The 101933-nt window shown below is 43.9% G+C and overlaps 3 protein-coding genes, 1 long non-coding RNA gene and 1 pseudogene across 10 annotated transcripts; 2 read left to right on the top strand and 3 right to left on the bottom strand.

The window, feature by feature from the left end:
- Positions 1 to 21808: 21808 nt before the first annotated feature.
- On the top strand, positions 21809 to 24709 carry LOC135565576 (uncharacterized). Its single transcript, XR_010461701.1, has 3 exons — positions 21809 to 22013; positions 23917 to 24247; positions 24433 to 24709. It is a non-coding gene; the product is annotated as an uncharacterized LOC135565576 (long non-coding RNA).
- Positions 24710 to 25485: 776 nt separating this feature from the next.
- LOC115112714 (multiple coagulation factor deficiency protein 2 homolog) lies at positions 25486 to 32034 on the bottom strand. 4 transcript variants are annotated; one of them, XM_029639736.2, is made up of 4 exons: positions 31951 to 32034; positions 31385 to 31597; positions 28824 to 28983; positions 25486 to 28708 (listed from the first exon to the last, which is right to left on the bottom strand). In XM_029639736.2, exons 2-4 carry the CDS (start codon positions 31549 to 31551, stop codon positions 28577 to 28579), a joined length of 459 nt encoding a protein of 152 aa, XP_029495596.1. In that variant the 5' UTR covers positions 31552 to 31597; positions 31951 to 32034; the 3' UTR covers positions 25486 to 28576. The 4 variants fall into 4 exon arrangements, with proteins under 4 accessions (XP_029495596.1, XP_029495600.1, XP_029495599.1 ...); XM_029639740.2 differs by having other exon boundaries at positions 31385 to 31568; XM_029639739.2 differs by having other exon boundaries at positions 31385 to 31593; positions 31951 to 32031.
- Positions 32035 to 32152: 118 nt separating this feature from the next.
- On the top strand, positions 32153 to 77658 carry LOC115113333 (tetratricopeptide repeat protein 7A-like). Of its 4 annotated transcripts, none has more exons than XM_029640857.2 (21): positions 32153 to 32266; positions 33911 to 34109; positions 35460 to 35623; positions 35912 to 36080; positions 48981 to 49111; positions 49245 to 49369; positions 49648 to 49726; positions 49850 to 50019; positions 51038 to 51101; positions 51640 to 51777; positions 52322 to 52405; positions 53049 to 53153; positions 55809 to 55926; positions 56272 to 56329; positions 56756 to 56828; positions 56973 to 57133; positions 61475 to 61591; positions 61860 to 61966; positions 65636 to 65770; positions 67554 to 67756; positions 75944 to 77658. In XM_029640857.2, exons 1-21 carry the CDS (start codon positions 32210 to 32212, stop codon positions 76160 to 76162), a joined length of 2676 nt encoding a protein of 891 aa, XP_029496717.1. In that variant the 5' UTR covers positions 32153 to 32209; the 3' UTR covers positions 76163 to 77658. The 4 variants fall into 4 exon arrangements, with proteins under 4 accessions (XP_029496717.1, XP_029496719.1, XP_029496716.1 ...); XM_029640859.2 differs by having other exon boundaries at positions 49242 to 49369; positions 61860 to 61957; XM_029640856.2 differs by having other exon boundaries at positions 49242 to 49369.
- Positions 77659 to 89335: 11677 nt separating this feature from the next.
- On the bottom strand, positions 89336 to 91934 carry LOC135565509 (protein STPG4-like; annotated as a pseudogene).
- Positions 91935 to 93737: 1803 nt separating this feature from the next.
- On the bottom strand, positions 93738 to 97598 carry LOC115113332 (calmodulin-1). Its single transcript, XM_029640855.2, has 6 exons — positions 97492 to 97598; positions 96705 to 96735; positions 94860 to 95003; positions 94661 to 94767; positions 94447 to 94582; positions 93738 to 94352 (listed from the first exon to the last, which is right to left on the bottom strand). The coding sequence occupies exons 1-6, from the start codon at positions 97492 to 97494 to the stop codon at positions 94324 to 94326; spliced, it is 450 nt and encodes a 149-aa protein (XP_029496715.1). The 5' UTR covers positions 97495 to 97598; the 3' UTR covers positions 93738 to 94323.
- Positions 97599 to 101933: the final 4335 nt, after the last annotated feature.

The raw sequence follows: 101933 nt of genomic DNA, 5'->3' as shown, positions 1-101933 counted from the left end.
CATGAACCAGGACACGGTGGAATAAAATATATGTAGGCTGTTTATCCAGTGAAAAAGTATTGCTTAGGCGTGCACGGGCTCATTCACACTTGACTCAGAGAGAGAGACAGCGGGAATGCGCGCCGAAGACAAAGCGTGCATGAGAATTTATACATAGAATGACGTAGGTAGATTCTGGTAGTCCTGGCTTCTGGTAGGTTGCTTGTAGGTGATAGACAGTCCCCTCCAGCCTGATGTCCGTATCCCATTGGTTCTTGACAGAGTTCTTTGTCTCCGAAGGGGTGAGTGTATGTTTAGGAATTTCAGTGTTTATGTTCAGTGTATATGTTATCTCAGTCAGTCCCCCGTACGTACGGGGTAGTACCAGTGCGGGTTAGTATCTACAGAAGGACAGGGGGAGGGGAAGGTTTATGACACAGTGTGCAAGCTATTCTATCGTGCTTAGGCCACAGGCATTACATGTGTTAATATGTTACTACAGTAGGCAGACCGTTCCATAAAAATGGAGCTCTATAGGAGAAAGCCCTGCCTCCAGCTGTTTGCTTAGAAATTCTAGGGACAATTAGGAGGCCTGCGTCTTGTGACCGTAGCGTACGTGTAGGTATGTACGGCAGGACCAAATCAGAGAGATAGGTAGGAACAAGCCCATGTAATGCTTTGTAGGTTAGCAGTAAAACCTTGAAATCAGCCCTTGCTTTGACAGGAAGCCAGTGTAGAGAGGCTAGCACTGGAGTAATATGATCAAATTTTTTGGTTCTAGTCAGGATTCTAGCAGCCGTATTTAGCACCAACTGAAGTTTATTTAGTGTTTTATCCGGGTAGCCGGAAAGTAGAGCATTGCAGTAATCTAACCTAGAAGTGACAAAAGCATGGATTCATTTTTCTACATCATTTTTGGACGGAAAGTTTCTGATTTTTGCAATGTTACGTAGATGGAAAAAAGCTGTCCTTGAAATAGTCTTGATATGTTCTTCAAAAGAGAGATCAGGGTCCAGAGTAACGCCGAGGTCCTTCACAGTTTTATTTGAGACGACTGTACAACCATTAGGATTAATTGTCAGATTCAACAGAAGATATCTCTTTGTTTCTTGGGACCTAGAACAAGCATCTCTGTTTTGTCCGAGTTTAAAAGTAGAACGTTTGCAGCCATCCACTTCCTTATGTCTGAAACACATGCTTCTAGCAAGGGCAATTTTGGGGCTTCACCATGTTTCATTGAAATGTACAGCTGTGTGTCATCCGCATAGCAGTGAAAGTTAACATTATGTTTTCGAATAACATCCCCAAGAGGTAAAATATATAGTGAAAACAAAAGTGATCCTAAAACGGAACCTTGAAGAACACCGAAATTTACAGTTGATTTGTCAGAGGACAAACCATTCACAGAGACAAACTGATATCTTTCCGACAGATAAGATCTAAACCAGGCCAGAACTTGTCCGTGTAGACCAATTTGGGTTTCCAGTCTCTCCAAAAGAATGTGGTGATCGATGGTATCAAAAGCAGCACTAAGGTCTAGGAGCACGAGGACAGATGCAGAGCCTCGGTCCGATGCCATTAAAATGTCATTTACCACCTTCACAAGTGCCGTCTCAGTGCTATGATGGGGTCTAAAACCAGACTGAAGCATTTCGTGTACATTGTTTGTCTTCAGGAAGGCAGTAAGTTGCTGCGCAACAGCCTTTTCTAAAAATTTTGACAGGAATGGAAGATTCGATATAGGCTGATCGTTTTTTATATTTTATGGGTCAAGGTTTGGCTTTTTCAAGAGAGGCTTTATTACTGCCACTTTTAGTGAGTTTGGTACACATCCGGTGGATAGAGAACCGTTTATTATGTTCAACATAGGAGGGCCAAGCACAGGAAGCAGCTCTTTCAGTAGTTTAGTTGGAATAGGGTCCAGTATGCAGCTTGAAGGTTTAGAGGCCATGATTATTTTCATCATTGTGTCAAGAGATATAGTACTAAAACACTTGAGCGTCTCTCTTGATCCTAGGTCCTGGGAGAGTTATGCAGACTCAGGACAACTGAGCTTTGAAGGAATACGCAGATTTAAAGAGGAGTCCGTAATTTGCTTTCTAATAATCATAATTTTTTCCTCAAAGAAGTTCATGAATTTATCACTGCTAAAGTGAAAGTCATCCTCTCTTGGGGAATGCTGCTTTTTAGTTAGCTTTGCGACAGTATCAAAAAGGAATTTCGGATTGTTCTTATTTTCCTCAATTAAGTTAGGAAAATAGGATGATCGAGCAGCAGTAAGAGCTCTTCGGTACTGCACGGTACTGTCTTTCCAAGCTAGTCGGAAGACTTCCAGTTTGGTGTGGCGCCATTTCCGTTCCAATTTTCTGGAAGCTTGCTTCAGAGCTCGGGTATTTTCTGTGTACCAGGGAGCAAGTTTCTTATGAGAAATGTTTTTAGTTTTTAGGGGTGCAACTGCATCTAGGGTATTGCGCAAGGTTAAATTGAGTTCCTCAGTTAGGTGGTTAACTGATTTTTGTCCTCTGGCGTCCTTGGGTAGACAGAGGGAATCTGGAAGGACATCAAGGAATCTTTGTGTTGTCTGTGAATTTATAGCACGACTTTTGATGTTCCTTGGTTGGGGTCTGAGCAGATTATTTGTTGCAATTGCAAACGTAATAAAATAGTGGTCCGATAGTCCAGGATTATGAGGAAAAACATTAAGATCCACAACATTTATTCCATGGGACAAAACTAGGTCCAGCGTATGACTGTGACAGTGAGTGGGTCCAGAGACATGTTGGACAAAACCCACTGAGTTGATGATGGCTCCGAAAGCCTTTTGGAGTGGGTCTGTGGACTTTTCCATGTGAATATTAAAGTCACCAAAGATTAGAATATTATCTGCTATGACTACAAGGTCTGATAGGAATTGAGGGAACTCAGTGAGGAACGCTGTATATGGCCCAGGAGGCCTGTAAACAATAGCTATAAAAAGTGATTAAGTAGGCTGCATAGATTTCATGACTAGAAGCTCAAAAGACGAAAACGTCATTTTTTTGTTTGTAAATTGAAATTTGCTATCGTAAATGTTAGCAACACCTCCGCCTTTGCGGGATGCACGGGGGATATGGTCAGTAGTGTAGCCAGGAGGTGGGGCCTCATTTAACACAGTAAATGCATCAGGCTTAAGCCATGTTTCAGTCAGGCCAATCACATCAAGATCATGATCAGTGATTAGTTAATTGACTATAATTGCCTTTGAAGTAAGGGATCTAACATTAAGTAGCCCTATTTTGAGATGTGAGGATTATTTATGACACTAAAACAAGATGAACATTTTCAAGGCTGTCTCTTCACATGATAAACATTTCATCACAGTAGACCAAAAAATATTGCTATCAGGTTTTAATCATGGCTAGCCTGGTACATTGTTTACAGCCTCCATTCAGGGTGTGCTATTTATATTTCAATGACTCAATATTCTGGACAAAAACAGACAAATGTAACTAAGGCTGGAAATTTCAATGCAATCAAACTAGCAAAGGCAATAATCACAAGTCAGTCATAACGTGGCTAATAGGCTAGCATATCTATTAATGTAGCAAGCTAAAAACACAGAGCCTAATGTTAGCTAGATAGCTAGCTAGCTGCTAGGAGAATGTCATGCCATTGGAGGAGTGGTTGAGTGACTGACTTTTTCCCCTCATATTGTTTTTCGGTGGCCATACTCAGCTAGAGATGCAGGTGTCATTTGGTTCGCTAGCAAGAACTTGAACGACTGTTTGCCAGTTAGCATATCTATTGCGTTCCCAAATTCACTCTGGCTATCTACTCTGATTTCAGAGCACTCTCAAAAAAGTAATAGTTAGAAAGTGGTAGATAACAGGTAAACAGCCCAACCAGCTCTGCTATTGCGAGTAAAATGGTCAGAGTGAGGTGTTCTCTCATTTGTGTCTGGAAGTAGCTAGCTAGCTAGCTAGCTTGGGTGCTTGGTTGGGACAGGCATGAATTGGCAGGCAAACTGTAGAAGGACGAGGAGCTACAATTCTCCATCGTTTATCATTGCAATTTTGACGGCCAACTCGCTGAAAAGGTTTGAGGGGATTTATCTAATGTTCCTTTGTTAGATCTTAGCTCATCTTGCTCTGGCTAGCATTAGTAGTTGATCTTGTTGTTGTTGATGCGCATAACTGAGGTAGAGCGAGCCTACATTTTCATGATTATTTGATCAATAGGACTGTCAAGTTCTCAACACTCCCGTGGTGTTTTCATATTTGCAGAGATCCATTCAGGTGTATTTTGTAGCTTTTGCCGAATGCATTCTAATGATCTAAAGTTGCGCTGTTGCAACTGCCTGTAAACACACAGTCCAGTTCAAAGTGAATGATGGCAGGCCTGTGTGGCAAATGGCTTGTTTGTATTTTTTTTATTTTTTTATTTCACCTTTATTTAACCAGGTAGGCTAGTTGAGAACAAGTTCTCATTTGCAACTGCGACTTGGCCAAGATAAAGCATAGCAGTATGAACAGACAACACAGAGTTACACATGGAGTAAACAATTAACAAGTCAATAACACAGTAGAAAAAAATGGGCAGTCTATATACAATGTGTGCAAAAGGCATGAGGAGGTAGGCGAATAATACAATTTTGCAGATTAACACTGGAGTGATAAATGATCAGATGGTCATGTACAGGTAGAGATATTGGTGTGCAAAAGAGCAGAAAAGTAAATAAATAAAAAACAGTATAAAAACAGTATGGGAATGAGGTAGGTGAAAATGGGTGGGCTATTTACCAATAGACTATGTACAGCTGCAGCGATCGGTTAGCTGCTCAGATAGCTGATGTTTGAAGTTGGTGAGGGAGATAAAAGTCTCCAACTTCAGCGATTTTTGCAGTTCGTTCCAGTCACAGGCAGCAGAGTACTGGAACGAAAGGCGGCCAAATGAGGTGTTGGCTTTAGGGATGATCAGTGAGATACACCTGCTGGAGCGCGTGCTACGGATGGGTGTTGCCATCGTGACCAGTGAACTGAGATAAGGCGGAGCTTTACCTAGCATGGACTTGTAGATGACCTGGAGCCAGTGGGTCTGGCGACGAATATGTAGCGAGGGACAGCCGACTAGAGCATACAAGTCGCAGTGGTGGGTGGTATAAGGTGCTTTGGTGACAAAACGGATGGCACTGTGATAGACTGCATCCAGTTTGCTGAGTAGAGTGTTGGAAGCCATTTTGTAGATGACATCGCCGAAGTCGAGGATCGGTAGGATAGTCAGTTTTACTAGGGTAAGCTTGGCGGCGTGAGTGAAGGAGGCTTTGTTGCGGAATAGAAAGCCGACTCTTGATTTGATTTTCGATTGGAGATGTTTGATGTGAGTCTGGAAGGAGAGTTTGCAGTCTAGCCAGACACCTAGGTACTTATCCACATATTCAAGGTCGGAACCATCCAGGGTGGTGATGCTAGTCGGGCATGCGGGTGCAGGCAGCGATCGGTTGAAAAGCATGCATTTGGTTTTACTCGCGTTTAAGAGCAGTTGGAGGCCACGGAAGGAGTGCTGTATGGCATTGAAGCTCGTTTGGAGGTTAGATAGCACAGTGTCCAATGACGGGCCGAAAGTATATAGAATGGTGTCGTCTGCGTAGAGGTGGATCAGGGAATCGCCCGCAGCAAGAGCAACATCATTGATATATACAGAGAAAAGAGTCGGCCCGAGAATTGAACCCTGTGGCACCCCCATAGAGACTGCCAGAGGACCGGACAGCATGCCCTCTGATTTGACACACTGAACTCTGTCTGCAAAGTAATTGGTGAACCAGGCAAGGCAGTCATCCGAAAAACCGAGGCTATTGAGTCTGCCGATAAGAATATGGTGATTGACAGAGTCGAAAGCCTTGGCGAGGTCGATGAAGACGGCTGCACAGTACTGTCTTTTATCGATGGCGGTTATGATATCGTTTAGTACCTTGAGTGTGGCTGAGGTGCACCCGTGACCGCCTCGGAAACCAGATTGCACAGCGGAGAAGGTACGGTGGGATTCGAGATGGTCAGTGACCTGTTTGTTGACTTGGCTTTCGAAGACCTTAGATAGGCAGGGCAGGATGGATATAGGTCTATAGCAGTTTGGGTCCAGGGTGTCTCCCCTTTGAAGAGGGGATGACTGCGGCAGCTTTCAATCCTTGGGGATCTCAGACGATATGAAAGAGAGGTTGAACAGGCTGGTAATAGGGGTTGCGACAATGGCGGCAGATAGTTTCAGAAATAGAGGGTCCAGATTGTCAAGCCCAGCTGATTTGTACGGGTCCAGGTTTTGCAGCTCTTTCAGAACATCTGCTATCTGGATTTGGGTAAAGGAGAACCTGGAGAGGCTTGGGCGAGGAGCTGCGGGGGGCGGAGCTGTTGGCCGAGGTTGGAGTAGCCAGGCGGAAGGCATGGCCAGCCGTTGAGAAGTGCTTATTGAAGTTTTCGATAATCATGGATTTATCGGTGGAGACCGTGTTACCTAGCCTCAGTGCAGTGGGCAGCTGGGAGGAGGTGCTCTTGTTCTCCATGGACTTCACAGTGTCCCAGAACTTTTGGAGTTGGAGCTACAGGATGCAAACTTCTGCCTGAAGAAGCTGGCCTTAGCTTTCCTGACTGACTGCGTGTATTGGTTCCTGACTTCCTGAACAGTTGCATATCACGGGGGCTATTCGATGCTATTGCAGTCCGCCACAGGATGTTTTTGTGCTGGTCGAGGGCAGTCAGGTCTGGAGTGAACCAAGGGCTGTATCTGTTCTTGGTTCTGCATTTTTTGAACGGAGCATGCTTATCTAAAATGGTGAGGAAGTTACTTTTAAAGAATGACCAGGCATCCTCAACTGACGGGATGAGGTCAATGTCCTTCCAGTATACCCGGGCCAGGTCGATTAGAAAGGCCTGCTCACAGAAGTGTTTTAGGGAGCGTTTGACAGTGATGAGGGGTGGTCGTTTGACTGCGGCTCCGTGGCGGATACAGGCAATGAGGCAGTGATCGCTGAGATCCTGGTTGAAGACAGCGGAGGTGTATTTGGAGGGCCAGTTGGTCAGGATGACGTCTATGAGGGTGCCCTTGTTTACAGAGTTAGGGTTGTACCTGGTGGGTTCCTTGATGATTTGAGTGAGATTGAGGGCATCTAGCTTAGATTGTAGGACTGCCGGGGTGGTGAGGGTAGGCAACAACATCTCCTCCCCGCTGATCCTCAACACGGGGGCCCCACAAGGGTGCGTTCTGAGCCCTCTCCTGTACTCCCTGTTCACCCACGACTGCGTGGCCACGCACGCCTCCAACTCAATCATCAAGTTTGCGGACGACACAACAGTGGTAGGCTTGATTACCAACAACGACGAGACGGCCTACAGGGAGGAGGTGAGGGCCCTCAGAGTGTGGTGTCAGGAAAATAACCTCACACTCAACGTCAACAAAACTAAGGAGATGATTGTGGACTTCAGGAAACAGCAGAGGGAACACCCCCCTATCCACATCGATGGAACAGTAGTGGAGAGGGTAGCAAGTTTTAAGTTCCTCGGCATACACATCACAGACAAACTGAATTGGTCCACTCACACTGACAGCGTCGTGAAGAAGGCGCAGCAGCGCCTCTTCAACCTCAGGAGGCTGAAGAAATTCGGCTTGTCACCAAAAGCACTCACAAACTTCTACAGATGCACAATCGAGAGCATCCTGGCGGGCTGTATCACCGCCTGGTACGGCAACTGCTCCACCCTCAACCGTAAGGCTCTCCAGAGGGTAGTGAGGTCTGCACAACGCATCACCGGGGGCAAACTACCTGCCCTCCAGGACACCTACACCACCCGATGTTACAGGAAGGCCATAAAGATCATCAAGGACATCAACCACCCGAACCACTGCCTGTTCACCCCGCTATCATCCAGAAGGCGAGGTCAGTACAGGTGCATCAAAGCTGGGACTGAGAGACTGAAAAACAGCTTCTATCTCAAGGCTATCAGACTGTTAAACAGCCACCATTGAGTGGCTGCTGCCAACACACTGTCATTGACACTGACCCAACTCCAGCCACTTTAATAATGGGAATTGATGGGAAATGATGTAAATATATCACTAGCCACTTTAAACAATGCTACCTTATATAATGTTACTTACCCTACATTATTCATCTCATATGCATACGTATATACTGTACTCTACATCATCGACTGCATCCTTATGTAATACATGTATCACTAGCCACTTTAACTATGCCACTTTGTTTACTTTGTCTACATACTCATCTCATATGTATATACTGTACTCGATACCATCTACTGTATGCTGCTCTGTACCATCACTCACTCATATATCCTTATGTACATATTCTTTATCCCCTTACACTGTGTATAAGACAGTAGTTTTAGAATTGTTAGTTAGATTACTTGTTGGTTATCACTGCATTGTCGGAACTAGAAGCACAAGCATTTCGCTACACTCGCATTAACATCTGCTAACCATGTGTATGTGACAAATAAAATTTGATTTGATTTGATTTGATGTTTGTGTTAAGCATATCCCAGTTTAGGTCACCTAACAGAACAAACTCTGAAGCTAGATGGGGGGCGATCAATTTACAAATGGTGTCCAGGGCACAGCTGGGAGCTGAGGGTGGTCGGTAGCAGGCGGCAACAGTGAGAGACTTATTTCTGGAGAGAGTAATTTTCAAAATTAGTAGTTCGAACTGTTTGGGTATGGACCTGGAAAGTATGACATTACTTTGCAGGCTATCTCTGCAGTAGACTGCAACTCCGCCCCCTTTGGCAGTTCTATCTTGACGGAAGATGTTATAGTTGGGTATGGAAATCTCTGAATTTTTGTATAGCACACTGGTCTGTGTAGACTCGGGTCCTGGACAAGACAGATGTTTTATTTACTGCAGTGTCTATTCATTTCCCACACGCACAGCCACTTTCCCACTCAATATTGCTATAGAATCTTCACAAATATTTGAGAATTACGTACACTAAGAATTTATGAAAATGTGAAAATGACCATATCTAAGTGATCACTTGTCCAGATTTTTTTTTTTCAAGTGTCAAATTCTTCCTGTGGGTGTAAATGAACAGATTTGAATAAGATTTCATGTTGCTTAAATGCTGTCAGTTGCACTTTAAATGCCACAATGTTTCACACACAAGTTATTTTCAAAGAGGTAGCTAACAGAAAGCACCGCTGCAATAAAAAAAACAGTTCCACTCACCAGATGACGATCATTTGAAACGTAATAACTTCTTGTTGAAAGTTATTCTTGAAAAAGGAGATGCTAACAAATTAGCAACAACATCCTCTTGGATAACATCTGCTGCAGCCGCTGCAAACTAGCTAACAACAAAAGCTAGCTAGACCGTGGGAAAACTACTGCTCGCTATTGCGCAGTGACCTGTTGGCCTTCAAGAAGGCAGATGTTTCCATAAATGTTGGTCCCAACCATTAAGTCAAAATGTGATTGGATCACCACATTAAACCGATGGTTGAGAATCTCCCATCTTATGCCAAAGACACCAGTCACATGATCTCATTGATAGAGGGCTTAGAAAGGATACCAGAGTGCACCCTGCTGGCCACTTCTGATGTGGAGAGCTTATACACTAACATCCCACATACTGGAGGCTTGCAGTAGCTGCAACACTTCCTTCAGCAGAGAGACTCTGCCCTTGTTCCATCCAATGATTCCATCTTACAACTTACTGAACTGGCATTATCCAATAACTACTTCATCTTTAAGTCAGACTTTTTCCTTCAAATTCGGGGTGTAGCCATGGGCTCCCCCTTTGCCCCCAACTATGCAAACCTGTATGTGGGACAATTTGAGGAAGCACTCCTTTACAAAATAAAGATGTAGTATCGGTGATCTACATCTGTCTATATTAGTTACTATGCTGTTACTAAGCAGTAATGTATTGCGGCAGTGTTATGTTACGACACCTAATAGTAAGTGCACATGCGCACTATTGGGTCGGAGGGGCTGTAGGGCACGAGTGGTTCTTACTAAACAACACTAACTGTACTCCCGTCTCCTGCCTGGTCATTTTCTCCACAACACAAATATTACCAGAGACACATCCCCTGCTTTCCAAAATCCTCCTATGGAACTGATACATAGATGATGTCTTTGTACTCTGGGAAGGAAGTCAGCAGGAACTAAATGAATTCCAAACTCTACTAAACGAGAGCTCTGAATACCTCATCAAAGAGAATGATGCATTACACACAGACTTCTACACAAAGCCCACAGACCGCAATACCCGAAAAACATTGACACGGTCTGAATATTGACTTTGATCTCAGGCCCTTCTTATGAACAACTCTCTCTTTTATTAACAAGTCTTATAAATTGATATACTCTTTCTACAGGTTATCAACGTACACCCAATATGTTCCCCCTGTTGATGATGCTTATTATGTATTATGGTTGAACCAAAAGATTACATGTAACACATTTTTTTATGAAATAGGAAACAATTAAAAATATATGTGAAATTGAATTAAACAATAAAGTTTTTCATTTTTTATAATATGTTTATTATTTTCCAATAAAAAATCAATACAAACATTGACATTCATTGTACTGTTGAATGGGATGGCCAATTTAGAGGACAAAACAAAACTTAACTCACACATACACAAAATAAAACAAAATCCTATTAGGTGGTACATGTATAAGAAGACAGCATATAGTCATTACAAGCAGTGTAGTTAAGCCAAAAATAGATATTGAGTGGAGTACAGCACAGAGTAGCAGCAGATCATCAACCCAGTTATGAAGCGGGACTAGACCATTTATCCAGTATTGGCTGCCATATTTTGTAAAACATTAGATTTTATTTTAGGTATTGTATCGAATATTTTCCATATGTATTACTTTCCCTAAATCCCGTAACCACATTTCAAAGGTAGGTACAGTCTCCAATTTCCAAAATTGCAATATGAGCCTTTTGGCTAATAGAGTACAAAGAGAGACAGCCTTCCCCTCCTGGTTATTCCCATCAACTGTACCAAACAGAGCGATCAATGGGTCAGGGGCTATAAACAATAATGTTGATGCTAATAGTATGTACAATATTCAATAATGTTTCCATATGATAACAATAGCCTAATATATTCAATATGTCATAAACTTGTCACACCCTGATCTGTTTCTCCTGTCTTTGTGCTTGTCTCCCCCCCCCCCCCAGGTGTCGCCCATCTTCCCCTGTGCATTTATACCTGTGTTCTCTGTTTGTCTGTTGCCAGTTCGTCTTGTCTCAACCAGCGTGTTTTTCTTACTCCTGTTTCGTTGAGCCCGTTTTCAGGTTTTTGATCATTCTGCCTGCCCTGACCTTGCCTGCCATTTTGTACCTTTGCCACTGCCCTCGATTACTGACCTCTGCCTGCCCCCAACCCCACCTGCTGCTCCGTACCTTACGGACTCTGCCCTGGACTACTGACCCCTGCCTGCCCTTGACCTGTCCTTTGCCTGCCCTGTTTATATAATAAAAGTCCGTTATTCGAACTGTCTGCATCTGGGTCTTTTGCATCGGAGCCGTGATAAAACTATTGTTTTTAACAGTTTCACTCAATTCTTCTAATTAACTTAATAATTATCCAAATACTTATTTTCCACCATAATTTGCAAATAAATTCATAAAAAATTCTACAATGTGATTTTCTGGATTTTTTTCTCATTTTTTTTCTCATTTCTGATTGATTTTGACACACCCTTCGCTATTGTCATTGGTTGCACTAATCGTACTATTTGTCTACATAACCTGGTTCAAGCATTCATGAAATTACCCCGAAGAAGGCAGAATGGGAGACACAGTGGGGCAAATAAGTATTTAGTCAGCCACCAATTGTGCAAGTTCTCCCACTTAAAAAGATGAGAGAGGCCTGTAATTTTCATCATAGGCACACTTCAACTATGACAGAAAAAATGAGAAGAAAAAAAATCGAGAAAATCACATTGTAGGATTTTTTATGAATTTATTTGCAAATGATGGTGGAAAATAAGTATTTGATCAATAACAAAAGTTAATCTCAATACTTTGTTATATACCCTTTGTTGGCAATGACAAAGGTCAAACGTTTTCTGTAAGTCTTCACAAGGTTTTCACACACTGTTGCTGGTATTTTGGCCCATTCCTCCATGCAGATCTCCTCTAGAGCAGTGATGTTTTGGGGCTGTTGCCGGGCAACACAGACTTTCAACTCCCTCCAAAGATTTTCCATGGGGTTGAGATCTGGAGACTGGCTAGGCCACTCCAGGACCTTGAAATGCTTCTTACGAAGCCACTCCTTCGTTGCCCGGGTGGTGTGTTTGGGATCATTGTCATGCTGAAAGACCCAGCCACGTTTCATCTTCAATGTCCTTGCTGATGGAAGGAGGTTTTCACTCAAAATCTCACGATACATGGCCCCATTCATTCTTTCCTTTACACGGATCAGTCGTCCTGGTCCCTTTGCAGAAAAACAGCCCCAAAGCATGATGTTTCCACCCCCATGCTTCACAGTAGGTATGGTGTTCTTTGGATGCAACTCAGCATTCTTTGTCCTCCAAACACGACGAGTTGAGTTTTTACCAAAAAGTTCTATTTTGGTTTCATCTGACCATATGACATTCTCCCAATCTTCTTCTGGATCATCCAAATGCTCTCTAGCAAACTTAAGATGGGCCTGGACATGTACTGGCACGTCTGGCACTGCAGGATTTGAGTCCCTGGCGGCGTAGTGTGTTACTGATGGTAGGCTTTGTTACTTTGGTCCCAGCTCTCTGCAGGTCATTCACTAGGTCCCCCCGTGTGGTTCTGGGATTTTTACTCACCGTTCTTGTGATAATTTTGAACCCACGGGGTGAGATCTTGCGTGGAGCCCCAGATCGAGGGAGATTATCAGTGGTCTTGTATGTCTTCCATTTCCTAATAATTGCTCCCACAGTTGATTTCTTCAAACCAAGCTGCTTACCTATTGCAGATTCAGTCTTCCCAGTCTGGTGCAGGTCTACAATTTTGTTTTTGGTGTCCTTTGACAGCTCTTTGGTCTTGGCCATAGTGGAGTTTGGAGTGTGACTGTTTGAGGTTGTGGACAGGTGTCTTTTATACTGATAACAAGTTCAAACAGGTGCCATTAATACAGGTAACGAGTGGAGGACAGAGGAGCCTCTTAAAGAAGAAGTTACAGGTCTGTGAGAGCCATAAATCTTGCTTGTTTGTAGGTGACCAAATACTTATTTTCCACCATAATTTGCAAATAAATTCATAAAAAATCCTACAATGTGATTTTCTGGATTTATTTTCTCATTTTGTCAATCATACTTGAAGTGTCCCTATGATGAAAATTACAGGCCTCTCTCATCTTTTTAAGTGGGAGAACTTTCACAATTGGTGGCTGACTAAATACTTTTTTGCCCCACTATATATATATACAGTATATCACAAAAGTGTGTACACCCCTCACATTTTTGTAAATATTTGAGTATATCTTTTCATGTGACAACACTGAAGAAATTACACTTTTCTACAATGTAAAGTAGTGAGTGTACAGCTTGTATAACAGTGTAAATTTGCTGTCCCCTCAAAATAACTCAACACACAGCCATTAATGTCCAAACCGCTGGCAACAAAAGTGAGTACAAATTGTCCAAATTAGGCCCAAGTGTCAATATTGTGTGTGGCCACCATCATTTTCCAGCACTGCCTTAACCATCTTGGGCATGGAGTTCACCAGAGCTTCACAGGTTGCCACTGGAGTCATCTTCCACTCCTCCATGATGACATCACAGAGCTGGTGGATGTGAGAGACCTTGCACTCCTCCACCTTCCGTTTGAGGATGCCCCACAGATGCTCAATAGGGTTTAGGTCTGGAGACATGCTTGGCCAGTCCATCACCTTTATCCTCAGCTTATTTAGCAAGGCAGTGGTCGTCTTGGAGGTGTGTTTGGGGTCGTTATCATGTTGGAATACTGCCCTGCAGCCCAGTCTCCGAAGGGAGGGGGATCATGCTCTGCTTCAGTATGTCACAGTACATGTTGGCATTCATGGTTCCCTCAATGAACTGTAGCTCCCCAGTGCCGGCAGCACTCATGCAGCCCCAGACCATGACACTCCCACCACCATGCTTGACTGTCGGCAAGACATACTTGTCTTTGTACTCCTCACCTGGTTGCCGCCACACATGCTTGACACCATCTGAACCAAATAAGTTTATCTTGGTCTCATCAGACCACAGGACATGGTTCCAGTAATCCATGTCCTTAGTCTGCTTGTCTTCAGCAAAATGTTTGCAGGCTTTCTTGTGCATCATCTTTAGAAGAGGCTTCCTTCTGGGACGACAGCCATGCAGACCAATTTCAAGCAGTGTACGCCGTATGGTCTGAGCACTGACAGGCTGATCCTTCACCCCTTCAACCTCTGCAGCAATGCTGGCAGCACTCATACGTCTATTTCCCAAAGACAACCTCTGGATATGAAGCTGAGCACGTGCACTCAACTTCTTTGGTTGACCATGGCTAGGCCTGTTCTGAGTGGAACCTGTCCAGTTAAACCGCTGTATGGTCTTGGCCACCGTGCTGCAGCTCAGTTTCAGGGTCTTGGCAATCTTCTTATAGCCCAGGCCATCTTTATGTAGAGCAACAATTCTTTTTTTCAGATCCTCAGAGAGTTCTTTGCCATGAGGTGCCATGCTGGTCCGACCAATCTGATTCCACACTCCAAGACTTCTTCCATCACGTGGACTGGGATATGTTTCGTATTGCGTCAGACAACAACATTGACGAATACGCTGATTCGGTGTGCGAGTTCATTAGAACGTGCGTTGAAGATGTCGTTCCTATAGCCACGATTAAAACATTCCCAAACCAGAAACCGTGGATTGATGGCAGCATTCGCGTGAAACTGAAAGCGTGAACCACTGCTTTCAATCAGGGCAAGGTGACCGGAAACATGACCGAATACAAACAGTGTAGCTATTCCCTCCGCAAGGCAATCAAACAAGCTAAGCGTCAGTATAGAGACAAAGTATAATCTCAATTCAACGGCTCAGACACAAGAGGTATGTGGCAGGGTCTACAGTCAATCACGGATTACAAAAAGAAAACCAGCCCCGTCACGGACCAGGATGTCTTGCTCCTAGGCAGACTAAATAACTTTTTTGCCCGCTTTGAGGACAATACAGTGCCACTGACACGGCATGCAACCAAAACATGCGGCCTCTCCTTCACTGCAGCCGAGGTGAGTAAAACATTTAAACGTGTTAACCCTCGCAAGGCTGCAGGCCCAGACGGCATCCCCAGCCGCGCCCTCAGAGCATGCGCAGACCAGCTGGCTGGTGTGTTTACGGACATATTCAATCAATCCCTATCCCAGTCTGCTGTTCCCACATGCTTCAAGAGGGCCACCATTGTTCCTGTTCCCAAGAAAGCTAAGGTAACTGAGCTAAACGACTACCGCCCCGTAGCACTCACTTCCGTCATCATGAAGTGCTTTGAGAGACTAGTCAAGGACCATATCACCTCCACCCTACCTGACACCCTAGACCCACTCCAATTTGCTTACCGCCCAAATAGGTCCACAGACGATGCAATCTCAATCACACTGCACACTGCCCTAACCCATCTGGACAAGAGGAATACCTATGTGAGAATGCTGTTCATCGACTACAGCTCGGCATTTAACACCATAGTACCCTCCAAGCTCGTCATCAAGCTCGAGACCCTGGGTCTCGACCCCACCCTGTGCAACTGGGTACTGGACTTCCTGACGGGCCGCCCCCAGGTGGTGAGGGTAGGCAATAACATCTCCACCCCGCTGATCCTCAACACTGGGGCCCCACAAGGGTACGTTCTGAGCCCTCTCCTGTACTCCCTGTTCACCCACGACTGCGTGGCCACGCACGCCTCCAACTCAATCATCAAGTTTGAAGACGACACAACAGTGGTAGGCTTGATTACCAACAACGACAAGACGGCCTACAGGGAGGAGGTGAGGGCCCTCGGAGTGTGGTGTCAGGAAAATAACCTCACACTCAACGTCAACAAAACTAAGGAGATGATTGTGGACTTCAGGAAACAGCAGCGGGAACACCCCCCTATCCACATCGATGGAACAGTAGTGGAGAGGGTAGTAAGTTTTAAGTTCCTCGGCATACACATCACAGACAAACTGAATTGGTCCACCCACACAGACAGCATCGTGAAGAAGGCGCAGCAGCGTCTCTTCAACCTCAGGAGGCTGAAGAAATTTGGCTTGTCACCAAAAACACTCACAAACGTCTACAGATGCACAATCGAGAGCATCCTGGCGGGCTGTATCACCGCCTGGTACGGCAACTGCTCCGCCCACAACCGTAAGGCTCTCCAGAGGGTAGTGAGGTCTGCACAACGCATCACCGGGGGCAAACTACCTGCCCTCCAGGACACCTACACCACCCGATGTTACAGGAAGGCCATAAAGATCATCAAGGACAACAACCACCCGAGCCACTGCCTGTTCACCCCGCTATCATCCAGAAGGCGAGGTCAGTACAGGTGCATCAAAGCTGGGACCGCGAGACTGAAAAACAGCTTCTATCTCAAGGCCATCAGACTGTTAAACAGCCACCACTAACATTGAGTGGCTGCTGCCAACACACTGACTCAACTCCAGCCACTTTAATAATGGGAATTGATGGGAAATGATGTAAAATATATCACTAGCCACTTTAAACAATGCTACCTAATATAATGTTTACATACCCTACATCAGGGGTCCCCAAACTTTTTCCTGTGAGGGCCACATAACTTCTCTGATGGGGGGCCGGTGTCAGTTTGTAACAGAAAAAGTGTGACGATCGTAGGGGAGCTTAAAAAATGTATTGTTTTCCAGAAAGCCACACATAACCAAATAACCCTTTCCAGGTTCTTTACAGAAAAAAAGTCAGGAAACAAATAATAACACTATTAATGAAATAAATAATAACTAAATAACCCTCTCTGAGTTCTTCACAGAAAAAACAGGAAATAAATAATAACTAAATAACTCTCTCTGGGTTCTTCATAGAAAAAAAAGCCATGGAACATTAACTTTCTGTCGTGCCATGCACAATCTTAACAGATAAAAGTTCAGCTCAGTTGTCAGAGCAGAATCTCTCTGACACATATGAGCAGTCTCTTAAAGTTCTTGTGTTCCTTCCTTATAATCCTTTTGTAGGTTCCAGTAGGCTTGTAGACACCGCTGTTTGCAGCTCTCTCTCATCAACTTCCCTGTGAAAACCACAAAAGAAGCAGGTTGAGAAACTGAACTAAGTGATACAGCACCTACACAGCACAATACATTTCACTACCAGTATGGTTGTAAAGATGGATTTTATCCCAGTAGATTTTATTATGATTATATTTGTTTATGCTCAGAATGACTCATTCAAGTCAGAAAAGTGAGCTTACCTATGTATGTTCATCAGTGTGAACTGTGGGCCTGCATCTGGCTGGTGAGAAGTTGAATATCAGGTTCCATTCTAGTTACAGCCAGTCTCAAGCACTGATGCAAATGTTCATCTGTCAATCTTGATCTCATCGGGGTTTTCAGCAGTTTCATGCGAGAAAAGGTTTTCTCGCAGATATACGTGCTGCCAAAAACTGTGGACATTTTCATTGCGTGTTTTTTGATGTTTGGATATGTGTCGTTTGGGAGGGCGGCATAGAAGTCAATGAGACTGTTGGGCTTGAATGCGTCTTTCAGAACATCACAGTTCTGTAACTCAGCCAACTCAAACTGATATGAAGGCTGGGCTTCATCAATGTCGGCAACAAAGGGGTTCTGAAAAAGACGGATTTCTTTTGCATGAACATGTAGTTCACTGAATCGCACACCGAACTCCGCCTTCAGCATTTCCAGTGCTTCCATGCACTTTTCAGCTGGGAACGGGACCGCTGGGTTCTCTGTCGACAGGTTTTGGGTAGCAGGAAGATGGACGAAGTTGCGCTTTTTCACTTGTTCCAAAAGCAGCGCTAATTTCACCTCAAATGCTTTTATGTGTGAATACATGTCGCAAATGACTTTCCCCTCGCCTTGTAGCTGCAAGTTAAGGCTGTTAAGTATTTCTGTCATGTCTGTTAAAAATGCGAGGTGCCATTTCCATTCTGGGTCGATCAGCTCTGGGACCGTTTTGTCTTTTATTAATTTCGGGTAGCAGCTCGTAAAAACGCCTCAAAACTCTGCCCCGGCTCAGCCATCGGACCTCTGTGTAGTACAGCACATCTCCGTGCGTAGACTCCAGTTCAGACAGGAATTCTTGGAACTGCCTGTGTTTAAGTCCCTTTGCTCTGATGAAGTTTATGCACGACACCACAACCTTCATTACAGAATCCCACTTCAACACTTTGCAGCACAGTGCTTGCTGGTGAATTAGGCAGTGGACTCGTAGCGGGGCGGTGAGACCCCTTTTTTCCAACTCCCGGTTCATGCGTCCTATTAGACCGCGAGTTTCGCCCACCATGCTAGGAGCCCCGTCAGTCGTGATGCTAGCTAGCTTTGACCAGTCCAGGTCCAACTTCTCCATGGTTTGGCACACTTTGTCAAAAATATCCTCTCCCTTTGAGACTTTGGAGGGCTGCCAGCTCCTCGCATATCTCAAAGTTTGCGCTAACTCCACGAATAAAAATGAGCAGTTGCGCTGTGTCTTGCACGTCCGTGCTCTCATCCAGTGCTAATGAAAAAAAGTCAAATTCTTTCGTCTTCTGCTGCAGCTGGGCATATACATTACTCCCGATTTCTTCAACGCGTCTGGTGATTGTACTCGCCGACAGACTTACGGCATTAAATGCATCTTTCTTCTCGGGACACACCTCCTCCGCGACAGCATCCATACATTTCTTAACAAACTCTCCGTCAGTGAAAGGCTTACCGCTTCTTGCTATCAGTTTAGCAACCCGAAAGCTGGCCCGAACGGATGCCTGGTTCAGCTGAGCTTGGCGTACAAATGTATTCTGCTGAGATAGTAGTCCACTTTTTAGCTTTGAGAGTTTGTCTGCTCGTATTTGGCCTTGCAAGCTATCGTACTTGTCTTTGTGACGGGATTCATAGTGTCGGCGAAGATTGTATTCTTTGAATACCGCCACCGTCTCTTGACAGATGAGACAAACAGCCTTTTCTTTGCATTGAACAAAAAAAAAATTGTTTGTCCACTGCAGGTTAAATACCCTGCATTCTGAATCAATTTTTCTCTTACCTAACCTTTTCGCCATTATTCCGTTCTCTCTTTGACAGGGCCGGGCCTAGGATTTTTTTTCTGGAGGCCAAATAGGAAAAAAATTCGATAGCGTCTCTGGTATTGTTCAGAGGGCCGGGCCAAATGTGCTGACGGGCCGTATCCGGCCCGCGGGCCGTAGTTTGGTGACCACTGCCCTACATTATTCATCTCATGTGTATACGTATATACTGTACTCTATATCATCTACTGCATCTTTATGTAATACATGTATCACTAGCCACTTTAACTATGCCACTTTGTTTACATACTCATCTCATATGTATATACTGTACTCGATACCATCTACTGTATCTTGCCTATGCCGCTCTGTACCATCACTCATTCATATATCTTTATGTACATATTCTTTATCCCCTTACACTTGTGTGTATAAGACAGTAGTTTTGGAATTGTTAGTTAGATTACTTGATGGTTATTACTGCATTGTCGGAACTAGAAGCACAAGCATTTCGCTACACTCGCATTAACATCTGCTAACCATGTGTATGTGACAAATAAAATTTGATTTGATTTGATGTTGAACTTCCAATGACCAGTCAGTATGAGGGAGAGTGAAAGCGATGACACCAAATTTAACACACCTGCTCCCCATTCACACCTGAGACCTTATAACACTAACGAGTCGCATGACACCGGGGAGGGAAAATGCCTAATTGGGCCCAATTTGGACATTTTCACTTAGGGGTGTACTCACTTTTGTTGCCAGCGGTTTAGACATTAATGGCTGTGTGTTGAGTTATTTTGAGGGGACAGCAAATTTACACTGTTATACCAGCTGTAAACTCACTACTTTACATTGTAGCAAAGTGTCATTTCTTCAGTGTTGTCACATGAAAATATATACTCAAATATTTACAAAAATGTGAGGGGTGTACTCACTTTTGTGATATACTGTATATATATGAGTGTGTGAGTTTTTATTTTTTTATAGCTTATAGTTTAATCACCTAAGTCAGCATCTCTACATACAATAAATGTCTCTGGGTGTGTGCCAGCTCATGTTTTTTTTATCCCACCCATGAAGTAAAAATGTGATTGGTTGATTCCACTGTCACTCCAAATTGTTGCCTTAATTCAGTTGAATGGCAGATGCCTTTATCTAGCTTCTGATCTAGCTTCTGATGGCCTAGCCAATGGCCGATTTAGCAAGCTAGATTTATCTCCCCAGAGACCAGCAAAGAATAGATTAACTGGTTGTTAAAATAACTAAATTGAGAAGATATCATTATGTTGAGTTTTGGTGATTAAATCAATGTACTCATTAAATTTCACAGTAAACTTATATTTTGGATCAACGGTGGTGTGACGAAAGATGTCTACAAAAAAAATTAATGCACAATGAATGGTTTTGAATGTAAGAGTGTTACAAGTGTTACCAGTGTGTAGCTTTGTACCAAAATTCACAACATACTTGTGAAAATAGTTCCAAAGCGATTAAAACAAACTGTAAATCAAGACGAAAGAGGACATGATAGTGTGCTGGGGAGGGACTACTCTGTAAGGAGCACAGTCTCCCCAGCACACTCTCATGGACAGACGCTGTAGGTTGTCACCTCTTAGTGGACATAGGCACAACTGCAATGATAAATGATAAATGAAGATACAGGATAGACATTTTCCATGAACAGTTTTCAATGGCTTCAATTCCATAGACGAGCTTAATGCTTATGGTATTAGTCCTCTATTATCTGTGGTTGGATTTCATATCGAGAATAAATATGATAAATGAAGATACAGGATAGACATTTTCCATGAACGGTTTTCAATGGCTTCAATTCCATAGACGAGCTTAATGCTTGAATTCTTGTGATTCGGTGAGCATTTAGCCCCTTTCCATCTATGTTGAGTAAATTCTGTCGCCCTTCTGTGACCGGAAAGATACTTAAGTAAAGCCAGGTAAATGTAGAGGTGGGTGGGAATGGCATGTGATGACAGCTAGACACGGTGGGAAAAGCAAAAGGTAGCTAGCTCAATGTATGCCAAGCGCTTGATGCGGTAGCACAAAAAAAGGACTCTGAGGACACCTCCTTTTCTGGGCCCGCACACACCGTCACCACCGGCTCCGCCTCTTAAGTGGGAGCAAAAATAACTGGTTCGATGAGGTACCTTACGTTCAAGTACCGCACCCAAATGAGGAAGAAGGCGAGTCATCGACAAAATAAGAAAAAACTAAACCAACAGTAGAATGTGAATGGGTTCACCTGATGCCAGATTTGGGATGCATAGACACTGTCACTGGTGATAGTTTCAGTGGCATTTCACAGTGACATTTTCACAGTGACAGCTGGCCGCATCTAAAAATGTGTAGGTGTGATGTGCCAGTGTGATGTCACACTGACCCTTTACAGGAATAGCTAGCCTGCATGATCAGAATGTGCCTCAGAGCATGGGTTGACTTGGTCCTGAAGAGATAGTGTATATAAGGAAGATGCCTTCCTTAAGAAGGCATGATAGTGCTACTTGACTTATCACTGACAGACAGCTGGTGATACTTCCAACTATCATCAACCTAAAAGGTCATATCTGAATTTCATACTCTAGAACAATTGTAACTTTTGATTTCTGGATCTTGTAAAGAGATGAACAGAGACCATTACCCCGTACACTCCGATTGCCTACATAATCCACCCCGTAACTGGAGTAGATACACAGATCTCGACACAGCCTTTTAACAAGATTCAGCGAATCATAGTACACACTTCTAGTAGGAGAAACAGATACTGAGTGATTGGATAAGCCTCTGGAGAAATTGTGAGTGGAAGAACATACTCTTTGGGGACCAGCCAGGTCAACCTGCGCTAAGGTAATTAACTGCTTGTTGTAATACATATATAAGGCATTAATAGTAGTAAGTGTTTTGATGATTGTTGATGTGATTGATTAAGGACCAAAAAGAATTGTAACGGCGTTCTTCGTTTGTGGAAGGAGAGTCGGACCGAAATGCAGCGTGTTGGTTACTCATGACTTTAATGAATGAAATGCGGTACATGAAATAACTCAGAAATACAAAACAACAAACAGAACGTGAAACCTAAATACAGCCTATCTGGTGAAATACACAGAGACAGGAACAATCACCCACGAATACAAAGCGAAACTAAGGCTGCCTAAATGCGGTTCCCAATCCAAGACAACAAGAGTCACCTGACTGATTGGGAATCGCCTCAGGCAGCCAATCCTATACCACACCCCTAATCAGCCGCGATCCCAAATAATACAAACCACAATACGACAACAACATATAAACCCATGTCACACCCTGGCCTACCCAAACATATAACAAAAACACAAAATACAATGACCAAGGCGTGACAAGAATATGTAATAACGTATACAACTGTATGAATTGCAAACATTGAATAAAAAGTAGAAGCTAGACCCAAAACTCTAGGGGAGAGAACACCTCTGACACTCCCAATCTAGGGGAACAAGTCTAGTTTCTGCACTAAAGACAATATGATGGTTTGGACAGAATAATCATTTTATTGTAACAGGTATCCTCTATATTAATACTCAAGTAGTATTAGTCGACGGACATAGACTGTAAATCGTAACTAAGGTATAGCTTGTGTGAGTCTAGATATGAGCATACAAAGGGAAAGAGAAAGTAAAGCAGGAGGTACTCTAAGTCTGATTGATATTATCTAAGATCCCGAAACAAGCCTAACGGCACCACATAAAGCTAATCTCAGAATAAAAGGGCAGGATACATAACCAGCCCTGTCCGGCGGGCCTGTGAGTCACCTGTTAGCCGGGTGACATAAGAACTTGAGTGAGACGACTTGTATCACTCTCGACGGGGTACCTTAATGGTCCTATAGCAAAATCCCCTACCGCGACACGGTCCTGACTGTAGCATCACAGACCACACCGGTGAAGATGGCCCTGGGAAAGTCATCCGCGGATGGTGTCGGGAGTAAGCAGGAGTGTAGTTCTGATATTACCGCTGTCAGCTCTAGCACAGGTCAGTCTCAAAAAAAATTGCGGTCAAAATTGTATTGTATCAGTCAAAGTTGTATGATGATATTATAATATTAATAACAAACTATAAATTGTCGTAGGCCTTTCATTAATATCTGCCTGAATTACATTTTAATAGTATGAATTGATGCTGTAGTATTAGTTAATAAACAATGTAGGTACTGTATATTAAATTCCATTATATTTCTGGACTTTCATGAAAAAGATTGAGAAAGAATACCAACAAAAATGTTACAAATAAAATACTATAAAATACTATTTTGGCCAGTTCCCTGTTAATTCTGTCTGTTCACCATCCAGTGTAACGTGAACAGCCAGTCAACTATGTCAACCAATTTGACAACCAAATTAGTCTCTTGTTATCTTTTGTTAACTTAATCTTGGTCAAATCCCCACATCTCTGGTATCTCTTTCTCACGAGATTGGATTTGGTTAGCAAAGCCTTGTGGCTATTAGGTTGCCCGAGGTTGATGGGAAAGATAAGGTCATGTAATCCCTCTTTTTTTGAAGCACAGTCCTCAGTGAAATGTGTCCTTACCTATATGGTGAACGTGAAACACAAGTAGGCCTATAGGCCTGGCCAGCCTACGTCATGAAACCTGAACTAGAAAGTATAATAAAGAAGCTCAGCCAGAACTTACAGTTTAATTCAAGTCAGACGGATTGCCTTTGCAGCATCCATTCAAAGTCCTCACGCATTCAACCTATCCTCATCCCGACTACAGATGTGGCCCTAGGCCTCAGCAGGCGTGGGAGAGCCTACCCATCCCCAGCGCGCAGGCGCTATTGCACCACCTTCAGTCACAAGCAGCTGGACCAGCTGGATGGTGTTTGGACAGAACCACTACCCCGACATCTACTGCCGTACGGCTCACCAAACTCAGTGAAGCACTCATACAGGTCATTGGGCCTAAGCCTATTTATCAGTCCACGCGGATTGTATTAAATCAAATCAAAGTTTATTTGTCACGTGAGCCGAATACAACAGGTTTACAGTGAAATGCTTACTTACAGGCTCTAACCAATGGTGCGAAAAAAAGGTTTGTGTGTGTGTAGGTAAGTAAAGAAATAAAACAACAGTAAAAAGACATTTGAAAGCAATATTTATCCTATTTAACAGTTTTCATTTACAAAAGGTTTTAATTTACAAAAGACTGTGACATACTTAACTTATTATCAATTATCCTATAAAATGGTCAAATCTCAAATTCAACCTACTTAAGTCTTATTGTATCTGACAGGCATGGTTCCAAAATCGGCGTGTCAAATACCGCAGGCAGGAGTGTGGGTCTCAAAAGGTCTTGCCAATGGGCATGATGCCAGGGCACGGTGAACTGTTGGGCATGTGTGTTCAGTCCACAGGGATAAACCTGCCAGTACTACCCTCACTCCCTGGCTCACCATATTCCCCAGTCCCCGTCTATGCTGCCCCCAGGTGGTTACTCCCACTGCCACCCCCACCACACAGGGTCAACCAGCCAGTGTCACTGTCCTACAGACCCACTACAGCCACAACCCCCCGCCAGCTTGAGGAGTGGTACAGCCCGCTACGGAACATTGGAGCCCCACCCAGCAACCTGGCCACGCCTGTGTTCTCCCTGTCCTCCATGACTGCTCTAGATCCTGCCTCTCACTGGAACTAACAAAAGGGCAACTTCTACATCCGGAGGTAGATAGGCTGTGGTTTTAGAAGAATTAACAGTTATTCATTGCACAATACATATTTGTTGTATCTGTGCAGTGATAGGAACTAAGGAACATGAAGAATGTAGAGAATAGTGAGAATGACTTCACTCTTTCACCCCTTGAATACCTTGCATTGCACGTCACATGTTCTGTAACTAGCAGGTTGAAAGTTCAAGGTTGCCTAACAGAGACATTTGTAGGTCATCTAAATTGCCTGAAATATATGCTCTTTCTCCTAACACACTATTTTGTATTCTCACAGTAAATAAAGTGTGTATTGGGAGTGATTTGTTTGTTCATGTTAAAAGTGATGCTAGAAAAGTTGTATAATTTCAGCCAGTGGTTTTGAAAGTAGCGCTCATGATTCAAAACTGGTCCCCGGAAATTGTGCACAATTTCATCCATTTCGTATGATGTTAAATTATTTGTTTTTCTGCAATTTGTTTGATATGTTGTCAAATTCAAATTAGTACAATATGTTACAAATTTACAAGTGCTTAAGATCCCATTCAAACATAACCTTTACCTCAGAGTGAACTGCACTAACATGCTCCAAAAGGCCAGTGTGAATGCCACTGAAACATACTCAACATAACTACATCAGAGAATACTTCCATATTTGTTTATTAAAAGTATATTACACAGACAACACCGTTGCATCTGTCTAACCTTAACATTTTATAGCGTTCAATTACACATTTCTATTCAAATAAAACTGAGTTCACTGAACAACCAACACCGAATGACGAAAATATAACTATTTTGTAACAAATACTTTTTCAGTATTAGAAATGTTATACATGGGTTCAATATAGATCTGGGCCTTATAACACAAGACCTGGTAACCTTCTAATGATCTGTAGCTGTTTGAAAGCAATGCATCTCATGAGGGGAAAAAAAAAAATCAAGTAAGGTGTACCTACGCATAACATTGTCACTTCAATAGGCAGCTAACATTTATAGCAACACAACCATGCATTCTACTTATAGCACATCTGTCAAATTAAGTTGTCCCTTGAGTAATGGCATCACCCAGAGATCTCACAGTGCTGCAAGTCAACTGAATCCAGTGACAAAGAAATCACAATGTGCAGCACAACACAGCGCCGGTATTACATTCAGATTCTGCTAATCTCGAGTATCAGCCCTGCTGTAAACTGGAAGCGGAGTTGAGCATTCAGGTAGGTGGGTAAACAGACCACGTTAGGGATGCAGGTAGTGATCAGCAGAAAAAGTACTAATTTGTTATTGCCTGTGTTTGACCAGAACCAGGCCTGTAACGTGGGAGAAAGTGTTTTGAAAACAAGAATGAGCATACTTATAGGACTAGCCGAGGTATTACTTCCTCTGTTTCAAAACACTGTCTTCCGTTTTGTTCCAACTGTACGCAACACTGTTCATAGCGCGTTTCTGTGATCAGACAAATCCTCCAAACCTGCTTTGCCATTCCCACACTCTCATATTTATTCTGTGGTACATTAGGCTGCTTCTGAGCCGTATAATTCCCACTATAAATAATAGTAAAGGCCACACTTAAAGTTAAGGACCACAGGCAGTTGTCGTTAATGGCCTAACTTAAATATATTGGTCCATAATCTTACAGCAAGGCATCACTTAGGTAGATATTAAATTCCAACATGACTGAACTCATTTAGTTGTGAGCATACAGCAGACAAACTTGGCAGTTTCTGTAATAATATATATATATATATATATACACATACAGTTGAAGTTGGAAGTTTACATACACTTAGGTTGGAGTCAATTAACCTTGTTTTTCGACGACTCTGCACATTTCTTGTTAACAAACTATAGTTTTGGCAAGTCGGTTAGGACATCTACTTTGTGCATGACACAAGTAATTTTTCCAATATTTGTTTACAGACAGATTATTTCACTGTATCACAATTCCAGTGGGCCAGAAGTTTACATACACTAAGTTGACTGTGCCTTTAAACAGCTTGGAAAATTCCAGAAAATTATGTCATGGCTTTAGAAGCTTCTGATAAATGATGTCAATTAGCCTGAGTCAATTGGAGGTGTACCTGTGGATACATTTCAAGGCCTACCGTCAAACTCAGTGCCTCTTTGCTTGACATCATGGGAAAATCAAAAGAAATCAGCCAAGACCTCAAAAACAAAATTGTAGACCACAAGTATGCTTCATCCTTGGGAGTAATTTCCAAATGCCTGAAGGTACCACGTTCATCTGTACAAACAATAGTACGCAAGTATAAACACCATGGGACCACACAGCCACCATACATCTCAGGAAGGAGACGCGTTCTGTCTCATAGAGATGAAAGTACTTTGGTGCGAAAAGTGCAAATCAATCCCAGAACAGCAGCAAAGGACCTTGTGAAGATGCTGAAGGAAACAAGTACAAAAGTATTTATATCCACAGTAAAACGAGTCCTATATCGACAAAACCTGACAGGCCGCTCAGCAAGGAAGAACCTACTGCTCCAAAACCGCCATAGAAAAGCCAGACTACAGTTTGCAACTGCACATGGAAACAAAGATTGTACTTTTTGGAGAAATGTCCTCTGGTCTGATGAAACAAAAATAGAACTGTTTGGCCATAATGACCATCCTTATGTTTGGAGGAAAAAGGGGGAGGCTTGCAAGCCGAAGAACACCATCCCAACCGTGAAGCACGGGGGTGGCAGCATCATGTTGTGGGGGTGATTTGCTGCAGGAAGGACTGGTGCTCTTCACAAAATAGATGGCATCATGAGGACGGAATATAATGTGGATATATTGAAGCAACATCTCAAGACATCAGTCAGGAAGTTAAAGCTTGGTTGCAAATGGGTCTTTCAAATAAACAATGACCCAAAGCATACTTCCAAAGTTGTAGCAAAATGGCTTAAGGACAACAAAGTCAAGGTATTGGAGTGGCCATCACAAAGCCCCGACCTCAATCCCATACAAAATTTGTGGGCAGAACTGAAAAAGCGTGTGCGAGCAAGGGGGCCTACAAACCTGACTCAGTTACACCAGCTCTGTCAGGAGGAATGGGCCAAAATTCACCCAACTTATTGTGAGAAGCTTGTGGAAGGCTACCTGACACGTTTGACCCAAGTTAAACAATTAAAAGGCAATACACTCAATTAGTATTTGGTAGCATGTAAACTTCTGACCCACTGGGTATGTGATGAAAGAAATAAAAGCTGAAATAAAATCACTCTCTACTATTATTCTGACATTTCACATTCTTAAAATAAAGTGGTGATCATAACTGACCTAAAACAGATAATTTCTACTAGGATTAAATGTCAGGAATTGTGAAAAACTGAGTTTAAATGTATTTGGCTAAGGTGTATGTAAACTTCAGATGTATCTATCTCAGGGGTGATTTCAAGGGGGGTATTTTGGGTTAAAATTAGATGAAAATATATAGGGCCATTATAATTTCTAAATTACTGCCCTTTTGCTAGCCCGAAAATCAGTCCCCCAAAAAATCTGTGCAGCCCTCCATTGAATTTCAAACTCCCGATCTGGACCTCGAGCCAAAAAGTTTGTCCACCCCTGGTATGCTGTCTGGATGGATAAAGGATAGTGATAGCACCACAGAGAGCGTGAGACATGTACACTGGCTCAGGTAAATAAACAAGAGATTTTGCTTTGAGATGGAAAGTGGTGTGGTTATGTGCAGTGCACTGAGAGAGGTCTCAGCAGTTAGGCAGCGTCTCTCCTCTACTCCAGGGACTTGGCAAACTCGGCGTAGTCTATGTACCCATCGTTGTTTTTGTCATCGTCCCTTAGAACGTCATCTATAAGGCTTATGAGGTCTTCCTCTTTCATAGGCTGGCTTTCCTCTCCTCTTTCCTGCAGAAAGGTGGAAAACGCATATACTGTACATGAGTGTGTGTACATAGGTGAATAAAATGCATTACAGTATGTGGCATCATTGGCTGTTGATATCATTTGCAATTACACATACCTCTTTGTGTACATGAGTGATGGCTGTGGCCAACTCCAGCCCATCCAGTAAGTTGTTGCCATCATAGTCATGCATCTTAAAGTAGTGCAACTGCAGCTCCTGTGGCAACATATCCGACTCAGGCTTGTCAATCACACCTTCCAGATGCTCCATGATGTGTCTATACACAGACAGGGCATAGAAGAGACACTGGTCAGTGCATTAACCAAGCATATACTGTCAGCCAAGGTAAAGCTTTAATTCAAGCGTCTGGGAGACTTAGGCTGAGAGACTGTTTGAGCTCAGGGTTTTGGTGCCATAGTGAGATGTTTGGACAATATACACCAAGTATGTGGACACCTGCTCGTCAAACATCGCATTCCAAAATCATGGGCATTAATATGAAGTTGGTCCACCCTTTGCTGCGGTAACAGCCTCCACTTTTCTAGAAAAGCTTTCCACTAGATGTCCACTAGATCCCCTTGCTGCGGGGATTTGCTTCCATTCAGCCACAAGAGCATTAGTGAAGTCGGGCAATGGATGTTGGGCGTGGCTCGCAGTCGGGGTTCCACTTCATCCCAAAAGTGTTCGATGAGGTTGAGGTCAGGGCTCTGTGGGGGCCGGTCAAGTTCTTCCACACTGAGCTCGACAAACCTTTTCTGTATGGACCTCGCTTTGTGCACAGGGACATTGTCATGCTGAAACAGGAAACACCAAACTGTTGCCACAAAGTTGGAAGCACAGAATCGTCTAGAATGTCATTGTATGCTTGGTATTGTGATCTTAAGCTTGTGTGCAGCTGCTCGGCCATGGAAACCCATTTCATGAAGCTTCCAATGAACAGTTATTGTGCGGACGTTGCTTCCAGAGGCAGTTTGGAACTTGGTCGAGTTTTGCAACCAAGGACAGATGAATTTTACGTTTTACCCGCTTCAGCACTCGGTTATCCCATTCTGTGAGCTTGTGTGGCCTACCACTTCGCCGCTGTTGCTCCTAGACGTTTTTACTTCAGAATAACAGCACTTACAGTTGACGGGGGCAGCTCTAGCAGGGCAGAAATTTGACAAACTTGTTGGAAAGGTGGCATCCTATGAAGGTGTCACGTTGAAAGTCACTGAGCTCTTCAGTACAGGCCATTCTACTGCCAATGTTTGTCAACTGAGATTTCATGGCTGTGTGCTCGATTTTATACGCCTGTCAGGAACGTATATATATATATACATAAATACATATAAAATAAATATAACGTATATATATACATATATAATAAACGCAACTTGTAAAGTGTTGGTCCCATGTTTCATGAGCTGAAATAAAAGATCCCAGAAATGTTCCATACGCACACAAAAAAACATATTTCTCAAAAATGTTGTGCACAAATTTGTTTACATCCCTGTTAGTGAGTATTTCTCCTTTGCCAAGATAATCCATCCACCTGACCTGTGGAAGCTGATTAAACGGCATGATCATTACACAGATGCAACTTGTGCTGGGGACAATAAAAAGCCACTCTAAAAATGTGCAGTTTTGTCACACAACAAAATGCACAGATGTCTCATGTTTTGAGGGGGCATGTAATTGGCTTTGTGACTGCAGGAATGTCCACTAGAGCTTTTTCCAGATAAATGAATGTTAATTTCTCTAGCATAAGCCACCTCCAAAGTTGTTTTAGAGATTTTGGCAGTAATTCCAACCGGCCTCACAACCGCAGACCACGTGTAATGGCGTTGTGTGGGCGAACGGTTTGATGATGTCAACATTGTGAATAGAGTGCACCATTGTGGCGGTGGGGTTATATTTTTGTTCAGTGTAATATATATATATATATATATATATATATATATACACACAGAGTGAACAAAACATTAGGAACACCTTCCTAATATAGAGTTGCACACCCTTTTGCTCTCAGAATAGCTTCAATTGGTCAGGGCATGGAGTATAAAGTGTCAAAAGTGTTCCACAGGGACACTGGATGCTTAGTTGTGAAAGGGTTGTACAACTGAATGCATCTTCCACACTTAAACCAACCCCTCTGAGTCAAAGAGGTGCAGGGGGCTGCCTTATTCGACATTGTTTGTGCCCAGTTAACTGCCTTGCTTAAGGGCAGAATGACAGTTTTTTACCTCGTCAGCTCGGGGATTCGATCCAGCAACCTTTCGGTTACTGGCCCAACGCTCCTACCCACCAGGCTACTTGCCGCTGGATGTCCTTTGGGTGGTGGACCATTCTTGACACACAATGTAAACTGTTTAGTGTTAACCGGTCTTCTCCCCTTCATCTACACTGATTGAAGTGGATTTAACAAGTGACATTGATACGTGAGAAATCATAGAATGGAAAGAGCAGGTGTTCCTACTGTTTTGTAAACAGAATTTGGCTCCTAATGTTCTTCTGGCAGGCAATAGTATTGCACATTTTTCTACCCATTCACAATTATGTGGCCTGTTCTTTAGACACAGAATGGAAGAAAATGCTCCGAAAAAGGAAGGTACTATCTGTCCAATAAGAAATATTTGCTTTTGTTCTGTTGCAAAGCATTTTGGATCAGTGTACCCTAATGAACATGATCCAGTACTCACTCTCTGTCATGGACCATGTTCTTGTCCAGGTGCATGTTTGGATGGTGAATCTCCGGTGGGTGTTCTTGGGCTGCCTGCTCATGTGAACAGACAGACAGCAGAAAGCAGGAGACCAAGAGTAGCCAGCCCCACACAACGATCCTCCTGCCACTTACTCTTAACACCATTCTGGGCTGTACAGTATCTACACAGACAGCCAGAAAGAGCAGCTAGCTGAGAGAGAAAGAGAGCTCCATCTATGAACCCATATGAACATTTTTGGAAACACATAGATAGCAGAAGAATGAGAAGATTAATAAAATGGAATTGCATTATTTGCAGGCAATAGGCCTAATTGTTTTCAGTGATATGTTATTATATGTACAGTTCGGGATGCAAACTAACTAGTGATGTTGTAGACACATTGCTGGCTACCGTTAATTATACTAGCAGAGTGCACCTTTAGACAAATCTATTAGGTTTTCAAGACCTTCCGTTAGTTTAGCAAGATAATCAATACGGTGATAACAAGTCCTCCATAATGAACTGGATCTTCAGCGATATTAATTATCAAAATGCATACTCACCAGCTGAAAAACAGACGTGAAACCGTTCACTTTAGCTATTTGTATTTTAACTATCTTCACCCTTTTTGGGCATTGCTGTGAGCCGTAGTCACCTTTCAACCCATGGACACGACAGCTAAATTCTGATTGGATATCGGCATTTTGCGTCAGAGATTTGAAGGCGTGCAATGGTCCAACCAGACACCTGTCAGTGTCCAAAACACGAACATGAATGTGGTTGTTTCGTTGAATTTGAGAAGTAAACACATCTGACAAGCAAATGTCAACCTTTCATAGGGAAAATGAAGCCGCCAAATTTATTTTCCGAAGATTTGAGGTTGGATTAGATATAGAAAACTGTCCTGTGATAGCTTGTATTCGTAGGTAATGCACTTGACCTAAGCACTAGTTTGCTGTGTTAGCTAGTCAAGTGCCTCGAACTGTCGTTTTGTAATGCTGTTGTGAAAGACGATTTAGCAGCCGTCCTGTGAAACTATGGTTGCTAAAATGTGTTCTGCCACCAGGTCAAGGTATATGAAATAATGTATTCTATTCTTGACAAATGGTCGATAAAATAATCATTCCCATATAGTGTATACATATATTTTTTTGTAATATTTTTTTAAATTCACAAATATTGTATGTTGTAACATTCAATTAACTTTACTGTACGACCACCATTGGACTGCTGAATGTGTTCGTCCCACCCCTTACTCACAAATAAGGCATGCGCCAATTAAATGTATACATTTATGTAATCAGTTTGTATAACATGTAAAGTGTTACATTCTTGCCAATAGATTTGCAACAGGTGTACGCCTCGATCACACCTACAGTGTCATTCGGCAAAAATGGCACGCAGCATCATCTGGATATGTGTGTAAAAAAATTCACCTTCTGCTATAATTTCTGTCAAGCCGTCTACGGATACAATTTGATGCATATATTCGATAAATCCAATGTATGTACCACTCAGAACGCACTGCAACTGGCTCTGCAACGCAATGCTTCAAAGCAAACGTAGCGTTCCATTGGAAATGAATGTACTTCTGGTACCAAAACGCAACAAAAAAATAGTCGGTGTGATCGAGGCGTATTCCGTCAGTCACGCGTTACCGTGCAGTGCTGAATTGTCTGAGCAGACCATATGGCCGATGTAAATTTAGCTACCTATAGTCCCAAATCCTGAAGTCGGTCAATTAAAATAGTTGATAACTGACATGTTAAATACAGTAGCCTACTTGGGATTTATTGAAGGATTTGACATATACTGCGGTAAAATCATGAATAATAATGTGCCACCAGTGTGTCTCAGATCCACAGTTTGAATGTTACTGTTTTATCTAAACACTCTGAACTCTGGTAGGCTATTAGCGTTAATCCCAGTAGGCTAATTGATCTAGTTAGGGAAAGCTTTTGAAGGAAAATCTAGGACGGGTTATCAAGGACAAAATGCACTTCAATACAAACGCTTTACAGTGGCATATATGATAGCAAATGGTTTGTAGCGTAAATAGGCTAAAGAAAATAAGAAGAAAAAAAACAAATACTTCGACAAGCATTATTGTTTCCTAAAATCTTTGTGCTGTGTTGGCCTATTGTATGCAAAATAAATACAAGCATATAAGGGTAGAGTCGACTCCAATTAGTTATATATATCGACTGGCTATATAATAAGCTAATTCATTGAATAGATAGTTATTATGAAATATAAACAAATCTGATTCTACGAAAGTAAAAATATATAAAAAATCACATAATGGGTATACACACATCTTCCTATCTCATCATCAAACTGAATCACCTGTACAATAGTATCTTGAGTTTGTTTAAAACTCATTTTGTTTGTGTGTGTTATTTAAGAATACATTGTGGTCAAACATTATTTTGACATGTCCACCAATAATGTGTATAAGGGAAGGTAGGGCAGCAGCACATGCTCATAGAATACATGACACTTGTATCGTGTTCTGTTTATCAGTCCGCAGTTACTCCCCGGGTATCAGGGGAGTACGGTCACCGAGACAGATCGGGATCTAGAGCGGGCATGGCAACCAGCAGGGTCTCCTTCTCGCAATACCGTCTGGAAGCAGAGATCGACCGCTACAGAGCAGAGTGCCAGTGGGACAAGATACCCCCTATCGTAGAGCAACTAGTGGCCGCACGATTTCACGAAGACGGTGAGTGCTGGTGACTGACGGATTTTTGTATAGTTTTTTTTCTCGGTAAGTTTTTGTCACATGTCCGGGCAGGGATGGCAATAGTTCCGCATGTGTTGGACTTGGTACTCTGCAAGTAAGCTCAATGTCATTCCCCTACTCTGCAAACCACGAACAACTTTACTGCAGTTTATGCGTATCTGAAGCTGTTAGTTGTCTACATCAATACCATACACTTCTCAATGGACAATGTTCAAAACACAGAACATGTTGTAATGAACATGTATTAACTGGTTGTCACTATCACTGTAATTCTTTGACCTTTTTATTATTTTCAATGTATGTGAGCCTATATATTCAAAGACACCACTCAAACACTCAGTAGGTAGGCTAATGTAGCTAATTACCTCACCTGGCTAAAATAAACATGGGGTAAGGTGACATGGCTCATGACCTTGCTGCTTGCCACTGTTATTGTGTCAATAACCAAATATATTATTGGCTGAATGGAGTGCCCACTGCCCACCTGAAACTGTTTTCAACATGCTTGCAAGTGTACAGAACTCTTAATGTGTTATTCTAGACTAAAGTGTGTAGAATTCAAGTCATCCCTAGCTGGCATGCTGTCTGCCTTGACAGTGACAGTTTTCCCTCTGTCTTGAAACTGTCCCTAGTTGTTGCAATTCAAGACAATGGTGACATCATAATCAGTCTCTGACCAGGAAGTTTGGAGATTACAACAGTGTGTTAAAAATAATGTCACTTTATCCAGATGCTATGTAGAGGATTTGTTCCTCTCCTGAATAATTCATAGAAGTTATGCACCACATTAACGCTCCCAGTGAAACTGATTTGTAACACATTGCTGTTATTCTGTCGTTAATGTTTTATAGAGCCGAATGATTTGTTTTATGTGTTTAGACACCATACTGCATGTCACATTATACATTTCTGCAGCCCCGATCCTCCCTTTCAGTGATTAACCTGGACTGGGACAGTCTCATAAACACGACTGGCTACAGTATGTCAGAGATGCCAGAACATAAACACCAGTCACAGACTTGGCATCAGAACACACCACCAGAGACGGGAGAGGAGTGAGAGAAGTGAGACCTGGACCAAACAGGAAGCCTTAATCCAGAATGTGTTTACAAGTGACTTTTATTGCCATCCAGTGACTATAGTTTTAGACACCACTGGTGTTTTTTCTCGCTTCTCTCTGGGGCTTTTGGGAAATGATGCTATGATGGACTGGGTTTATTTTGGCTTCCAAAGTTGCTCACCCCTGACCTTGAATTTCCACTCTGCACTCAGTCCACTTAACCTTCCACTACTCTGAATTCTGTCCCAATTCCCTCTGCCCTTCTCCAGATGACTACGGGACGCTGTTATTGGCCGAGGCCCTTCTGGAGGAGTGTCTACAGGACAACCTGAGTCTTTTACGCAACGCCACTCCTTTGACGGACATCAACCAGCCCAAACTGTCCCGGTCCAAGGGCTACCTCAACTCCATCCTGAGCAGGGGACAGCTGGTGGTCAGTCTGAGCATCTCCCCTTTGTGTCATCTCCTTCTACACCTCACTTCCTCCCATTGTACTCAGCTTTCTATCTCGTTAACTTATCTCACCAAGTTTCCAATGAATCTATTATTTTCACATTTACCTGTTTTCTCTATCGCTCTTCACTTAGTCTCTAGTAACAGTCTTAACAATAAAATGATGGTTCAGGCTGCCTTCCCTTGGTTTACTTGCCTGTTTGTCATTGTTGTGTCAAAAACTCACAGCCCTTGTGTCGTGTCTCTCTGTCTGTCTGTCCCCACACAGCCCAGGCACCTGAACGAGGCTCTTCTTCTGATGGCCAAAATACACTATGTCCAGGGCTGTTACCATGACGCACAGGGCATGTGTGCAAGGGTGGGTATAGACGAGCTGACGGGGGATGAGCAGCCCCTCTACCACCTGCGTCTGCTCGCAGAGGCCTTTGTCATCAAAGGTACCAATCCTTTCATAGGCAGATACTGGGTGATATGGAATATGGAAAACACATGATGTTTGATCTGTCTGGTATTTGTTTAGCAGACAGACTAAACATTCTGAGACCTGAGAATTTTACTTGATTATGACCTATGCTAAATGGACATTCAATGCACAAAGTAAACAAATGACCAGAGTTTTCATCAAGCATCTATTCATTATAATCCAAACATCGAAACTGATCCTAGATCAACACTCGAACTCTGAGACGCTATTTGAATACGAGCCCAGAGCTACAAATGATGATTTCTATCAGGTATGCTCTGGTTTTAGTCTCCATCTGTACAGTGTTATGATTACATGGAACTCAGATATGATTTGCATTACTGGCATTACTTCCTCTCCAATGAACTAGACAAAGAGAAAACCAAAGCCTGTAGACTGGCACGTTTCCCTGAAAAACACTCAAGTTGAACAGCACTGTGCATAAATGTACCTAATGATCTAGTTCCTAATCTCCCATGGCAGGAGTTATTATAGGCCTGTGATGACTATAACCTTGTATGGGTTTAGAAGTGACCTGTTCTAGGCTGTATGAATACAATCATTAGAATGAAATGGGACTGGGAAACGTCTGCTTGGTTGGAGAGATCAGTATCTCCATTCACCCCAGGTATGTTTATGTGAGTAAAGATCAGTCTCCATACCCCAGGTATGTTTATATGAACTTAGATCAATGTCTCCATACCCCAGGTATGTTCATATGAATATTGATCAGTATCTCCATACCCCAGGTATGTTTATATGAATTTAGATCAGTGTCTCCATACCCCAGATGTGTTCATATGAATATTGATCAGTGTCTCCATACCTCAGGTATGTTAAAATGAATTTAGATCAGTGTCTCCATACCCCAGGTATGTTCATATGAATATTGATCAGTATCTCCATACCCCAGGTATGTTAAAATGAATTTAGATCAGTGTCTCCATACCCCAGGTATGTTCATATGAATATTGATCAGTGTCTCCATACCCCAGGTATGTTAAAATGAATTTAGATCAGTGTCTCCATACCCCAGGTATGTTCATATGAATATTGATCAGTGTCTCCATACCCCAGGTATGTTCATATGAATATAGATCAGTGTCTCCATACCCCAGTTATGTTTATGTGAATTTGGATCAGTATCTCCATACCCCAGGTATGTTTATATGAATGTAGATCAGTGTCTCCATACCCCAGGTATGTTTATATGAATGTAGATCAGTGTCTCCATACCCCAGGTATGTTTATATGAATATAGATCAGTGTCTCCATACACCAGGTATGTTTATATGAATATTGATCAGTATCTCCATACCCCAGGTATGTTTATATGAATTTAGATTAATGTCTCCATACCCCAGGTATGTTTATATTAATTTAGATCAGTGTCTCCATACCCCAGGTATGTTTATATGAATTTAGATTAATGTCTCCATACCCCAGGTATGTTTATATGAATTTAGATTAATGTCTCCATACCCCAGTTATGTTTATATGAATTTAGATCAGTGTCTCCATACTCCAGGTATGTTTATATGAATGAAGATCAGTATCTCCATACCGTAGGTATATATTTATGTGAGTAAAGATCAGTGTCTCCATACACCAGGTATGTTTATATGAATATTGATCAGTATCTCCATACCCCAGGTATGTTCATATGAATATAGATCAGTGTGTCCATACCCCAGTTATGTTTATGTGAATATTGATCAGTATCTCCATACCCCAGTTATGTTTATGTGAATTTGGATCAGTATCTCCATACCCCAGTTATGTTTATATGAATATAGATCAGTGTCTCCATACCCCAGGTATGTTTATATGAATATAGATCAGTGTGTCCATACCCCAGTTATGTTTATGTGAATATTGATCAGTATCTCCATACCCCAGTTATGTTTATGTGAATTTGGATCAGTATCTCCATACCCCAGTTATGTTTATATGAATTTGGATCAGTATCTCCATACCCCAGTTATGTTTATATGAATATAGATCAGTGTCTCCACACCCCAGTTATGTTTATATGAATATAGATCAGTATCTCCATACCCCAGTTATGTTTATATGAATATAGATCAGTATCTCCATACCCCAGTTATGTTTATATGAATATAGATCAGTGTCTCCATACCCCAGGTATGTTTATATGAATATAGATCAGTGTCTCCATACCCCAGTTATGTTTATGTGAATATTGATCAGTATCTCCATACCCCAGTTATGTTTATGTGAATTTGGATCAGTATCTCCATACCCCAGTTATGTTTATATGAATTTGGATCAGTATCTCCATACCCCAGTTATGTTTATATGAATATAGATCAGTGTCTCCACACCCCAGTTATGTTTATATGAATATAGATCAGTGTCTCCATACTCCAGGTATGTTTATATGAATATAGATCAGTGTCTCCATACACCAGGTATGTTTATATGAATGTAGATCAGTATCTCCATACCGTAGGTATATATTTATGTGAGTAAAGATCAGTGTCTCCATACACCAGGTATGTTTATGTGAATATAGATCAGTATCTCCATTCACCCCAGGTATGTTCATATGAATATAGATCAGTATCTCCATACCCCAGGTATGTTTATATGAATTTAGATCAGTGTCTCCATACTCCAGGTATGTTTATATGAATGTAGATCAGTATCTCCATACACCAGGTATGTTTATATGAATGTAGATCAGTATCTCCATACCCCAGATATGTTCATATGAATATTGATCAGTGTCTCCACACCCCATGTCACGGTTCATGAATCCACTGCCTCCTTTTCTCTCTCTCTCTCTCTCTCTCTCTCTCTCTCCCGTGTTTGTGTGGGCGTGGTTCCCAATCTCGGCCTGATTGTCTGCGCCAGCTGGAATCACTTATCTTCCCTTTATATGTTCTGTAACCAGTGTTTCTTGTTGTCAGATCGTTGTTACTTCCCTGAGGTTGTGTCGTGTGTCCGTACTCATCTCTCGCCGCCCTTGTGTGGATTATCTGCTGTGCTCCTTCCTACCCATCCGGACACTCTCCCCTGGGTTTCTCAGCACGCTCACATAGGAGGATGCGCCCTAGTCCCTGGGTTGGATTCCGTCTGAGTACAGTCTGTCTGTCCTGTTGCTGCTGTAACCTGTATTCATTAAACCATCGTTGCTTGCATCTTGCATCCGCCTCTGTATTGTTACAGAACGATCTGACCAGACCATGGATGCAGCGAGTTCAACGAGTCTGACCGAATTCATTTCCCGTAGTATCACGAGAATGGATCAACAAGAGGAGAACATCTCCAGCACAGGTCGGGAAGTACAAGCCATTGCGACGCAGGTATCCCAGCTGACCCAACAATTACAACATCTGAGGGGTCTCGCTGCGCCACCTACACCGGCAGTTCAACCCGCCCCGCCAGAGCCGGATTCCCAGCTAGAGCCACGGCTACCGACACCAGAGGGTTATTCAGGTGATCCTGACTATTGCAGAGCTTTTCTTACGAGATGTTCCATGCATTTCTCGTTGCAGCCACGGACCTTCAACCGTGAACAGTCTAAGGTAGCATTCGTACTCACACTGCTATCAGGCAAAGCGGCTCTTTGGGGAACGGCGGTGTGGGCGAACCAGGACCCATGCTGCACCTCTTTCCAGACACTCTCCGAGGAGATGAGAAGGGTCTTCGATCGGGCCGTGGCGGGTAGGGAGGCGGCCAGACTACTCGCTGACCTTCGCCAAGGAGACCGTTCAGTATCGGAATACTCCATCCAATTCCGCACTCTGGCCGCAGAGTGTCAGTGGAACGAGGAGGCGCAGTGGGACATGTTCCTGCATGGGCTGGAGGACCGGATCCAGAAGGAGATTTATGTTCTGGACCTTCCCAGGAGTTTAAATGGACTAGTGGAACTAGCCTTGAGGGTCGACGCTCGTCTGAGTCGTGTTGGCCGCCGAGCATGCCCTAACAGACCGTATAACGACACGGAGGGCTGGCATGCCAGCGGCGGGAACACGGCCAGTTCAACCTCCGCTCACGAACCCATGCAGCTGGGAGAGCTCGCCTCTCCCGGGAAGAGAGGGAGAGGCGGAGATCCCAAGGACTCTGTCTCTACTGTGGTAGAGCGGGCCACTTTATCCACTCCTGCCCGGTAAAAGATTAGGCCCGGTAGTAAGAATGAGGCTACTATCGGGTGGTGTCACCACAGAGAAGACCTCATCATCTACTCTCCTCCCGGTAAGACTAAGATGGGCCAACCACACGCACGACACCCAAGCCTTACTGGACTCAGGAGCAGAGGGTAATTTCATGGACTTTAAGCTCGCTCACAAACTCCAGATTCCTATCACCTCACTCACGCACAAGATATCCGTCAACGCTCTCAATGGTCAAGAACTACCCAACATTTCTCACACCACTGAACCTATCACACTCATCACTTCTGGCAATCACACTGAGACACTATCATTTCTACTCATGGACTCACCCCTTGCACCATTAGTTCTCGGCCACCCTTGGCTCACCCAACACAACCCCAGAGTTGACTGGGGTCATAATTCTATATCCATGTGGAGTAACAAATGTCTTGAGTCCTGTTTAGTGTCTGCTTGTTCGTCTGTGTCTGATTCTGTGTTTCTAGAGGAGGCGGTGGATTTGTCTAACGTGCCCGTTGAATACCTCGACCTGAAGGAGGTGTTCAGTAAGTCCCGTGCTGCTTCTCTTCCTCCGCATCGTCCCTATGACTGTGCAATAGAATTATTGCCAGGTGAGTCTCCGCCTAAAGGCAAGTTATATTCACTCTCTGTTCCTGAGAGGGAGGCTATGGAGAGATACATCTCTGGTTCTCTGGCATCTGGATTCATTCGTCCTTCCTCTTCTCCAGCGGGGCGGGGTTCTTCTTTGTGGAGAAGAAGGACGGATCTCTGCGTCCTTGCATTGATTACCGTGGGTTGAATAACATCACAGTGAAAAATACCTATCCCTTACCGTTGATGTCCTCAGCCTTTGAAAGGTTACAGGGAGCATCCGTGTTCACTAAGTTGGATTTACGTAATGCATATCATTTGGTTCGCATAAGGGGGGGGGACGAATGGAAGACCGCGTTTAACACCCCCAGAGGGCACTTCGAATATTTGGTCATGCCTTTTGGGCTATCCAACTCCCCAGCGGTTTTCCAGGCACTCGTAAATGACGTGCTGAGAGATATGATTGATCAGTTCATATATGTTTACCTGGATGACATACTGATTTTTTCTTCTTCTCTCCAGGAACACGTTCAGCACGTCAGACGAGTGCTTCAGAGGTTGTTGGAGAATGGACTTTTTGTCAAGGCGGAGAAATGCATTTTTCATGCACAATCCGTTCCATTCCTAGGTTACATCGTCTCGACTGAAGGTATTCGCATGGATCCTGACAAGGTTAAGGCTGTGGTGGATTGGCCAAGCCCAGATTCCCGTAAGGCCCTACAGAGGTTTCTGGGATTCGCCAATTTCTACCGGCGTTTCGTTCGCAACTTTAGCCAGATAGTCGCTCCTCTTACCGCCTTAACCTCCCCAGAGTGACGTTCAGGTGGTCCGATACAGCCGAGGCTGCATTCGTCAAACTCAAGAGCCGCTTTGTTTCGGCTCCCATCCTCATAGCTCCCGATCCCTCGCGTCAGTTCGTGGTGGAGGTGGACGCTTCAGAGGTGGGGGTAGGTGCGGTACTTTCCCAACGTTCCTCTTCTGACGACAAGATGCACCCTTGCGCGTTCCTTTCCCATCGGTTATCACCTGCGGAACGCAACTACGACATTGGCAACAGAGAGTTGTTGGCAGTGAAGTTAGCACTGGAGGAGTGGCGCCATTGGTTAGAGGGTTCGGGGTACCTTTTATAGTTTGGACCGATCACAAAAATTTGGAATATATCAGAACCGCCAAGCGACTCAACTCCAGGCAGGCGCGGTGGGCACTCTTTTTCGGACGTTTTGACTTCTCTCTCTCGTACGCCCGGGTTCCAAGAATGTCAAACCCGATTCCCTTTCTCGCATTTTTGACCATTCCGAACGCCCATCCACTCCCGAGTGCATCCTACCCGGGACCCTAGTGGTCTCCACACTCACATGGGAGGTTGAATCGAGGGTCAAAACGGCCTTAGAAGGGGTAACGCCTCCGCCCGGTTGCCCGCCTAATCGGTTGTTTGTGCCGGAGGGGTGTCGGTCCGATGTTATTCGGTGGGGGCATTGCTCCAACGTAGCGTGTCATCCAGGAGTCAGTCGCACTAGCTTTTTGGTTAAGCAACGCTTTTGGTGGCCACTGATGGCTCGTGACATTCACAGTTTTGTCTTGGCTTGCTCGGTTTGTGCCACTGGGAAGACTTCTAATCGACCCCCAGATGGGTTACTCCAACCGCTGTCGGTCCCTTCGAGACCCTGGTCCCACATCGCGCTAGATTTTGTTACCGCCTCCCGCCTCCCAGGGCAAGACGGTTGTTTTGACCGTGGTGGACCGGTTCTCGAAGGCGGCTCATTTTATTCCCTTGCCTAAATTACCATCTGCCAAGGAGACAGCGGTAACTGTCGTGGATCACGTCTTTCGCTTACATGGTCTGCCGATGGACGTAGTTTCTGACAGGGGGCCCCAATTTGTGTCCAAGTTTTGGCAAGAGTTTTGTAGGTTACTGGGAGCGAGTGTCAGCCTGTCTTCAGGGTTTCATCCCCAGAGCAACGGTCAAGCGGAGAGGGCCAACCAAGATTTGGAGAGAGTGTTGCGATGTTTGGTTTCTAAGAATCCCTCTTCCTGGAGTCAACAACTCTCTATGGTTGAGTACGCTCACAATTCGTTGCCAGTGGCAGCCACGGGTCTCTCTCCGTTTGAGTGTAGTTTAGGTTACCAGCCACCTATCTTTCCCAGTACGGAGTCCGAGGTGTCTGTTCCCTCCGCTCACGCTTTCATCCAGAGGTGCCGTCACGCATGGAGCAGAGCCCGTGAGACTCTTCTCCGGGTGGGGCGCGCACCAAGACTAAGGCCGATCGCCACCGGTCGAAGCCTCCGGTATACGTCGTTGGCCAAAGAGTGTGGCTTTCTACTAAGAACATTCCACTCCGATCCGTTTCGAACAAGCTTGCCCCCAAATTTATCGGCCCGTTCAAAGTCACCAGGATCATTAGTCCGGTGGCGGTCCGGCTCCAGCTTCCTCCGGCGTATAGGAGAATTCATCCTACCTTTCATGTGTCTAAAATAAAACCTGTGTTTCAGGCACGCATTAACCCACCGGTCCCGGTTCCCCCGCCGCCACGACTTGTTGATGGGGAACCCACCTTTTCTGTCAATCGTATTTTGGACTCTAGAAGGAGGGGACGCGGATTCCAGTACCTGGTGGACTGGGAGGGTTACGGCCCGGAGGAGAGAAGTTGGGTACCTGCTAGGGACATTCTGGATCATGTTTATGTGAATATTGATCAGTATCTCCATACCCCAGTTATGTTTATGTGAATTTGGATCAGTATCTCCATACCCCAGTTATGTTTATGTGAATTTGGATCAGTATCTCCATACCCCAGTTATGTTTATGTGAATTTGGATCAGTATCTCCATACTCCAGTTATGTTTATGTGAATATAGATCAGTGTCTCCATACACCAGGTATGTTTATATGAATATAGATCAGTGTCTCCATACCCCAGGTATGTTTATGTGAATTTGGATCAGTATCTCCATACCCCAGGTATGTTTATATGAATTTAGATCAGTGTCTCCATACCCCAGGTATGTTTATGTGAATATTGATCAGTATCTCCATACCCCAGTTATGTTTATGTGAATTTGGATCAGTATCTCCATACCCCAGTTATGTTTATGTGAATTTGGATCAGTATCTCCATACCCCAGTTATGTTTATGTGAATTTGGATCAGTATCTCCATACCCCAGGTATGTTTATATGAATTTAGATCAGTGTCTCCATACCCCAGGTATGTTTATGTGAATATAGATCAGTCTCTCCATATACCCCAGGTATGTTTATGTGAATATAGATCAGTGTGTCCATACCCCAGTTATGTTTATGTGAATATTGATCAGTATCTCCATACCCCAGGTATGTTTATATGAATTTAGATCAGTGTCTCCATACCCCAGGTATGTTTATATGAATATAGATCAGTCTCTCCATATACCCCAGGTATGTTTATGTGAATATAGATCAGTCTCTCCATATACCCCAGGTATGTTTATTTGAATTTAGATCAGTGTCTCCATACCCCAGGTATGTTTATATGAATGTAGATCAGTGTCTCCATACCCCAGGTATGTTTATATGAATATAGATCAGTGTCTCCATACCCCAGGTATGTTTATATGAATGTAGATCAGTGTCTCCATACCCCAGGTATGTTCATATGAATATTGATCAGTGTCTCCATACCCCAGGTATGTTCATATGAATATTGATCAGTGTCTCCACACCCCAGGTATGTTTATATGAATGTAGATCAGTATCTCCATACCGTAGGTATATATTTATGTGAGTAAAGATCAGTGTCTCCATACACCAGGTATGTTTATATGAATGTAGATCAGTATCTCCATACCGTAGGTATATATTTATGTGAGTAAAGATCAGTATCTCCATACCTTAGGTATATATTTATGTGAGTAAAGATCAGTGTCTCCATACACCAGGTATGTTTATATGAATATTGATCAGTATCTCCATACCCCAGGTATGTTTATATGAATTTAGATCAGTGTCTCCATACCCCAGGTATGTTCATATGAATATTGATCAGTGTCTCCACACCCCAGGTATGTTTATATGAATATAGATCAGTATCTCCATACACCAGGTATGTTTATATGAATTTAGATCAGTGTCTCCATACCCCTGGTATGTTTATATGAACATAGATCAGTATCTCCATACCCCAGGTATGTTTATATGAATGTCGATCAGTGTCTCCATACTCCAGGTATGTTTATATGAATGTAGATCAGTGTCTCCATACCCCAGGTATGTTTATATGAATGTCGATCAGTGTCTCCATACCCCAGGTATGTTTATGTGAATTTGGATCAGTATCTCCATACCCCAGGTATGTTTATATGAATATAGATCAGTGTCTCCATACCCCAGGTATGTTTATATGAATGTCGATCAGTGTCTCCATAACCCAGGTATGTTTATATGAATGTTGATCAGTGTCTCCATACCCCAGGTATGTTTATATGAATGTCGATCAGTGTCTCCATACCCCAGGTATGTTTATATGAATGTCGATCAGTGTCTCCATACCCCAGGTATGTTTATATGAATGTCGATCAGTGTCTCCATACCCCAGGTATGTTTATTTGAATGTAGATCAGTTCAGTCTTTACTCTAAAGGCACGACCAGACCGGTAGGATTGTCGAGTTTCTGCCTGCCGAGAGAAACTTAGCACTCCTGAGCAGAGTGCCGGCTGTAATTTGCAAACCAATTCTACATGTTGAAATGGATGAAAATGATGGCCATCAGTCGCCCAGCAGTGGTGGTCCCTATTACAGACTGCACCGTCGGCAAACGAACAGCCCCCTACTGTCTCGTTTAGGCTGTAAAAGAAAGGAAAGGGAAAGGGGAACACCTAGTCAGTTGTACAACTGAATGCATTCAACTGAAATGTGTCTTCCCCATTTAACCCATCCCCTCTGAATCAGAGGGGATGGGTTAAATAATCGACATCCACGTTTTCGGCGCCCGGGGAACAGTGGGTTAACTGCCTTGGAATAAATACATAATGAGTAACAATAACTTGGCTATATATACAGTGGGGCAAAAAAGTATTTAGTCAGCCACCAATTGTGCAAGTTCTCCCACTTAAAAAGATGAGAGAGGCCTGTAATTTTCATCATAGGTACACTTCAACTATGACAGAGAAAATTAGAAAAAAAATCCAGAAAATCACATTGTAGGATTTTTAATGAATTTATTTGCAAATTATGGTGGAAAATAAGCATTTGGTCACCTACAAACAAGCAAGATTTATGGCTCTCACAGACCTGTAACTTCTTCTTTAAGAGGCTCCTCTGTCCTCCACTCGTTACCTGTATTAATGGCACGTTTGAACTTGTTATCAGTACCAAAGACACCTGTCCACAACCTCAAACAGTCACACTCCAAACTCCACTATGGCCAAGACCAAAGAGCTGTCAAAGGACCCCAGAAACCAAATTGTAGACCTGCACCGGGCTGGGAAGACTGAATCGGCAATAGATAAGCAGCTTGGTTTGAAGAAATCAACTGTGGGAGCAATTATTAGGAAATGGAAGACATACAAGACCACTGATAATCTCCCTCGATCTGGGGCTCCACGCAAGATCTCACCCCGTGGGGTCAAAATGATAACAAGAACGGTGAGCAAAAATCCCAGAACCACACAGGGGGACCTAGTGAATGACCTGCAGAGAGCTGGGACCAAAGTAACAAAGCCTACCATCAGTAACACACTACGCCGCAAGGGACTCAAATCCTGCAGTGCCAGACGTGTCCCCCTGCTTAAGCCAGTACATGTCCAGGCCCGTCTGAAGTTTGCTAGAGAGCATTTGGATGATCCAGAAGAAGATTGGGAGAATGTCATATGGTCAGATGAAACCAAAATAGAACCTTTTGGTAAAAACTCAACTCGTCGTGTTTGGAGGACAAAGAATGCTGAGTTGTATCCAAAGAACACCATACCTACTGTGAAGCATGAGGGTGGAAACATCATGCTTTGGGGCTGTTTTTCTGCAAAGGGACCAGGACGACTGATCCGTGTAAAGGAAAGAATGAATGGGGCCATGTATCGTGAAATTTTGAGTGAAAACCCCCTTCCATCAGCAAGGGCATTGAAGATGAAACGTGGCTGGGTCTTTCAGCATGACAATGATCCCAAACACACCGCCCGGGCAACGAAGGAGTGGCTTCGTAAGAAGCATTTCAAGGTCCTAAAGTGGCCTAGCCAGTCTCCAGATCTCAACCCCATAGAAAATCTTTGGAGGGAGTTGAAAGTCTGTGTTGCCCAGAAACAGCCCCAAAACATCACTGCTCTAGAGGAGATCTGCATGGAATGGGCCAAAATACCAGAAACTGTGTGAAAATCTTGTGAAGACTTACACAAAACATTTGACCTCTCATTGCCAACAAAGGGTATATAACAAAGTATTGAGATAAACTTTTGTTATTGACCAAATGCTTATTTTCCACCATAATTTGCAAATAAATTCATAAAAAATCCTACAATGTGATTTTCTGGATTTTTCTTTTCTCATTTTGTCTGTCATAGTTGAAGTGTACCTATGATGAAAATTACAGGCCTCTCATCTTTTTAAGTGGGAGAACTTGCACAATTGGTGGCTGACTAAATACTTTTTTGCCCCACTGTACATGGGGTACCAGTCCTGAGTCAATGTGGAGGTATACGAGGAATTTGAGACAAATATTTACAACACATATAGTTAGGGGTAAAGTGACTAGGCAACAGGATAGTTCATGTTATTTGTGTGTTTTCGTGTCTGTTTGTTCCACAAACCAAATCAGTTCCTGGTTTCAGCAGTGGTTACAAATATAATGGGAGCCTATTCAGAATTTAGTCTAAGTAATTCAATAAAGCTGTCTCTAGAGCAGTGTTTACCATCTCCAGTCCTCGGGTACCCCCAACAGTATACACATTTTTTTTTGTAGCCCCAGACAAGCACACCGGATTCAACTTGTCAACTAATCATCAAGCCCTTGGCAGTGTTTCCGCAACTCAGTCTTCGCGACTCCAAGGGGTGAACTGTTAGTTTTTTCCCCTAGCACTACACAGCTGATTCAAATAATCAAGTAATCGTTCATCTTTAATTATTAGAATCAGCTGTGCAGTGTTAGGGCAAAATCTAGATCTTGCACCCCTTGGGGTCCTGAGGACCGAATTTGCGAAATACTGTAAGATGAGTTGAATGAGGTGTTTGTACGGGTATACAACAACAATGTGTATGGTTGTGGGTACTTGAGGACCGGAGTTGGGAAACACTGCTCTAGGGAACCCTTTATATATAGTTGGACTGGAACTAATCAGATTTTGTTCCTAGGGTAGTGAGTATCTGTCATCAGAATTTGTGGTGAGGATGGTTTCCACTTGCACACGCAACACGCACGCACACAGTTAAACAGAGGGCATTGTCCATTGTCACAGCACACTGCTGGTCCATGTCTGGGTAATTGTGTTTGATAAGTATCACTCATCATCATGAGATTCATTACATTCAAAGAGTCATTGCTTCCTGGCCATTGACACATTGACGTCATCACAGTGTCTGCTGCTTAAATTGAAGGGAATAATTCATGAAATAGCCTTGTTGAGGTCTACCATTTAATAAACCATCATGGACTATAAGTAATGTAAGAACAATACTAGAGTCAAGCCAATATGTTCAAAATAAAGATTGCTTAAGAGAGAGAAGACCTGATGGGAATCACTCAACTATGTAAAGGGTTTGACATTGCATAGTTTCTCAGCATCTTTACAAAGTTTCCATGATATTGTTTAGGGAATGTTATGCGATAGGAATATTTGTTAGATGAGATATTGTCTATTGGCAGCTGCTCCTTATTTGATTAAGGCTGGCGTCTGGTCTTGTCGTCCCTACCGCCCTGCAGTCCTGGAGGTCTCCTCTCACTCTATTTATTTATGCCAATAACCACATTCCCCCTCCAGCCATCTACTGACTGTCTCGAAATGTCACATTATCCATACTAAACAAACTGGCGTCTTCCTACCAGCAACAGTATTTGTTTTCAGTGTCAAATGCATCACCTAACTAAAAAACTTTATTTATTTATTTTTCTCTCTCTCTCTCTCTTGCTGTCTCTCTCTTTCTGTCTGACTCTCTTTCGATCTCCCTCTCTCCCTATCTCTCAGGTCTGTCCCTGGACCACCAGGCAGTGTCAGCTGCCTCCCGTGTCCGTCTGTCTGAGAGAGAGGAGGAATGTCTTTCCTGCTACCTGAGGGCCTGTGACACCTCTCTCGTTTACCTGCAAGAACTCGACAAGGTGTGTGTGTGTTTTCCTTGGGTGTTTCTACCCCCATTGCAGATAATACATGTTATTTCCTGATGAAAAGCAGCACAAAACTACTTGGTGTATGTGTTTACTTTATCTGAAGTTTTTACTGTTGTGTTAGCAGATGGTGGTCAACCCTAGTTCTAAAGCAGCTAAGACCGGTTTGGTCCCTCTACCACTGGACATTGACCTGGGCTTCTTCCAGCAGGCGGCTCTACAGAGTGCATACCTGTGCCTGCTGCATAGGGGGTGAGTCAATGGCCCAGTAGAGCAGTCAAAGATGGTGGAGGCTTCCCCTCTTCCGCTCTGGAACAGTGCATTGTGATTTCAGCAACAGCGAATGGCACTTTTGCTTTTGACCAGTAGGTGTCAGTATTGCACCTCAGATAGGACAGAGTTATTGCTTGTAGTGGCACGATTGAGCTCCACTCATTTATGCTTAGGTGGAACCGCTCTGAATAACCCTCAGCTCAGCTATTTGACTTGTTTCATTGTTGCGTCTGTCTGTCTGTCTGTCTGTCTGTCAGGCACCTGGCCCAGGGAGCCCACCAGCTGCGCAGGGTCCTCAGGGTGGTGGAGTCTCGAGGCTCCCAGAGCTTCAGGAAGGTGAGAATAATGTATTTTATGTTTACGACGACGCGACTTGACTAAGTCAGGGAAACGGTCCTGGCTCTAGTTAAATCCTAGTCGTGTTCTGTGGCGTTACGGTACGTTAAACGTGTCTCATAGGCTGCAGCGCGGAAGCTGGCTGAGGTGTTGCTGAGCTCGGTGAGTGAGGACAGCTACTGGGCGCCCATGTCTCTCCCACCCTCCGCCTGGCTGCAGAGAGAAGGGAACGCCGGCCCAAAGGATGCCATGTACCCCTCTCCCAAACCACCCCAACGCTACAGTACTGACAGGTCGATACCTCCTACTTATTTCCTTCCTTCCACTCTCTCTCTCTCGCTCTCTCTCTCTCTCTCTCTCTCTCTCCCCTCTCTTGTCTTTTCTATACATGTGTAGTCCCATTAATCCACTGGTATTACTCAATCCCCATTCAGCATTAGCACTGGCTTGAGAGATTAGCTCACATTCCCCTACAGTGGGGTTGTGTGTACTCCTACTGAACCGTTGAGCTTAAATAACCCCAGAGCATCAATAAGGTCAAAGACAGGCCTCCCTAGAGGCCGAGGCGTCCACTGTTCCATTCATACAAAACCCACACATGGAACATAACTTGTTCTCGCCACTTTCTGACCTCGTATTGGCTAGAAGCTCTGCGGCTAAGGCGTTTATCCATGCTACTATAGTGCTCGGCGATCAACGGTATACTTCAGCCACCTCTCCTATAGAAGCACACGTACTGTACATTGCGTTCACACTTCCATTGCCTTTTTCCCCCCCCAAGGCTCCAAGATGTCGCACTGAGACCAGTTCTATTCGGTTACGTCTCCCATGCAAATTGTCGAACTTCAAAGGCTTTGTCGGGGACCTACCTTTGGCCATTCCGCCATCTCTACGATAGGATCTTATGGGTCTGCGCTATCCTCAAGACGATATCAAACCCTACACCCCAGACAACATGCACGAGTGAGAATGCACTCAGGGAAATCAATTGCAGATTTGTTGTCATGGGTTACTTGTTTAGAAGTGCCCTGACAGTATCTTGCAATTGTATCTTTAGTTGGTACATCATGGGCTCAGCCAGAGGGCAGTTAATATGAGCACATGCACAAACGTGTACGAGTGTACTATACGCGTGCACGTGCGCGTGAGAGACACCTGAGAGAGTGGCGTACTGTCGGGTTGGTCGGAGGGTTGTGTTATATCACGAGAGCAGGTGAAGTAGAAACAGGACGCTCCCTGCGATCTAGCCACGGCGCGGGGCAGTTGCGTGACGTGTCACTTCCTGCTCCCGTTTCCTGTGTTTCCCTGCAGCGTCTTCTGTCCCCAGGACGTGGTTGAGGAGGCCGTGCTCCTGCTGCTCATCACAGAGTCTACGGTGAGACAGCCCTATCTCTCGCTCTGTCTGTCTGTCTGTCTCTCTCTCACAAATGTGTGCGTGCACGTACGTACGTGTGTACACGTTTGGTACATGTGTATGTGCCTGCACGTGAGAGATACCTGAGAGAGCCAACTTCCTTGGTCCCTCTCCTTTTTCTCTGGCACTTTTCCCATTCCTCCCACCAATCACTTTGAAGTACAGTATCTCTCTCTCTCCCTCCCTCTCTCTTTCCCCCCTGAGTCTATATCTATTACTGAAATTGCTGTTTACCTGTGTGTTGTGTTGATTGGACATTGATTGGACATTCCTGTGGATATTCTTGTGCCCTCCCCTTCATCTACAATGTGCAGTACGTAGATTCTACGTTGATCTCAAAATGTATTGACAGGAGTTAGGCTGGCTTTCGCTAGTTCTGTCTATACAGGTGAAGGAAAGGACACCAGCAGATTAAGCCACTTCATAGGCCTTCTGCCGCAACAGCCTTGGTATGAATCGGATCCTAGACAGCTATGTGATTCCCCCCCGCCCCCTATAGGCCAGCGGAGACGCAGTCATCAGCCGAGCCCCCGACCATAGGGAGGAGCGGGAGACCAGTCTGCAGGACGCCACCTCTGTCTACGACCTGCTGAGCATCGGCATGGCCAGGAGGGGGCAGTATGCCATGCTGTCTGAGGTAAGCCTGCCTCGAAAAAACACTGGAGGCCAAAGTACTGAAACCTAACTAGCTACACAGTGTGAAGGGAAAGCTTTGCCTCTGACAACTGTTTCATGTCCTTGTTGTGTCGTACACTTTTGAGCAGGTTTAGGGACTCTCTCGCTCTTTCTCTAAGAGAATCTCTGACTCTCTCACCCTCTTTCTCTATTCCTCTCCTTATTCTCTCCCTCTCTCTCTTTCTCTCTAGCTTACCCAGGCTTCTCTCTCTTTACGTTCAGGTTGGCAGTGTTTTTTTCTCTCCAGGCGAATGAGAGTGAGCACTGCCTCACTAGGCCAGACAGGTGAACCCTCTCACGTGTTGGGGCCCATGCAGGGTATCACTAGTCTTGCTAACAACACGTCGCTGGTTATGTCTGTCTGCCTGACTGACGTCGTTCCTCTCATAGGTGTCATGGCGTGGGCCACTAGTCAGATTAACATCTAACCCTCAACCTTCAACCCCACTCTCCTTCAACAATGTGGGTTAATATCTCGTGTGTGTGTGTGTGTGTGTGTCCTCCAGTGTCTGGAGCGGGCCATGAAGTTCTCATTTAATGAGTTCCACCTCTGGCACCAGTTGGGCTTGTCACTCATGGCGTGTGGGAAGGTGAGCTCATCGCACACACACACACACACACACACACACACACACACACACACACACACACTATCCTACTCTAATCTGGCATACTACCTGCTTGCAAGCATATGTAATCACTCATCCTCTAAATGTTGCTGTGAGGTTGTGTGTGCGTTAGTCAGTAGAATGCGTGAACCAGAAGGACTGAGTGATGACGAGAGATGAGGAGTGTGACAGATCGAAAGATCTGGAACCGAATCTCCTCCCCGGTCTGGCTGCCTGCAGGATGAGGTGACACCGCAGATCAATGCAGAACTCTGGAAATAGGCTGCTCCCTATAAGGATGGGGGGGGGGGGGGCTCAGTGTCGTCGGATCTGCTTCTATTTAGGGCCAGCTGTGTGTGTTAGGGAGCGAGAGAGTGTGTGTGTGTGTGGTGCATTGATGAATGACCTATATGACTCCCTTTCTGTGTTATTCTATACGGAAAGTAAATATGCGCGTGATCTATGCTCCTGTTATATCAGTAGACTAGATTGTCTCTGTCTACACTGTAGGAGAGTGTGCGTAAGCATGAGTGTGTGTGTGTGTGTGTGTGTGTGTGTGTGTGTGTGTGTGTGACAACTTTTCTCGACGTGTCAGTGACCATGCGTGTGTGCCTGTGTTTTACAGGGTGTGGGCGCCGTGTCTGTGCTCAAGGAGTGTGCCAGGATGAGACCCGAGGACCCCTCACTGCCCATGTTGGCCGCCAAAGTCTGCATCGGCCAACTGCACTGGGTGAATGACACACACAGTCTCTCTCTATTTCACGATACCTTTACACGACATGCTATGCATACCATCCATACGGGCCGTCGGTCACCATTCAGAATCGCCGCAACCATTATTACATAACCGCGCTCCACACGAACGCCCACCTCCGCCCCAACCACTGTGATAACCAGCCTGGCCTGTTGTTGATCCAGGAGGGGGGTAGTGTAGGATTAGGAGACGCATGGTGGCATGGCAACAGAGGGGCTAGAGATCAGATGTGGCTAGGGAGACTAAGGAGCTTACAGCCTTACAATCACAATAGGATACTATGGGACCAAAGAGCAACAAATTACACACATCTTGACCCTTGGAACTACACATTTGCACTGTATTTTCTAGGAGTCAGGGTCTGGGACTTTGGGACTAGAGTCATTCGAGGGTCTTTGACCCCTAGTTGGTAGGAGTGGAGTGACCAATAGGGATTTGTGTCCGACTGTGGAATGTTATTTTTATTGTTGACAGAAATATATATGATTTTTGTTGCATTATTTGATTGTAAAAATTACATTTAGGGAGTTTAAAAAGGGAAAAGATTTTTTTTCAGAATTTTCCAAATGTTTTCAATATTATTACGCTGAACAAAAATATAAACGCAACATGCAACAATTTCTAAGATTTTACTGAGTTACAGTTCATATAAGGAAATCAATCAATTGAAATAAATAAATTAGGCCCTAATTAGGCCCTATTACATGACTGGGAATAGAGTGGCTGTGCAAAGTTGCTGGATATTGGCGGGAACTGGAACAAGCTCTCTTACACGTCGATCCAGAGCATCCCAAACATGCTCAATGGGTGACAAGTCTGGCACATTTTCAGCTTCCAGTAATAATGTACAGATCCTTGCAACGTGGGGCTGGGCATTATCATGCTGAAACATGAGGTGATGGTGGCGGATGAATGACACGACAATGGGCCTCAGGATCTTGTCACGGTATCTCTGTGCATTCAAATTGCCATCGATAAAAATGCAATTGTGTTCGTTGTACCATAACCCCACTGCCACCGTGGGGTACTCCATTCACAACATTGACATCAGAAAACCACTCGCCCACACGACGCCATACACGCTGTCTGCCCAGTACAGTTGAAACTGAGATGTATCCATGAAGCACAAGCATTTCGCTACACTCGCATTAACATCTGCTAACCAGGTGTATGTGACCAATACAATTTGATTTGAAGAGCACACTTCTCCAGTGTGCCAGTGGCCATCGAAGGTGAGCATTTTGTCCACTGAAGTCGGTTACGATGCCAAACTGCAGTCAGGTCAAGACCCTGGTGAGGATGACGAGCACGCAGATGAGCTTCCTGAGACGGTTTCTGACCGTTTGTGCAGAAATTCCTCGGTTGTGCAAACCCACAGTTTCATCAGCTGTGCAGGTGGCTGGTCTCAGATGGTCCCGCAGGTGAAGAAGCCAGATGTGGAGGTCCTGTGCTGCCGTGGTTACACATGGTCTGCTGTTGTGAGGCCAGTTGGATGTACCACCAAATTCTATAAAACAATGTTTTTTTTAACACTGTTCTACAACAGTATGCTTAAACTTTTGAAGTATTTGCTTTGCCAGACCTAAAGCATAATGTTTGCTTTTTAAATGTTGTTTTATGTTCTAAATCTAGAAAAACATGCTAACGGAATTACCCCTGGAGCATTTAATAATGCATATTTGAATAATCTTATGTTAGTATTAAACAATACAAAATAAAAATGAATCACTGGAAAATATAAACAAACTGTTGAGATTAACATTATTTAAAAGCTTACAAACAGGGTTGTCAAACTATTTTAAATGTCTTGGGGAAAAATGACATTTTTTGGTGACATTTATGTCATTAAACGTTATCTAAAAACGTGTCAACTCCGTTTTGTTTCATATTCGCATATGTTGTAGCTTAGATCCTAATTTGACATCATCTGAGTTGGGTCATTTGTGTTGTGCCCGCCATCGGTAGAGACACAACATGCTCTTGAATAAAGGAGCACCTTTATCTCCTAAATGTTTAGCCATTTCCATGGGCAAATATCTTTTGTTTAAATCAAAATGGACACTGTCAAAAAGGAACTCAATTCAAATGGATATATCCCATAATAACATAATGGCTCTCTTTCTTTCTATTGTATGGAACTTTGTTGATAGTGTCCGTATTCTGAGAAAGAGAGGGATAGAGAATGAGGAGGAGGAGGATGATGAGGGAGGGGAGAGATAGAAAGAGAGAGTAAAGGGGAGGGGGGACAGTCAGGGAGAGTCTAAGCAGCTGTTCTGCTGGCACCGTGTCAAAGGCAATTCACCGACCCCTCCCCATACCTCACACTGAGTGACACGGTTTTACCTCGTCCCAGCTCAGCCACACGGGGGACTCTAGTGCGTTGTTCTTCACCTGAATCTACAGTGTCCTTAAACTAACCACACACTGCCCACGATACAGCCCTTCAGACTATACAAACGCTCTATACCATACAAACACAAAAGCTCACTAAACAAGACAATCCGAAACCTACTGAACATGCCTTTTAAACCCTTGATCTCACAGTTGAGCTCACAAGGTTAGTAAGTACTTCAGCAGACTAGACCCATACCACATCGGGCCGTTATCTTTGCGTGTATCTGTGTGTGATAGCTGGAGGAGGCTGAGGCCCTGTCTCAGAGTGTGGTGTCCATGGGAGAGGAGGCTGCAGAGTTCCTGTCCCGTGCGTACCTGACTGTGGGGCTGTGCTGCAGTCTGCAGGCCTCTGACGGTAAGAGACACCACTATGAGATGCTCTACGAGGCAGGATTGGTTTCCTCTAACAAACGGTGGCCCTTGGAATCCGCCATTGAGAGAACCCACTGAACTCACTTGTCCTGATAATCCACACTTTCAGTAATTGGCCTTCCCCGTCGCCTGTGCAGTATTTAATTCCAAGGTGAATTGTGTAGGAATGAATATGAGGTGGTACTCGCAAAGGGCGACTAATATTTTCAGGATTCAGAACTGTGCGATAAATACCGTAAACCTCATTATAATCCACTATGAAAATGTCGCCCAAAATGCCTTGTTTTCCACTGATGGTTTTGTCCATCTGTACCTAATCTCTCTCCAGCCACTCTGAAAGCTGATCGGGATGGGTTCAACAGACGAGCACTGCAAAATCTGCATAAGTACGTACCAACCTCTCTCTGTCAGTCTAAGTAAGTATCCTTTGCCACGAGGCTTGGCTTGTGCAATTCAGAACGGCTCATAGGAGCAGGAGCCCGTCTCCTGTTTCTGTAGCGCGAGGCAGCTTGATGTACAAGTACACCCCCTGGACAGCACGCTAGTCTATCACAGGGCCTTACCCCGAATCTATCTCCTTAATGCTGAATGCCAAGCAGAGACACATCGGATCCCATTTTTACAGTCTTTTGTGTGACTCAGCCGGGGATCAAACTCCCAACCTTCCAATCTCAGGGTGGACAATCTAACCACAAGGCCACTCTGTCAATCTAGGTTGGTCTTAACCTGTGCGTTTGTTTTTATAGTTAGCGTACACTACAGTTTGTGTGTTATTCTGCATTGTCATTGAGTGTGATCTCTCTCCTCTGAAGAGCCCATGCACTAGATCCCCATGATGCTAAGATTGCTCTCTACCTGTCTCTCCAGCTGGCTCTTGTACGCCAGGTCAGTCAGCACTGCCACACACACATATACTGTAGTACACACACCATAACGGCTCCTCATAGTGGTTCTCCATCTTGGATCTTCTGCGTCTCTTGTCCTTCGGTTTCTCCTCTCCCCATTCACTGTGGGTATGTGTGTGAGCAGGTGGCAGCTGCCATGGATCCCCTGCAGGTGGCTCTGTCTCTGCGTGGGGACGACCTGCACTCCCTCCACCTACTGACCCTTCTGCTTAGTGCCCAGAAACACCACCAACATGCCCTCGAAACCCTCACACTAGCGCTCAGCCAACACCCTGAGAACTTCAAGTAGGTCGCCACTCTCCTGTATTATGGAACTGTGTGTGTGTGTGTGTGTGTGTGTGTGTGTGTGTGTGTGTGTGTGTGTGTGTGTGTGTGGGGTGAGAGAGCCTAACTCTGGTGTGTGTCACCCAGCCGGGTGCTCTGGAGGCCCAGGCCCAGACCTCTGTGTGGGGATAGGGTGTCTGAGCTCCTCACCAGAGCCACACACACTCACTGAAGGCCTTATTTAGATGTGCCAGACCGGGCATCCGCACTGCGCTGAGGAGTCTACCCTCACACACCCTTACCCTTTTCACACTGCCGCACTGACCCCAACTCTTCCATGTAGGTTGGAGTTGCAGTACTCCCTCTCTCTAAGGAGCAGACAACATTATGCAGTAATGAAAGACCACAGACACACATTATTAGTCGATCATGCAATTGGCCCATGCCACAGTGTTGCCTTGCTATAAGAAGAGTATGCATATTTGAAAGCCACGTGCTATTTTGAGTATTTCGCAGTGCCACCTCACCCTAGCGTCTGCAATAATGATCTAAGACACATGTTCTTCACAGCACGACCATTTGGGGTCAGTGTTGGTCTCTATGGTGTCAAGAAGAGAGGGGTACAGTGAAAATAGATAGCGGTAAATTAATGTGATATAGAGACAGATAAATAAGGAGATATGGAGTCAGAGAAGAGCGAATCAAACATTGTTGCATTTATATCGTATTTGTAGCTATATATATATATATATATATATATATATATATATATATATATATATATATATATATATAATATCTACAGTACCAGTCAAAAGTTTGGGCACACCTACTCATTCCAGGGTTTAAAAAAACAACAAAAAAAACAATTTTCTACATTGTATGAAGGTCAGTTAATCCGGAAAATGTCAAGAACTTTGAAGTTTCTTCAAGTGCAGTCGCAAAAACCATTCAAGCACTATGATGAAACTGGCTCTCATGAGGACCGCCACAGAAAAGGAAGACCCCGAGTTACCTTTGCTGCAGAGGATAATTTCATTAGTTACCAGCCTCAGAAATTGCAGCCGAAAGAAATGCTTCACAGAGTTCAAGTATCAAACACATCTCAAAATCAACTGTTCAGAGGAGACTGCGTGAATCAGGCCTTCATGGTTGAATTGCTGCAAAGAAATCACAACTATTTCTTTTTAATTTTTTTATTTAACCTTTATTTAACTAGGCAAGTCAGTTACGAACAAATTCTTATTTACAATGACGGCCTACCAGAAGGCAAAATGTCTACTAAAGGACACCAATAATAAGAAGAGACTTGCTTGGGCTAAGAAACATGAGCAATGTACATTAGGCCAGTGGATATCTGTCCTTTGGTCTGATGAGTTCAAATTCGTGATTTTTGGTTCCAACCGCCTTGTCTTTGTGAGATGCAGAGTAGGTGAACGGATGATCTCCGCACGTGTGGTTCCCACCATGAAACATGGAGGAGGAGGTGTGATGGTGTCGGGGTGCTTTGCTGGTAACACTAGCGATACGCCATCCGATCTGGTTTGCGCTTAGTGGGAGTATCATTTGTTTTCAGCAGGACAATTACGCAAAACACAACTCCAGGCTGTGTAAGGGCTATTTGACCAAGAAGGAGAGTGATGGAGTGCTGCATCAGATGACCTGGCCTCCACAATCACACGAACCTCAACCCAATTGAGATGGTTTGGTATGAGTTGGACCGCAGATTGAAGGAAAATCAGCCAACAAGTGCTCAGCATATGTGGGAACTCCTTCAAGACTGTTGGAAAAGCAGTCCTCATGAAGCTGGTTGAGAGTATATACCAAGAATGTGCAAATCTATCATCAAGGCACAGGGTGGCTACTAAAATATAAATATATTTTGATTTGTTTGACACTTTTTTGGTTACAACATAATTCCTTATGTGGTATTTCATAGTTTAGATGTCTTCACAATTATTCTTCAATGTAGAAAATAGTAAAAATAAAGAAAAATCTTTGAATGAGTAGGTGTGTTCAAACTTTTGACTGGTATTGTATATGTATATATATGTATCATTTAAAGTTTATATTCTAGTAATTTCTCTCCCTCATATGCATATGCAGACACATTCCTTCTCCATAGAGACATTTGACTGACCCATTTAAGAGCTTTTTGTCAGGCTCAGCCCGTCACAGCCCTCCCTGCGCCAGGAATGCCCATCGTCCCGGTAACCATGAGGTCATATCGGCGGAGGGAGCAGTCAACATCTGTTGTTAAATAGAAGAATGTGTGAAGAATTTGTGCTGAAGAGGATTTAGTTTGAATAGCATACGTACACAATGACATGCATGTACAGTATGTGCACGCATGTGCATGTGACGCTAGTCATCGGATTTCTGCAGCACAGACTGTCAATTTGTTGTAGCACACACTGAATCATTGTGCTTTCTCTCTCACTTTCTGTCTTTCTTGGTCCCCAAATAGAAGGCATTTACTCTACGATAAAAATACCCGTGTACACACACGTTCCTGTAGTGTACAGACGCAAATCTCGATTCATTTCTCACGTCTCGTACGCCACCTCCATAGGTAGCAAGGGAGACCCCCCCCCCCCCCCAAAGACAAACATCTCTTCGAGCCATATCATGCCACAGTAAATATCTTAATAGCAGACAGTAATTGGATGAAACAGTTGAAATGTGTATAGGCATTGTCCTTATATTTGACATGTTTTTATTGAGATTTTACCTGAAAATGCAGTACTGGCCTGTTGCATTCTTAAATGGCCGGCGTGGCTTTATAAGTAAACAGCTGGGAAACGCTACTGTCTTTTTATCTCTCTTTTTCCCGTCTTTTTTTTTTTATCTCTGTCTCTGTTTGAAATTGTTATCAGCTAGTAAACAGGCATTTTTAGCACAAAGCGAAAGAGCTGAGGAGGCTGTGGAAAGGGAGGGGGGAAGGGAGGCGAGAGAGAGAGAGAGTGTAGTCTCGCAGTTTGTTCTAAAGAAAATGATTAATCCCAGGCTTTGATTCTGCATTCATCTTGCGGCATGTCACAAGATGAGTGTGCTTGCACACACACACACACACACACACACACAGTAGGAAGCCCACTAACACACGGCACACCACTCCTCTACTAAACGCTGCTCTGGCCGGTACCTAATAGGAAACCCACTGGCCCCGCTGACAGGTGTATCCGTAACACCACGTCTGTCAGCAACAGTTTTCATCCTCATGTCAGATGACACTTTGTGCATATCTCTCGCCCCTCCATCCCTCCCTCCATCACCCTAGCCCTTCCACCCACCCGTTAACCGGTAACGAGCCACATTTCACCGGGTGTTTTTCCCCTGCTGCCGGGCCGTCTGGCTGTGCTATTGATCACCAGTGCTATCTTTAGGCTTGGACGATATATACCGTATACCGGGGTATTTTCAATTACTGACGGTATAATTTTGGGTTGGGGGCAACCCCGCCTTGCGGGTGCTGCAGGGGTGCGTGCTACGCCATTGCTTAAAACTAACTGAGTTAAGTATAACTATAAGAAATCTTAGCTGTGTCAAATCAATTATATTCAGCTCAGGGCTCCAGCTATGCATTTGGTTTGCTAACTTGCTAGCTAATTGGCTAGATGTCAAGATCAAGTTTCTTGGTTACAGCAGAGACATTCAATCCCTTCCTGAATCAAGACCCCTGTTGCCTAACTTGTTTTGCGAGTCAAACTACAGCGCCCCCTGTGTGCACTTCCGGTAATACCGTATACCCTGGTATGGTACAGAAATGGTATGACTGTAAGAAAATCTGGATAGTGCCCAACCCAAGCTCTCTGTCAGTAAAAGGTGAGCAGAGAGAGGAATAATTTGAAGAGGCTCCAGTTGGGGGAGCAGGGAGACAGGAAGAGACAGACAAACTGCAGGCAGACAGACAGGCATCCGCTTTGGGGCTTCTTTCTCTCCCACGGATGAGTAAGGGCCCTGACTCTTTCTCTCTCCCTCTTTTTGTCTTTTCCCTTCACATACTGTACCTCTCTCTTCCTTTCCCAGCTCAGCCTCCCACTGTAGCATATTGTAACCCTCCAGACTCACACAGTTCCTATCTGTTAAAAAACAGAGGACCAAAGCTCTATGAACAAACAGTGATAAACATGCTTATCCTATATGATGGTAGCATCAGGTCCTGGTTGACGTGCCAACGGTATGTGCTGACCTAGCAAACACATATTGTGTCAACATTGAGCCAATGTTGTGTGTGTGTGGGGGGGTCCTGATGTGTCGAGTATATGGTATAGCACACCAATGTGTGTATCGATGTGTAAAGTGCTAATGGTGTACTAATTGATGCATGCTGTGTTGATGTCTGTGCTCCTTGTCACCCAGTCTGCTGTTCACTAAGGTGAAGCTGGAGGAGGCTCTGTATGGGCCGGGCGTAGCACTCCAGACCTGCCAAGACATGCTGCAGCTATGGCAGAGCCGCTATGACTTCACACGTACCAGGTGCATGTATGGGTGTGTGTGTCTGTGTCTATATGTCCGCCTGCCTGCCTGTCTCTCTGTTTATGTGGTTAATGAGTGTGTTACATGTCGGTGTCTGTCTCTTGTGTCTATAATGTGTTTGTGTTTCATGTGTGGGTGTGTGCATGCACGTGTGTGCTCGTGAGTGTGTTTGTCTACTGCACTGGGTGTGTGGCTATAATGGCTGCTGCTGAGTGGGAGCTGGGAAGGATTCTGCTGTGTATTGATTAGCTGCCATGTGGTGTTGCAGTGAGGGGGATGACAGCAGCAGTATCCACCCACCAGAGCCACTTCCACTCAACCGCAAACCCAGTGGCCTCCACCTCACCCTGCCAGACTTCCAGGACAGTGAGACTGGTTTGTACTGTCCACAGCCTCTTGGGTGTATTGATGTCCATGTAACCTTTGTTTAGACAGGTTTGTCTCATTGAGATAATACACAAATCTATTTTAGCAAGAGCGACCAGTATTTGGATAGTGTATCTTTACAAAATATGATCTGCTGTTTGTAAACGAGGGGTTTTCGTGTATGTGTATTGATTCAGAATGAACTGTTCAAGGACCAGAGTCCGTATCCACAAAGCATCTCAGAAAAATAACCTAAGAATTTTGTTAAAACCTGGGGCCATATCCACAAAGCTCTTTGAGTAGAAAATTGTAAGTGCTGAGAATAGAGACATTTTACTCCTACTCTTATGGGTAAAAATAAAAGCTATGCATGAAGCCTCTTTAGTCATAAGAGTCCACTATAGTTGACAGAATTTCTGGACACCACATGCAATGTCCTAACCAGTTAAGAGTTACCAGCAGGTATTTATTGATAATAGAGTCAGTGGTTCCTGTGTGTTTTGATATGTTCAAACCATAAATAATCTACACCCATATTCAACCATAGGCCTTATATCTTGCACTATTGACAGTTATTTCACGAGGGCTATTTCACATGACATGCCTAAATACTTCTAACCATTAGGATAATAAATAAACTATCGATAATGTAATTACCAAACGTGATTTCAATGTATCCCTCTGGAGCCCAAAATCACGTTGTTAAAAAAAAAAAAAGATGCCTGCATTGGGCATGACAATAAATTGGGCAATTGAAAGCATCTTGGGTTTATGTTAACTTTGATTGTGTTCGATGAAAATTATAGGCCTTTCAAACATTGTATACAACTTTGTATGCAACATCATTGTCAAGTGACTTGATTGATGACTACTGTGCCAATGCGATTTCGATATGTTGAACGGGGGTGTGACGAGTGTTTTGATATAACGGCAATGTTGTCAATTCTGCTTTCAACGACTTTCAGAATTGGTAAAAAAAAAAAAAAAAAACGTTATGCATACCAACATATTAGCACAGAGTTTTGTACTGTCTTTGATATTAGGCAATAATTAAGGGTAGGCAAAGTGACTGCGTCACGCGAAAATGATATCAAAACGTTTTATAATTGCAACATTTGATGTAGGCTACAGTCACTGTGGTTGTATGAAGCGTACTATCGAAGTGACAGCTGTCGATAGGTTATATTCCCCATCATTACAACAAAGGCAATGAACGTAATCGCCATCTTTCCTTTGCGGTACCTCAGACTGTCGTGGTTTTAAGGAAAGATAGCGATGACACACATTAACGTTGACATTGTTGCAAATTATGGGGAATAACCAATCGCGACGAGGCATCTCCAACTGTGAACTAACTCTATGTCACGCTTCAGACAACCACACAATCACTTTACCTACTCTTAATTATTGCCTAATATGTTGGCATGCATAATTGTTTGTATTTTTTTTAACCAATTCTGATGGTTGTTTAAAAGCGTAATTTGTACAATATTACCGTTATATCAACACTCTCGTTAAAAATTCTAAATCGCTTTAGCGCAAAAGACAAGCGCCAATAATACGATACAAATAAGTGACTTGCCGATAATGTTGACAACGTTGCATACAACGTTAGATCTTTCAATAATTTTCATCGAACACAGTCAAAGTTAACATAAGCCCTAGATGCCTGCAATTGCCCAGCGTATAGGCATTGACGCCTACTGTGCCAAAGATAGAGCATTTTTAAACGGGAGTGACGAGTGTGTTGAAATAACAGTAATATCGTCAAAATTACGCATTTAACAGCCATCAGAATTAGCCAAATCTATCCATCCATCCGGACGCCAACATATTATTTATGAGTGTCAAAGTAATAGTTTCAGGCAAAAATTATATCAAACATTTTACCATTGAAATATGTGATGTACAGTCACATTCACGGTTGTTTTTTGAAACATGCAATTGAGTTCACAGCTGGCGATGTCTCATTGGATTGGTTATTCCCCATCATTTGCAACAAAGTTAATGACGGTAATTACTATGTTTCCTTTGCAGTACCTCAAACAGTCATGATAACCAGCTGAGATACAGTTTTATGAGTTGATTTTACTCCTGGCTCAGAGATTGTGTAGGCAGTGTCTTTAACATCATCCTCAAATCTACTCTGAGCAGGGAGTAGTTTTTTGCCTTAAAACAGGTTTTAACAGGTTCCCTAAGATCTTTTTTTGAGGTCGTGTCTAGACTTGGACAGTTCATGCAGCTTTAGATTTCTGATCATTAGAGTTCTGTTGATGGATTTCTGTCCTACATTTAAATGTGTCTACCATGTCCACAGTGTGCCCGGATTCCCTTTTCCCGCAATATATTCAAATGCCGGTATGCATTCTACAAATGGTGGAATAGGCTCAAAATATTCTGATAATCCTCAACAACAACCTTAATCGTCTCCGTATAGGAGATTCGATTGACCGCTCTAACTTTTGCCACCTTCGCCCTTAAAAGGCACTCCAGGAAGTTGGGATCATGATCCCAGCACAATTGCAACACCGTTGTCCTTCTCCACACTGTTCTTCAATATACTCTGTCTGTCTACACACATTTGAAACATAGCCAGATCCTTTACAATTGTTACACTGTAATGGCTTGCGGACGAAAGCTCTTTACAGCGTATCTTACATAACAAAGCTTCACATGCGTAGGTATTTGCTCTTTATAAGAAAACAACAGGACCGACAGACTTTCTTATTTTTCTCCATTCACCCAGCGGGTCAGACACCAGGCCCCATCCACACCAGGAATTCTCTTTAGGTATTCAACCTGAACGTGTGTCGTCACCCCTGAGATGACTCCTTTGACGGGTGCTCTACTCCGAAGTTCAAAACACAAAACTTCTGTTGTTCGGATTCTTTTGAGGCTCCTGGTCACTCTGACAGACTCCACTTTTCCCAGCGCATACTTCACCATTTTCGACACCTCAAACAGGTTTCCCATTTTTGCATCCTTACTAAAAAACAAACACATCCCAACTACAAGCGATTCATTATTGTTCATACACGTGTCCTCCACTCCAATTTTAGACAATTTCCTTTTTGTTCCAGTTTTCATTGGTTTTCACCAACTTTGCTAGATGCGCTGCTTGATTCAAACTCAGTATCCACTTCAGCCATCTTTCCTTTGTCCTCACTCTTCAGACTCTAACTCAACTTTTTATTTTGTGTCTTCCTCTGCTTTTTTTCTTCCTTTGTAAATATCAGCTAGCTAGCGTTTATGAGGCCGGCAAACACGCTAGGAACATAGTTCTTCCAACGTTATAATGAAACGGTTCCTCGGTCCCAAGACACACGTTTTCTGGAGACTTGTGGGAGGCGTGCTGATGACGTTGACCACTGTATGCACTTTCAGTAGCCTGATTGAGTCCAGACTGAGGAGAAATCCGCACACAATGCATCCCCGACCACCTCCTGAAGTTGTCAGACAGATCAGAACACAAAGTACCTTTTCAAATGCGATCTTCATATTCTGATAGCAGAAGTCGCATGTAAGTGTCAAGTGTAGACTGAGATGCTTTGTGGATAATGGCCTAGGCTCTGTGTGTATGTGTACTGACTAAGTATCAACTGTTCCTAGATCAAGCTCTGTGTGTGTGATAGTGTATAGTGCTGTATGTGTGCTGACTATGAACTGTCCCTGGGTCAGGTTCTCAGAGCGGTCCGTCCATTGCTCTATCCCGCCTGGAGCATGCCATGTCAGAGGTGTCAGCCATCAGCTCCGCCCACAAACAGGGCCCCACCTACATCTGGACCACCCTGGAGCGCATCTGGCTGCAAGCAGGTACAGGAGGGAGGGAGCGAGCGTACATAACTATCTAGTGTACACTGGAGTCAGCTAGGACAAGCTTCTTACCCACTGAAATTAGCTACAGGAGGGAGTGTAGACTCTACCACCAGAGTGTACACTACTGCTGCCAGCTATAGGAAGCGAGAGAGAGTGTACTCCACTGGAGATAGAGGGCAGGGGTGTGCATCCTACCCTATAATTGTGAACTGAGCAGAGAGAAAGGCCATCGCTGTACCGATGGATGAGTTAGGGTCAAGTTCCCTGTGTTGGATTTTAAGCAAAGGTAGTTTTCGTCATCTGGCATTTGTCTTCTATTTGACCCTTGAGAGTAATTTCACTGAAAAACCCACTGAACTTTACATCACATGTACAGTAGATACACATATACTGTACCTCAGTCAGTCGTTAGAGGCATCTGTTATATCTCCCTCCCAGCACAGACCGAGCCAGTGTAGTGAATGTATCTGTGTGTGACCCAGGGTGTGGTCCCCTCTCCCAGACAGGCAGGCCCAGGCAGGGATGTGTGGCTGGGCAGTCATGCCCATGTCTCTCCCCTCCCTCTCCAGTCACATTCCTCTGTCATGTGGATCATCAATTCCTGCCTCAAATCTCACATCTTGATCGGCCCAACAGGCAGGCAGCACGAACACACACAGCACTTCTCCTCAGGGCAGGACACAACCACCCAGCATGACCTGGCTCCACGCAGGCACGCACGCACACACACACACACACACACACACAGCCACTATGCATAATCTCACACACACTCACATGTAGGCACAGAGGAGGGACTATTGTAGGTGGATTTGTTAATATTATTCATGTTCTTCATTATGGTGTCAAGCCCAGGTGAGGAATATGAACAATTGTTTATAGAAAATGGGATCCGGAATAGTGATTTTATATTTTCTGAGTAGCGTTATTTGAGGGCATAATAGCGTGCGCAAATAGCTCCCATCTGTGCCCACTTTGAAAAACAGATAAACAAACATTCACACACTTTACTTGGCTACCGCATAAAGGCATATACGGTGTTGGCGCACACACGCACGCACGCACGTACCACGCGCACACACACACAGGCTAAGTGAATGTGTTTTAGGCAAGCCTCCCCTCAAGAGTTTCTAATGGTTAAGCTGTCATCACTCTATTGTCCACTCTCCCCCAGAGACAGCTCTATCCCAATGTCCTGCCCTCCATTGGTCAGTGGTGGCCTGAGGGAGGGGCCTGTGGACGGCCCACTATCTGGCCCACTATCCAGCCTGTAATTGGCCAGTGTTGTGCTTGCGGGAGTGTCTGTGCTGAGGGCAGCCTGGGGTTTGTCTTGAGCCACAGCAGCAGCATGCAATGCCCTTATTTAGGCATGAGCCTCATTACTTCCCAGGCACTGCATTCTGGTCTTGTTTGTGTGTCTGTCAGTGTAAATATGCGTCTGTATCTCTGTGCCTATGACTGAATCTTCTTTCAGTCCATTATGTGGGTATGTGTTCAATGTCATGTTGGTACAGTATGTGTCCTTTCCTCTGTTGCGACATATTCCCCAAGTCAACCTTGTGAATGATAATGAGTCCTGAAACAACATACCTGGTAAAACAAAGAGAAATGAAACAAGAATTATTCATGTCGAACGACGGTGGCCGTGCAGTTGGTGATGTGACGTGTTAGCCTGGCTTTATCAGCACATACTGTTGTCAGCTGTCTCAACCGATGATCGAGCCCTCTCTCTCTCTCTCTCTCTGTCTTTCTCTCGCCTCCCGCCATCTCTCTCCCATAGGAGAGTTGTTCATGGCAGAGGGGCGTGTGAAGGAGGCCCAGTTCTGTGTGCAGGAGGCAGCTGTGCTCTTCCCCAACTCCCACTCCGTGCTGCTGCTAAGGGGCCGGCTGGCCGAGCTCAAAGGGAACCAGGACGAGGCCAAGGGTTTGTACGATGAAGCCCTGGCCATCCACCCCAACGGACACCGCATACTGCTGCACCTGGTGAGAGAGAGAGAGACACACACATACGTGTAACACAGTTTTGGTGAGACGCACACTCACAGTCCTGGTAAGAGTCACCACACACAAAGACCTGGGGCACATCAACAGGCCTATTATCCTCAGTAATAACAGATAACCATCTTGAAAACATTTCCTGTGAGCCACAGCACTCTGTAAGAAATGGTCCAATCATAAAGAGTCCCAGATCTACCTCTCCCCCCAGATCTCCCTCCCCCCCCCCCCCCCATCTCCTGGATACAACTCTCCCATTACCCTACATGCTGTCTCCATAGTGACCATACATTGGTTGTGTAGCCGTAAATGCTTCTCTGGCTTAAACAGTGGCCGCAGTGTGACCACATAAGGCCAGTACCTTTCTCTCGCTCGTGTGCGTGTGTTTGTGTGTGTGTGTGTGTGTGTGTGGGGGGGGGGGGTGAGAGAGGGTGAGAGAGGGTGTATTATGTGTGGGGTGAGAGAGGGTGCTCTTGGCTTCCATATTTGGCCAGTGGGAGTACCAATCCCTGGGGTGAGGAGCTGAAACACAGCCAGCTGGCACTGGCCCACTGTCTCCTATGACAGATCTGTATCACTGTGAGTGCGTGTCACTGTGTGTGTGTCCGAGTGTGCGCCTGCATGTGTTTTTCTGTGTGTATGTGTAAGCAGAACAGCATGTTATGTGGAGTATGGCCAATCCTGCTTGCTCCAATCCAAGTATTACAATTCAGAACCAATACTGCAGTTTCTCCTCTGAGAGACAGTATCTCCAGTTAGGATGGGACCTTTTTAAATGTGTGTGGGTGCGGTAGGTTCCCCACAATGCCCATTCAATTCAACTCTCTGCCTGTACTAGTTTGCTGTTAAAAGGGTTTTGGTGTTCATCCTAACCTCCTATCCCTTAACCGTGGTGGCCATTTTGACATGGTCCTGTTCTCGTTTTATGAGCTTTGTTTACAAGCAAGCTAATAATAACTTGGTTTAACGAGCTACGGTAATTAGAAATGCAGCTAGCTCAACACCGTTAGCGGATGTTCTCCAGACTTGCTCACCATTCCGCTCGCTGCCTAGCAACAGCTCATTCCCTCCATCTTTCTGGGCGTTACCCCAAAATATCCTTGCCCAACTCCCCAATAAAACAGTGTTATACCGTGATGTTGTCTATATTCAACATAACCAGCGGTTACACCAAGGGAGAGGCTTATCCAGACAATGCTATTATTAGATTCACTCGGCCTAGACAGTATTACTAGATTCACTCGGCCTATACAGTATTATTAGATTCACTCGGCCTAGACAGTATTATTAGACTCACTCGGCCTAGACAGTATTATTAGACTCACTCGGCCTAGACAGTATTATTAGACTCACTCGGCCTAGACAGTATTATTAGATTCACTCGGCCTAGACAGTATTATTAGATTCACTCGGCCTAGACAGTATTATTAGATTCACTCGGCCTAGACAGTATTATTAGATTCACTCGGCCTAGACAGTATTATTAGATTCACTCGGCCTAGACAGTAGTATTTGATTCACTCGGCCTATACAGTAGTATTTGATTCACTCGGCCTATACAGTAGTATTTGATTCACTCGGCCTATACAGTAGTATTTGATTCACTCGGCCTATACAGTAGTATTTGATTCACTCGGCCTATACAGTATTATTAGACTCACTCGGCCTATACAGTAGTATTTGATTCACTAGGCCTATACAGTAGTATTAGATTCACTCGGCCTATACAGTAGTATTTGATTCACTCGGCCTATACAGTAGTATTTGATTCACTCGGCCTATACAGTAGTATTTGATTCACTCGGCCTATACAGTAGTATTTGATTCACTCGGCCTATACAGTATTATTAGACTCACTCGACCTATACAGTATTATTAGATTCACTAGGTCTTTATACTGTTTGTCAGTCCTATACTCTGTTCTCACACCACCAGCCACAGGAACATGAGGTGTGTGTGTTGGTGTGGGTGTGTGACTGATGTGTAAAGTATGTGTCTGTGTGTGTGGGTGTGACTGACGTGTAAAGTGTATGTGACTGACTGATGTGTAAAGTATGTACAGTTGAACTCGGAGGTTTACATGCACCTTAGCCAAATACATTTAAACACAGTTTTTCACAATTCCTGACATTTAATCCAAGTAAAGATTCCCTGTCTTAGGTCAGTTAGGATCACCACTTTATTTTAAGAATATGAAATGTCAGAATAATTTAAGAGAATTATTTATTTCAGCTTTTATTTCTTTCATCACATTCCCAGTGGGTCAGAAGTTTACATACACTCAATTAGTATTTGGTAGCATTGCCTTTAAATTTTTTAATTTGGGTCAAATGTTTCGGGTAGCCTTCCACAAGCTTCCCACAATAAGTTCCTCCTGACAGAGCTGGTGTAACTGAGTCAGGTTTGTAGGCCTCCTTGCTCGCATACACTTTTTCAGTTCAGCCCACAAGTTTTTATAGGATTGAGGTCAGGGCCTTGTGATGGCCATTCCAATACCTTGACTTTGTTGTCCTTAAGCCATTTTGCCACAACTTCGGAAGTATGCTTGGGGTCATTGTCCATTTGGAAGACCCGTTTGCGACTAAGCTTTAACTTCCTGACTGATGTCTTGAGATGTTACTTCAATATATCCACATAATTTTCCTTCCTCATCAAGCCATCTATTTTGTGAAGTGCACCAGTCCCTCCTGCAACAAAGCACCCCCACAACATGATGCTTCCACCCCCATGCTTCATGGTTAGGATGGTGTTCTTCGACTTGCAAGCCTATAGATACGTTTGTACCCGTTTCCTCTAGCATCTTCACAAGGTCCTTTGCTGTTGTTTTGGGATTGATTTGCACTTTTCACACCAAAGTACGTTCATCTCTAGGAGACGCATCTCCTTCCTGAGCGGTATGACGGCTGCGTGGTCCCATGGTGTTTATACTTGCGTACTATTGTTTGTACAGATGAACATGGTACCTTCAGGCATTTGGAAATTGCTCCCAGTATACAATTTTTTTTCTGAGGTCTTGGCTGATTTCTTTTGATTGTCCCATGATGTCAAGCAAAGAGGCACCGAGTTTGAAGGTAGGCCTTTTAATACATCCACAGGTACACCTCCAATTGAGTCAAATTATGTCAATTAGCCTATCAGAAGCTTCTAAAGCCAAGACATCATTTTCTGGAATTTTCCAATCTGTTTAAAGGCACAGTCAACTTAGTGTGAATTGTCATACAGTGAAATAATCTGTCTGTAAACAATTGTTGGGAAAATCACTTGTGTCATGCACAAAGTAGATGTCCTAACCGACAAGCCAAAACTATAACAAGAAATTTGTGGAGTGGTTGAAAAACTAGTTTTAATGACTCCAACCTAAGTGTATGTAAACTTCCGACTTCAACTGTGTGATACTTTATGAAAGCCAGTGTAGGTAGTGTGACTCATCCCCAGGGCCAGTTGGTTGGGTGTATTTTAGGATGGATAGTGATGCTTGGGTTGGGAAGCCAGTGGAGCTGATCTTCCCTGCCCTGCCTTCTTCCTGACTCTGCTGTTTAAATGATTCTCGCCACAGCTCTCAATGTCCTCCACATCCCAGCACCTCTGCATCCTCTCTCCTCTGTTTTGCTTGCTGCTTAGCTCTGTGTCAGTTAGCTACACATAGGCCTCTTCTCACTGAACCAGCTCTCTTCCTCTCTGTCTCTTTCTCCTTTCTTCTACTCACACAGACACACATATATATTCACAGACGGATGCAGACACACACACAGACGCATACAGATGTACGGTCAAGGGCAATCACTTCATCTCATAGAATGAATTGCGTTTCAGTGATCCAATGCCCCCCCACCCCACCCACTCTCTCTTTCTCTCAGTCTCTCTTCTCTGGATGGGAGTGGCTGGCAGCTCATTTGATAATGCAAATACATTATTTATAACACTTCGCTCCTTCTCGGGCGCTTTATGGGATTGCCTAGCAACCAGGGAAATATATTCTATTGAGCAATACCTCTGATAACCAGCTAGAGAGAAAGATAGGAGGAGGGGAGCTGGCTTGTGCCTGTTCGCCATTGTGCATGTGTTCACCTCTTTTTCCCTCTCTCTCTGCATTCTCCCTCCCTCTCGTTCTCTTTCTTTGTTTTGTTTTTCTCTTTCATTCTTTCGCTTTCTCCCACCCCTCCCCCATCTTTCTCTCGTTAGCTGAATGGGCGTGTACTTTAGTGATTGGATTAGCTGGTTCAGCTTGTGTAGTGTTGACATAAGGTGTCTCATATCGGTTGGCTCCCCTGGGTGTATGAGTCAGGTCAGGTCACGAGCAGGTTAGTCCTTTTCCGGAGCGCCCTGAATCTGGCAAGACTAGGGTCAAGTGGGCAAGCGGAGAGACAGGGAGGGGAGATAAAGAGCGGTGATAGAGACAGGGCTACCAGAGGGCTTTGAGGGATAACTAAGGCTCCCAGCAATAGGGCTTTTTGGGAATAGGACATTGCAAGGCCAGGGCCCAAGTAATCGTAGCTCACTCTCAGCCCAGCTCCGCCAGCTCAACCAGGCAGGCAGGGATTACATCGCCACCACATCTCTGATAGGATTAGTGGGTTCAGGTGTGGGGCGCCACGCTGGGTCACGGCCCGGGCCACCAGGGCATCAAGGGGATGAGCCTCAGATACATACTACTGGCACAGGGCCCTCTCTGCCTGTCTTTTACTCTCTCGCTCTGTCTGGTTGTCCTTCAATTTCTCTACTGCTGTCTCTCGCTCTCTTCCTCTCTCCTCTTTCTCAATCTTTCTCTGTTTCGCTCTCTCTCTACTGCTCTCTCCCCTCCTCTCTCTAAACACAGGGTTTGTTTTCCTCTGCCTTGTTTACGGCGCAGTATAGGGTGTTTATTTCCTTGAACAATTGACCTAAGAGGATTAGACTTGGCATCATCATGTAAACCCCCGAGGAGAGGAAATACAGTGGTGAAGCCTCACTGTGTGTGCGTGCGTGCGTGCGTGCGCCAGAAACTTCAAAGAATGGAAGAATTGAACCGACTCATGGGTGGTTATTTCCCATAAGTCCCCGTGTGTAAATCCTGGTGACAGTAGGGCAGTGGAATGGCAACGAATAGATCAAAGACCCGCTGGCAGTGTGAGATGATGAGGACGCCAGTGCCTTAACAATGGCAACACACCCACCGTGTGATACTGTATCTTCCACTTTGTCTCTGCACCCCACCTAAGATCTCCTTCCGTCTTTTCTTCAGTTCTGGTCAGTAGCATAGAGAGTATACAGTAACAACTGTAGGAAAAGGAGTGAGAGAGTCTGGAGTTGCAGCAGAGAGGAACTCTGAGACTGAGAGACAGAGGGAGCAGAGCATCCGCATTGGAGGTTGCGTCAGAGCCCCTAGACAGCTCTCTGAGTTTCAGCCCAATTAATCTGGGGCTTGTGAGCAGAGCCTGCATAACAAGACTCGCCTGTTTGACCTCAGGCAAGCCCTGCACTGGAGGCTGTGTGTGTGTGTGTTCATGCCTTTGGTCGGTTGCGTGATACCCTGTTACGCTGCTGGACTCTGGAGACACACAGAGAGAAGTTTTAAAGAGACATGTCACGCTGGGCTGACCACTACTGCCCTCTCACACAGCCACAAACACACACCGACACAAAGTAACACATAGGGAGCAGTCATCCTCATCACACAAACATCCCATCCTTTCTGGAAATGCCTCTGGCTGCAATCACTTGACACGCCTGTGCAAAGGAAGAGTTGGGACAAACAGGAGCTTTAACTAGCAACATCTCATCCTCTTAGGCAGCTGGACATGGCTTCCCCTCCCCCCCTGTTTTTCTGTGTCCCATTAAGACCCAAATGTGCACTTTAGTGCCCCTCTGACACGCTATGTCTAGTGTCAGAGGGTTCTCATGAGCTGTGTTCAAATACTCATACTACCCACACTAACCATACTGTAGCGACCCGCACAGACAGCTGTGTGTTATGTGTTAGGCTAGGAGGTGGTTGTGTTGTACTGACCAGTACCCGGTGTTCGCGGGGTCCGACATGTCAATCAACCTGCTATCTGCCAATCACGGGAAGGCCTGGAATGTTCTGATGCCGGGCGTCCTGGTGGTTGGCGGAGTGGCGTGGAGGGGGGTTGGGCAGGGGGGTGGAGCATTGGAAGTTAAGACCAGGTTCAGCCTTTGTTCTCTCTCTCTTACGTCTGGGCTTCACAAGAGAAGGTCACGATTGGCTTGTGGGTTATCTGTCATCTATTTGGCGTGTGCTACGGCCCAAACAGTAGCCTGTGTAAAGTTGGTTTAATAAACCGTCAATTCGCAAACTCAAGCCTCTGTCTGGACAATTGTTCATTTATGATCTAGTCAGGTCATTACAATACTATTTGTGACGTGAATTGAGTATATAGTATGCTTATTGGTCATAGTATGGATATAGTTAGTATGCCAAAAGTTCCCGAATGTCGTATTAAATTCGCCAAAATATGAAGTATACACGCAGAGGACACTATTTCCGTACTTTAGGGCCCATAATGCAATTCTTCTGGAAATGGGCGTGGCTTCACCTCGTTTTCAAATTTGATTAATTGCTTTAACTAATTATGACAAATGTTAACAAAATTTTGAGCAATGTAATAAAGTAATTACTTTTCAATTAAGGTACCTTACACGTTATGTTGGCTGACAATTTGTTAGCTAAGATGTCCTTACGAACCACATAGCATATCATTACAGCAGTATGTACCGGTATGTTAGCTAGCTACCTAACGTTAGTTGGCTACTTATACAGCAAACGTGCCAGTATATTAACTATAGGCTAGCTAACTAACTACCCAATGTTTATTGACTTGGTTATTCCCGTCATTCTTAGCTAAATGGTATAGTCATGTGCATTCTCAATGACATTCGGGTGCTTTCGTAAATTCGCTCTGGCTATCTACTCCGATTTCAGAGCACTCTCGTCTGAGTGTACCAGAGCGCAGAATAATTAATTTACGAGCGCTCAACATAGGTTGAATATGGCCGGTGTCAGTTAACGCCGGCAAAAAAGCGTAATTAAAACAGTTTGTGTGGATAAAATGAGAACTGCCTAACCAGCTCTGCTTGGGCGAGTAAAAGGGTCAGTGGTCACTCTCATTTGTGTCTTGAAGTAGCTAGCAAGCTAGCCAACGTTAGCTTAAGTGCTTGACTGCCGTTTGTAAGGTCAGAACGCTTAAATCAACCCTACTCCTCGGCCAGAGCGCTCTGAGAGCGAAACGCTGTGAATTTACGAACTGAAAATCTGACAACACTCGGAATTTACCAGCGCACTCTGGCACTCCAGGTTGAATTTAAGAACACACCCGAAGTCCTGAAATGTCTAACTAGTAATTTGTTACGCTAACTAGCTAGCAAGAGGTTGCATAGCAACAGCATCAACTTCCGGTTGACCGGCGCGCTTTCGACTGTGCCGCAAAAGCATGCTCATCCGGGAAGGTCGATTTCCGGCTTATAAACCCAGGGTCGTTACAGTATGTAGTATATACTCATTAAGTATGTCGTATGGTATTCAAACACATCTATGGTTTAGATATAGCCAAAGCTATATCCAAAGTTACAGATGTAGGATCTTAATTTAAACCAGTTTGCTACAGCAGGAAAATAATCCTGCAGCAACAGGAAATGTGAATTATTATTATTATTATTATGTGGATTATAATTAATGGACATTTTTAGTAGGGGTTGATACATGTTTCATAAGATCAAATCAAGTCTGACATTTTTAAAGTGGAAATTACACATTTTAGAAATTTTTTAAAATCTTGACTACACCACAAGTTTGCATTTCCTGCAACAAAAGAGTGATCAAAATAAGATTTTACATCTGTAAATCTCTGTCTCTCTCTGTAATCTCTCAATTACTTATGTAACAGTTTAACTTTAGACCGTCCCCTCGCCCATACCCGGGCGCGAACAAGGGACCCTCTGCACACATCAACAACAGTCACCCACGAAGCATCGTTACCCATCGCTCCACAAAAGCCGCGGCCCTTGCAGAGCAAGGGGAACCACTACTTCAAGGTCTCAGAGCAAGTGAAGTCACCGATTGAAACGCTATTTAGCGCGCACCACCGCTAACTAGCTAGCCGTTTCACATCCGTTACACTTATCCCCCATTCAAACTCACCTTTCATCACTTCACCTCCTCCTGTTTCCTGCCTTCCTCAGGGCCAGTTGTTGGTGCGGTGTGGGCGTGTGGGTCTGGGGGAGAAGGTGCTGCGGGATGCGGTGCAGGCCCAGAGCACGTCCCACGAGGCATGGAGCGGCCTGGGGGAGGCCCTGCAGTCACAGGGCAGCAGCCAGGCTCCAGACTGCTTCCTCACAGCCCTGGAGCTGGAGTCCTCCTGTCCCATCAGGCCCTTCACCATCATACCCCGTGAGCTGTGAGGAGCAGACAGAGGGTACTACTGTATTACACACACACACACACGCGCGCGTGCGTATGATCATTTACACGTGCAAATTGGTGCAATATATTTTCTCTTGCCCTATTTCACTCTTTTTGCTCTCTATCTCTCCTCCCTTCCCCCTCTCCCTTTTATCTACTCTCTTCATCTTTATCTATGTCTATGCACTCATAATAATCGCTCACATGCACTCATGGACAAGTCAAGTGTATGGTGACACTGTTATACAGACCGTATACACCCACTACACTGTTATACAGACCGTATACACCCACTACACTGTTATACAGACCGTATACACCCACTACACTGTTATACAGACCGTAATCATCCACTACACTGTTATACAGACCGTACATATCCACTACACTGTTATACAGACCATATACATCCACTACACTGTTATACAGACCGTAATCATCCACAAGACTGTTATACAGACCGTAATCATCCACTACACTGTTATACAGACCATATACATCCACTACACTGTTATACAGACCGTAATCATCCAGAAGACTGTTATACAGACCGTAATCATCCACTACACTGTGATACAGACCGTATACACCCACTACACTGTTATACAGACCGTAATCATCCACTACACTGTTATACAGACCATATACACCCACAACACTGTTATACAGACCATATACACCCACAACACTGTTATACAGACCATATACACCCACTACACTGTTATACAGACCGTAATCATCCACTACACTGTTATACAGACCGTATACACCCACTACACTGTTATACAGACCGTAATCATCCACTACACTTATACAGACCGTAATCATCCACTACACTGTTATACAGACCATATACACCCACAACACTGTTATACAGACCGTATACACCCACTACACTGTTATACAGACCGTAATCATCCACTACACTGTTATACAGACCGTATACACCCACTACACTGTTATACAGACCGTAATCATCCACTACACTGTTATACAGACCGTAATCATCCACTACACTGTTATACAGACCGTAATCATCCACTACACTGTTATACAGACCATATACACCCACAACACTGTTATACAGACCGTAATCATCCACTACACTGTTATACAGACCGTAATCATCCACTACACTGTTATACAGACCGTAATCATCCACTACACTGTTATACAGACCGTATACACCCACTACACTGTTATACAGACCGTAATCATCCACTACACTGTTATACAGACCATATACACCCACAACACTGTTATACAGACCGTATACATCCACTCTCAGGGATCATTCCTATAGTATCATTCCATTTTATTCTCATTGACTGAGAGCCTTCAGCCTGTGTATGTAACTGACATAATCCATTATGTTCAAATCACTGGTTGTTTGTATTGTATATTTCTGTATTATTAATATTATGATTCATTGTGTGTGTGTTGTTTTAAATGCATTTTGTCCATCTTTGTCCTCATAAACAATGACTTAAATCACTGTGGGATTGTGCATCTTCATCTGTCTCGTCACTTGTGACTAATCTTCATCACTTCCCAGTGCCTAACCACATTAATATGGGCAGTGGGACTCGAGCTGCTATCTTATGTAATACTGCCAGCGCAGTTACTGCCATGAAACTCACAACCCCCTCTCTTTCTCTGCTCTCTCACTACCTCCTCTCTCCTCTATCCTCTTTCTCTCTCTGTATCCTCTCTCTCCTTTCTATCTGCTCTCCCTCGCCATTGCTGTGTCTCTCTCTATCTCTCACTCCCTATCCCTCCCTCTCTCTCCTCTTTCTCCACCTTATGTGATGTGGCCTGGTTGCCTAGCAGCCATCCCGTGTTTGAGTAACGGGGGAAGCGGAGAGATATCTAGTCTGTTTGGCAACATAGGCTGCTGTAATCAATGGCTCTGTGTTCTACATTGATTTCTGTTTCAAGAAGAAGCATCCCAGTCCCCTCTCTGCATGCACAATTTATTAACCCTTTCACACCCCACGATAGAGTTATGACTAAAGCATATCAAAGTCATTCTGTTTCACACAGGCCTACTACACATGATCAAAAGCCACATGCATGTCTGTATTTTATGTTGATGATAGATCACCCACTGTCACTATTGTCTTCCAATCCCTGTCTCTACTACTTCCATTACCCTCCACCACTCACTCCCCCTGTCCATCCCCTCATTAGCCCGTGTGTGACACCTGCGCCGGGCTGGTGTATGGAAGATGAATGGCCTAATCCAGGGGTTTTCGAATCTCTCCTCTGGGACCAGCAGACATCTCACTATGTTGTGTTGTAGCCTTGAACTAGTTCACCTGATTCACCAGTCAAGGGCTTGATAATTAGTTGACAAGTTGAGTCATGTGTTAGCTTGAATAGATCAAATAGATGGAATGGCTGGCGGACTCCAAGGAGAAGTATAAAAAGCCCTGGCCTAATCCGTGCGGATGTGAAGTGATCTATAATGTAGCTCAGTCAGGACAAGGCTGGTAAAAGAAGACAGATTAATGAATGGGCCAGCCTGCCGCAAAGCCTCTCAGGATGACATCAGCTGATGAAGGGCTCAGGGCAGTTCTGCTCATCACCCAGCCAGTCCAGACTGAATAATTAGCCTACGTGACATCTAAAACATTTTACAGTGCCTTCAGAAAGTATTCACTTTTTCCACGTTGTTGTGTTACAGCCTGGATGGATTAAATGGTCACTGACCTAGACACAATATCCCATAATGTGAAAGTGTAATTGTTTTTCGAAATTTTACAAATTAATTAAAAAAATGAAAAGCTGAAATTACTAGAGTCAATAAGTATTCAAGCACTTTGTTATGGCAAGCCTAAATACAGTGCCTTCAGAAGGTATTCAGACCCCTTTACTTTTCCACATTTTGTTAGGTTACAGCCTTATTCTAAAATTGATTAAAAAAATTAAAATCCCCTAACAAATCTACACACAATACCCCATAATGACAAAGAAAAACAGGTTTTTAGACATTTTTGCAAATGTATTAAAACAGATATCACATTTACTTAGGTATTCAGAACCTTGAATCAGCACTTTGTTGAAGCACCTTTGGCAGCGATTACAGCCTTGAGTCTTCTTGGGTATGACGCTACAAGCTTGGCACACCTGTATTTGGGGAGTTTTGTCCATTCTTCTCTGCAGATCCTCTCAAGCGCTGTCAGGTTGGATGGGGAGCGTTGCTGCACAACTATTTTCAGATCTCTCCAGAGACGTTCGATCAGGTTCAAGTCCGGGCTATGGTTAGGCCACTTAAGGACATTAACATACCAACATGTGGAAAAAGTCAAAAGGTCTGAATACTTTCCGAAGGCACTGTATGTTCAGGAGTAAAAATGTGCATAACAAATCACATAATAAGTTGCATGGACTCATCACTCTGTGTGCAATAATAGTGTTTAACGTGATTTTTGAATGAATACTGCATCTCTGAACGCCACACATACAATTATTTGTAAGGTCCCTCAGTCGAGCATCACATTTCATAGACAGACTCAACCACAAAAAGGTTTTCAAAAGACTTTCAAAGAAGGGCACCTATTGGTAGATGGGTAATAATTAAAAAGTAGACATTGAATATCCCTTTGAGCATGGTGAAGTTATTAATTACACTTTGGATGGTGTATGAATACACCCAGTCACTACAAAGATACAGGCGACCTTCCTAACTCAGTTGCCGGGGAGGGAGGAAACCGCTCAGGGATTTCACCATGAGGCCAATGGTGACTTTAAAACAGTTACAGAGTTAAATGGCTGTGATAGGAGAAAACTGAGGATGGATCAACAACATTATAGTTACTCCACAATAGAGCAACAAGGCACTAAAGTAATACAAATCAATTAACTTTTTGTCTTGAATACAAAGTGTTATGTTTGGGGCAAATCTAATACAACACATTACTGAGTACCACTCTCCATTATTTTCAAGCATAGTGGTGGCTGCATCATGTTATGGGTATGCTTGTAATCTTTAAGGACTGGTGAGTTTTTCAGGGTAAAAAATAAACAAAATGGAGGTAAGCCCAGTCAAAATCCTAGAGGAAAACCTGTTCAGTCTGCTTTCCACCAGGTGCTTCTACAAACTATTGACTCAGGAGTGTGAATCACGTTGTAAATTATATATGTCTGTATTTAATTTTCAATACATTTGCTAACATTTCAAAAAATATGTTTTCACATTGTCATTATGGGGTATTGTGTGTAGATGGGTGAGAAAAACATATATATTTAATCAGTTTTGAATTCAGGCTGTAACACAACAAAATGTGGAATAAGTCAAGGTGTATGAATACTTTCTTAAGGCACTGTACACACGGCCAGTATATCCCTGTATAGTAAGCTATTCTGCGTTCTCCAGTCCAATATGATCAGGCATTTGCATTGGTGCTTCAGAGGTGGCTAAGCCTCAATTTATACTCAACTAGAAGTACTCCGTAACTGCTTTGTGATTTCACCACACAGAGGGCTCTGTTCAGAGATCTTGTGTATGCTGTAGGTTGTAACTTAATGCACGCTCCAGTAACGTTTCGCTATGTATAATACCAGCCTTAGATCTGATTCCACATACACACAGTGTGATGGATCTTGTTGTTGTCGCTGAGTGGGAAACAACTGGACTGACTGCAGGGGAAAACATAATAGTGCCCAAAGTACTGTTGCACGGTATAGCGCTACCACGGTAACACCAAGGTAACAAAACGTTATAACGCTTGTGATACCAACATTTTAGAAAACTGTACAATCGTTTCATATAAAGCTTGCCAAGAGTTTTGGCCCCATAGAAATGGAATTACTAGAACAGGTAAAGAACCCCTGAACTGCAATTTGACTGTACCCCCAAGGGCACACTCAATGTGGCTGCGGGTCCACCGTTCATGGAACAAATTGCCAGTTCTAGTCATTTTATTTCTATGATTAGCACTGTACAGTGCTGTATGTGAGGTGGTGTTCCGGACAAAAAGGGAGCAACCCTATGAGACTGCCAAACTCCAGGGGGTTATTGTAGGGCAGAGGGAAGTTAATAGAGTGGACGCTAACAATAGGTTCTGTGTGGCAACCTGCATTTCAGTACACGGGGATAACTTTAGGCCAGGAGGGCAATTATGGCAGGTCATTGGTGTGGTTTTTCATATAAACCTACATAGTTATATCCCTTTAATGATCAGCAAAGGAACCGGCGACCTAACAATGCATTCTATAACGATGTTGACACATTAAAGGTGGCAGCCATTGAAGAGGCAGATTTCCAATTGTAACTAATTCTTCTTGATAATGTTTGAGGTTAGCCAGTTAGCGTAAATGAGTTACAGCAGCAGAGCTATCACCAACCTTGCCCCCAGTTTGTATTTCACCAGTCCGACTCACCTGATCGCCCTTAAACAGCCACGGTCCTCGTCCATGTGCCAAACATCATGCCAGCCCCATTACAGGATAAACAATGACCCCTTGTTTCACTAAAAACAGCCTATTCAAGCGTATTAAACTTTTATAGGTCATTTAATAGAGCTGTAATGTCAGCCTATCACAGCTGTTAATGACATGGTAAAAAGATACCTGGTCGCCCGCCTTGGTGTCATGCTGCCTTCTGAATTGTTTAGCCAGCTGTCAACACAGTGGTGTCGGGTCGATGGGAGTGTATATGACCCTGCCGGAGAGGACATAAGTGAACAGCACTCCAAAGTTAAAGTAGAGTTAAACTAAGCAAAATCAACTTGCTTTTCTGTTCAAATCAAAAATTCTAATCAGGTCCCTACACAGGCTCAGAAGGATCCTATGAGGGCGGGACATTTTCTGGTGACAGTAGTCCTTCCAGTGCTTCTACCGTCTTAGAGCCCCCAAAACATTTTGTCTGCAGACACAGTGATGTCCAGCTTCTTGGACACTTGTGCAGCACAATTAATAACTGTGGCTATAAATGCTACAAAATCCACCTTCTTCACAATGAGTGTATCCAGATCACTTGATTTACGTAAAAACATTTGCAGCAACATTTACTCCACATAGGAGATCTGCTGTACAGCCCTGACCCTTGACTCCTCAACTTCTTTCACCCTAAAAAAAGCAAGTTTAGGTCGGGCAGCCATCTTGGTTCAATGCATTGTCAATAAACAAAGTTTGTTGTTGCTCGTTTGGCGCTATGGGTTCATCAACCTTGAGAGTGAGGTGGATTGGAGTGACGAATGATACTTGTTGTTGTCTCTCCAGATCTGGTATAAGCCAATTCAGGACAAATATTGAAAAACACAAATAGTCAAAAAATGTTGACCCACTCGGTTTGATGCCGGACCACTTCCTGTTCAAAGCTGCCAATTATACGGATAAGAGGACTTTCCAAACATCCACTATCATGGCTTGGTCCCTCCCAATATTCTCCTGAATTATTTGAGCTATTCCGGAAATCACAAGGTCCCAGAAATGCAATAGGTAATGTTTGAGTTGCCTGTTCTGCCTAGATGGCCTTGTTGACACCAGATCATTTCTAATGAAAGTGAGTGATTTCATCCCACAATAAACCTGGGCTGCAGCTGACCCAGCTGTCACCACCATGAAGAGGATATTACATGGAGTTTAGAATGTGATCAATTTAACAAGCTTATCTCTTTCCCTTGGCTTTTCGAGATCACACAATGTCAAGTAATTAGTAGACAATGGAACCACATTTTCTTGTAATAAAATGTACCTTTTCTAAGATTTAATTTATTTAGCTATTTTGGAGAGAAGGTATAACCTGGGTCAATCAGATGTTATCCTTTTCTCACTAGCCCCATTTATACCTGGTTCGAGCATACATCCTTTGTCCTGATCTTGTCCACATTCTGATTGTGCCCACATTTTTAGACAGGTGTAGACAATCAAAAGACACATTGTGATCTGACTGTGATCAGATCTTCCTGATCACTTCAAGAGGTGGTCAGAAACCCATTGTGTCTGGATGTCTTACAGGTGTAGACATTTGTTTTGTGCACTGCTGCTACTGTTTATTATCTATGCATAGTCACTTCACCCCTACCTACATGTACAAATGACCTCAAACCTGTACCCCCGCACACTGACTCGGTACCGGTACCCGAAGTATATAGCCTCGTTATTGTGTTACTTTTTATTATTTTTTACTTTAGTTTATATGGTAAATATTTTTTAAACTCTTCTTGAACTGCACTGATGGTTACGGGCTCGTAAGTAAGTATTTCACGGTAAGGTCTACACTTGTTGTATTTGGCGCACGTGGCAAATAAAGTTTGATTTGATTTAGATTTTATCTGGACAGTGAAATCATTTAAATCATCGTAGCCTTCTAAAATCATTAACGTGTGAAACCATTGACATGTGGCATCAATGTTTTAAAAAATTAAATACTATTTTTAAAGAATCTGTCCAATAATGTGCATACAGGGAGGGACTAGGAATTCAGGTGACAATGCAGACACAGTGGACTGATAGGAGACACATTTTAACGCCATTGTAGGGCAGCCCAGCCCCCAAACGGACTCTTCTTATCAACTGTATGCAAGAAGTTTCTCCGCATTGTCTTAGGAAGTTGTTTCATTTCGTGATATTACGATCTTGTCTCTTCGCTGCAACTCCCCGGCGGGCTTCGAAACATGACCCGCCAAACCGCGCTTCCTAACACCCGCACCAGTGTGTCGGAGGAAAACTCAGTTCAACTGATGACCGAAGTCAGCCTGCAAGGCGCCCGGCCCGCCATAAGGAGTCGCTAGAACGTGATGAGCCAAGCGCCCCCCCGGCCAAACCCTCCCCCTAACCCAGACGACACTGGACCTATTGTGTGCTGCCCTATGGGACTCCCGGTCTCGGCAGGTTGAGACACAGCCTGGGATCGAACCCTAGATCGCTGCGCCGCTCGGGAGGCCCTGGAAGGCAGCATTCTTATCTCTCCAACCCTCATTGTCTCACTTCTGAGAAGCAGAGGTTACATCATGTATGTCTGATATCTGATTGGAGGTTAACTTTACAAGAATACTGTTGATCAACAACACAGTTTTGGAATTCAGACAACTCAGATGCTTATAAGAGGGTCTTATATTCATTGTTCTTTCTCTTATTTGTTTCTGACTTGCTGTGGTGAGATACCTACACTCTTTCTCTCCCTCTCCCAGGAGCTATGGTCCATGGCACAAGTCATGGTTTCTTTGTCTCTCTCTCTCAATAATACCTTGTAATGCTTCTTAATGCTTTGTAACTTAAGCTTATGCATTGTATAATGTTATCATTCAGTTTACAAAGTAATTAAATACACTTGTATTTAGAATTAGATTCTCAGACATTTCTTCATTGCCTGTTAATGTAACTCAACTATAGTCTCTTGCATATTGCTATTTATCTCACGGAGTCAGATAAACATTTTAATTGGCTAATTGCTTAGTCTTATTACGAGTATGGCATGTGAGGCATTTATAATATCATATATATTGTATATACACATGTTAAATATTACTGCCCACTACACAATGTGTAGACGCATGTTTGAAAGTGCGGGCACAATCAGAATGTGGACAAGATCAGGGGCGCATGTTAGAACCAGGTGTAACTGGGGGCTAGATAGAAAGAGACAAGGAGCGAGAGGGAGAGAGGGTCAGCCTAGCCCACGTCTTTCATCGATGCAGGACGTGAGAGAAGGGCTGTGCTAAATTGTCACTATGGGGCCATATGTTACAGACCAGAGTGTTGTTATGGTGACCACTGACCATGAAGGATTATAAGATAAGACAGAGATGGGAATGTGTCTTTATGCTCACACCCCACACCCACACCTCACACCCCACACCCCAAGTGACTGGAGGCAACTGGACAGCAACAATGCAGCGCCCCTGGAGGAATTGTAGGGGGTCAGGTGTCTTGCTCAAGGGCACAACAGCAGGCGAAGGTATCTGGGATAACGCCAGGAACCCTCCGGGTTGCCTGCCCGCTTTTCTAACCACTAGGTTACAAGTGGCTATAGTGTCCCCTGACCACAGCTTAGCGCAATGATGCACCCACCGCAAATTCTCAGATACCACATAGTACTTACGGTGCCAGGCTTGTGGCCCATGTTAATAGGCAAGTCTTTCTGTCAGCCTCGAAGTGTGCTCCTTGGTCCCCTAAATAACGAAAACGGAAATAAGAGCCCTGCTCTTGAACCACTTGAGCCACTTGTATGTGTCACTAGTTGAAGACAAGTAAGTGAGGTGTTGGGAGGTTTAAACTGATGTGCTGAGATAATGACGTTAGGGATATGTTTGCGATTTTTGTGAGAATACAGACATTGTGAACTGATATCAATACAAGGAAATGGAACTAGTGAGACGCACAGAGTGACGTCTCAAAAGATGCCCTCCCTGTTTTTTTTCCTCTCATAGCTCCACAGAGAGGGGAGTATTTTCTCTCTGCTTATTCCCACAATCAAGACTATATTGAAAATGTGGTTTCAGCCAATCAGCGTCCAGGACCGAAAAACGATCTGTTGTATAAACCCCCACAACCACTTGGCCTACTCTCCACAGGTCTGATTCCTATCAAGGTCTATGCCAGTGTAACCTGTGTCCACATTATCCCGTGTGTTTGTTTTGCTCATAGACAGTAAGAATAGCCTTTTTAGTGTGTGACACTGGCTGCTCTTCTAATGTTGAATGTGCAGCAAGCCGCACTAAGCTACTGTATGTGCAGGTGATGGATGACTGAACTGCGTTCCCCCCCTCACTCACGAGTGCATAGCAGAGCAGATACTGTGGAAGCAAAACAGCCTGCAGGACAGGCTGCCAGCAGAGAGAGAGTGAGAGAGCGAGTGGGGTATGCAGAAGGACTTAGGGCTGGATTCAATCCGTAGCGCTGAAGATCAGCGATGTAGCGCAGTTGAAATTTGAAGGTGATTTTCGATTGAGCTGACGTACTCAGCGTTTGCCGTGACTGCAGTCTCTGCGGACGCAATCAGGCTGTAACGCTGATCTTCGGTGCTACTGATTGAATCCAGTAGGGGCCGGCATTATGGGCGGGCCTTAAGGGGCCCTACCGCACCTCCTTGCCTGTTCAAATAAAATATTTAAATATTGATAATTTATTTGACCGAGACGTGTACAGACAGAAAGACACATAAATCTCAGATAAAGCATCTGAGCGAGCGAAACAGCGTCCCTCTGTCTCCGTATGTGTAGCTCAGGTATCTAATGCTGTCTGGCCAAAAAGCGTATGGCATATCATACTCTTTTTTTTTGGCAAGACCGCATCAGATAGATGGGCTACATATACTATGACAGAGGGGCGCTGTTTCGCATGCTCAGAAGTTTTCTCGGGTGAGATCGTCTTGGCCAAAGGTGACCACATGCATAGGTTTGGTTAGCTCCTAGCAGAACTCGGCTAGGCAAAGCGAGCGTCTGTGCTTGCATACTCTCTAAAGACCTTTACTTGAAACATGTGAAAAAAAGTGGCAATACTACTGTTTTTTCCCTCTTGAGCCACCGTAGCAACATCAAAAGCCAGAAACACTTCCTCAAAATATGTCATTAATTTTCACGTTTTTGCCGAGGTCTTAGTTGTGCTAATCTAACTAACATCTTTGGTGCAGTAATTCTCAAGTGAAAAAAATGTGCATGAAACTAGTCGCCTCTCGTCGAATGACAACAAACCCTTAATGTTCCCACTCCCCCTAAGAGTACTACTGTAGACCAATCACCAAAGAAGGGGTGTAGACATCGGCTTCCGAACTTCGCACACGTTAAGCTTTAGTGAATGAAAGTTGGTGGGTGGACAATGCACTGTTCGGATGCTGGAATTATTTTGGACAAATGTATGAAGGTAGCCTACTTTTTTAAGTGATTTGTTTGACGGTCATGAAAACACCATGACTGGTTGTATTCATGTCACGTTAAAAGGTAATACATTTTACAATTACATTTTACAATTAAATGAATGTCTTTACTATAAAACCCATTTAAAAAATGTAGCAGGTCCCGTGAAAGAAATATGGAAATCAAACACCCATCCAGCTGATTCGTTCTTGGGTTGGCCTTGAATCCAGCCCTTAGTTAACCAGCATTGCAATGCAGATGAATATCCTTTGGTTTCCCTGGTTAGTATGTCTAAAATGTATTTAGGCAAAACAAAAGTATTTGATAATGGTATGTGTGGTGACCCATCTGCCAGGAAGGCTCATAGGTCCCTGGTCCTGCGGTCCTCTGTCGAACAAGACACACACTCACTAGAACATAGCTAGCTAGATCTTCACTGATCATGACTGTGGGAGAGAATATATTTCACAACATACCAGCTGCAAAAATGACGGTTTCTGTTTAGATTTTTACAAGGGGCTCAATTAACCAATAACGTGTGTGTGTGTGTGTGTGTGTGTGTGTGTGTGTGTGTGTGTGCAGGACCAAGGGCCCTCTCTCTGAACACAAACAGGAATCATTTGATTCATTACTTATAGTAGGCTAACTCACACACAAAGGCAAATAAACCTGCTCAGAGGGACCAAAGTTGAATGGTTGTCTTGAAGATTATTTACTGGCACAAATCAGGTGTATATAAGCATTCAGTCCCAAAACACCGTGAAGTTGGATCATTGAGGCAGTTCCAAATGTATGAGTATTTATACTTGAACCACTGCATATACCGTATATTAATTACATGAGGTTCAAAACATTTATTTCATTGGCTTCCAGCTATCCTTTTCCCCCGCTGCCCACACATACTGTTGACCATAAGCAGAAAATAGCACACAGCCTCTCCTACCCTTCCCGTTACTGGACATTTGTATGTCTCTGACCAAGCTGAGCCGGTAATCCATCCATCCCTAGCCCTCCTGATAGGGGGATTCACAGCACAAGGAACGAGAGAAGAAAAGAAAAGGAGCTTCTAGGAGGAGCCTTCCTCTGTCCCTGAGCTGGGAGGCTCAGACTAGCTAGCTATAGCTATCATTGCGTGCCATTTGATTCACGCTGGGCAAATTCACTTGATATTATCCACCACCTGCCCATCAGCTCGCAGGGGAGCTGATCCGCGGTGGAGGTGTTAATACAGGTGTATTTCACAGGAGATTTTAGAAAGGACACGGGGGACCGAAGCACTCTCGCCTTCCCGTGACGAGCTGTCCTGATGATCTGCCTCTGTGTAAGGCGCCTGGCCTACTTTTCGCTGCTGCTAGAGCGAGTGCCACATTCTCCCGGCATTGGCACAGATAACTGGCCCATGCCGCAAATGTCTGCTGAACCTTTGACCTTTCGTTAATCACGGGTGTGCTGCAGCGAAGGTCCTCGACCACCTCTATTTCCATGGATACACCACGTGTACATAGTGCAGATCCTCCAAGCTATTATCCTCAACCACAAAACTTCAGAGGCCATGGCCAAACAATAATGATTTGGATAATCCCAGCTGGGCTATTTAAATTGTACCTTTATTTACCTAGGCAAGTCAGTTAAGAACAAATTCTTATTTTCAATGACAGCCTAGGAACAGTGGGTTAACTGCCTGTTCAGGGGCAGAACGACAGATTTGTACCTCATCAGCTCGGGGATTTGAACTTGCAACCTTCCGGTTACTAGTCCAACGCTCTAACCACTAGGCTACCCTGCCGCCTAATGTTGTGGAAATGTCATGGAAATAAAAGCTCCAAAATGGTTTGTTCTGAAAATCTATTTCACATTCTTAGCCTGCAAAGAGGAATCCAAGACAACTCCTCTGTTGCCTATTTGAACGAGTTTGATAGGGACTCTCTGGCTGACTATTCTCAGTGTAAAACATTACTCCTCTGTGACCCTTGACCCACTGATATATGGCGAACCTGCTTCAAGTCATCAACTAGGCAGCTGTCTGAATGGCTGTGGCCACAAATACAATCGCCACGGGATTTGTTGAGCTCTTTAACCTTTGACAGTAAACTTGGACTAGTCCTGACACGTCACTAATAGTGCAAAAAAGCTCCCTACTACATAGTCATGACACCCTTGAGATTTCTTTACACATTTCCTTCTCTGTCAACACGAGACAGCTGCCAACACTGCTCAAATATCTATCAAGTACGGATGCACTTGCTGCAGCACACACAGTGCAACCGAACTTGAATCATCAATCAACACAGTGCCGTAGTATGAATCAAATGCGGTCTGAGAACAGACTCTGTGATGGGAGTCATAACCAAACCGTCTGAAACACGTGAGCCTGCAGTCTTTGTTGGAAATGTAAGGGCCTTAGTCATAGCCAGTGGAGACTAGATATTCACAGGCAGATCGTTGGCACTCTGCACTGCCGAACGAAACATCACGTGTCTGCAAGGAGAGGAGTGGTGAGAGAGGAGATGAGGTGCTGTAGAGAAGAGGGTATAGATCAGTGGAGGCTGGTGGGAGGAGCTATAGGAGGAAGGGTTCATTGTAATGGCTCGAATGGAATGAATGGAACGCTATCAAACACATCACACATGGAAACCACATGTTTGACTGTTCCTCGTATTCCATTCAAACCATTACAATGAGCCCGTCCTCCTATAGCTCCTCCCACCAGCCTCCACTGGCATAGATAGAGACCAAGGGGCTAGGGTTACGGTCTGGAAGCACGATTTTGACTGCACATATAGTATTGCTTCGGTACTGCTGTTTAACCACACCCAGGTTGAGAAAGACAATATACATTGATGGCCCCATAGATAACTCAAATTTGAACATTCCTAATAAAATACTTTATTCCATCACCTTTGTGCACAAGATCACCCATTGAATTATTCAAATGAAAAAAATCTTCCAATACTGACAGCCGAAGATATTAACATTTTATATTCATGCTCTGAGGTCATGACCCCAGCTAGCCAGGGGAAGTGATGGTTGGCTTGTTTAGCTGTCCAGGTGCTCTGCAGAGTTCCCGGGTCATGTTCACGCAATACTTTTGTCTGTCCAGGGCGCACTGAGCACTAGTGCGCAGATGTAGTAATCCCAGTAAGAAAAACGGCAGCAACCACAAAATGGCGCATGCAAACGTGAGTAGATTACGTTGAAAACAAAGGTTGGCCATCTTGGAGGCCGTCTCTAGTTCTTATTATACCTCAGTGGGCAGACATGTTGTGTGGCACTGAAATGGAGAGGTCAGGTCGTTGTTTGTACATGTTTTGAAGAGATGAAAGATCACAGGAAAAAGATATCTAGGGATGATTCAAATATCAAGGAGATGAATCAGAGGCAGTCTGCTTGCAGTGACTCAGATTTGAGTGTCAACATTTGAATGATGGATTATGCAAGTGTTTACTTGCAGGGTATCTTGGGCACTGATTTCTCGGTCACATTGCAGTGGCATGGTGAAAGGTCAATTTCCTGGACAAACTCTCAGGTCATAATTTCAAATAAAACGGTGTTATTAGAAGATAAATTACTGCTGATAACACCCCCTTCTCCTCACCTCCCTTTCTCCTCTGCCCCCACGCCCCTCCCTTTTTGTTTGGCCGGGGGCAGTTCTTAAAGGAGTAGGAGGCCTGACGTTGGAGGGCCTCCTGGGTGGATTCAGTGAAGCTTTAGGCTCCCAGTAGCAGCAGGTCCCCATTATGCATCTACATCTGGGCGACTCGACCTAGTACCCTTAAAGCCATATGTCCTACGGACCGGGTTCATGCCAGCCTCCTCAATGAAGTCCTGGATGTGGTCACTCCCAGGGATGGGCGTTTCCTGGGGGAATGGCGATGAAAGGAAAAGGAGATATACAAATGTCATAAAATTGTAGAAAGAAATGTTATAACTCCCGCACACAATTTCCCGCATATACAGGAAACAGAGATTGAAAAGGCATTTTTGGACAGCATCACCTTTAACTGCACTGGATAGAGAGTTTTATGTCATATCTTAAAGGTACTACTTGTAACAATTCAACAACAAACCGTCTCTTGTTGTCAAATTGACTGGGGCCAGCAAATATCTTGTTTTGCCCGTTGTTGAATTGACAACAAGAGATTTGCTGGCCCCAGTCAATTTGACAACAAGAGCTGGTCCGTCTTGTTGACCAATTAGAAGGCTGCACCATTAGAATGGAATTTTGTGTGGGCCCCAATAATGTTTTGGGGGAAAAAATATTATGAAACACTATCATTCCACTATTACTGTACATATACAGTATTAAGGACATTTTCTGAAATGACGGTGTGAAGATGTGTTACTGAAACAAACTGCTAGTTGTTTTCCCCTCACTAAAAACACCTACTTTCAAGGTACCCATCCACCAGCCGCCTCTGTCACACTTCTCCTTTCTCATTGCCCTGTAGATGGAAGAAAGGCCAAACAGAAGAACGACTTGTTTGTGGACTGTATTTTGAAGTCTATGTGACTAAATAATACAGACTTTATTCATTTCTGCATTTTAGCATTTTAATGATTGCATTTTAGCTCATGTATTTATTTGCCAAGAGACTTCTAACTTCAGTGTATCAACAGTCATAATATCCTATGACTACCAACTCCTCCTGAGGGCAAAGATGATCTCACTTCACAGCATATTTCAGCTCTCAACAAACCATTTTTTTATTACCCAATGCAGTATCTATACAAAGATGGAAATAACACTGAATAGTCTTAAGCTTACCCTCTCATCTGCCCTGCGTGATGCATCATTGCGGGATATGTCACCAACTTTGTGTTTTCCCCCTGCTGTGTGTATGCACTTCACCGTCTGCTGTTTGTCCAACAGAGATCCCGTTACAGCTTCTCCCTCTATCAGACAAGCTGACGCTGTGTGACCCAGGTTGAAGTTTAGGATGTTGATTATGACACAAATCAAAATTGCCATAGTCACTATGACATTGAATCCTTTGTGACGTCACACAGGCCTACTGCACGGCCAGTGTCATAACTGGTTTTCCAGTGGCATTTTAGTGCGACAGTCATCTTTATAGGCTACTTTTTGGTAGGTTAGTTGGAGTCTCATCGGGATCTTTAAATAAGTGTGAATGAGTATCCTTGAGAATGAGAATCGCTATTATATAGCTATTACTAGATGCGTAACACACTTCTACCCAACAAATGTGGGCGGTCGCATAGACACATGTATGAAAACCCTTAATAAATCAAGTTAATAGTTATTAGACACGTCTTCTCAGAGGGTTATGGCCCTGTTGAGTAACTCGTGTAAGACCCCTTTATTATAAGCACCTGTTTCTAGTGGCCTAGTCCAAACTCCCTTCTCAGATCACATACAGCTGAGTGATGCAGTGTAAGTATAAACCAGAGCTAAAGATCATCTAGACAGCCTGCTAAGATTTCTGTGGGAGCAGGAGCAGAATATTGTACTTCTGGCCTCATTGTTAGGCTACATGGGACATATGATTCAAAGGAGCCAGGAATTCATGTTTAAACGAGTCAAGGGAGTCTCATGTCACACTGAGGCTGTGTTTACACAGGCAGCACAATTCTGATATTTTTCCACTAATTGGTATTTTGACTAATCAGAGTTTTTTTTTTTTCGATAACTGGGCAAAATATCTGATTTTGGCTGTGTACACGCAGCCGAAGAGACATGCTAAAAAAGGGACCCACACAATCTAATGATTAATCTCGAATCGCAAAATCAAATGTCACGAGGCAAAAGTTTAATCATATTCGTACCTCAGCCCCTAATCCCCCCCACAAATTGTAACTGTGCATAGTGGTAGTTACTTGACACTGAGGAAATAGCTGTGATAATGCCAAAGCTTGTGCTGCATACTAGCATCAAGGTGAAACAGAACTGATGAGTAAGCGGAGTCAATCACCACCTTCCGGAGACACCTGAAACCCCACCTCTTTCAGGAATACCTAGGATAGGATAAAGTAATCCTTCTCACCCCCCCCCCCCCCCCCTTAAAAGATTTAGATGCACTATTGTAAAGTGGCTGTTCCACTGGATGTCTTAAGGTGAACGCACCAATTTGTAAGTCGCTCTGGATAAGAGCGTCTGCTAAATGACTTAAATGTAAATGAGTAACTCAGGCATCAATGTTACATTGGCCATAACACTAAATGTTATTGCAATCATTTTCTCATGCTGCCTTTCCAGATCCAAGAGCTGCTTTTCCATGCCATGAACAGTACTTCCAGATTGACTAGTAGCTAACATGTCACTATGCAGTGTGGCAAGGGTATAGGCTCAGGAAGCATGGGTGAGCTCCACAATGAGCTTTATCATTAAAATAAACACTTAGCATATCTGTAAACTCCTTGTTTAACCTAAAAATAACTTCCAGTTCATATTGCCTTGGCGTTTTAACCTGAAGCATTATTCAGGCACTCGTGCCAAATAAGATGAGGCAGTCAGCGTCTGCCTGGTACTGAGCCAACATCACACGATGCATCTATTTAGCAAAGGGTCTGGACATTAGTGTTAATCTAATGGAGTACCATTAAAGAGAAGCGTTTGATCCCATTGTCCTTTTATTTAAAGGACAATAGGAATTAGAGCTTAATGTTACAAGGCATTGGCTGATGCTCATTTCACTGCTCAGGGACCTTACATGGGTACATTAGTAAACAGCTCTGTTGGTTTCTTTACAAAAGGAGAATCTTTCATAGACAAATTTAACTTAAACTATTACAGCTGAGAAAAACCATTTTCAAATCTGGGTAAATTGTAAATTTTATTGGAAAACAAAAATATACAACTTGGAATGAATTAGTTGAAGCACAGCCAAAGGCCATAAAAGAATAGTGAGTAAAACATTAAAAAGCATAGTAAGATTAAAACAAAGTTGTTTTCTGGTATAGAACAGCAGATACAAAAAGAGTTTGTACGAGTATCTAGAAGATACACCAGTCATTTTTTGCAGTAGTGCAATGCTGAGAGATTTCATATACTTTGTCCGTAGTCCATGCAGTGTTGACTCCTCTACACTGTTTCCATTCCAACAGTGTTGCCAAGTGACAACCAGCTGACAGGTCTCCACCGTCACCATGCATCTGGAGCTGAGCAGACATGACGGTTCTAAGCTCTGGCCAATCCCTGGGGCTGCGACGGGCATTCCTTATTACAACCGTGCCGTCACTCCAAAACACGATGACAGCAAAAGAAAGGGACATGGGACTCAGAGCCTATGCAGTTTACATGCAGTTCCTTTGGACAGCAGGGAGGGCTATTAAGATTTTACAGATAAATTACAAAGAAAAAAAGGCAAGTTATTTATATAAGAAATATCTGTACAAGGCCTTCACTTCGCTGTCATCATTTGTACGAACTCTGCAAATGATAAAAAGGTCAAAGTTAGTTTGACACCATCCAAGAACAAAGAAAATCTAAATTGAGAAAATGTTAAATAATATTTTGTACCAACCTTCATAGTTGACCTGGCCATCACCATCTATGTCTGCTTCTCTAATCATCTCATCAACTTCTTCATCAGTCAGCTTCTCCCCAAGGTTTGTCATCACGTGGCGCAGCTCAGCAGCACTGATGTAACCGTTCCCATCCTAGAGCAGAGCACACGTACGTTAGAGCACTGTCCCACACCCAAACACCTTGTCAGGATGAATGCAGATGCGTGTTACCTTGTCGAAGACGCGGAATGCTTCTCTGATCTCCTCCTCACTGTCTGTGTCCTTCATCTTCCTCGCCATCATGGTCAGGAACTCTGGGAAGTCTATCGTTCCATTACCTGGGAGGGAGAAGACACATGTTTAGGACATCTCTTCAGTGACTGCACACATCTAGTCTCAACAGGAAGTTGTGAAAGAGCTGGCTTCTCACCATCAGCATCCACCTCGTTGATCATGTCCTGCAGCTCAGCCTCTGTGGGGTTTTGGCCCAGAGAGCGCATGACAGTGCCCAGCTCTTTGGTGGTGATGGTGCCATCGCCATCCTTGTCAAAGAGCGAGAAAGCCTCTTTGAACTCTGCAGAGAGATAAACAGAAACTGAGGCCTTCCTCTTGAACTGCCAACAGGGGAAGTGACTCCTCAGATACAGGAAACCCATAAAGGCTAGTACAAAAAAAAAAAAAAAGTTGCACAATGAAATAACTATTGCCCGTGAAATTCTCTAGCAACATAACCCACCCTAAACTCTATCCTGCTATAAAATTGTGATTTCAAGATATCTGGGAACAAGTCAGAGCTCTAGAAAAGGTTTTTCCGACTTGGCACAGAATGAATGACAAGCAGTCTATCGTGATAACCAGCGGTCTTGCTGTGCAAAGTCTGCAATTAGTCATGGCTTGCAACAGCTTGTCAGCATAGTGAACCACAATTAGGCCTGCAGTTGAGGATCCTTCGCTATAAGTAGGAACTTCCTTTGTTGCAGGAGTACTGTGTAATAAATAGACCTGCCAGTGTCAGGAAACCCTCACAGGGGTCAAACAAAAATAACCATGACAACACATCAATTGCCTCCACTTTACCAAAGCACTAACAGATGCCCACCCGCCCCCCCACCCTTTTCAAATTCCCAGAGGACAGCGTCAGTATTGCAGTTTAACAAAAGTCCAGCACAGAAAGACAATTCCCATAGAGAAATCACATTTAAATTCCTAATAAGACACTCGTCACCATCATGAACAAAATCCCATTGCATTAAATAAAACATCCCTGAGGCAGAGTCCACAACCCAAGATTTTCCGGAGCATGTTCACAAGATATTGCAGTCTGTCCAGTGCGCAGGCGACCCAGTAAAACCTCATCTAGAAAGATGGCAACCACGAAATGTCAGGCAGTAGATCACGTTGAAAACATGGGCCAGCCATCTAGGCCAGTCTAGTTCTTTTCTAGCGTAAAGTTTGAAATCCTCTGTACAAAACAGGGGATACTTCCCTACAATTACAATGTTCAAACCACACACCAAATGAGATGCATGTTGTCAGCAACCCCCATCTGAACTAGACTTTACACATTAAAAGCTTACATATACACAAACATGTTGGGAATGTCATTAGTCAAGTTCTCCAGAAGCAAAGTCACTTTCTACATCATGATGCAAAACACATGGTGGCAAGTGACACTGCTTTTTGAAAATCTTAAATCTTGAAAACTGACTGCTGACATGCAAAACATGTTCGGACTAACAGCAGACTAATGAAAGAAAATATGAAAAGATGTCAGTTAACGCAAGTTGACTTGACCACTGTCCTGGGGGGACCACGTGAACTTGGCAACTTCTCCACGAGTTAGTTTTTTTCTGTAGAAAAAGGTTTTGCATACACTGGGTCATGTTACAGACTCAAGATTCCAATTGAACTTAGTCTCACTTTGCTTGCCAGCCTTCCTGCCATGAACTAGCTAGCAGAATGTCATCCAACAAGGAGAGGACACACCCAGGTTAAAGGCTGCAACCAGCAGTTGAGAAAGAGGTGGGACCAGATGATCCCTTTAAGATTTGATCATTTATGACATGGAAATCATAAAAAGCGTGTTGTGTTGCTTCCCATGGAGTCCTTTAGACCTAAGGCTAGAAAGCCTGCCCATTCATTATCGTTTTATGACCAGCTTGTCCCGATGCAAGCCTTAAAAGGCAAAAATATAAATCCAATGCCGAGTAGGTGGGGGGATCCACAGTGGGCCACGTTCCAGGGTAGGGGACAGACGAGTGCAATGCTGTCTTACCGGCAATCTGCTCCTCTGTCAGCTGATCAGCCTGGGGGGAATAGATGTTATAATAATTAAAACAGATGAGCCACCACTTAACATATGTTGACTAACCGACGAGTGGTGATGGCAACTGGCTTGCATTAACTTAAACTAACGTCAACTCTGAATCCATCAACTGACCATCTACAGTAGAGTTAGCTAACTACAGTAGCTAGTGAACCTACCCTAGTAGTTTCAGCTTTAACGTTAGCGAGTCAAATTAGCCAACACAAATACATAACGTCAACTAACGTTACACGACAGCAAGTACCGGAAGCAAATTCGAGAATGCTCTTTAAACTAGAGAGTACAAATTTGATGGTTAGATACTAGCCAAGACAGAACAGTAACGTTAAGCCATGTAGCTATCCGGCTAACGTGACCTATTCTAACTTCAAGTAGTTAGCAAGCTAGCTATTGAATGTTCCTAGCCAACCACAAATTGGCGGTAATCTTAGCTAACTTCGGTAAGTAACAGTAACGTCATGCTTTTTTTTACGTTAGTCAGCGCCAGCTGCTTTCTAATATGATATAGCTAAATTATTATACTAACTTCCTGCAAGATATTAAATAATGCTGAAGTATCCAACTCACGACGACGGCCAGCAAAATTTCTGCGCCAGCACGCAGGTTCGCCTATTCAGACAGCATGGCTGTCAAGCACAAGTAACGAGGTACTTTTGTCGAGAAAAAAAAACGGAAGGACGACAACTACTGAACCATATAGCGAGGAGGGGGAAAAAAATGAATTCGGTTCACTTACCATTGCGATATAGTAGCAGCAGTTTTTTTTACGACGGTTAGCAAGGAGATATAGACGCAGCTTAAAGTTACAACCTCACGGAATGCACTAGCAGACAGTTTGACGCGCCTTTAACCGTTGTACTTTAACTCCTCCCCCATTTACGATCCCTCCGCCAACCTCCTTTCTCCTAATTTACTAAATTAGCACAAACACACATTTATTGAGATCAATTGTACGACTATTTGTAAAATTACCCAAACTCTGTTAATATTTCACCGACATGAATTTATATGCCATATTTAAACATAAAAAGTGGCTTTAGAAGATGGACTGGCCAGCTGCGCATGTATACTTTCTGCTAGTCAGTGATATGTCTTGCGCGGCACAAGACGTAGATGGATGAAATAGCGATCTCTGATTGGTGTGTTTGTACCTGCAATGCGTCACTCCCTTGGTCTTGCATTGCCGCTGCATTGTAGTCCACACATACATCGCATTTGCAATAAGCACATAATTGTACCTGTGTAGGAATAATTTCGTAGATGGAATATCATACATAGCAGATGGAAATTACATGCATTCCGTTTCAGAGAGCTCAAAGTATACATAGTACAGACTCCATGGTCCACTTTTCCTGGTGGGGAAGGTTTTATAAAAAGGGAGTGCCAGCCTTCAACACATTGTCTTATATTTCTATGCTCTCTTCAATCTCCATGTTGTGGCACATATGCCACACCAAGCTCTATTACTTAAAAAAATATATATATATATTTTGGATGTTATTTTATGACAACTGTATTTATTTATTTTGCTCCTTTGCACCCCATTATTTCTATCTCTACTTTGCACATTCTTCCACTGCAAATCAACCATTCCAGTGTTTTACTTGCTATATTGTATTTACTTTGCCACCATGGCCTTTTTTTGCCTTTACCTCCCTTATCTCACCTCACTTGCTCATTGGGGGTTAATATCATGAGCAGGGCCAGCTTTAGCATTTTGGGGGCCCTAAGTGAGATTTGGTTGGCCCTCTGCACATTTTGCCATGACTTATGCCATGATACAGTATCTGAGTGAGAGTGACTAACAAAATCAATAGGAGACCCGTAGTGGTCAGGACATCTGGGCATGTGCCCTGCGTGCCTAGTCGGTATTCGGCCATGATTATTGTTAGCTGACATGGCTTATTAAGTGACTGTCAGTGATTGACATAACAAGAGAAAAATTACTGATGCACAACCCAATTTTGAACTTGCACATTGTGTATTCTAAGATTCTAACTCTCAACAGTAAGTTGAGACCCTGACTAGTAAATTGAGGCCCCCTGGCGATCTGGGTCCCTAAGCGACCCGCTTGTGTCACTTATGCAGCTTACTAGATTCTCAGGTCTAATTGAGTTGGTAGTGAGGATGGTCGTATCTGATTTCCTGATTTCTTATGTTTGGCTGCTCTCCTTTCTCCCACTTGCCACCTGTCCCTGTCTCTGTCTCTGTCCCACTTGAGCCACAGGGCAAGGGGAGGATGGAAACTTAGGCTGAGGAGGATTTGAAGAACCAGTGAAGATGTAACAGCATCTCTTTCTCTCTACCCCAAGTCACCTCGCTCTGTCTCTTTGACTGACGGTCAATGGTCTAGTGAAATGTCCTCTTCCCGGAGAGAGCATGAGATCATGCGAATGCTGCCTGTTGTTTCTCATATTGTTCTGTCAGACACTTTGTGTTGGTGACATACTGTAAATGAAAGCAGAAGCATCAGAAAATATGGTTTCACTATATTCACTACATTCTGTTCTGTTCAGAGATGAACTGTGATCTTTGTAAGCAGTTCCAATGTCACCTCCCAGGTTTTTCTCGACCTAATATGGAACACATTCAGTGAAATCTGTTTTTCTGCAACAGGATTTTACTCCCAGTGCAGATTATGTTAGTCTGAAGGAGATGGAACAAATGCCTAAATTTGTCACAGGGACCAGATAAACTGGGTTCTGTGTGTGTGTGTGTGTGTTTCCTTGACAAAATGCACCATATGTGAAGCGTGCCCCGTGTTTTACAATGTTTATGTAAGAACCAACTTCGTGTTGTAAATGTTTGTGTCCCTGTATTTAAATACACTTGGTGTGACTGAAAGGGTTTTCTGATTCTGATAATGTATAGTTTCATTCATAATCCTGCAATTATGTCATTGTAGATTAAAGATGTTTGATATGTCATAAAACGGCCACAATATGGGCACACCATTACATGTCGATCTATTATGGTGCTTCCCATATTTTTGCAGAATGAGCTGGATGGTTGATGACATGCCCTCTCATTCTCCCTGGGTCCCTGGGGAACTTGGTTAGGGTCAAATAAATAACCCTGGTTCATGTCTATAAAAACGTGAAAGCAATCTCTGTAATGTAAGTTGTGAGGGGTTTGTGAGGGGATGTGTGTACACAGAATACAGAATATGTATGGGTTTATGTTTTTGGTTTCATTACATTTACATGGACTAGTTTACTCCTTTTGTGTGCACACGTACACATGTATCCCTATGCGCTAGCCTAGTAATTTCCACATTTATGTCATGTTACCTCTCCTCTGCATGGTATGAATGTTTGGTGCGAGAGTCAGACCTTATCTGCAACAGGCAACCCATCCCAGGACACACTCCTTCAGATAGCTGCTCTTGGTCTCACACCATCAGGCCAAGGGTCATGTGTAGGGGAGGCGGGGCCGTGTAGGGGAGGCGGGGCTGTGTCCTCCACTCCATCTTCACGCCGTGCCTAGATACGAGTTGGTATTGTTCTTCTACACAAGCTGTACAGTTTCACTGGCACAAGTGGCATGTGAGGAGTTCCAGAGGTAAAAGCAGGTGGCACATATGAGAGCATGTTTACCTGTGTAACTAGAAGACGTTGTCATCACTCATGTATGAGGGCTTTGTAATGCACCTGTTGGCTCCATGCCAGGAGGGAGGGTCACCTTTCATGATGGGGAATAGTTGTAGTGTGCATAATATGGATGTGAATAGGTATTATAATTTGTGGTGTGTGTGTGTATGAGTGTGCATGTGTGTTGTATGAATGTAAAATGCATGCATTTTTTATGACTGAAGGCAATTTGGCTGTGTCTAAGAGAGACGTCTCCTTGGAGAGTTCCTAATTGCAATTGGTGATCCTGCCAGAAGGCCTCCACTGGTCAAAGGTGATGTGGAGGAGAAGTATACTCCCAGTGAGTATGAATGGTTACTTCAGAGATGCAGCTCTTTATGGTTTTATGGATGTGTGATAACAGCATTATCCATGTAACTAAGGTTCAACACAACAGGCTTATGGCAGAAACCAACCAACCAACACAGGCCTAAATAGCTACATGTTACAGAGCAATGACTTGTTGCATTCACAATTACATAATCATGAGCCAAATATGATTAATGCCTTCAAATCTGATAAGAGGATTTAGCATTGCTGGTTTCCCCAAGCTATTTCAATCATGCTCTGATGAAATGGATATGGTCACACAGTACATGCTCAGTGTTGAATCCTTTGAATCCTTCTAATTCTGTCTACTCTGGACTTTTCTCAATCTGTGAGTGTCTTTGTAGCTCAAGTCACCTGCTGGCCTTCTTATTTGAGGTGATCAGAAGGACAACACCACTTAGAAACTGTCCAACTGAATTCCTGCTGTTGATCTTGGCGCTCAGCTCTCTCGTTCTCTTGATCTCTCGTTCTCACTTTCTCTCTCCCCCCTCGCCCTCTTTCTGGCGTGGCTCCAGGTGTCTGCTGCAGTCTGAGTAGTATTCCCTGTTCAAACACTGCAGCCTTCAGTTCAGTACCAGATTATACTGTGCCGGATAAAAGTAGGCGATCAAGGTACTTGTCACATTTTCATCTTCAACGCTTAATTCCTTTATTACAAATACGAGTTTTTCCTGGTATTTCTTTACTAGAACTTGATGTTTCTTCATTCAGATGTCAGTAGTGTTGTTTGCCATGTAATGCCTCAATGACTCTTTGTAGCTCTTTTCTATAAATATTCTGAACAGGACTTTGACATTATCTGTGTTTCGCGTCATCCAGAGGACGATAGCACGAGGAACTGTTGCTGCGCAGAGGTTATGCAGGGGTAGTGTGGGGGGTGGTAGAAGGGGGCTCCACATTCAGGAAGTAGGTTGGGGAGTGCAGTGGCAGGGCCCTGCCCTTGACCCTAGTGTAGCTGCCTCTGTGTGGGACAGGCCTCTCTGCAGTGCTGGGACCTGTGGGACTCAGGTGATCTCATCTTGCAGGGGGGCAACACACTGCATGCTGCAGCCACTTCCTAAGGAGCCAGGGCTGCAGTCTGAGCAGGTGGCTGCTGTGCTACTGTGCTATTCAGTTCAGCTCAGCCACCCACAAAACAAATGTGATTGATCAGCCTCTCCGCTGCCCCTGTGTGGGTGACTCACTGCTGACACCTATTGATGGAAAATAGTATAACACC

This window comes from Oncorhynchus nerka, linkage group LG28 (assembly GCF_034236695.1).
Source record: "Oncorhynchus nerka isolate Pitt River linkage group LG28, Oner_Uvic_2.0, whole genome shotgun sequence".
NCBI classification, from domain to species: Eukaryota; Metazoa; Chordata; class Actinopteri; order Salmoniformes; family Salmonidae; genus Oncorhynchus; species Oncorhynchus nerka.
Note: the sequence above shows the minus strand (reverse complement) of the source record. Positions and strands in the feature narration are given on the sequence as shown.

Excerpts from the sequence above, each read along its gene's own strand:
- LOC115112714 (XM_029639736.2), bottom strand. The coding sequence starts at position 31,551 with ATGGTGTTAAGAGTAAGTGGCAGGAGGATCGTTGTGTGGGGCTGGCTA. Across the intron at positions 28,984-31,384 it reads AACATGGTCCATGACAGAGA|ACACATCATGGAGCATCTGG; the intron begins GTGAGTACTGGA and ends GTCTGTGTATAG. Across the intron at positions 28,709-28,823 it reads TCACTCATGTACACAAAGAG|GAAAGAGGAGAGGAAAGCCA; the intron begins GTATGTGTAATT and ends ACCTTTCTGCAG.
- LOC115113333 (XM_029640856.2), top strand. The coding sequence starts at position 32,210 with ATGTCAACCTTTCATAGGGAAAATGAAGCCGCCAAATTTATTTTCCGA. Across the intron at positions 34,110-35,459 it reads CGCACGATTTCACGAAGACG|ATGACTACGGGACGCTGTTA; the intron begins GTGAGTGCTGGT and ends GCCCTTCTCCAG. Across the intron at positions 51,102-51,639 it reads TGCTCATCACAGAGTCTACG|GCCAGCGGAGACGCAGTCAT; the intron begins GTGAGACAGCCC and ends CGCCCCCTATAG.
- LOC115113332 (XM_029640855.2), bottom strand. Across the intron at positions 95,004-96,704 it reads GACAGAGGAGCAGATTGCCG|AGTTCAAAGAGGCTTTCTCG; the intron begins GTAAGACAGCAT and ends ATCTCTCTGCAG. Across the intron at positions 94,583-94,660 it reads CATTCCGCGTCTTCGACAAG|GATGGGAACGGTTACATCAG; the intron begins GTAACACGCATC and ends GCTCTGCTCTAG.